The 144179-nt window shown below is 36.9% G+C and overlaps 1 protein-coding gene and 1 pseudogene across 1 annotated transcript; both read right to left on the reverse strand.

The window, feature by feature from the left end:
* Nucleotides 1-580: 580 nt before the first annotated feature.
* Nucleotides 581-5135, reverse strand: LOC136569257 (DNA excision repair protein ERCC-6-like 2; annotated as a pseudogene).
* A 4130-nt stretch (nt 5136-9265) lies between these two features.
* Nucleotides 9266-54762, reverse strand: ERCC6L2 (ERCC excision repair 6 like 2). Its single transcript, XM_066569619.1, has 18 exons — nt 54695-54762; nt 51833-52257; nt 47420-47539; nt 45932-46125; nt 43182-43343; nt 41792-41999; nt 40209-40349; nt 38584-38697; nt 36990-37109; nt 30825-30896; nt 29514-29659; nt 24606-24701; nt 23143-23242; nt 22013-22165; nt 21255-21335; nt 18820-19951; nt 17975-18129; nt 9266-9495 (listed from the first exon to the last, which is right to left on the reverse strand). Exons 1-18 carry the CDS (start codon nt 54714-54716, stop codon nt 9331-9333), a joined length of 3606 nt encoding a protein of 1201 aa, XP_066425716.1. The 5' UTR covers nt 54717-54762; the 3' UTR covers nt 9266-9330.
* Nucleotides 54763-144179: the final 89417 nt, after the last annotated feature.

The following is a 144179-nucleotide window of genomic DNA, read 5'->3' on the forward strand; positions in this document are numbered from 1 at the left end:
CCCTCCTTCTGGCCTAAAACAAGGACAGTTTCATCCATGTAACTTTCAGCAGGAACCTTTCTCTCTTATTTTTGATTATGTCAAATACTGGCATACTACAGGGTTTCTTTATTATCTAACTTCAATTATCTTTGGTGCAATTTAAGCTACTTAACTCCTCTTTTTGTTGTAGACATAAGGAGGTTATTCCCTTCCTCTTTTTTAATGTATTTGATGACCGGAGTTTTTATTCCACCAAACTTTCTCTTTCTTACCCAAGAAGCAGTTTGCTTCCCTAAGCATAAGGACACTAACCTGTAAAGAAAATCAATACTGATGCCATGAACAAAAGGCCTTAATTTATCTCATCTTTATTAACATAATGAGGGTGTAGATATTACCTAGTTTAGGCTGACTTCCTTTAGCTGTATGTAATTCCAATGTACCAATGAGTAAGACCTTACAGCTTCCTCTTTTACTTTCTTAGTTCATACTTCTTCTTGAAAGGCTGTTCCAACTGACCAATGTACCATTTGGTATAGTAAAGTCGTAACAGCATAGACTCAGAGTAAGAAAAAGTTAGGGAACACATTAATCTTACTTATGTTAGCTACCTGTAAAACCCAAAGCTTTTATTACTTAACATTTATGTTAAATACTCAGCTCTCTGTTTCAGGTACTTAAGTCAGATTTCACAGTCAGGATTTCAGATGGTTTCCACTTATAATATGTGCACAATGGCTACCACAGAGACAGAGTATAGTCTACAACAGCTTCCCATGACCTAAAGCAGAAGCTGCACCAGATCAAATTTAAGCTTATTTTCCAGTGGGCAGTCTTCCAGACCACAAAAACTACCACCATTCACAGACTGCTGCTGTGCAGGTTCAATGTCCAGGGTTTTAAAATTTCGTAACATTTACCCTTCACATAAAACAATTTATACAGTATACTGAATGTAAACCTGTATACCAATGCTTACAAAAATCAAAAATCAGGGTTAAGGTTTCCAGAGCAACATGAAGCCATGGTCTCTTCTAGTTGTGTGTTACAAGGTACTCTTCACATGGTCCTGTAGCACTGAAAAGTGTGACAGACTATTTGGCAAATGAGATATGACACTGAGTATCTTACACCTTTCCAATCTGTGAAGTATAGTTTTCATCTGGAAGTTTTATTACATCCAGAATTCAAGATTATAACCTGTAAAGATGCTGAAATTCCTTACCACATATACACTGTACTGTGTATTTCCAATACATACTGTGCTGCATATTCCCTGACAAAGACATGACAGAAGTTTATAAAAAAAGGGAGATGAAAATGTAAATGAGATGAAATTTGACACCTAACATAATTTAATGAGAAAGATCAAATAAAAAAACTTGGTGGTTCTTCACATCAACCAAGCTGAGAAACTCACTATTATAGGATACTGTGAAGATTTCAAGGTCCACAGCTTCAGAGACTGAGCAAAATCATGGAAGATGGGAATCCATCAAACACAAAGACATCATCTTTGTCTCAGGAAGTCCTCCAGTCTCTAGCACCTCAGAAAATATATGAAGTATCATTGTCAAATGCTGTTATCTCTAAATTGTGTTGAGATGACTGCTGGTGTCCAAATTTAAGTAAAGGGAAAAAATTACTTAGTACTTCTGTTGAGCTGAGGAATATAATCAGAACTAAATAAAGTAGAGTGCATTCAGAAAATTCTAAAAAAATTTAATATAAAATCATTATGTATCATAGGTTACAACACACAGTACATAGGCATGACTATGCACATATGTACTATACACTGCACATGTAATTGCATACATATTCACTTGTAAATAATCACTTGTAAAATGTAATTATGTATCACTATAAATATGAATTCATCATTTTACCTTTAAATTCACGGAATTACCATATTTTGTGGCATAATGCTGTCAAAGTTCAAATAAAATAGTTATAGGGCAACTTACATAGAAAATTTTCATTTTACTACACTACAAGATTTAGCAGTGGATGGTTCATCTCAATCATCTGCACTGTATTTTTTCCACAAAAAAGTTTCATTTCTTTTCCAAAGAGAACTTTCACACACTTCTCTCTCTTCTGTCACTGTGGAATGAGGGGCTCTTTCACAAAGTTTCTCTATGACTGCTATATCTGTGAGCTTTCTGAGGCTGTCCTCATTCTGTTCATTCAGCATATCCCAGAAATCTTTTGGTCTCCCCTTTGATTTTTCTGCTTGTCCTGAAGAAAATGTCCTTGGTGATCCTGTAGACCCATTTCCATCATTTCTGAAGATTTCATTGAGAATAGAGGTATCTCCAAGTAAGTTCTCAAAAGAATTTTTCTTGCAAATCTGAGCTTTTCTCTCTCCATTTTCTGACTGAGACATGGATCTTTCCTTTGGCAGCTGTGTTTCTTCTGAGTCTTGCTGTCCTTCACAACTTTTAACAGACAGCACGTCAATTATTTCTGATTTACTGATTCGTGAGCCAGATGCCATAAAATCCTTGAATGCCTGACTGTTTCTTCTTTGGAAATGTTGAGTAGCAATAGTGGGTGATTGTTTATATTTTGCATCAACATGCATATCTTGCAAGTAGGAGTCCTTGTGAAGCTGTTCTGCTTCTCCCTTATGGCCCTCCTGGGTCTGTGTTTCTGTAGTTCCACTCAGAAGTAGTCCTTTAGCTGATGAAGGTCTAGACTTGGATCTTCCAAAATTAACAATGGATTTTCTTTTTCTGAAGTGTGTTGTACCCAGTTCACTTTCCTCACAGTTATGTGAAGCTTCTGCTGGTATTTCAAGTGAGAAGAAAGACTCCATCTCTGGATGCTTGGAAACATAGAATTCCTTCAACATTTTCTGCCTGGTTTCTGATGTAGCTTTTGCAATGTGTTCTGCAAGGTCCTTCACTGATCCCATACTAAAGTGAGATACCATTTCCTCAAATTGTCTCCTGTAATTATCAAGAAGGAAAAATGTGTTACGCTGACACCCTTAACAATGGGGTGGGGGAAATAGGGAGGAAGTAGTTGTTCCAAGTCCTTTTAAAAAAGACTTGCTAAACAAAAATTGGATAAATGCATGCACAGGAGACATTGTCCACATCATCCTACCCAGTGAATTATGGAAAATTTGTTTCTGCTAAAAAACCAACCTCTAATTAAAACAGATCACTCTAGCTGAGTGATCAACAATCCCACGATGGGAAAAGATATGAAACATTGCCTTTCCTGTTATGAGGGCTCGGAAAGGCAGGAAGATTTAACCCTGTTTGCCTCAAATACCACTTGACTGGGTAGCTCCAATCATTTGAGTGTGGTGACTGCAGACACCTCCCCACTCTGCCCTCCAATTACAACAAACTGAGACATGTAATCATCCTCATTCACTCCGTGGCACAGCCACATGTACTACAAAGTCTAGCTGCATGCCAGGTGCTAACAAACAACCTGCTCAATGCTCAAGAGTGAATTGCTTCAGCTCTTTGCTAGATATGGCTTAAGGATCTTGGAATAACAGCCTAAGTCACTTCACCAACTTAGAAAATTTTACCTCAATAGATTTTTCATAACTAATTACAATTTTGAACATTTTTAGAATGAAGGGTTCTCCCTTACCTGCATAATAAATATTTATAATTTTAGTGTATATAATAGTAAAAAAACCTAACAATTATTGGCACTTTGACAATAACAGTAGGGATAACTGAAGCCAGCTAGTGGATATAACAGCTTCTGAATGCTTACAGTCATGACCTAGATACCAACTTTCATATAGTAATTTACTTGTCTCAAGGCAAATTGAAAATATTTACCAAATACCTATTCTGTAGGTTTGATTAGCTAGCTACAGCTTTCCACTTTCTATTTCCACAAACCATCAGGCTATTTTTATTGAATTTCTATCTGCATAACAAGGGAAATCAATATTCCTATTAACAACAGCAATCATTTGGGAAAACAGAAAACAAGGAAACAAAAAATTGTTATCCCTCCAAAAATAACAGGGGGGGAAAAAGGATTAAAAGAGATATTGAAAAATACTGAGACCCATGCTAAAAAAGAAACATGAAGCCCATTTTTTTTAACAGCCATTCAATGCAAGTGATGAGATCTGGGCAAAATCAATAGGCAGTCAGAAGCTAACATTATAAAATGCCTCCTTTCTATACAGTTTAAACGTGCATCATGGTCTACTACTGTTTTGTAGTAGCCCATGATGCACGTAATACAAACACTCATGGTGATGACATCTACAAAGTTATGTAATATATGACCATTGAATCAACACGTTCAAGTAATTTGTGGATTCAATTAATTTTATTAATCAATTACAGTACTCAGAGTAGTGTGAGTCGAAGTTTCCCACTAATTCCACTCTTGCCATAGAAAGTAACAGTATTGCGTCAGCAGGGTTGAAACAAAGACAAATGCAACTACTCAAAAGGAAGTTTGTTTCAACCTTAGAATTTTACTTCCAACTCAGCAAAGCAGTCTCACCTGCGTATTCCTTTGGGTGTCCTTCCAATCAAGAAGGTGGTTGAACCTACTCTGTGTACTCTTTTGCTTCTCTGGGTCACAGGATGTGTAACACACAGATGCTGTTGCTTACTGTTCTTCAACATTTCTTGCCTTTCCTTAACAACTTTCTTCTCTGAAGTATTGTCTTCTGGAACTTCACAATTTTTCTAGTAAAAGGAGACATGGAAGTCATTAGAACAGCTATGCTTCTGATGTAACAATGCACCCAACTGCACCCAATTCTGTCCCTTGTAACTAGCATTACTAGACTGAACACTAGGATTGGGATTTGGAGCAGAAATGCACACTCCCTGCTCAGTTGCAAAATTCCAGGGACATTGAAGGGAAGTCTTGGTTCTCTGACATCTTGCACAAAAATATGATCCTATTTAAACCTGAGTTATTTTTCTTAAACTCTCACAAATTCTCACCAAAATTTCCCCTTTGCCAAAAGATAGCTGCTTAGTAATATCCTGAGTCTCCCTACAAACTCTACTTTAGAGATTAAATCACAAATTGCATTCACACCTTGTCATCTGCTGTTCAAAATCTGGTTTCAAATCTACACTGTTTCTTCCCAATGTTTTTCTACTTGATCCATGTCCATTTCCTTTATTTTCATGGGCTGTTCACAATGTTCTTGAGCCTTAGGATCTCACATGTGTTCTCACTCCATTACTTTGGTAAGTAACCTCAAACTAGCATACAGAGAGAGATGTTAATATTACAGAAACTACAGGCATAAATTTTCACTGTAAGACAAATGTACAGCTCCAAAGACCAAAATTTTACTTCACCATTATGTTACTCTAAACAACACTAAAAGCCCATCCCAATTAAGATAAAAACCCTATTCTCCCAATAATAGTATAATACTAGTAACAAAATTAAGACTGAATTAGTAGATGTTATCTACAGGATAAATATCCTACGGTTCTCTTGCTAGTTATATATATTTGTTAACTTTTTTACTTGGAAAATGTATTTTCAAAGAAGAAAGCAACCATGGTTTTAAAAAATATTTATTTTTATGGATTTTTTTCAGGAAAAACACTTACAGTATTCTGATCTCACTACGACACGACAGACTATTTTTCACTGTGTTAGGAAATTAGGACTGTATAATTTAATTCAAGAAAATATAACTTGATTCAAGAAAGTATAACTTGAATAGAATACAAGACAAACCATGTAAATGTCTGTCTTAAAGTTATGTTAGACCCCCATAAATGTACATCAATCTACCTCTCATTAAACAAGACTGAAGTATATAAGGCAGTAATACTTTGGTTTACACATCTGTTCAAACAAAGAAGATTTTTAATATCTTTGGGAAAAAAGCCAAGTGTTTTAAACACACTGAAAGTTATAAAATTGCTTGTCTTTGCAAAGAACCACATTTAATGTTAGAAGTATTATTAATTGCATATAAATGCACAAAGGCAATACTGAGTTCAGGAAGCATAAAATTTTGGGTGCACAGGTACACTGCACCACCCAAAAGAACAACATCAAAATACCACCAAATATATACAAAGAGCATGTCTTCTTCTACTTAAATAAGTTGTTTAAAGGTGGGTTTTTTTTAACTCATGGCAGAAATAGTTACTGTAAAAAAAATTATTGCAAGAACTGCAGGAGTAAATTCCAGTGAAAGTCTGCAGCCATTGTGAATTACTCCTGAAAAACTTCCCAGCTCCCCAGAGCAAAGGCAATTGGTTACAGGATACTCAGTAAGGCTGAAACACAACAACTGACTGCTGAACAGGCAAACATTTTAGAAAGCCCAATACCCAGCTCCTAAACCCAGGAACTTATTTTTTTAAAAAATAAACTTTTTTTTTTTAATAAACCTAAAACACTTTGTTTTTTTAGATGGCTCCATGTTTGTTAAAGGTCAAATCTGATGTTTATTACTCTGAATGACACAATGTGAGACAAGGTCTATGCATTAGTAAGATTTGAAAAATGAGATTAAAATATTCTAACTTTCTATTAGCATTACTATCAAAAAGTGAAAACTTCAGTCATTATTCCAGTGCTGTCAATATCCTACACCATTTTGCTTTCTTTTGAATTTGCCTTCCTGCATGGCCCTTCTAAATTCATTCATCTCATGGACAGTATATTTTTGATTATCTTTCAATATCTGCCCTCTGAATCACTGATCTCATAATGAAAACTTCTTTTCAACAGCTTTCTGTATTTTTCTGTTCCCCAAGCCCTTTCACTGACAAATTACTGTGTCCACACTCCTCGCTTCTACATGAAATGCCGTGTATAGTGCTGGTCATGCTCACACGAATTATCACACTTATCACACACATAAGACAATTTCATGAAGCAAGACAGAAATCAAGACAACTTGATTCAGCTAGAAGTCTCTGACTCTTGTTCTGCTACAGACACTAGCACATTTAATCTGTACTATTGAATGTCACACTCCGTATGACATTCAATATGTCATACTTGGATATTGTATGATGGAATAATAAAGGAAACAGAACTCCTTCTGTATGCTGTATATTAAAAGAATACTGACAGACAGAAATGACAGCAAACAGGAAAGTCTTTACTAAATATTTAAATGCATTAAACACAATATGCCTTTGCAGTGCATGTTATAAAATTTCTATGGATCAAAGTGGAAAATTTCACTTAAACTGAACCAATCCTTTTTTGTCATCTGACAAATGATGTTTGTCTATATTGAATTATCCATAACACCATTATACATTTCTGTTTTCACAAATGTGAGGGGGAGGGGCACGAGGTGCAGCAAAATAATTACACTGACATCAAAGATAAAAAATTTTGATTGAATTACTGAATGCAGTATTTTTACTACTTTATTGAACTTTGTCCACTTCCATTTTGTCAAGAAAACCTTTACAGCAGCTTCAAAAGAAATGCACACTTTATTTACTTTCAAAGGCATACATATAAGACAAAGACCATGCAAGCAGTTTAGCAGAAGGCAGTGTTTTTTAATTGAAAAAATGAAATGAGAAAAAGTTACACTCCAGAAATATCCAACTAAATGCAAAGAAAAAGTTAATAAAAGTACAATAAAGTGAAATTATGAAGTGCTATGGTGAACTACGGAAAAACCCACAAAACTGTAGTCGGTCCTTCCTGTCTTATCCTTGTTCTCTTCTCCTATTCCCCCTAGATCTACTACACTTAAGACATTTTTTATATATTGCAATGGAAAGAAGACTAAGTAATTGTTCTGAAAATGGTTTCTAAAGTATTCAGAAAACTCAGGGATTATTACTACAATGGAAAAATACTCCAAAGAAAGCATATATTGACCCCTTTTATGTTCCATTTAGTCTATGACGGTTTTGATCCCTTCTTCTTTCGTTATGCAATTCCCTTACTCTTGAAAGAATATATTGAGTTTTGCATACCAATAACAAGTTTTGATTCCTTTGAATTATACATTACATAATGCAGCAATCAAGAGTGTAGCAAAAATGCTAGACTATCTGCACATTAAATGTCACAGAACCCATTTAAGGGTAACACTCTTCAAGAAGAATGGCAGCAGTAATACCTACTTCAAGTTTCCATCTTGAATCTACAACTCTTGGACCTGTTAGCTCTGTATGGCAATCTGTCTCCTGATGCCTAGTTACAGCAGTTATTTAAAAACAGTATCAACCTACCAAATCAAACTTTGGTCTATCTTTGACAGTACAAAACTTCAGTATCTGTCCTTTTAACACACATAAAGAGGCAGCTCTATACTCTGGAACAATGAATGCCAGTCCACATATACGCATCATCTGACATGACTGAGATGATTGGACACCTTAAGCCAGTAAATTCCTTTTCTTTAGTCCCTTCAAGCAAGGCAAAGGACAACAATGTTTCACTTTTTTAAATACAGCAAGAGGAAAAGGCATTGGAGAGTAAGTGGGCAGAAGCTGGGAGTAAGATTAAGTAGAGAAACAGAGATACTTGTTTTTTAAACTGTCTGATGTCTGTGGCAGTTTGTTAAGAAATCAGACTTGGAGGATAATGAACATCCTTCAGAAGCCTGAAGCTGAAAATGTTTGCATAATTATTCTTCAGCCATAGTTGCACCATGTTCAAGCACCTTCCTCTCTTTTAGTACTTCATTACCCAAAGTATCCCTGCAGTAACTATTTTGCCAGATATATATTGTCTTATAACACTGGGGGCAAGGTTTATTGATGACTGGAAGTCATCAATAAACCTTGCCCCCAGTGTTATAAGACTTTTCTCCTTAGGTGTGCATGAAACCACTGCTGTCAGATATCCAAGAAATTTATCATTGCACAGTTTCATTATTTACATTTCTATAATAAACAAGAATAGCCTTCTAAAATGTCTAGCTGCCTTGCAGTCACCCAAAAAACAGAAAAGAAAGAAACAGTAAATTCAGTATGATTAACCTCTTGAAATACATCTTACAATAAATAACAAACCATTCTGCCATATCTTAATTTATACTTTCCCACTTCCCTCAAAACTTGAGAAAACACATGACTTTCCCAATACATTGAGAGTTGAAGTTGGTTTTGGATTATTGCTATTAATTTGATGATTTGATACTGCATTCCAGTCTCTTTATCTATGCAAACTAAATTCTAAATTATTTCAACTAGTCTTTTTCCCCTTTGCAGTTTTTCCTTGTGGTTTTTTGGTCTAGTTTGGAGGTTTTTGTTGGTTTGGGTTTTTTTTTCCCTAGCAATTTTTCCAATTATACATATTAATTATTATGACCCTTCTCTATGCTTTTCTTGAACATACGCTATTGCTACATATTATTTTTATTTTACCAATGTTTCTTTGCTGTCAGGACATACACAAAGTACCAAGAAATGTTTGATACCTGACTGTCCATTCTTGGTCTTGTTTCCTTCTCTCTTCTACACAGACTGATAAAGTAGTTTGAGTTGGAAGGGGACCTTTTAAACCCAATCTAGTACATGTCAGACAAGAATTTCTTCCTAAATTATTCTGTAGGTCAAGGAAGAAAAATTGTAATAGTAAATTGTAATAAATTTCATGCAGTTTCTTTAAAAATGACGTCCACATGGTGAAGACAAAAAATACAATTAGCAAAAAAAAGTAACTACTTTCACATGAATTTTAAATAAACTAGAATTACTTTTCTACTTGCCAAGAACACACTACTGAACAAAATGTACTTCAGAGACATATGGTGAGTTATAAATTCCAGTTTGAAATGAGCCTTACAATATTTCAGAACTATTTTTGATGTGGACATTAGTTTTTCCTTTGAATTTAGCTTTTTTAATGGAAAAGCAGTCTCTGAATGAACACATCTGCTGTTCTAAAAAAATAAGGTTGTAGAATGAGAATTACAAGTAATATATAGTCAACAGTCAATACCTTAATTGTCTTAGAAAATGAAGGTAACCTACCTTAACATTTTAGAATACTTTAGGATAACTATATTTATATCAAGCTTTCTGAGTTAAACAATGTTTGGTATGGTTTCAAGTGTATCTAATATTTGAATGTATCCTAGCAAACTAACAGCAGAAATATTTTTCAAGTTATAAAAACTGTTAAGATTTATCACAGATCTAAATTACTCCTCCAAAATATTTTGCCAGCACCAACACCCCAGGAGAATTAAATTTGATAAAATTACACAAATTTTAGAGTAATACGTAGTCATTTCCCCATGTGTGTCACATGTAGCTTTACTGCATAAACAAACTCAGACAAGGACATTCCATAAGCTCTAATCTTTTGCTTGGTACAGGACAATTGACTACTACATCAGTTGAGAACAGATTGCATCCTCTCTATTTCACATTTACTTGAGTCTGTTTCTTCTATAATCAGGTAACAGAGCAAGAATTTCTCATTAGGATCAATCTTAAGTTTTTCAACCTTCACCTAAAGTAACTGCTATAAGACATACTACCGTCTTTGATCAAAAAGCTGACCATGAATCAATATAGTTATTACTGTTGAGAATGAGAGGAGATACTCAGCCTGTCCCAGAATTCAAAGCTTAAGGTAATTGCTTATTCCAGCAGAAGCTGTGGACTTGCAGCCATCATCCTTCTGTCAAAGAGTAGTAGTAGTAAAACCAAAGGCGATGCACATACATCATAATGAAACCTCCACTACAAGCTTCAAAGAATGCCAGATTTTAACTCACTACATTATAAAAACACTACCAAAAGTGGAATAGTGGAATGGTTAATTCCATTGCAAACTGAACCAGTAAACTCAATAAAGCAGCATTACAGGCCAATCATTTTGGAACAATTACTTTAAAGCTGAGTATTTCCCCATCCTAAAAGAGCAAGGCCAAAGGCATGTTATCTCCCAAAAGCCTACTCTTTGTAAATAACTATCTAAACTTGTTGAATCTGAAAGCTGTGCAAACACACTGCAATCAGAGTTCCTACAACTGATAGAAAGTCTTTGTTTAAATAATCTACAAAATGTCAGTGTAATACAAATAAGATAAAGTAGAGTTCTTAATGACACAACTTTTGTATTTACAGTATTCTCAACAGTACTTAAATCTGCATTGGAGATACAAAGGGCATGTTTTTTCCTAGGCTGACAGCATGCTTAGTTTTCTCATTTACACCACATTGCAATAACATAAAGAAGGGTTTACCATTAATCCAGGTTTTACTACAAAGCATCTCGTTATTTCTCTGTCAAACACTGGCAATAGTGCCAAATGTCTGTCATCCAATTCAGGGGATTAAGTCTTCCTTTATAGTGCAATTCTTGTACAAATTTATAAAAATACAGATAAAGTTTCTTAGAGCTGGTCACAGTCTATATTTTGGCCTGAATTCATGCTGCAGAGGTTGAATATGACAGCTGGCAGGAAGCTGAGGGGAGAATACATCCTCCCCCTTTTCAGTCACATTTCTGTTGCCATAGTGATTAATCCTCAATTGAATGGCTGTCTTTGTACATTTCTTTTCAGTAAAACTTTAAGTAAATTTAAGTTGAAAACATGTAGTTGACAGAAAAAAAGACTTTACATATTCAACAGGTATAGTACAAGCTCTTGTGACTAATACTTTTCCATATATTAATAAGTACAACTCGCTCTAACATGGAACATCATCAGTTTTTCAAATTAGTTAGTAGGTCCTGTTCCCATCTTCTGTCTTTCTTTGTGAAACCTCCAAGCCTTCTCCAAAGACTTCCCCATGCTCACACAGCCGCCCCACCCCCCCCCCCCCCGGACTCCTACTGAAGAAATACTACACATTCAGCTGTATAAGAACTAGAGAAAGCCTATCCCAGACTTCCATACTGTGCAAAACATTTAACGTAAGCTGTTTTTGCCAATTAACAGAGAAATTAATTAGGAAATTCATTAGGAAATGCATTCATTTAATTCAGAATAGACTAGAAACATTAGAAGATATTTAAATCTTGCCTCTGGGAGTTTTCTCTTTCTTATGGTAGCTAAGAAAAAGTTTCACAAGTAGAAGTTTCAGTGAAAGTTACCAAAACCCCAAATACGTAAAAAGCTTCTGCACTGAAATCAGGTTGCTTTGGAACCTGGAGCCCACCAAGAAAATAAAATCTCTAAAAATACTTAGTAGATGACTAAGGCCTTACAGAGTTAGTTAACACTTCCTTTCTTTCCTCGAAATTAATGTCAGAATAATTCTGAGCAAAGTATCACATTAATTACTCAAGACTTTTCTTTCTCTCTGAAAGGCTGAAGTAAATGTAGGTCTGCTCTGAAAATTACAGTCTGCCTTTCCAAGTCCACCATGTACAATCTACAAATTCATTCCACACATTTGCTTTAAGAAGCTTTTGTTTTCCATACGATTCTTTCTATGGTTACACAAGATAGTTTTTTCTGGTTTTCATCTTAACATATGTTCTTAACATATAGTGATGTGACAATAGACAGCAATCTTCAATTTGTTCAATGAAAACACATTGTTTAAAAGTTTATTAGCACAATACTTGAATTTCAACTCAAGTGCAGAACACAGAGTGCTCAATGTCATCAAATCAGGCTAAACCAAACAAAATAATCCCGGAAAAAACCCAAGATATTTATTCCAGTAGATTAATTTGCAATATAATCTTTCTCCTTCACCTTTGTATATAACAGAGTGGAAAACCCTTCCTATGAATAATCTTCAGTGAATCAGCATATAAAGTATGTTTTGTTGTCATATAATGGCTCTCGGTAGTCTTTACTGGAGGGCCATGTGCCAAAATGAATGACATGCATTTTCTACCTCAAGGTGTTTACTATAGCCTCATGTGATTCTCTCTGCATCATGGCATCACAAATAGAAATGAAACTCACACTTTAACCCTCATGACTTCTTAGCAAAGATTATGAGTAGCATGAGATCTCAAACTGCACAGAGACACACCTGTCTACTTTCTGTGACACTTAGGTTCTGGGACATGCAAGTAAAGTTTATAACTATAAAGGAAGATGAGATGTACTATTAACCTATTGTACAGTATAATCCATATCTCCAAAATTTCTTCAAAAACAGCTGTCTACCACACTTTTGCATTGAACAGAAATCCCTGGCTTTGTTTTGATTACTGAGGCTCTAAACACCTCCAAGTATTGACACATCAGTCCCTTCTCCATAAGCAGCACTATCAGAAACATCATCTCTTTGAGGGAAGATTGTCATACTGTTCTGTGCTTCATCAAAAGAAGTGTGGCCACAGGTCAAGGCAGGTGATTCTGTACCTCTGCTCTTAGTGCAGAAAAAAGCCACAAATATGAGTGGAGGGATGGAACACCTGTCCTATCAGGATAGGCTGAGAGACTTCGAGTTATTTAGCCTGGAGAAGAGAAGACTCTGAAGAGAACTTCCTTTGACCCTTCAGTACTTAACAGGGGTCTGTAAGAAAGATGGAAAAAGACTTTCCATCAGGGCCTGGTTTTGATCTAGACAAGACATAAGGAAGAAGGCTTTTTGACAGTGAAGATTGTAAAATACTGCAGCTGGTTGTTCAGAGAGGCGGTGGATGCCCCATCTCTGGAAACATTCAAGGTCAGGTTGGATATGGCTCTAAGGAACCTGATCTAGTTGAAGATGTCCCTGCTGATTGCAGGAGGGAGTTTGAACTAGAATAACTTTAAGGGTCATACCCTATAGATCTTATGTATTTTCTTCTCAAAATCTACAGCAATCTTATACTGACACTGGTGGGCCATGGTCAGAATACAATCTTCAAACAAAGGATAATAACATTCAATACAGGAACTATTAGTATTACAATATTTTTATTATAATTCTAATTCTAAGCATTCTGCATTTAAGACATATCATGCCACGTCTGTCAAAAAACTCCAGTTAATCTTACTCTTTTCACTCATCATACTTGCAAAATAAACTATAGATGAATCTCCACTGCTGTAGATGATTATTTATGAAAATTTATTCTGTAACAACTTGACAATGTCTTTCTTCACTGAGAATGCTGCTTCAACTCACCTAACACCTAGAGCATCTTCTTCTATTTTTATGCAATCCCACTGACTTCTGTGATAAAAGGAACATGCTCCACAATGGATCACATGATAAAAAACCTTTCCACATATGCTAGCTGCTACTATTGTCATACACAGACTTTCTTTTATTCAGGTGCTGGACAGGATGTATTTTGGATAATGATATTAAATCAAATTATGGTTTATTCTCTTGCTTGTACAATTAATGCATAGTTTACACTGTTACATTTATTACTTCTGCATTTTATCTCACCTTTCACAGCTGCTAAGTTGTGAGACAGGTATCATGATGTCTTGTTTATGTTTCTTGATGGCATACTTTATATTCTACTTGCCGCTACCAAACTGTGTCTTTCAGAGTCATACAGCACTTATAGAAATACAGACCAAACAAGCACTCAGTACTATAAATGTGAACATTCTAGTTAAACTAGTCAGTTGGCAAAATTCATTTAAAAACCTTATATAGACAATGTGACTACACTCCCTGTCAGCTCTGGGGAAAGAAGTGTAAAAGGCTCTGCAGTCTTGAATCCAGGACTGTTATGGAACCTGGAGAACAAAGAAGGCAAGAAAAAAAATAGTAGTAAGATCTATTTCTCATAAAAAGAATCAAAGTTTTGTCTCCTTAAGTCTTTAGAGGTACAGGGCAATAGCAGATTAAAATAATATGTTCTACCTGGTCAGAGAAAAGGTAGCTAGGATGTACGAATACTAGGCCAGGTAAAATTAAGGATAGACTGATAATAGACATATCACTGGATAAAAAAATAAGCTCAATTGAAGCCTACAGTTTAAAAGGTTAAGAGAGACTTGACCCAGAACTACACTAGTGCCAACTGTGCAGATTTAATACTGGCCTTCTAAACTCAAGGAAAGAAAATATCACCAAGGTGAAATTTGATGTAAGAAAAGGTGTTCAAGTCTTACACTTTTTTTTAATAACCAATTTAAATACTAGCTTGTTAGTTACTTATGTTCTTAGGTTGTTCTACATACCTTCAGTTATTTTCTGAGGAACAAGACTTGCTGCCTCCCATCCCTTCTAAGTTGGCTCTCAAGGATCTTCTTCCCATGCAACCACTCTCACTTTCAAAGAGACCTCACAGGTTTTGCAATCTGCTCCAGATTTAAGCAGTTACTACAATTTAAGCTACCACAATAGTCTCCATTTCTCAACAATAAATGAAGCACTAATAAACCAAATTGATACTTTTAGGTACTACAGGTAGACAATCAGGAAGAAGACATTGTTTTATAGTGCTTTCTAGTAACTTATTTTCTCTGTTACTCATGTGCACATAATTTCCATAAATTAGCTACTGAAACTAAAGACCTTAACCTCGGTTCTAAAAGTTCGAAAGAAGTGAATCAAAAATGAGATTAGGTGGCTAGTCAATAGCAAGAAGTCAACATGTCAATGTTCTTGCAAGGGGTATTCTTTATTATTTGCTTTAGCTTATTATAATATTGCTTATTATCCCTGTCATTCCAGATTTCTATGTAAGCATGAAACAAAAATGTCACTCTCCTGCCAAGATTTGTAGGATTTTGTATTTCCCAATTTACAACTCATCCAATTCAACAGAATACTTAAAGTTTTTCAAAATTCTTGAACCCCTTTCACAGAGATATAAGTTGTTGCTTGGAAAATGTTTTTACAATGTATTACATCAGAGAAGTATTATTACAGACTGCTCACTGAATGAAATTGGAAAGCAGGAAGACAGAGTTGCCATAGGTAAAATGAACACACAGGGCACAAATGAGCACAAATGACATTATACTTTTTGGTCCTGAGCAGACCTGTCTGTGAAATGAAAATAACCTTTCTTGATTGCTTCTACTTAGAAACAAAACAATTTGATTAGCTGTTCCTAAGAAGGGACATAAATACTATCAGAGTATAAATATTATTCAGATGCCTTCATGATGGTATCACATAAAGCTTCAGCCTAAATACACTGTAAAAAAAGCTTCTAATTAAGGATCTAATATAACTGATACCCAAAGCCAACAGAAAGAGCTACACAACAGTTTCTGAGAAACTATTAGACCAATGACACTTGAAATATACATTAATAAGGAATTTCAAAATTTCTGACAAAACTTTGTTTTTTCTTCAGTAACTGTCAGTTTCCAATTAACATTCCAACATTCAAAACTGTGATTTTATTTACTCAAAACAATTATGGAAATTTAAATGACTCAGCTGTATGTTTAATATTACACATGATGCTACTTTAATCTACTGAAAAACATTTTTATTAAGCAGCATTATTTATGATAAAACAGGTAGATGCTGAGACAGTGAATGTCCTAACTTTCAGCAAAAGCCTGAGGGCCAGAAGCACAACAGTGACCATGTTTTTTCACAAAATGTCTTCTAAGGAAATACGAAGTAATGAAGAAAGAAAAACAGTATCAATAAAATTCTAAGTACAGAACCTTTCAAAATTGTCTAAGAAGCTCTCTTTTAAACAGACCACAAAAAGCTCAAAATGCCACATCTAAGAATAGGCAGTCATCTATCTTTTATTTCTACTTTAGTGCCTTTATGTAAATGAATAACAGGAAGTGAAAAAACAGAGAGGCAGCCTTCTCTGTATGTTTTGATGTTCTTCTTCCTACTTAGATCTCCAAGAGAAATGATACTACTGTTGTTTCTTGAGTGAAAAGTGCATACCTTAAAAAACCTGATGAGTTAATCAAGGTAAGTTAATTTGCAATACTTGCAGCCACATAACTCTACATAATAAACTCTTAAGTTACATGAACATCACAAACTAGTTTTTAACAGAGGTGGATCACAGACATTTACTCAAAATACTCTTCAAAGTTTTCTTTGATTTTTATTTGGTTTTAATAATGTTGTCAGCCATTGCCAATTAATAAGTACCTTCCTACCGTACTCTTGAGTATTTTTGACCAACTTTTCTGCTAATGAGGAACATTCTAATGCAAATGTGTTAAAATTGAAAAGGCCTTACTTTTACTGGTTCGCCTGGTTTGATCTTCCCAGTATAAAAATTTTTGGCAACTCTGCTAATGGCTTAATTAAATACAGTACAACAACAGCACTGGAAGAAACTCTTCTGGCCACTGTGGATGTTCAACACCCCAGAACAACACAGTCGTATGTCTACAATTTCTGTAAGGATAGCTAATGTGTCTGTAAAGACTAAGCTGCACATTCATCAATGACTTATTCTGTGCTTGTGGTTTATCTTAAAAATCAGTCTAGGAAATTGCAAATGTTTATTACAAAGCAAGCAACCAAGTACCCAGATAATCAGAGCATTGTGTAGTAAGAATAAAAAATATGAAAGATGTACCTGAATTTATTCCAGATTTGTGTGTATTCCAAATGCAATTAAACAAGCTACCAACAAGAACCAAGCTACAAGAACCAACAAAAAACATTAAACATATCCATTGCTGCCAATAAGAACTCCCAGTAAACTCTACTTCTATGTTTAAGACATTAAACATAGACAGTTTGACTTAACTATAGCAACTGCATATGCTCACCTCCCCAAGAGAGTCTGCAAAACTGATGTATGTTCAAATTCCTATGCTACAGGGTGTCCAGAACGTACTGTGGCAACTGGATTTTTGTTAAATGGATCCAGGACAAACTGAAGATTTTTCAAGGCTCAAATCAGAAAAACATGGCACAGAATTTGATTTCAAAACTCTGCCTTTAATCTTAACATTTCTCCCACAGAAAAATCCCACAGAGGGTGCTGTGCTGTTTAATTCCCAGCTCTTTCAAAGCTGGCTAATGTAAAAGCCACCCCAAAAAAACAAAGTAATTTATTAGACTTCCAACTGAGCATTCTCTTCCTCCCATCCTCAGTGTCTTTGATCATTCACGGTGGCCAGTAACAGAAAAACAAGTTTTTTAGAGCTTTTTAAGATGAAAAATGAGGATAAAGAAAAGTTAAAATGACATTTCCAAAAATATCTCTTTACCTTGGCACTATAGACAGCTACATTAGCAGGGAGCTGGGAAAACTGCTTCAACTCAAATACGTCGTGCACCGCCCATCGGCTCAAGTGATTTTCAGCCTTGCTGGACCCAACCACATTCTGATTTGAATGAATATATGCCACTTCTTGAACGCCATCTGATACATCATGAGAAAAATACAAGGATGTTAATCCAAAACACTGAAGGTACACATTTGCACTGAAGGATACTGTAATTTAAAAAAAATTACACTGAAGTTGTAAAATTTGTTACGATTTCACTCACCACCAAATTACTCAGTTCTGTGAAATTAACAACAATCATTAGACTTATTTGTATTTATCCAGATAGTTTAATACTACTTCAGTTTTAGTGTGGTTATTTTCAGATTGACAAAGACATTTCAAAGCATCTATGACTTAACGGCTGCAACATCAGTGGTTAAAATTAAGTCTTTAGGAATCAAGTCTTCCACATGGTGTTTAAAACTCCCAAACCACATTTTTTTCTTTACACTTTATTTAATAGCCCTGTCAAGACTTGTAAGATTTTACAAATATTTAGTTTGTGAATTTTTAATAAATCTTCAATCTCAGCATATTTCAAGAGATTGTAAGAGTTTAACCAAGAATTACAAAGCAGCCTATCACCCCGTAAGACAGAAAAGACTAATAAAGAGAAAGACACACAAAGATATTTCTGAGTAACAACTTAGCAGAACATTTACTACAACTTATAACAAAAAAATGTACAGCAACAAGAACTTATAATCTGCTGACAATGGTAAATTAGACATATGGTATTACTTTAGCTGAAATAAAATTAAACAAATTAACTTAATAGTCACCTAAATATTTGTCCATTGATTCCATTCTTTTCTCTTGATGCTCAAATACAGTTTTACTTGCATAAGTGCTATGCATAGCATAATTACTTGACTTCATTTGTGCAACAGATGTGTCTTGAATAGGACACAGCATTTTAGACCCAAACTGAATTCTTCTACTCTGTTTACTCCTATAGATTTTCTTCCTGGCATGAATTTTCTCAACTGGAAAGTTATCTTCAGAGGATGAGAATTCATCTATATTCTGGGAATCACTTTCCTTTCCTTTTCTATAGGGCTTCTTTGCTTGTGGTAGAGATTTCTTCCACTTGGGAAAACTCAGAGTTCCTGGCTTTCTTGATTCAGAATTATGGGGAAGTTCAATATCATCAGACTCATCGCTTACATCGCTCGTTCCTTTCAAATCTATGTCATTCTTGACATCTTCAAAAGACATGGCAAAATTTGACTCAGTCCTGTGGAATCCAAATTGTCTACTGTTTCCCTTAAATACAAACCCAGCTTTTTCTAACTCTTCACAATTTTCAGATGTTGACCTATGTATTTTAACTTCTTTAGTAAGTACTGGTTGCTGGCATACTTGAACTTGGGTAGGAAAGATGACATCATCCTCTGCTTCAGAACTACTTTCAGTTTCCATGACTATGTCACATTGCTTTAAAATGCTTTGATTCTCATTTTTTGTGTCGCCTTCCTCCTCAGAGCCTGATAAACCAAGCCATGCTGTACTATGCATACTTTGTTTATCACTTCCATTTGGAGACAGAACAGCTTTCCTATGCTCCAAAACAGGCACACTAGTTTGACATTTCTGAAAACCATCGTGCTTGCTATTTACATTTTTTCTTATAGTGTGAGAATCAAAACTTGAATGATGAGAGTCATAATTGTGATTCCCTTCTCTGGTAGTCTCAATTTCTCTCTGCAACAACTTAGAGAATCCACACTGCATTAAGGAAAGCTGTCCTTTTGTTACATTTTCATTGCATAGCTTCCTTCTGTCAGATTTTTTCACAGAACTCTCCAGAATATCATCATCACTCAAATCATCCCAAAAATCAGTTTCTTCTCTTTTTAATTGTGCCTGAATGCTTTGGGGATCTCCATCTTCTTGACAGTCTGGTTGTTCATACTAAAAAAAAAACAAAAACAAAAAACCACCTGCAAAGTTACTTAATATTTATAGTATACTCAATATGCCTAATTTAAAAGTGTAAAACAGTGGATTTTCACTGTTACTCAAGCAAAAAATACACAAAATAGTATTATAAAATGCAAAATAATTCATAATGAGAAATTATTGAAGTCTTATTTTTAGCAGAAAAACACTGAAAATAACCAAAAGTACTTGAGACAATATATGCTGTACACTGCTAAAACAACTTATGCCTTCCCAATCCACATCCATATATTTTAAGTTTATACCAATCTCATTGCTACTTTTCATCTTTCAAGGGTGCTTTGGAAGGTGACTTCATGATTCAAGCTTTAATATTGTGTGTAATGACATTCATAATAAAAATAAATCTAAGGTAGTGGTTTACTTCCTTGTATATGAATGCTAACATTCCACTCTAAAATTCATCAAGGCCTACTGTAATCAAACAAAATAATGCCAGGCAATCTTAAAATGTTTTTAAATAAAAGTCCAGAATCCCGCTCCAAAACTGAATACTACTGAGGTAAGAATTATGACAGCCTGTAAATCGAAGTCAGAACCATAAATACCAAAATGCTGTACTCAGAGACATTTTAAAATTAATATATTAATCCTGATATAATTCTGTTCATTAAAAAGCATTAACATAAGCTTAAAAAGCTGCTGTTTGTCAGCAAGCCATATGTGAGATCATGACCATCCAGTTATGTATTATGAATATGAGACTGAGATCAATGTAAGGGCACATTAAATACTGACATATACTCACAGAAATCTCCAACAGGCATAAGAGACAGTGGCTAATTTGTAATATAATTCAGTGCAATCTAATCTAATGATACCTTTACTCAAAGTATCTGAACATGGCACTCAGTGAAAACATTCCTACAAATGCAATGCTCCTATTAATACTGGCCTTTGTTGGAAAAAAAATTAAAAAAAAAATCTTATTCCGGAAGGAAACCATTAGATAATTACATACATTAAAAAAAAAAAAAAAAGACAGTATTGAACAGACCACTGGTTTGGTGGGAACCACTCTGATTGTCTGACTACAATAACTAAATAGCCCAGGTCTTCTAGAGTTCCACAAAACCTGAAGCTTGCAATCATCTAAACCCCTAGTACTCTTTTCCACAATTCCCTAAACAAAATCTTCTTAACAACACGGTAAAAGTATCATCAGCCTAATGATATATTGCCCACATTTACCACTGCAATATTTGGAAATGGAGGCCTGTCATGCTCTGGTCTACAGTCCACAAAGACATCTCACCTTTTCTGAGCTGCACGAACGATTCTCTTCCTTCAGCCATGTAGTTGCTGTCATGACTCCTGCTTCTACCTGTCCTTCCCTCTAAGACAATCAAACAGTTAACATAAACAGATTCAGTTTTTATTACACACAAGGACAAGCACAGGAAAAAGAAATTGCCTTTGTTTTTCAGAAGTGTAAGTACCAGAAGTAAAATCAGCATGGTCCAGACTAAATTCTTAGCAGAGGAAAAATAACAAAATAAAGGGAAGGATGGAAAGAAAAAGAAACATGGAATAAAGCTGCAGTAAATTTGAAGATGTAAGCTAGCTGCAGCAAACTTTTTAACAGTTATTGACATCCCAAAAGTACTCTAAAGAGGTTAATGTGGTCATAAAAAATATTTTTATGATATGAATTCTGGCTTAAAAGGCCAGTATGAGTTTCTGATGAATAAGAGGTATCTGTGCACAAAGCTGCATGAAAGGATCAAAAAATAAGTTATGTAGTTTTTAATGCAAAAAATATATATAGTAGGAAATTTTTGAAAATTATAAAACAAGCTTTTACCATTCTTGGATTTAGAGAAATTTATCTGGTTCATATCAGAACGAGAAATTAGTATGCCTATTTCATTTAAGTCATTGCCCAGATAAGTATTGGTTAAGTATCATCATTCTGTTTTATAGTGTTTCTGTTCAAAACAATGACCAAGAAGTCTCACAAGAAAGTAAAAATGTAAAACAAATATCCAAAAGTAAAAGGGTAGTACTTCATACCTCCAGTATGTCTTTGGTAAGACAGGACCCATGAGTCCTAAGTTTGAAAAGGTTATGAATCCCAAAAAGCTCTCCTTGATGTTCCTTTGATCCTTGCACTGCCTCGAAATACCGCCTGGCATTTTCAGTTCCAATCACTGCACAGTGAAGTTGCTAAAACAGCAACACAAGAGATTTCAGAAGTGTTTGCTACAACAACACGTCAGAATTTCCTGGCACCCACATTATATACACAGCTTTAGCTGGAACAAGCAGAAATTCCTAAGCAAGGATATTTTGTTTTAATTTTCCCCGGTTGGTATAATAGATTGTAGTATAATATGAACCTGCTTAGCTTTATAAAAAAAAAAAAAAAAATAGAACATTTGAAGTCTTTTGCCACATTGTTGCCTATCATCAGACACCTGCTATACATGTTACTGGCACTCCTCTGTATCTTGACAGCTCAGCTTCCACTATACTAAATTATTAGCAATCTTTTCACCTTCCTTTGCACTGTATATTTACTTGCTAAGGGAAAGCAATCCAAATATAGCTGAGAAAAACTCAACACTCAGACTTATAATTACTCTTGTTTATTACTGCGTATCCAACTTGAAAAATACAAGTCAATTTGAATAAAAAAGAAAAAGAAAAATATTTATACATCCTTTCAAGACTTATACATGCTTTTTGGAAATCCAAACAGACAATATCCAGGTCCTCTTTTTCTACGAGATCATCAACTTTTCTTCTATAGCATCAGCAAGATTTCTCCTTTCCTTTCTCCAGACTTTCATGAGAAAAAGCTGTGTGAATCAGATTGCTGCAGATACTATAACTATCACAGTTGTACTTCATACACCTTCAAATAAAACCAGTTTTCTATATAACCTGAATAATGTACATTGCATAATTAAATTGTGAATAGTTAAAGAAAAACACTTGAATAGAAATATTATTCTGTACCATTCTTTAACAGCTACTAAGCTTGGCTTAGTATGTTAAGCTAACATCACATACCATAAACACAAAGTAAACTACAATTTTACTACAGGCTAGATTAGCTTTCAGTCCCTGAAAAAAGATTAGCTTTCAATCCCTGAAACTGCTGGGAAGGACTCCCCATTTAAACAGTTTGTGAGCTTTACCTGCTTATAAACTTGTCGCAAGTACATCATCTCTTCCACAGTTCCCAAGGATATCAATCTAAACACTTTAACAGCTCTGTGTTGGCCAATTCTATAAGCTCTGCAAGGACATGGCAGCACATTAAAAACATTTGAAGGAATGAGAGCTCTTAGGGGTAGCAATAAACAGTAAACAAACTAAATATAAGAGCATTCTAATAAAACAGGACTATTTGAAATCATGCATATGTTGATTGGGCTGTTTTTCTTACTTTTCCAAATTTTCCACAGTAATTGATTTCCTTTTCCTTTACCTTTAATATTTCATATTTCTCCCCAGGCCTATCCAGTTTAAAAAGCCTTCTCCTCAATTTATATCACTAGAACTGTCTCCCACCTCTCCACAAAACACATCCACTCTGTTTATCTCAGGTTTGTTGGGGTTTTTTTTCCCCTTTGTGTCTCCACCTACTTTTGCTCAAAGTATTCTCCTATTTCCATTATACAGAATTAACTCAATTAACTGCTACTTGGAGCAGTCAGTTCTTTCTTAACTTCATAAATTAATTTACAAGATACAACATCATAAAAACAGCTAATGAACTGGCATTGTGTTCTATTCAAATGGTAAATTCTGAGATGTCTAATAGACTATATTCCACAAAATTCACAGGAGGCTAAAACAATTCATAATAATGTGATCTTACAAAGATTCTTTAAAGATAGTCCCCAATACATGTTTGTGATATATTTCTCTAGAAAAGGTGCACATAAACACATCTCAGAAATCAGAAAGACACTTAAAACAGGATTACATAATTGCATGAGATAACAGAAACAAGTGTATTTCTGCTCATGAAAATATATAAATCTACTGAATTTTTAATATTCTTTTATAGGTTTTAAGTATTCTTTACTTCAGTTACTAAAAGGTCTGCCTTGAATTCCTATGGAAATATCAAGAGTCAAAAAGCCTTGAAAGAAAAATCTGCATTACTGTAAATACTCCAACACCATAATATCAGAGATAGATATGAGTTCTAAAAAGACACTAATCTCCACAATTTTGAAGCAGAAGAGAACATAGAGAGCCCCTGTCTTTTATGGTTTGGGAATTCAAAACACCATTTAAACTGGGGTCAACTGCAATGTATTCTTCAAGAAAAATGTCATCTACAGACACATATATATTCTAGGGATCACAAAAAGTTATAGTAACCACAAGGAGTTTTTTGTTGAGTTTTTGTTTGGCCTACTGCTGAAAAAAAAAAGAAGAAATAAAGGAAAATATATTGTAAAATTTAGGTAAAAATAATCACATCAGAGTTAAAAACTAATTTAGTTGGACTTTTCCTATTGTCTTGTAGATTAATCAGACAAAGTAAAAAATTTCTTACTTGAGAAAAAAATTTAGTTGGACAATCAGATTACAGAATCAATGGAAAAGTGCAACATGGATCAAGTTCTGTATTTTGAGAGTGTACCTGTCAATCGCTTGAAGATCATTTGCTGGATTCCATGTAGGATCAAACAGTATAACAACATTGGCACCAACAAAATTAAGACCCAGTCCACCAGCCCTGAAAACATAAAAATGAAAAACCAAAACTCTATGATAGTAAGAAAAAAACCTGCAACTAGATTGTTCTGTATTAGGTCCATACTTGCCTACCCTTCCCCAACCTAAAAAAAAAAAAACAACATGAAAGATACTGAAAAAAGTGCAGTACAGCTTTGTGTTACTGTTGTACTAACAACCACCAAGTACTCAAATAACCACTGCCATTAATTTCCCATTAAGTCCTACACAGGGCAACACCCCCAAATATTATAACAAAATTCATAACCAGCTTTATGCCAGTTAATATTATGGAAGCAGGAAAATTACAGGTGAAATTTTACTTCAGCTAATCCCAGTACATAGTTTTTGACAATAATGCTGCGCAACTTTCACTAAAGTGGTCACAATCTCAGAAAAGCCATATCTGTAAGCATTAACAACTAACACAGGTGTATTTGTACAGTAAGTTATTCAGCTGTTAAAAACACAGTTGGCCACACTGCATGTGAGCAACATTCGTACCAGTCATTAAAGGGAAAAAAGTCACAGTGAGAAATTTATCTGCTCTGTGGGTTAGAAGTCACAGGGGTAACACCTGCATCATCTCAGAACACTCAACAGCTACAGAGTGTTTTCAGGTAAAGCCTGCAAGCCAGAGAAGAAATTGAGCATACATCTAACCTGATGCAGCTAACTCCTGAACCCTGCAAAACTGCTCAGTTACTCGGAGTTTAGCATGTGCTTAGATGAATGATTTGATAGGAGCAAAAGAGAGGAAAATACCACTTCTCATCCAGCTGCAAAGGAAGCAAATACTGAATTTTTTATTTTGACTGGCTCAACCAACTATCATACGAAAGATTTAAGTTCCTACATGAGCACAAGCTAAATACTATCATTAAATAAACTATTAAAACAATTATTCACATTAGCATAGGCATCACTAATTCCAAGTGCACTATTTTTCTGAAACAGATACTGCAAAATTGAAAAAGTAAATCCCATTTAACTTATCAAGCACCTAGTTTAACAGATTACTTTAAATTTTGCTTGTTTGAAGCAGAGAAGAAATACAAGGAAGGTAAAGTTTTCAGGTGTAAGAGTGAGTGGAGACAGAAACCAAAAACTTATGGAGCCCCACCACCTTCTGGTTTTCATGGAATCCATGTCAATGTAAATGCAGCTGTGGCCTTTCCTTTCTAAGTATGGTGTAGCTTTGGGTCAGTTATATCTGGAAAGGGAGGGGATATAGAAACTTGCCAATATTAATGGATGTTGCCAGAGAACTCACATTCTCAAACTGTGAATTACTGAATAACAATATTTGGTTGGGTTTTTCTTTCAGAATATATTGTGGTATTTTTCAAATTTAGCATGCTTCTTTTTAATGAAAAAACTCTTTCTTATTAGGACTTCAGCCTCTCCTGTTTCCAAACCAACCCTGCAATTGGACTGAAACATAAGTAAAGATGCAAAACCAACTGTCCATAAAAATTAACAAAACAGGATATCTAGATTTATACTAATTTTACGTTTCAGTGTTTTTAGGTATGACCCAAAAATTCAGTTAGTCCAAAACAGAGAAGAATGGCTCTTATATCCTTCATAGACAGAACAAATGCAGAAGTTTGTGCATTGTAAGTTACATACTCCATTTTACCTCTCATTTTCACTAGCAGCTAGTCATTACTGCAATTTGGTCCATGCAAATTAGTATGATATGGCTTAAATAAAGAGTTTTATTAAAAAGAACAGTTTTCAGAAGACGATCATACTTAAATCTGCACAACTTAGTACCTCAAAAGGTACAGAACAATACTATAATTAGGAAAGGTTTTATGAAAGCTTTAATTATGTAATTCTGTTTACCAAGCTAGGTTTTCTATAGTTTCTATGCTCTTTGTTTCAGAGAGATTTTTGTGGCTGAAAGTTCTTTGGATGCCATCATACTCAGACTAAAAGTTGTTCAAAACATTGCTGTGAAAAAATTAAAGCTAAATGTAAAGTAAAAAGTAACTAACACCAGTCCAATAATGGACAGTAATAGAGAATGCTGCAGGTAGAAAGGAAGTGGATATGTAACCTTACCTGATAAAAACTACCTACAAATTTCTCTAGACACTTCTTTTTACATAAAAAGAAAGCTTAAAAACAGAAATGGATTTTCATTAACAATTAATTCTGACAGAACCGATCTAGAGAAAGACTAGCACAAAAAATTCAGAAACAGTGATTTAAAGGCAGGCATACTTGCTGCTTTTATTTATTCCAGAAAACTAGGATGGAACAGAACTGTGCTGACTTTGGTACTGTACATATACAGTTTCCCTTCTTTTGGCTAAGCAGCACCACTGGAACTGAAAGCCTTGATATTCTCCTATCAAGTTACAGCAACTCCAGCAATTATTTTAATGTTTCTAAGCATGCCTAAAAATCCTCTTTTTCTAAATAATCACATATTTTCCCGGCAACACCAGTGCAAGACTGAAGTATTCTCATGAAGTATTACTTCATGAGACTTAAAAGTTCCAACAGCTATATACCTGTTTTTCCCTAGTGCTCAATCTGAAATTCATGATCTAATGGTTTGATGAAATGTACAAGCTCTGAAGAAATCAATTACACTTCCTCTCAACACCTATAAAATACATTTATCCATAAAGCTGTATTAGTCACAGCTGTCAATGAAAGCATTAGGGATAGCCATGTGACTGTGCTTGGTACCAATGTTAACTTCAAGATTTGAGGTCAAATCTACAGATGGACAAACGTTTATTTTTTATTCTTTATTATTTTATTTTCTTTTTTAAGGTCCCATTTCTCAAAAAATTTCAGTGATCAATTAAAACCAGGATTTTCAAAGCTCTATGGGCTATATAATGCGTGATTTCAGGCAGAAACAGCATTTTGAAAGAAAAGGAATATAAAATACAAACACCACAAATGTCATAGTGAAATCATCAGTGCTGCACTGTAATTCTCTGGTTGGTGTTTTAAGTTTTGTAAGTTGCATATTAACTGTGCCAGTGAACATAATGGCAGTCTCAACATTACCACGCAGAGAATTCGTCCTTTGCAGAAAGCACTTACACACCCAAAAGACCATGCATTTTCACCATTTTCAGTGAAAATCAACATTTGGTTCTCTGAGCAATGAGACCTTCAGAACACACATAAATTGACTACACAGACCAGTCAGCCAGAAACTTTGCAAGAAAGTACAGACAGAAGAGTATGAACCAATTCTGTCAATGTACTCTGCAATTAAAAATATAGAATTCTATAGAATATACTCTAGATTTACTCTACATTATTACTTTATATGTGCCTGAAATCTGAGTAAGAGGAAAGATCAATCTCTTGTACAGCAGCAATAGGATAAATCACTTTCTAATTTCCAAAGGATTACAAATGTAAAGATGCTTCCATTACTGTGCATCAAGCAAAATATCACTTCCTGCTATCTGTAATAAACTGGGCAAACAAATACACCCTCTGTTTTGCTTACAACATACTAGTTATACTGACTCTAATTATGGTTTGTTCCTTTCAGTTGTCTCATAAGATAAGTAAAACTACAAACAGAATCAAGCCTTTTCTCCAGCACCATCAGCAGGCAGAGAAGACTCACTAGTCTCTACACACAAGCTCTCAAAACAGAGAGAAGAAATTACATCTCTGTTTAGTTAACCTTCATTCTTATTTTGATTTAAATTAATGAAAGAGAACTAACAGCTCCATGATTACAGTACTGACTGAAGCAAAAATTAGTCCTTCATGATGCTACAGCTTCTGAAATTTCCCTCTGTCTTCAGGGACAAGGGCTATGGACTCACAAAGGTCTTAGAGAAGCTGATGGCAGATGTCACAGTTGACGGAGAATACAAGCCAATGGACACGACCAGTATCACAAATCTCTTCACAATGCTATACATAAGCACCAGAGTACTTGAAGATTGCTCTGATCCACTTGCAACAGCCTTTAACATGATGTCTGCTCTAGTTATATAGAGGTAGTTTGGATCCTCCTAACTCCAACATACCCACTTCCACTAAAAACTACAGTGAACAGATACTCATACTTCATTAAGTTTCACTGAGTTTTCCCCTCTGGATAGGAGACAAAAGGAGCAAAGCTTTTCTTTGCTCCTTTTCTGCCCCTCCCCAGTAAAAAATTTCATCCAAGATGAAGCAAGGAAGTAACCTGAATAAAACAAATAAATAGTCATTGTAGTAACAATAACTTTAGTTGAACAAAACAATCTATTTCAAAACAATTTCCTATCCATCATAAACTGATAAGCAAATCTGATAGGTACATTTCAAAAAGACAATAAAAGATCTTGCTGAAATATTTTAAATAGACATGCTAGCTAATTAACATGATTAATAAATTGCAGTAATAGTGAGAGAATTTTTCAGCTCAATATGGCATTTCATGTTCATACTCACTTGTTAGTTCTACTAATGTAAAACAAGAAAATGAGTCTGTCTACAATAAAATTAAAGGCCTTTTGTAGATAATGACATAATTTTTTTGATAATAGTGTTTAAAACTGTTTCTTCAATCCTGCAACAACTTTAAACTAGGATCCAGAAAACCCACTTCTTTCTGATCTTAGAAATCCTCATGAAGCAGGAAGGAGGGAGGGAGGGAAGGAGAAGGTGTCTAAATATTTTAAGAGGCTTCCGACCAAAGCAGCAAGTCTATACTTACTGTCACCTTCTCAAAAAGTAATCCTTCACAAGCTCCGCAAGAAAAATGCAGAGTAACTGATTTACTAACACTAGACAGACATATTGAAACAAACTACAAGTTAAATTTTCTTACATTGTAGATACAAGACATAAGTTAATTTCCTGAAGGCTGTTGAACTCTCTCACAATTCTGATCCTATCTTCTGATTTTGTATTTCCATCAAGTCTTCGGTAATCTAGCCCAGATGCCATGCAGTACTGTTCTAGCACATCAAGCAACTGAGTGGAAAAATGAAGAAAAAAGGAAAATAAAAAGTTACGTACTTAAAAGTATCTTTTAAATTAAACATGATCACAGGGACCATGTTTATAAAATATATTTTTAGTACACCACCCATTGCTAATTACAGTAAATATCTGACACTTTGGTATCAACATTCTGATTCTCTTTAGCTGTGATTCTACAGCACTCAAGGTGATTAATATTGGTGTGCTGTGGTCTGACTTCATCATCCCACCCTGGCTGCCTGTTTCATCCTGTCACTCAATCCAACCCAGTCAGCAGGCAGTCCATTTAAGCAGCTTCCTCCCATCTTAGCAAGCTGCAATTACTTGAAATACAGTAAATGAGCATTACAGAGGCACAGAGTGCACAGTCAGAGTTCAGGGGTATGGAGTGAAAGACACTGCAGTAACCAGCAGTCAGTCTGGTACTGGACACCATAACACATAACCTAAGAGATACATGAGTACTCTACTGCTGCATCTAAACATCAAACTTGCATTCTTTCTTAAAGTCAAAAAAAAAGAAAGAGGTATTTAAGACTCCCGAACTACCATTCAAATTACTATGCTTTAAAATACTTTTTAGTGCTATGATTACAAATATTTAAATAAAAGCCCCAATACAGCAGAGTGAGCTATTTCAGGAAACACATTACTCCCTAATAAGGAAACCAAGGAGCAAGTACCTTAAAAGTAAAATGTACATATAAGTCTTGCTCCAATTAGAGAGTTTTAACTTCAAATCAACTAGTGCAGCAAGAATTTGAGTTTCATTGCTGATGATGAAAAGTCAGCAGAATGAAGAAACTTAACTTTCAGTGCTAACACAAAGGTTTTATGATATGGCAGTCATAGTGAGCTATGACAGTGCTCTAATTCAAGACATACCAGCTGAACTTAGCTATCTGCACCTGAAGTAATACAACTATTTCAAAAAGATCTAGGGACAGCAGAAGAGTGCTACACCTGTTTTGCTATCACCATTTTTATCATGAGGTAACGAGGTTTCAATATGCTTGTGGAGTATGGCACACTGTCCTTGTAATTACTCCTAACAGTAGAAGCAATAAGGAAATGTGGTTGACAAGTTATCAACTTTCAGATTCACACTTCAGAACTTACTGCTGCAGTTAATTGATAAAAATCACATGGAGCTCACCTTTGTGGAAAAGGAGAAAAGAAGAACTTTATCCTTATTTTTTCGGAAGTGATTTAAAAGCTGCTGAAGGACCTGTAAATGAAGCACAGCAGAAAAATGAAGACATTTTTATCTAAAATCTAAATTTTTATCAGGTCATCTTACACACACTTAACTCATGTTTTCAACCTCCAAACAGGCTGCACTGAACTTAATTACTTGCAAAGCCAAGCAGAGACATCACAAAAATCATTACTAACATAATAAATGGGCCAAAGGTAATGGAGATGCTGGAACTTGGCATTTTTCAATGATGTACATGGAAATCCTATTGTGAAAAGGTCATCAGACCACTTAGAGGTAGATTCAGAAGCTACTTGTGTCAGTGCATAGACTGCAACAAAAAGTTACTTATGTCACACACCTAGCTATGATTCAGAGTTTTTTCATTTAAAAAATGCACACATTTATCCTGAAAACTCCAAGGTCTGCTTAAACTTTCTGTCCTACATCTGAGTTCAGAGCTTCTTGGAACTTGTCTTCTTAAAATAATCAGTGAGATGTATGCCCCTCCCCGCTCCCACTCTCATCTGTTGCTCTGTTTACAGTAGGATCCAGCTTCCCAGACTCTGCGCAGACCTTGAAATGCCAATAATCCGCCCACACACAACGTTCTTCTGGTGGGGAAGCAAATAATCCAGAGCCTTGTGTATAATAGTGATACTGTTATTTTCAAAAGAACCATGTCCACATCTGGCAATGGCAGCTCCAGAGCACTGTGGTGAAGCCATACACAATGGGAAAAGAGGAATTTTCTGTACCATGACTGTAGCTTTTTTCCACTGGACAATAAATATTTTTGAAATTGTATTTATTCACTGATAAATAGATAAACTGTTAATCAAGAATTATTTCACTACAAGCCTAGGAAATCTTTGGCAATCAAATAATGATTAATGTTTGTATTAATGTTACAATTTTGGACAATATCTACAATATAAAATAGTAATAATATGTCACTTCTGAGCTCCTTAGTAAATGTTAGCCAGCTTGTTACAAGTGAAAACAGGGTACAAATGACAGATTTTTTGGCCTCATTTCATTGTACATGAACATATAAACTAGGATTTATTTTACTGGGGAAAAAAATACACAACAGGCCATTTAGCAGAGCTGTACTACTCAAATTTGCATTTTATTTGGCCACATTAAGAAAAGAAACAGAAGTGACATTCTTTTAAACTAGAAGGAATTGGCTTCTGTGTTGTTATTATTAAAGTACAGGTCAAACAGTGAATTTCCTATAGGAGAATACAAAAATAAATCCACACAATTCACTTAAATGAAATGGATCAATTTCATCCCACTGGGAATTTAGGTATTCTGGAGTAAGAAACAACTCTAACAGCGAAAAGTAATGAATGTTTTTGCACCAAAGAGAAGTAAATTCTACACTTGCTCACCAGAATATTATCCTGTATGTTTTTAGCCCAAAACAGAAACACTCGATCATACTCAAGCAGAAGTCACATGTTCTTTGTAAGAGTCCCCATAGATTTAAACATACATCTCCCCATTGCTACACATTGTGAATCATCTGTATGTGATGAAATTTTACGTCTTGCTTTTGAGAACTTTTTTCTATGGAGATGTTCAAGCTAACCTACAGTATTTTTTAAGCCTTCAAAGCCAGCCCTGCCTGGATCCGAGTTATGTTTAATGGTAGAGATAACCATTTCTTGCAAAGTACTCCAATAGACTTCCATTTTCCTACTGAATGATAATATCCCAAGCAAAAATAATTAAATCAATACAACAGTTATTCCTAAAATATTTGTATTAAGAACAGTATTCTGAAACCCCACAAATAGGTCTCTGGAAATGTATGCAGTTAAAAAAATAAAACTTAATAAAAAATATTTCAACTGCCCAGACATTTAATAACCCTTTACACCTAGAAAGCTCATAGTGTCTCTCTGACACAATTTTAACAAAACTGTAGAAATAATCAGACAAGGTAGTCTGAATGAGAATTACTGCAGGATTGTAAATCTATCCTCACTCATCTTCTTCCAACCAGTCCCCAATACTTCCGTGTGGACAATCTGAAATCATTGCATTTCAAAAGCAATGAACCAACTGTCCTTAAACTTTGCAGGTCCCCACTATTTTACAACATCATGATAGAAAAAGAGTGGTTTCCAAACAAAGCAGAACACTCCTTTCACTCAGTTCTCATATACTCAACTACTTCTATTTAAAAATCTAAGCATGACATTTACCATGTAATAAAACACGTCAGCAAAGCTTGCAAACTGTACAATCTGCAGTACAAGTGAAAAGGAGGGGATAATTTCACAAAAAAAAGCTGAAGCTTTTAATCACTGCATATTACCCACCTCCCACTGTAACACAGATATATTAGTGTCCTTGTTATACTGGATTAGGTACACCATCAATGATTATACATGTTGTACATTTGGACTGTAGGAATTGTTTTTTTCAGGCTCTTGTTGTAATTCAAAATTCAGAACAGAAAACCTGGGGTGGTATGTTAATGTTACAGTTTGCAAAACACAGAGAGATGACTCACAACAACAGGTAGGACACAAACACTACATACAGGCCACTCTTTACCCATTGCATACAAGCAGATCTAGTTTTACTGGTGGAAGTAATTCATATCCCATAACAGAATGTTTCCCTATGTGTTTTATCTCTGTTTGGCTGGAGAACAAATAGGCTGAGTAATGGAACCTTTTCAACTCTGCAAAACAGTTACAGCTGCTTAGCTATTAAACTTCCTTAAAAAAAAAAAAATTACAGCCTTTCCCCCTTCCCTGAATAAATTTTTTAAAAATGCCACAAACAAATCCTTTGCAACTACGCTTATCTACAAAAGAATAATCACCTGTACCAAAACTTCTGTGTAGTCTGTAGTGAATTTTAAGTTAAAAGATAAAGTAATGCTTATTCAGTCTAAACTACCAGATCAAAGTTACAAAAGAATGTCACTTAGTTTCTAGAATTTATTTATTAAACAAATTATGAATTTATTTATTTAGGAAGTGCAAACTACTACAGTGCAACAAGGTTACTAAAAACATTTTACTATCATTTGTCTCAGTTATTTATTTGTCTCAGTTATTTTTAACGTGTTTATCCAAATAAACACGTTAAAAATTTATAAAGCCATTTCCAAGCTTTAATACTAGTTGACTCCTCTGTGATTATTTTCTTATGTTACAACAACTTTCTAAATTACATACTTCCTGAATGATTTTGCTTTCATAGTATAAAATGCAAAATCATCACAAATAGCTTCCATTCTATAATTTAGGAAAAAAAAAAAAAGTCACCACACCAAAAAGGCATGAATCAGTTTTTGGCACCATGAAGTTAAAATTAATGGACCCAAAAGCCAGCTTATTTTCAATAATAGCTATATAACTCATTATCTTCTTTCCAGGCACTAAGATTATCAAATCATACGACAGTTTGGGTTAAAGATCATTTTGTTTCAAACCATGCCACCATGGGTAGGGATGCCACCTACTAGATTCAAAGTTCCATCCTAACTGGCCTTGAACACTTCCAGGGACAGGGCATACACAGCTTCTACAGGCAACCTGCTCCAGTGCCTCACTACTCTCACAGTGAAGATTTTCATCCTATTATCCAATCTAAACTTACTCTCTTTCATTTTGAAGCCATTATCCCTTTTCCTATCACTGTAAAAAGTCCCGCTCCAGATTTCTTTAGATTTCCTTCATCAGTGAAAGGCAGCAATAAGATTCCTCAAGAGCCTTCTCCAGATTCAGCAACCTCAATTCCCTCAGCCCTTCCTCAGAGAAGAAGTGTTCCACCCATGTAATAATCTTCATGGCCCCTCTGGACTTGTTCCGAAATATATTTTTGTGCTGAGAAAGCTGGATACAGTACACTGCATGAGTGGAGAAGAGGAAAATCACCTCCCTTGCCCGGCTGGCCACACCTCCTTTGATGCATTCCAGGACACCTTTGGCTTTCTGGGCTATACAGAATAATCCCTTGGCCACACCTGCACCACTTCAGGCAGCTACTGGACAAAATTAACTCTGGCCAGAATCAGGACCGCATCTTACCAAAACATCATTTCAGGTAGTTGTACAGGGTAATGAGGAGGCTCAGGGGAGACCCTTCTTGCAGGCTAAAACAAATCCCAGCTCTCTCAGCTGCTTGTCATAAGCCTGACACTCCAAACCCTTCACCAGATCCTTCACCCTTCTCTGAACATGCTCCAGCAGCATTTCAGTGTCCTTCTTGCCAGAGGGGCCCAGAACTGGATACAGCACTCAAGGTGTGGCCTCACTAATGCCAAGCACAGGGGAAGAATCACTTCCCTGATCCTGCTGGACACGAAATTTGATACAAGCCAAGATGCCACTGGTCTTCCTGGCTGTCTGGGCAAACTGCTGTCTCATGTCCAGCCACTGCTGACCAGCACCTCCATGTCCTTTCTAACCTGGCAGATTTCCAGCCACTCTGCCCCAGCCTGTAGTACTGCAGGGTGTTGTGGCCAAATGCAGGACCTGGCACTGGGTCTTGCTGAACCTCATACCATGGTCTCAGCCCACTGATCCCTCTGCAGGGCCTTCTTAACCTCCAGCAGACCAACAATCCCACCCATCTTAAGTTTACAAACCTACTGAGAATGCACTTGATCCCCTCATCCAGATCATCAGTAAAGATGTTGAACAGGACTGGCCTCAAAACTGAACCCTGGGAGACACCACTGATGACTGGATGCCAACTGGATGTGGCACCACCCATCACCACTCTCTTGGTTCACTACCCAGCCAGTTTTTAATCTGGCAAAGGGAAGCCATGGCTGCCAGCTTTTCCAGGAGAATGCAATGGAAAAAAAATTGAATATAATAAAATAATAACAAAAATGTAAAATAGGAATGTGAATAATGTCATGGTAAAATAATCAGTAACAGAACTGCTTCATAAGCAATTCTTCAACTCCTGAAGATGACAGATTTGGTTTTTAAAGCTATGTATTAATTTAACAGCTAAATTCACTTTCTCAAAATAATCAAGTGTATACAACAAAGTTAATATGCAGGCATTTCATACATATGTATTATTAACAATAAAGAAAGATGCTGCTTACACAGTAACAAATCAGTGAAGTGATAACAGCCATTCCTGCTACAGCAACATAATCTTCCCACTGCCACCAGTCCCAAGAAGAAAATGTTAATATCCAGGTTTATAGAGAGCCAAAATTCTGCATAGCTTCTAACCCTCCCAGTCACTCTCAGCTCCAGAGTACTACTAAAACTAGTATAGTTTTATTTTTAATTAGTTATAGTAGACATCTTTTTCATCTACATTAAGCAACATCATAATAATCTACACTATATGTCATCACGTCATCTTTTGCTCCTTTCTGAAACCAGAGAAAGACAGTTTCTGACATGAGGGGTTTCACAGATTCATACTAAACACATTTATTTTGGTCATCTTCAGCACAACTACTAATATTTTAATTTAATGTCCAAAGGGTTCAATAAATCAGTAAGCACTCGGTACATTTTCACCAGTTCCATGCTATTCCATGATTGTGTAGGTCCCACTCACATTTACCCTAAGACATTCTTTATAGTCTGGAGGGTCCCAGCCTACTTGGCTGCTTCTGACACAGTTACTAATCACGCTTGTGGCCCTTCTCTGAACTGTCCTCTGAACCTTTTCAAAGTCTAACATCTGCTTTTTGAGAGGAGAGATTGGAACTTCACACAAAACTCAAGCTGTGCACAAATCATTAAGCCCATAATGATTTTGTTTTGCTTCCTTTTCTTTGCCAAGTATTTCTGACTGTCACCAGAATCCATGGTTTCATGCAACAGTAATTCTGTTGACTACAAGGGTCATTTCCATGCCCACCATCAAACATGTGAAGCTAAAGTTTTAGAAAATTTTAGCATCACAGATTATTCGTATCCAGTCTTTGCCCAGATAAATACTGATCCATGACAGGAGATTCCTGCTGTTGTATGATGAACAATAAACATTAAACCCCCCAATAAACAATAAACCCCCAAAACTATTAGGGGTATATTTTCTTATATCCATATAATACAGGCCAAATCTATTACTATTAATAAAATTTATTTTTCTTCTAAAGAAGGGGGTTACCTTCATTTTTCCACTATATTTTGGATCTGAAATAGTTTCAAAGGCTGCATCTTTGCTTAACTGCACAAAATCTGGAAAACTGGAAAATACCTGGCTGCAAACTCGTTTGATATGCGCTTCCTGGAAGAAAAGCAGAAAGATTGAACAGGTGTTAAAAATCGGAGCTTTGTTAAGCCATGCAAAGAGTTAAACAGGTTGAAACATGATCTGCCAAAGTATCTCAAGTAGAGTGATGTAGTTTTTAATTTAGTTCACTAAAAAACTGCTGGATGAAACATATCCCGTGTGTTTTGCATTGTTTCATTAAAAAAAAAAAAAAAGATTCCTAATCTGAAATTATGGATTGTATTCAGAATGTCTTCTCCTGGCCAGAATTGTCAGTTTCAAAAAATCCTCTTGCCTTGACATTTGCAGTACCTAAGGGTTCTGCACCAACATTTCCCTTGACTCTTTCAGGCAAGCCAGTATGGGAATTACATATTGTTCCACAACAAAAACTGTACAGGAAATGGACTTAAGGTGTTCTAAAGCCACGTAAAGCTCCATTGCTAAATTTAGCACTGAACTTAAGCACAATCTCACACTTTAAAAAAAAAAGTGAACTTTAAGTTCACTTTTACAGAAAGAAAGAAAAGATCACATCTCTCACCTAAGAATAACACACATAAGGGCCTTCAATACTCAAGGTAAGAAAAACTACTAAGTATTAGTTTCTTAGTAGATGTCGGTAAAATTAATAAATATGCATGATGCAGAAGACTGTAAGTCACAAAATACCTGCATTCCATTATTTCAGAGGTTATTTAAATACCAGATGTTATTACAACAAAAACTACATATGCAATACACAAAAAAACCCACTAAAAACATCTGGCTATATGCTGTGTGTAGTGTGCTGGACACTAGAAGTAACATTTATAAAAAAGCAAAACTGCTTTAATGGAAAAAACTCGCAAAATTAACTAGGACATTCCGATATCTCTTCCTTGATAGATTCTAAGAAAAAGTTGTAATGTCCCTAAATCCATCTCCTCACTCCTAGATCTTAAGGCTCACAAACAAGCATTTCTGAAACTGCCATTTGTGGGTCTGGTTGCTTGCCATAGTAACAAGATAAGCTGATACTGATCTTTCATTGAGCAATTTTTTCTAAAACATGTTTCTCATTACTTAAACAAACTCAGCTCTTGACATAAAATGCTAGAGAAGAAACCCATTCTAATTATCTATTATTTGTTTATTTGCACAAAGACATTCCTCTTATAGGTACTCTTCATAAATGTAACAAAAATTTGGTTTTGTTACATTTATGAAGCCCTATTAGAAATCATGAAAAGTTACTCTCTCTCCTAACTTCTTCAATGTTTTATAACCCTTACTTTCAGAGATGAATCAACATGCTGTTGATGAAATGAACATGCTGTTTTGTATAACATCTTTATAAGGTATGCATTCTGTATGACTGAATGGAAAAGGACTCTTACAAAATATCTTAATTGCAGTTAGTTAAGGAGGCCAGCAGCAATTTTCATTCAAGAGTTTTCATCCCATTTATCTTCCAAAAGACCATTTTTTAGATACTTCTGAAACTAACCTGCAGTTTGCTAGTGTTGTCTGTCTGCAGCAGTGCAGCATGATTTGCAACCTTCTGTAGGATCATTAGGTAACTGAAGCGCAATGACTTAATTGTTTCACCATGTGCATTTACCTACAAAAAAAAAAACAGTTTATGCAACCAAATACTACTGAAAATAAGTAATAATCTCAAATAAATGCCATTCTTACCAGGTTTAATGCATTAACAATACTATAACTGATCGCCAAGAGATGAATACTGATGTATTCTGATAAAAATGAACCAAGTTTTCTTTTTCTTCAGCTTTGTCACCCTATTAATAGAAACATCTTCTCAATAAGAAAAAAAACCTACAGCTACGTTCATTGCTTGCCAAGCATTTCAGATATTAACTTCTACAGACATCCCATGGAGATAACCAAGAATTCTTCAGTATACAAGAAGATGGTAACTTCATAACTAATTAAATCAAGCAAGACCAGTTTGAATGACTTCTTACCTTTCAACTGCTAACTTTACTTTTCTCTCCAGCAAAAGCTTTACAAGCATCTCAAATAGCAAAATTCAAGCTTCAGACATTCTACAGTGCAACAGCAACTGTGCAACAGCATCCACTATCTTCCTAGTTATGGCTGGCTGGCTTGATCAATATTTGTTTTCCTTTGCCTTCTCAAGTTACTCAATTTGACTGTTAACTTTGGAATAAAACAGTCCAAAAGAGCACTCAACTATCTGCAGGCCTGCCTACTGCCTTTTTGTGAATCAAGTCCACAAGCATGTCTTTTTTTCTATAAAACATCACTAGAAACAAAAGCCTGCAAAGAGGGCTAGTATCCATGGAATATTAAACAAAACTGATAAGGGGATTGCTTATAAATAAAGATGTAGGAGACTGAAGAAGCTACATCATTTGGAAAAAACTCAAAACACTACACAAGAATCAGAGCAGGCCAGAGAGATAAAAGGGAGAAACAAGCATGTGACATATGCTTCTAAATGTTTAAAAGATGTGCTTAATCTGAGCCTACTGAGTAAGGTAAGCAAAACAAATACAAAGCTAGACTGATCAAGGTTTAAAGAAGTCCAGAGAAGATTAAAGAAATCTGTAAAGCTGTTACTCATGGACGAAGTTTGACTAGTGCTCTGCGGCTGCTGTTACAGTTCTCCCCTCATGAAGCAAGGGAAAGTGAATGTTTAATGGCACAGAAAGGCACGACTGCAGTTAGAACACGAGGAAGTACCCAGGCAGCCTACTGAGTTCAGCATGCCCTCCCATTCGCAGGTCCTGCACAAACTGCCTGAGGCACCTGGAAGCAGCATGCCTGACACATACTGAACATCTCAATGCAGTGCCCTTGCCAGTATCAACTAAATCATAGGTGCATCTATTAATACAAAAGATCCAGAATTTACTGCATAGGGAACAATCACCTGCTCAGGGCGTGCAAAGCAGCTTTGCAGTAACCTCAAAAGTGCTTAACTCTATCATGCTGGTGATGCAGCTCCCCATATTTCCAGCTGGGATGTCCCAAACAGATGAGCTACAACTAGGCAAATATTTCAATCAGCTCTTCATCAGCAGAGAGTCTCTTGCGAAATTCAGAAGACTATGCGCTACAATCCAAACAGTGCCAAGTTCTTACTTTGTAACAACAGTTCTTCCTCTTACGGCCACTGTTGCAGCTACAGGGCTCTCCTGCTCTTAACACCAAGGTTACATCATCTGTCTCTAGCACAGCCTGGTACACAGCCCTCTGGAATTCAGTGAGGGAACAAAACACCATCTGCCAAAGAGAAAACACAAGAAACACTATCATATGCATCATACAATGAAAGGCAAAAAACCACTGCATCAAAAAAACAAATCACAGTAGAAATATAAAGTAGAAAAATAAAGTGAAAATAAAGTAGAAAAAAATTTTACACTTGCTCAAATAGCTACGCAGGAAATTATTCTACCACCAAATTAAAAAAAAAGTGGATCTTGACCCCAAAATAGCATGAAACTGTAGCAAAAATGTATGCATACTTATTTTATTCCACCCCAAAATTCTACAAAGAATATCAATACCATTCTACAAGAACCTGCTGTTATTTTGCTCAAAACCTTAAAACATGGCTTTTGTGAAGGAATAGGATGAGGAAGGAAAAGTGAGAGAAGTAAATGCATAATGTTAATTACAGATTTCTCTCTGGTTTGCAAGGTGTTTAATTTGCCCTCTCTTTCCCCTTTTTAGGCATTAGCTGTTTTAGGGCACTACCTAAAGCCACAAGCGGGACAAACAGAATAAACAATGAGAAGGCAAGGATCTACAAAGTGCTATGGTGAAAACTCTGATCCCTCTTCTGAAAGACCATGGGTGGCATCTCCATGACATCTTTAGTCTTAAGCAGCAGGAGACAGAAATCCCAAGATCATTCCTTAACCTATGCTATCCACATAGCAGCAGCACCATGCTGAGCTACAATAATACAGCAGTAACTTGAACATATACTCACATTAACAAGATAATGAAAAGAATAAAACCTGCTAGATTCAGAAAGGAGACTGACTGATGTTTGTGTTAATCTTTCCTTCAGAAGACTTCCTAGATGACATTATTATAAACTAAGGATGAAGAAAAACCACCAAATTTTGAAAATAAAACCAGATGCAAACTTACATATTTGTCAACTCAGAAAATATTTAGCAGAACTGTTATCTATATCAATAAAGTATTATAATTTCATGTAATATTTACAACTGCATCAGATGAACAGGATTACAGGCCTATCACAGAATCATTTTGTCTGAGATTTTTCTTTTATTTCAGGATCGAAAATGAAGGAGTTAAAAGCCTATGTTCCATACACAAAGTTTCAAGATGCAAATTCAGAAGTTCTGCATAGAATTTCAAGACATACATTTACAAACATCGCTTTGGGCTTGCAGAGATAAGGACAAAAACATACATAAAACAGATGTGTAAATCACTAGTCAGAAGACTGGCTGAGCATTTTCATGCTTGATTAATTCCATTTCAATGTGCAATCATAGTAATTATGTGAACAAAGCACACTACTTCAAGTGCACTTTTTCCAAGGCTATGGATTCCTCTCAAGTTAAAAAGATGAAGAGAGAACCATAAACTACAGACATGAGGCAAGAGAGAAAATACAACAAGAAAACATAAAAAGAAGAGATACATTCGTTAGCATTGTATTTGAAATGTGAAGGCACTCTTACTCTGTCTTCCTTTTTTGGCAACTGATCACTGATAAGCGCTTTGGTACGTCTCAGAAACCAGCCAGACATTATTCTTGCTAGATTCACCATGGCCTTACGACCTGTTGCTAGCTCTCTTTTAGTTGCAGTGTGCCTCTGGCCATGCTCCACTGGATCAGAAAATTTCTTCTTGAAATGCACTCTGCTACCTAAAAGTCCTGGTACAGCCCTATTAAAAAACAAAAGTGGATGGGGGATTGATTCACTGATTTAAAGCATACCATAAACTTTTTTTTTTCCTGACTAACAGCAAGCTATCTTAAAGTAGCAGTCACTAGAGAAACCACTAAAAATTTTAAGTACAAATAGAAACATATACTATTTTAAGACATACCATTTTTCCTTTGTTTTCTGTGACTCTCAAATGCTAAGACATACCCCTCAGGAAGAGGGTTCCAATCTCAAGAAAAGAAAAAGTTTAACAGAACAACAGAAATCACAATTATATAGAAGCTCTAAACTACAAGGCTGCTAGTGTTGAGGAGCCTAAACTGGAAGCTAAACAGTCATGTTTTCAATTTTTGCTGGTTTTATGAAATCAGAATATGCAGATATTATAATTAACTAAATAAAATCTTGAGAAACCCAATGGTAGAAAGAATTCAGTAACTGTTGGCAGCATTACACATTGGAACAATTTACTAACAATATCAGCATAATTTTAATGAACCAGATGCAAGACTAAGTTTAGAATATTCTTCCTGCTATTTCTGTTCTGTATATCCTTATATTTAAAGTATATTTGCTTTGTTTTTCCTCTGCAAAGCATTCCCAGAAGATTTAAATTTTCATCTATCATGAGTTGCACCTCTCCTTGACCATTAGACGTTTTTCTGGACAAGACTGTTACTTTTCAAATATGTGTACTTGTGCATTTTGGGAAAAAAAAAAGCAAAATATTATTATTTTCATCCTCCAAGTAGGTCAGAATGACCTGCACATACTGGACAGAGCAAAGGTACTATGTTGGTCAAGGTTGTGCAATGATTTCCTATCTACTGGGTGAAGGACAGAAGAAAAAAAGAGTGTCCCTAGGGGAAAAAAAAAAAAAAAAAAGGAAGAAATAAAAAAGGGTAATATGGGAGGTGGAGGAAGAATAATTCTAACTACTTCCCAAATTCTCCAAAGAAGCCAGCTGGGATGAACTCCAAATGTATTAAGCAACTGTAAAATACCGGGAGCTTACCTCCCCAGTAAGTTATATTCTCAAAAAAAAGCAGGTGTTTTGAAGTTGAGGGTTGTGTTTTGTTGTTCTTTTATAACACAGATGGGTCCATACCATCCAGTCCTGCCCCAACCCCTCTGCACAGCCAACACACAGAGATGTTTAAACGTAAAAGAAAATATTTACCAGTCCATAACACACCAAAGTTCCTTCATATTGTTTTGAAGAATGGTTCCAGTAAGACCTATGCGAACACGGCATTTTAATGACTTCATGGTTTGAGTTATTTGAGCCTTTGGATTCTTGATTCTATGTGCTTCGTCCACTATCACAGCAGACCAGTCTATACTGCAGATCAAAAAAAGATTTCATTAATTGACACTACTTGTCCCATCATCCCACATACATACAAAAAGTGAAGCCAGCCACACAAACAGCTATGATTATAACACATGATTACTTTTTGATTTCCCTGTTTTGCTATATTATATCACTCCATTTCCTTATATTGTTTGTTTAGTAAATGCAATTAACATAGTTGAACATAATGGCTAAACTACATCATCAAATAAATAACCTCCTGTTTCCTGTATCAAATGCTTTCTGTGAACAAAGAAGCTTTCGATCTGTGGACCAATGAATCCAGCATATCTCACTAAAATTAACTCCACTCATAATTAAGATTTACAAAAAATAAATAAGTCTGTGGAGGTAAACTACTGAAATATACTTAACACAGGTATACTTCATTTTACCAACAAAAATTATCCAAGGCAAATACCAGTGAACTGAAAACATTTCAATCTGCATGGTTTCCTACAGTAAAGTATCACTCAAGAAAAAATATACAATACCAGTATAGCAGAGGAATTTTAATATTTTGGGATTGTGATGACAATGAACATAGCTATAAAAAGACCAAAAGATATTTTGCAGCCAATTCAAGAATAAAACTTAGGGGTAGAATGACCTGTATACTGAGATAATAATAAAGAAAGACTTCAAGTCCCTAGGAAGAGATTTACTAACTTTATGAATTAAATTTATATATATAAATATTTCAGAACACAACCATATCCAGATTGATATGCTGCAAAAAGTTGAAACAGACATGTTTAGAGATGTTTAGTAGAAAACATCTCCTGAGCAAGCTGCATTTAGTTCACCAATGAAGGCTGATCTTGTGACATTTTTCCTAATCACTAAATACATTCATTCATGTTTAAGCTCCTACATTCCCAAAATATGCTAAAAATTGGAGTTTCTGAAAAGTCTAACGGATGTTCATATCCTAGCTCCTTACACTTAAATCTCTCATACTGATTTACATGCATAACTGAACATATATATACTTATTCCTGACAGCTAATTACTTAAGAGCAGCTTTTGAGGCCAATCCATCACTGTATTGAAGCAAGACACAAAGCTTCTCCTGGTGTCGAGATCACAGGCCCATCCAGTCACATCCTGTGCAGAAACAGTTTGATAATCTGCGTGTTGAAGAAATGTATTTGCAGGCAGTCACACATTAGATCTCCTCCACACATGCACCTATTTCCTGACCACAGTCTATTCCATGATCAAGCATGAAGAGTTTCATGCTTCAGAAAGAACACAAATAGTTGATAACAAAACTACTTTATTCTTCTATATGTACTTCTCTATTCTCTGTACTTCAGACCTGAGGACAGAAATGAAGATCTGATTGTTTTGACGATGGATCTCCAGACAACTAAGGTACTCTCTGGGGCCTGGACCTTTCCCAACACCTGAAATGCCAAGACCTGCAGATCCACTTATATCAGCTGCTGAGGGCAAGCTGCTACCACCAGCCACTTGTACCCTACTTTCAAGATGACATAGGGGAAAAGGACCTTTAGGATTGCATAAGAAATGTGTGGGTTTAAATCTCAAAGCTTTTAGGGTTCAATAATCTCATCAAGCTGGTGAAAAGAGCAAATAACAAGGAAAATACCTTTTTGAGCATTTGCTAAAAATTCCAGGTGATTGCTCTCCTTATACTGACAGACAGAAATACTTTCCAAGTATCTTTCAGCAGTCATCAGGTTCCAGGCAGGCAATTCCTGCATCTTTCAGAGAACATTCTGTAACTGTGTTACCAGCAAAAACTGGGTTCATTCAAACACTTACTGCTACCAAGTGTCCTATTACAAAGACAGTTGTATTGAGTCTGTCTGAGATGTAGTTAATTTTCCCACAGCAGCTCTCACTGGTCTGTGGGTAGCTGGAAAGGTGTTGTTAACACACCAGTGCTTTGGCTACTGCTGAGCAGCGCTGGCAGAGCATCAGCACTGTCTCTCAACATTCCCCCCACATCAGCAGACTGGGAATGGGTAAGATCCTGGGAGGGGACAAAACTTGGCCAGCTGACCCAAACTGACCAAAGGGATAACTCATCCCATATGGTATCAGCTCAGATACAAAAGCTAAGGAAAGGAGGAGGAATGGGGCATTTGTTATTTATGATGTTTGCTTTTTAGAGCAACTGCTACGTGTGCAGAAGCACCATTTCCCAGGAAGTGGCTCAACACTGCTAGCTTATGGGAAACAGAAACAAACCTTTTCTTCCCCCTCTTTCTTTGTGCATGCCTAAACTTTGGCTTCAGTAAACTGCCTTATCTCAACTGAAGAGCTGGTTTTTATCTTAATTTCTCTTCCCTGTCCAGCTGGGAAGAGACTGATAGAGTGGCTTGGTGAACACCTGGTGTCCAGTCAAGGTCAACCCACCAGAACTCTACAGGTTAAATTCAGAAGTACAGGATAAAAATTCAGTAGTACAGGGATTCTTCTCTACCGCACAGTGAGTCAATGGATTTAACAGCAAATATATTGTACGGAAAAAAGTCCTTGAAAAGAACAATGCACAATTAGACGGTTAAAATTCAGTGTGTACAAAAACATATTAAAACTATTACCTGTTAAATTCATCCAAATATAGGCGAAGTATCTCATATGTTGTAAGAGCAACTTCAAATTTCCCTTGCTTGATGCGACTCAGGTCATCATCTTTCTTACTGCCATGTAAGACAGAGACTTTAAAGTATCCCCATGTGTCTAACTCATCCTTCCAGTTGTACAGCACTGAAAGAGGGGCCACTATGAGGAAAGTCTGAAAACAAATATATATTACAGTATGTCACTAGAAAAACTACAACATAGCAATTTCTCAACAATGGAAGTCAAGATCTTGACTATTTTACTGCTCTGAGCAGTCTGACTGTTTAATTCTGCCATTTCAAAGGATGTATGGTAAATATCTAAAGTTAATATAAATTCAAAAGTAATCCATTTACACTGAGTAAGTACACAATACATCATAAAAATACCATCATACTAAAATTAAATTAATTAACAGATAGTCCTGAAAAGAGTTAAAAAAATTAGGACAGCTCATACAATTCATTTAGTATCACAGGATAATAAAATCAAAGAGGTAGGAAGTGACCTTGGGCAACTTCCACTGTGGAAGTTGGCAACACTGACTTCAAACCCAGGCTTAGCCAACTGAGGTCTTCAAAACCCCATAAGGATGGATGGGGTCTACAACCTCTCTGTGACCTCTTTCAACATTAAATGTCCTCAAAGTGACATTCTTTCCTCACATACAGTCAAGAGTCAGAATCATTCCTATTTCTTTGCACATGAAGTGCTATCCTTTTACCCCTTCCTCTCAGCCTGTATTTCCTGAGGAGCACGTATCATTATTCACAGAGCTACATTCATATGACCCATTATGCCAATCAAATTCTCTAACTATTGCAGCAAAATAAAAATAACAATGGAAAATAGAAATCACATGGTTTCAGTAATGGGTAAAATTAAAATGATCTTCAGACGTATCTTATTCACATAGAACTTTTACATGTATCTTTTATTTGCTGTCACTCTATTTCACTACCTAGATTATCGGCCAGACTTACTTCCAACATTATGACAGCCAATCAAGAAAACACAGGACATCACAATGCTATTAGCAATACACTTTCCAAAAATATGGATTTGTCTTAATTAAATACCTCGTTATTTAGACACACATGCTTTTTTTACTTTAAAAATATCATCACAAAACACTAATTTTCTACTCACTGGGTTTTTCAATGTACTCTAGCCACAAATCTAACGCAGACACCTCCAAATGTTTTCCATTCGTGCAGGTGAACAGTAGTAATAGATTAGATAATAACAACTAGAGAGAGAAGGCACTATGGCAGTCTGGAAAACTGAAGGCTTCTCAAACACTACTAGGGCAGGCATGAAATCCTACTTCAGCAGCTGAATTTTAAAAATTAATGTACATAAACTCCTAGAACAAACAAACAACCAAACAAACAAACAAACAACCAAACAAATCCAAGTATTGCCTTTTATCAAAATCCTTAAGCTAGTATCTCTAAAAGTTGTACCTTCTTGGGGTTACAATCTGAGCCCTTTTTCATTGTCCGCAGTAAAAACTCCGGCATATTATTTTCAATATCCTCACGTGTTCCCTTTTTGTGCAATACTGCAGCCAAAAATGAAATGACCTTGAGAAAGAAAACAACTCTCAGTAACTATTTATAATAAGAAATTGAATTAATTCCACAAAAAATAAACATTTAGGACAAAATCCTGGACAGGACTCTGGAAGGTGGTTTGGTTTAGTGGGGATGAAGATTTTTTTCTGGGGGATGCAGCAGGGGGTGTTTGCTTGCTCTAAATAAATCTGGTTTTAAAATGGGACCCCTCCCTCCTCTGGATTCCCAAGAACTCCTTGAACTAATGGTAAGAGCAATTAATTGCTCTATCTCACTCTTTTATTCTTTAAGTAGAAATGTCACAAAAATACACAAGAGACAGAGTATGAATGAGCCAGGAAAAAATAGAGATGAGGTTTGTCTTGCAACTCTCCTCCTTTTCAGGGTACTTGAATTTCAGATGAGAAAACAGAAGGAACAGATATCCTCTAACTATCCTCTCAACTTTATTTCTGTAAAAGGAACAAGAGGCTTATCCTACTGGTTTGTTTTTTACTAATACACCTTTTTCTGTATGTTCCATTCTTTCGAATTCCTGTTGTTGACATCAAAACCATTTTCCTCCTTTTGTGTTGTATTCTCCCATCTGCTTCAAACCAGTTAAGGTGATTATGAGAACACATTTATTACAATACACCACAGCAAGGACAAACATCCCAGCACAGGCTATTCCAAACTACTCCTATCATGTTCCAAAACAGGAAGAAGGCAGAGGAAGATCTGGCCAGAACATACAAATTAAAAATTCACTTGGGATAAACGGTATCCATGGACTAAGTAGTAGCAAGGACCAGGTGCATCATCAGAGAGGTGCCCTTCTTTTGAAATGTCAACAGGCCCCTTTTATTCAGAGCAGCCAGCTCCAGCCACTTCCTTTTTGCAGCTGCTACACAGCTGCTCATAGCAGGCTAGAGGTAAAGCTACCAACTGTTGATGTCCAAAAAAAAGAACTTTGTCCCTCTAATGATGGGGAGAAAGAGCTAGTCAGGAGAGCAGAGTGCAGAAAAAACACCACCCTGAAAAGAGTAGTTGGATGGACAGAAGAGAGAAAAAAATCCATCCTAGGTATGGCCACAGAGTAAAAGAAAGCTATGTAGAATAAAAGTAACCCAAATATTTTTATACATAATATCTCACAAACTGAGGTTGAAATGAACAGCCAGTTTGCAGATGTTGTTTAACTGATGAGTTTTACTTTTAAATCCTTTGAGAATTAGAATCAAATTCAGCTGAACAATAAATCTCCATCTCTTTTCTATAGTCTCCATTCTCGGTCGAATTTACCCCACATATTTCTAAGAGTAGCAAAGGCAGTGAAACAGCAACTCATTATAAAAAATCTTTGGCTCTTCTAGAAAAAGCAACCTAAATGCCTAGTTTACTGTAATCACTAAGAAACAACATTATTCTATTTGCCTTCACCTAAACTTCAGCTTGATATGAATGAACCATATAGCCAGGACATTTAAAGCAAAAATCAGTTCAGAAATAGAAAGAACATAAAAATTCAAAGGATCTCCAGAAAAGTTTATCTCATGAACCATCCTATAACTCAGAAACAGTAAGCTTCAGCCAACTGACAATCATAAGACAACATTTTTCTAAGACTGTATCAGTTATTCAATGAAGTTTAAATTTATTTTTTCATATGTACTAACCTTTTCTAAACAAGCGAATTCTACCATTTTACTTCATATCCACTGAACTGACTTTCCCATGCTGAACTTTGAACACATTGAACACAAACACTGTGTTTAATAAAAAATACACAAGATCACAGAATCATAAAATGGTAAGGGGTGACAGGAACTTTAAAGATCACTTAGTTCCAATCCCTGCCATGGGTAAGGATGCCATTCACTAGACCAGATTGCTCAGGCCCCCATCCAACCTGAACACAAAGGTTACTGGAAGGCCGCAATGAGGTCCTCCAAGAGCCTTCTCTTCTCCAGGCAGAACTGCCCCAAATCTCTCCACCTCTCTTCATAGGAGAGGTGCTCGATCCCTTGGGACACCTCGTGGCTTCCTCTGGACCTACTCTAACAGGTCCATATCCCTCCTGCGCTGGGGACCCCAGAGTTGGATGCAGTGTTCCAGGTGGGGTCTCAGAAGAGTGGAGCAGAGGGGAAGAATCACCTTCCTTGACCTTGTGGACATGCTGCTTCAGATGCATCCCTAGGCTGCAAGCACACATGACTGGCTCATATCCAGCTCTTCACCCACAAAAATCCCCCAGTCTCCCTTCTCAGGACTGCTCTCTACAACTTCTCCCAGTTTGTGTTCATGTCTGGGGGTGTCCTAGCCCAGGTGAAGCACCTTGCAGTTGGACTTACTGAACTTCATAAGGTTCTCATGGGCCCAACTCTCAAGCTTGTCCAGGTCCCTTTGGACGCACCCTTGTGTTGCGTCAACTGCACTGCTCAGATTCGTGTCATTTGCAAACTTGCTGAGATTGCACTTGATCCCACTGTCTGTGTCATTGAGGAAAACACTGCAGAGCAGTGTTCTCAAAAGAGAGCCTGAGGACATCACTCATCACCAGCCTCCACCTCAACACAGAGGCACTGACCACAACTCCCTGGCTACAGCCAGCCAGCCAGCCAACTCTTTATCCATTGAACTGTCCATCCATCAAATCCAGGCATCTCCAATTTGGAGTTAAGGATGCCATGTGCAACTGTATCAAAGGCCCTACAAAAAGCAGAGACATCTGTCCATCTTCCCACATTGACCATTATCATAATTTCATCATGTAAGGTCACCAGACTGGTCAGGCATGAGTTTGCCACTGCCTCAGATCAGTCTCCTCAACCTTTCTTTTCTGACCTCTGTACCTACAGAATCCTTTCTTGTTATTCTTCACATATGATACACTTCACATAAGATATTCTTTGAAATCTCTACCTTTCTTCTGAAAACTTGACACAAATTAAAAGAAATAGCCATCGGATGTGAATTCCACATAGGAACACACTGTCACTGTGTTCCTATGTGGAATTGTGATAAATGTACCTAGAGAATCAGCTCTGAGATTCAAAAATGCAAGATGCAATCACAACAACTAAATTTAGGTTTTGCACCCCAAGTTTACTATTATCTTTAACATATATATATAGACAGACAGACAGATAAATATATAGATATGTCTTACTATATGAAATCAGATTATTTGCAGCTCTGAGAAGAAACAGTCTTCCATAACTACCGAGCTCTTCAACTACCATGGACTAGAAACATGGCCCTTCTTAAAATGAAGCATCTGCTAACAGAGCGTCATCAGCTATTTATACAAATCCATGATACACCTCTAAATGCTCTATGCAGAGTTTTGGCAGTTTAGTTTACCCACTCCTCTTGTTAAGTTTGCTACAGGACAACACTTTTGTTGTGCTGAAAGGCATCTATCAACATTCTCCTAAATAGAAACACAATAGATACCACAGTCAATACCTGTCAGTGAAGAAATGAGCTCACATTGGACACATGGAGCAGGACAAAAGAGAGTGGGACAAAGACTATCTCCCACAGAACTCAAACCATTCACTTTAAATCAGACAGACTGTAGAGAATTTCTACACATAAAATCACCCTAATTATAGCAAAGCAAGTAAAGAGCAAGTAAAGAGCAAGTAAAGAGCACGTAAAGAGCACGTAAAGAGCACGTAAAGAGCACGTAAAGAGCACGTAAAGAGCACGTAAAGAGCACGTAAGTAAAAAAAAAGTAATTTAGGTTCGATGCAAATTCCAGATTCAAAGTATAATGAAAAAAATCCAGCTACACTTTATCCTCTCATCAATCAAGCTGCATTATCAAAAGAGTGATGGAAGTAGCATGGAATACCAAAGCACTATTTCCAGAGATGGGAGTGAAAGTGTCAGTTCTTTTGCATTCCCAGAATAGTGATACTATTTGTTTTCAGGAAAAAAGGAAAAAGGTATTTTAAAAGCAAGAGTCACATAAGGGTCTCAAGTTCTTTTAGTGTACTCCAGTGCAAATTGCTTTCATGTTAGGCCGGTAGCAATCCTCAAAGTAAATTCAACACACTAACATTGTAACTACCATAATTACTCATGCTTATACTAAAAGGAGTCACATCCCAGTTTTACGGCCTGTAAGGAGTGAGTCTTAAATCAGCAATGCACTCCTGGCTCTGAGCACTGTCCTGGGCATCATGTCCTGCCTCATCCATCTCTGCAACAGCAGAGGGAGGGTTGAATTTCATAAATACAATGCTTTTTAAAAAATATTTACAGATCCCAGAAAATACTACATTCTCCCTCTGTAACAAACAAAAAGAATACCTGTATTGTCTTTCCAAGGCCCATATCATCTCCAAGAATACACCCTCTTTTATTAGCATAGTGTCTATAGAGAAACTGGGCTCCTTCCCTTTGATAATCACGCAGGTATCTGTTAATTGTATACGGGATAAAATCGCCATTGTCAGATAATTTAAAAGCAACTCCAGGAGATGGAAGATTTTGGTCAGGAAAATATGGCTTTTCCAGATCACTTTCATCAAATATTAAGCTTTTCCAGGGTCCTCTACTGTCTTTGACTTTACAAAGTTTTGTTATTAGTATTTTTCTTTCTTCAGACTCAAAGAATGATACAACAGCAAATGATTTTCCATTCTTGTCCTTTTCAAGAGAAGTTATTGTTCCTTCATGAAGTTTTCCATTTTCAAAACAAGGGGCAAGGCATTTCTCCCCAATACGCCAATGATCTATAAAAAAAACCAAACACACATAGTGATAAACTGGCCTGATGTACAAAGTATTTAATTTCTTCACTATCAAAACAATGGATATAAATTTAGTTTACAAAATTCATACAACTTCATACAAACACTTTATTGAAGGTAGCACTACAATCAAAATCGCAATTACTGTTTACAGCTAGACATAAAATTACAGTTTGCTCTAACACCACTATTTTAGAAATAACAGAAGGTGTATAGGAAAAAAAGCAAAATCCAGATTCCAATGCATTAAGTGGCTTCACACAGGCAAACACACAAAATGGAAAGACCTCACATTGCATTGGCAATGAAAAATAATACAAGATACCTCTACTAAAAAAACCCAAGATCTTCACTCTTCACAGTAAAAAGGCCTCACAAATAATGGCTCCACACAAAGTTTTCCAAATCTCAACTGAGAGAGAAAGAGGTGTTCTTCTGAGTTTGCAGAAACAATTTCTAATCTTCCCCTGCTCAGTCATACTAAAACAAAGGGATGATTTGATTAATTTCAGAACCTTTATTGTTTCTTATCTATTTGCTGGAGTAAGTTTTGATAATTACAAGAAAGTAATTATCAATTACCATGAGATGCACCTTATTTATAGGAAGGAGTGAGCCAGAGAGAATCTTCCACCAGAGCAAGTATTCATCATTCTGTGACCACTGGTGGTGTATATTCCTGGACACATCAACCCAGACACTTTTCACAGGTAAGGAAAAAAGTTCTGAAGGCAAGAAACTCCACCTTAGCCTATTTTAATGTTTCTGTGTAAAAACTGTAAGAAGACTCACCAAATTCTGAGCACCTAGAAGCATACACTTACAGGATAACGTCCACAATGTATTAGTCAAATCAATGATAACCATCAGTCATTTACTAAATTTATTTAATTATATAGAGAAAACAAAAGCATCCATGTAGCCAAGCCCACTATTCTGCAGCCAGCATTGGCCCTAAGCTGACGTGCAGGTAACAATAGAAACAGTACAAGCCTACAGAACACCCTTATTCAAAAATTCTTTGGCCTCTAAAATATTATTTAAGTTACCGAGATTTCATGGGCCACAGGTAGTTTGTCTGGTTAGTAAATACCAGCAGACTCTCTCTTTCAAGCAGCTCCACTCCCCTTTCAACACATGCAGATTCCTAGAATTTGGTGACTTCTGATTAAAAATATTGTGGGTCTGCTCTGGATACATGTCACACTTTTGCCTGATATGAGCTTCAATCCAAAGACCTAAACTGATGGCCCACCAGTTCTTACACTAACAAGATCATAAACCAAAGCCTCTCCATTCAATTCACTATTTTGCAGATCTCTTTAATAATGGCCCCATCATCCTTATTTGGAGTTCAGCCCCACACCTTGTGACCTGCTACATAAGCTGCCCTAAGACCCTAAGCCATTCCCTCAGATCTTCTCAAAGACTTGAAGCTCAAACGAGGCAACTTTCTGAGGCAAAGGGTGAAGTACAGGCTGCATATTCAACAAACCATAATTAATCCTTAAAGTTCATGGTATTTGTACACATCTCTCATCTCAATGCAAAAATATGAGTACATTAACGTCTTCCAGTAGCATCTAATTCTTTCTGCAATTTCATGAGAACAGGAACCAAAACTGAAAAACTGAAACCAGCTATGTTCAGCACACTGTTATATATGCAAATCAAAGTGCTACAGAGCACTTCTGTAGTTCCTTTTTTTTTTACAGCAGTGAAGGGACATGCAACACGTCAAAGCTTTTACTTGAGGCTAAGGAGTTGCATATGGGTCCTCACAACTACAGTTCAGGTGCAAAGTGGAATAAATTACACTGGGCAATACTACTAGTGTTACTAAACTCCAAACTTAGTGAGAAGCAGGAAACAGAATGAGAAAAAGGCTGAGACATGAAATGGTATTAAGAACACCATTGCTGTAAAAGGCCAGAAAATAATGCTGTTAAAGCCAAAGCATGAACTCCTTAGTTAAACTAGCCTGATTCACCAGGTTCTTGGCTTTTGAATTAGAACCATAATTTATGTGGATTTCAGTTTTTAAAAATAAAGACAATTATCTCACATGGCTTCCTAGCATGGGTACAATACACTTGCCACCAATGATGAAAGCTGGTATTTAAGATACTTATGTACTTACGCCTTTTACTACAGGTGGAAAAAATGTGCCACTGTCAACTTCAAATGTACTAAATCATGGTGGTAAAGGCCTCCTGTCACATACTAGTTCCTTTCAACCACTACTCTTCCATGAAATTATGTCGAATACTTTCTAACTAGTGAGGGTTGACCATTTAATTTGAAATGCAAGGTTTCGTTTTCCTTTCGTTTAATTTTTTTTTCTTTTTACACTCTAATAAATGACTGTAAAAACAGAATTCGAGGATATTGTAGAGCAAGACACATGGAAGACGCTTACCTGGGACACCATCACCACACATTTTAACTTTTGGCGGTGCAAAGCCCGACGGGGGCCGCGGGCGGAGGCACCGGGGGCGGAGGGGCAACGGCGCGCTCGGGACCCACCTCCGCCCCTCCGCCGAGCGGGTCACGGCGGTGCGGGCGCCGAGGGAGGGCCCGGGGCGCCTCAGGCGCCGTGGCTGTCCCCGCTGCCCGCACCGCGGCCAGCCCCGGAGCGCCGCAGCCGCGGAGAGCCGAGCCCGCGGCCGGGGCCGCACGTCGGCCGCGCCCCGCCCCGCCCCGCTTGGTGCCGGTAGTGCCGCGCGGGTATCGCGAGATGTGCGTTACCATGGTGCTCCGTGCTCAGGGGCGCCCGCGGGAAATATCGCGAGATGTTCCGGCGGAGCGGCGGTTGTCGTCGCGGTGCTCGGTAAAGCTGTGTTGAGCTCTCTCCTCCTCAGGAGAGGAGAGGTTTGGAGCGCTTGGAGTGGGTCTAGCACAGGGCTAGGTAGCTGATTAGGGGCCTTGGGAGCATTTCTTTTGTGAGTACAGGCTGAGGGAGCTGGGCCTGTTCAATGTCGAGAAGAGATGACTGAGCGGACCATATCAATGTGTATAAATACCTGAAGGGAAGGTGTCAGAGGGTGGAACCGGGCTCTTCTCAGTGGTACCGAGCAATAGGACAAGAGGCAATGGGCACAAACTGATGCACAGAAGTTCCACCTTAACATGAGGAAGAACTTCTTTACTGTGGACAGGTGACCATGCACTGGAACAGGTTGTCCTGAGAAGTTGTGGGGTCTCCTTCACTGGAGATATTCAAGAACTGACTGGATACAATCCTGTGGAATATGCTCAAGGATAACCCTGCTTGAACAGGGAAGTTATACTAGATGATCCCCTGTGGTCCCATCTAAGTTTAACTGTTCTGTGATTCTGGGCAGCAGGGGTAAAGAGATCTAAAGTTATTCTCTGTGAAAAAAAATTGGAGAGGTGAGGAAGCAGGATGAAGAGTTGATGTTATGGAAGGCAGAGCTGGCACAGTACAGAGCAGCTAGCTGAGTGGAGATGATGGGTGCTGAGAGCCAAGGATCTGATATTTGGGAAGAATCAAAATCAAGAAAGACCCGCTTGTTTACAGCCATTCCACCTCCATCCATGAAAACCGCTCTGCTTTCAGGGGAGCTGAACTGGACACAGTTAGGTTTTGCAGATTGTGAAGGCAGTCAGTAGCAATTACCCTGTTCTTTCTAGAAAAAAAATGGGTCCCACCAAGAAATCTATTTAGATTGACTCATATCTCAGTAGCAATGCAATTACATGAACAGTATGGCTTCCCAGATCCTTGCTATTATTTTGACAAAATGCCTTCACATGCATTTAATTGCGCTATACTAATTTCACTTCTGAAAGTTAAACGCTTGTGTGTAAGGAGCATGTAAGATCTGTTTTTAAATCAGCTTTGATTTTTGATGCAGAAGACAACATATTTTGGATGATTTCTCCATTTTAATTATCTTTCAGTTTATATAATTTTTAGAAGGGATTGAACATCAGCAGTAAAACACCTATATTCTTTTGCTATATGCCACAAAATTCTGTACAGTGAAGATGGATAATTAGACTACCTAATCAAAATTCTGCATCTTACAGTATTTTCAGAAGCAAGACAAGGCAGGAGATAACAGGTCTCCATGCTGTTTCTGCTTGCAGCAAACATGCAAAAGGCTGCCTTGCCTTGTTTGCTCTAGGAGTAATATAGACTTGTGCAGCCTAGGGCAGCATTAATTTGCTTCTTTGTCTGCTATTAGCCAGAATTTTGTTCCAAAAGAGGTTAATGGAAGATAGGTGATGGTTGCTCAGCCACTTAAACTAGACTAATAGGAAAAGAGCAAGCATGAAAGAACAATGTTAGTGCTATGTTAGAAAGTTCCGCTATGAACTACGTGAGCATTGAGCACCCCATACATTACAGGAGGCTGCTCAGCAATAGAGAATAATATAGTACCAATGTTACATTATTTTTAAAAAGTGTGTAGTCATGCATTCATTCCAAAGGAAGATGAAGGGAACTATGCCAACCACAAAAATATCCCAAAACTGAAAGGAGTGGCATGCCACATTTTAAAATTCTCACTGAAGAAACCTGTGTAAACTGTACAAGACTTCAGTTACATAACAGACCTTGATCCTGAGAGCATCTTTGAAAAAGGAGCAAGAATATAAGTTCTGATTATAAGGAAGCTTTAAAAATGTATTGTGTTTGAAGATAAATGTGTGTTTATTCTACAAGGTTGCATTTGATTCTTATAAAGCTGTTCATGCCTAATAAGGACTCTGGTGCAGGCTTGAGCTGCTGTTTTACAGTGACAAATTTGATATTCTGCCTTCACAATATAAAAAATAAGAAAAGTTAAATTCTTTCTTAAGCACTGCAATTTCTCTGATAAAAAAGGCAGAAAAATTCTGCATACAGTTCAAAGATCCATTGTGCTTTATGTCAGTGATAAGACCTTGGTGGCTTAGCTGGAAACAGAATTTCACCTGAAAATCCTGATGAAGTCATGAGGATGAGTCTTCCTTACATTTAGAGACACACTTGAAGCTTTTCCATTCAGGAGAGAGGACAAAGGGAGGAAAGCACCCTTAACAGGAAAAGCTGGGTGGCTGTGTGTCAATAGGTAGTTTTCTTTTTACCTTTAATGTTTCTCTTGCCAGCTACAAGCAGTTTCTGTATTTTTACTTCACTTTGAAGAAGAAGCTAGAAATCAAGTGGACTCACTGAGATTAGGACTTCTTTCATGCAATACCATGTTTGGACTGGGCCCATAATGAAAATGTATCCCAAGGCCAGAGAATATTTAGCTCTGTCACATATCTTTAAAAGTTTTTGGAAAATGTAAGTCCTTTCAGGAATCTTTCTAGCACAAGTTAGATGTTATTTTCTGGGATGTCAAAAATAACTCACATCGTGTTTCTTCAGGAAAAGATTTGTAAAAGATTTCATTTTGAAAAGCTGTTACCATTACTGAAAAATTGAAAATATCCAAACTCTATATTAAAATTTGAACTCTCTTCATATCTGACTTAGTTTAGATTTCATAAGAGAAGTGTTAGGCTCAGATAACAACCAAAGCGAATACCATAATGGGGATAAGCACTTTTTAAATATGTGCTATATCCCTGAAAGCATTTCACATGTAACATTGTGGCCTTCCTGTTCACTCTTCTTTGACAGAGAGAGGAGACAAATTAACTGGTGTGCATCTAAAAAGGGCAGCTTGGTTACAGCATCCTCCACATCAGTATGTCTGAAAACACAGCAAGACTGATTCTCAGATACACTCAGCATTTGAAAGCCTAACCAAAACCCACAGAAAGTACAGGCACCTAGAATTCTTTTAAATGTTGGTTGGTCAATCCTATATTAGAAAATAGAATATAGGAGAAAGAAGAAGTGGTTCAATTAATTGGCATTAACTAAGCATGATAGTGTTAAAAGTGCCACAAAGAGGAACTTCACAATGTGATATTCACCAAATTAACATATTGGAAAGCCTTTTGTATCTTCAACAGTTTGTTTGCCACAGTGTTTTAAACATTACCCCTCAACAGTATTCAAGAAGCTCTCAGAGTCCTTCATGAAAATGAGCATGACTGGGTGTTCTGAATCATATCCATACCAATCAAAGAGAAGGCATTAGAGCCCTGGTGTGCAGCTGCAGTGCCACAGTTCCTCCTTGGGATCACAGAGATGTGGAGGCATAGCTCACGCAGCTGAATGCCACAGTGGGCAGATGTGGGCAGGATTTAGAAAGGACAGGTCAGGACAGTAGGAGCAGATTTGGCATTTTATCTCAGACAGCAGCAGGGATATGTGGAGCTCTACCTGGTCCAACATCACGAGATGTTGGAGTCCAGGGTCTTGAGAGAAGGGAACAAGGCAAATCTAGTAGTAGGATCATGACCCTGAACTTCAGGAGTTTGATGGCTTAGGCATTAGGGGAAAGCAGTATATGTTGTTCATCTTGATTTCAGCAATGCGTTCATTCTTTTCTCCTGTAGCATCCTCAATATACAGGCTGATGAAAAATGGACTATGTAAATGAGCAGTGAAATGATTGAAAGCAGGCTGGTCTTGTGGACTTAAACGAGTGTCATCAGCAGCACAAAGTCCAGCTGCACTCCCATTACTAGTGTATTATTGTGGAGTATGATACTGAGGCTGGTACTGGCCATTAATGACTTGGATGGTGGGACAGAGTGCATCCTCAGCAAGCTAACAGATGACATTCAGTCGGGAAGAGTGGTTAACAAACCAAATACTCGTGGTCCCATGCAAGGGGGGGAGTGACATGCTGGAAAATGGTAGGTAGTAATCTCACGAAGTTCAACAAAGTCGCACACCAGCAGTCAAATAACCCTGCACTATAGACTGGAGGTTAACTAGTTGGAAACCAGCTTTGCAGAAAAGGGCTTAAGGGTCCTGGTGGACATCAAATTGTCCATGAACCAGTGGTGCATCGAACAGCATGGACAGCCAACAGTTTCTTGGGCTTTGTCAGGAAGAGCACTGCTCAGCAGCCCAAGGGGAGTGAGCCTCCTGCTCTGTTCAGCCCAGGTTAGACCACATCTGAAGTGCTGTGTACAGTTCATATCTCCCCACAACAAGAAAAACATGAAGACAGTGGAGAAAATCCAAGGCCATGAAGTTTAAGAGATTGTAGTTGGAATTGTGTAGCCTTGAGAAAAGTCTTGGGAGATCTTGTCTGTGCACAAACATTTGATGAGAGGGTAGTAAAAGGATACTTTGCTCAATGGTCCCCACAGCAAGAGGCAACAGGTGCAAACTGAAACAGGAAATTCCATTTAGAGATAAGGAAAAGCTTTTCAGCTGTGGGAGTAGCCAAACACTGCCACAGTTTGCTGAGAGGGGTAGAATCCGCATCCTTGAAGAGAGTCAAAACTCATCGGGACACAAGCCTGAGCAACCTGCTTGAGGCGACCCTACTTGGAGTAGGCATAGTTGGGCTAGATGTACTCTAGGGCCTTCCACCCTTGGTCATTCTGTGAGTGAGGAATTGTGTGGGTTAAACTGAGTTCTGGTTAACTGCTTGTGCTATTATTTAAAAATTAAGAACTGTAGATAGCAGGCAGGTTGCTTAGATAGAATCCAGCTTGTCCTGTTGCACAGTGCTGTTAAGATATGGCACCATTTCTAATCTACTTCTATGTATATTTCTCATCTTATCTTCTGGTTATTCTTAATAACTTCAAGATATTCAAGTCATTCCTCTCTTTTGTACCCTCAATTGTAAAATAAAAGCCTGAAAATGCTAACTAAGGATGTTTGGAAATGCTGCACACTTAAACATGGGCACAACCCATAAAATAGATAACACCTTGGGAGTTTAACTTAGTGAGTCAGATATTCCTTGTATTGTTAACTCATTTTCCCTCAAATTATACTCTGGCTAGTCCTAAATCTTAGTAACTCTTACAAGGCAGGGTAGTATAATTCTTATAACTGCTGCAAAGTTGTCCTTTAAAGTTTGTCTGCCAGATGATGTGTTACTCAGCTTGAATAAACCTGAGAGACTGCTTCCACAAGTGTTATGAAGTATTGATTCATTTCCTTTGAGTGTCTGGCTAAAAGGTGACTTGAGGAAAATGTCAAGTTTTGTTCTTAAATAAATATTGTATATAAATGGATCATGTCAGCAACACTCCAATTTCATGATTGCCTGGAGTGGGAACTGTGTAATGAGCCTTGTCAGCTCCACTGGATTTTTAGCAGGTATTTGTATAGAGCAGTTTTGAATGTTTCAGAAAAGTCTGTGAACATTTGAGAGGTTTGTGGACCAGTCTCAGTTACACTCTGGGTATGGTTAAATGAAATCAGAATAATTGTTCTTCAGAGAATCTTTTATTACGTGTTACAGATTTCACTTCACAAATAGAAATTATTTTAGAAAGGGAACAGATCTTTCCATTAGGACTAGTAGTTATAGAAATACTTTATGCTTAATTACAATTGAGTTTCGTTCCTGTAATCTCTTTTTTCCTTGAGGAAAAAATAAAAAGTACTTGCTTCCTCAGGTTTAATTTCACTATTTTTTGAGGTCTGATTGACAGCAAAGCATGAAGGGAATGATTTAAAAGCAGTGCACACAGAAAGAAAGCAAAAAAGACTAAATGGTAGGGGTCAGCTACAGTGACATGGCAAATTATTCTCAAGAGATAAGAAAATCTTCTTTTAAACCTCCTAAGAAGATGAGATGAAAATGTGGTCTGGTGTGGGAGATTTGAACATCTTTCATAACTAAAATCATAAAACCTGTAATACGCAGCCCTTGAAAGCAGCTATCTGACTCAATCATAAAGTCAAGCCTAGCCAAAATATCTCTAACCAAATGAAAGTGTAGGAAATATGAATGCCCGCTGTAAATTGCTAGACTGCTGTGAGGATCCAGAAATAAAGAAAAACTGGGTAGTGATTATCTTAAAGATAAATCTTGGTTTTCTTTCTTACCTGTTTTAAGCAGTTTGCATCATTAATTTCGTGAACACCTGATAACCTGATGGGTTATACTTTTGAGGAAACGGGCAGAGACATACATACAGTACACACAAAAAAGCATATTAGGAAGAAACTCTGGAGCTCCATTAAGTATAGGACTCCCGTTTAAACACAAAAAATTATATTCCAATACTGTGAGTAGAATCCAATGCTTTTTACAAGTTATTTCCTGTGTTTCTTCTTTGTGCTGTCTATATGTCTAACAAAGTAGGGTCGCTTGATGAAGTGGCAGCTTTTAGAGGAATATTATAGCTGTGTACAAATATGCTAGAGATGTAAACTAGAGACAGGCTAAACTGGGGTCTTGTCAAACAATTCACCAGTCAGCTCCCCTAAAGCATGTAAGAGTGCTGGGGTTTTGTGTGGAAGGCAGGGATATTTTTGCTATATCCCTGAGGGTATTTTTCTCTTACTCTGAAGTCATTTAACCTCTTTTAGTAGGGGAATCAGACTGCTGGTGGTGCCAGAAACCACAAACGTCTGGGACCAGTATGTCAGAGATTATTTCTGCTGAATCAGCTCTCAATATAACAAACGTATTGTCAGTAACCTAAGCACATTTTGTAATACAATGGTAACTGCACTGTAAAGTATATCTTTGATTTAGACAAATTTTCAGCCTTTGTTCAATGATTTACAAAAGTAATGTGTTACGAAAGTATGAAACCTTTTGTGACACTGGTAATAGATTATAATATGAGTAAAACTGTGGTAGGTTTTTTTCAAGTTTTTGCTTATAAATAAAATGGAAGATGAAATAGGAGAAATACCATTATATGATTTCTAAAACATCAAAGGACTTACCAAGCCAGCTACCATAAAAGTTACTTTAATTGAAATGAATCAAGAGAAATACATTCTATATTAAAAATTAAGTTGCCATGCATATCTTTTAATGTATAGATGTAACTTTAAATTGTTGCTAGGTATCTGATCATTTTAATAGATAATATCTCTGTTGGGACTATTCAAAGCAATCTCTTGGCCTGTACATATACGTGCATATGTAGATTGTGTGTTCCTGGCCCAAAACCAGACTGAAACCCTTTCCTAGTTTGAAATTAAGGCTGTTCAAATGCCTTCATTGTATCAGTAATTAAAACATATCAGTATCAGTAATTAAAACCTAATAAAACCACAAAATAGCAAACCATATGCCATAATAGCCCCTATGCCATAATAGCTAAGTCATAATGTCCAAACCAAAGAAATGTAGCCAGAAAAAAAAGACTAAAATATACAGCATTCTATTGCTTCTGCCTTCTGCACAGGCCCACCAGGGACTTCCCACAACATTCAAGATTATTGCCAATCCAGACCATACCAGCCTTTTTTCAAATCCAGCTGTCTGTTGTGGTTGAACCTGGAGGCTGATTCTCTCCATGTGGGTCTTTGGGTAGAATGAACTAGTAACTGACTACCTAGGCTAAATGTAAAAGGAGGTCCATTGACTTTGACCAAAAAAGGATGTGGTAAAACTCCAGATCTGCGGTCACAGGTTTAATGAACTGGAAAAAAATAGCAGAACAAAATGTTCCCAAGAACCAGTCACCCATTGCATGTCTTTTTTCTTCTTTTTCTTAAAGATATTAACCTAGCTTTGTATGTGTAGGTGTGAGGAAATAATTCTGGTTTAAGACAAATTTGTTGTTATTATGACTTCATTGATATTTATCATCTAACTACTACAACTATGGAGGCATAAAAATAAATGGAGTAGAAGTTGTTACCATAGATACTGTGGCAAAGAAGTCACCTTCTCAGCCAGATAGTTCAGGTTACATTTCATCTACATGATATAAAAAAAAATTAGTTACATTCATGTAAATATTTTCTTAAAATACTTTAGGTAAACTGTAGGAAGATTAGAATATCTCAATTAGTATGTGGCTATGTTCATTACACTTGTGTGCATATAAGGTTTATGTAACTAGTACAAACTATCACAATCAAGTAAGTTTTCTACAGGGTCTGGGGTGTTCATTTACAGCACCAAATTTGTATAAATATACCGAAGGAAAAAAGTGTTCAAACTTTTGCTTGATGCAAATTTTTGGATCGCTACCATCCTTTCACAACAAAGACGGAACATCAGATTCTTTTAGCTGAGTGATGCTCCAATTATTTTCTAAACAGAATGAGATTAGTCAGTACTTAGTTGTAGAACAAATGAGACCCTCAGTTATTATGCCATCTTGGAAAGAAAACAGAATCCAGAAAGAATTTCACCTTGTTTCTAAGAAGCCATGTAATCTTGATTGCTTAAAAAAAAAGAAGCCAAGCTACTATTAACTCTTGTAGGGTAATAGGTTGTTTTGACAATGATGTCATTATGCAGATTTATGGACGTATCTTTCAGCTTCACTCAAGATCTAATTTGCCTCAATAACTCCCAAGGCTTGAGAATTCAAAGGCTGCTGGAACACTTCATGAATTGCCTCTTATCCTCAAGGACATTACAGCAATTACAAAGTAACTTCCAAACACATTTATTTAAACTGCATATCCCACCTTGGAAAGAATAATCTACAACATTTACACATTTACATATACACAGAACCTTTAAATATGCAACAGATGTTTCATTTTTTAAAGAGCTCTTGAATTCATTGACAGGCCTTTGGCTAAACTGATGAATTAATTTGTTCAGGGCGGATTTCATAAGTCCTCTAATAATTCATACCCTTACACATCTTGACTTGATTTCTGAGGTCTACAGCATGTGTTTTAAATGTTTTAACCTTTACTACTTTAATCAGGTAACATTTATTTCAGGGCTGGATGATGATCAGTCATTGAAAGATACAGTTGACTAGGAAATAAAATTCAATTTGTCAGTTAAACAAACCTCCACATCTGAAATAAGAAATAATCAGTCTGTATTACTGGATCTCTGAAATGCTTAGTGGTTTTCATGTCACTCTCCCTTTCAAGTATATATAGCGGTGGATTGCTAAGTATAGCTGGATGCAATGCTCATATGCAGAAACCACAGTTGCCATGGTTATTTATAACCAGTTTCTGAGGGTGATTTTAATGTAAGCCTTTAGCTCTAAAATGAGAATTTATTTCTATAAATTTAAGCTATTTTTCTTAAATACTTAGAGGCTAGATACCAATTTAAACAACAACAAAATCAGTCTGAAAAACAAATTTTGCCTAAGCTGTTTGCTTTGCAGACATTTTCAGTTTTGTTGCTCTGTTGTCTCTGATGTAATGTATAAAATTATGTAAAATTGGGAGGGTTTTTATTGGTATGTCTGATCAAGTGCAATAAAATGTTCAAGTAAAACTGTATAAAAAAGGCTTTTGTCTTCCATTGCTAGACAACTAACATAACAGCCACCCACACACTAAAATACATATTTTCTTACTACACTGGGTCATTGAAAGGTCCAGAAGTCTAAAATCACTCAGTTATTATAAGAATATATTATATTTAGAATGTTTTTATTTTAGATGAAAATCACAAACAGTACAAATGGCCATTTTTTGCCATTCATCTTCCATGATATTGACTCATAAATTGTGGTTTTGAATATTGAAGTCTGAGTACATCTGTGTTGACTGTATATTTCTAGTCCCCATCTGTAGGAATGTGCAGAATTATGAGTACTAGAACCTTATTGGAGACACTGATATTCATTCGGTAATGTTTGATACTTTTTTACTCTTACAGATTTTGAAAAAGCCTATGCTACATCAAGTACATTATTGGACTTGTGAAAAAATTTCAGGATTAGAGAGTACATAACAGACCTGCCAATCTTTCAGCCAATTCTTTCAATTCTTTCAGCCTTCTAAAACAAACCGAATACTGCTTAAAATGCATCTAAGTGGTTTACATTTATTTCAAACAGGTTTGCAAATAAGATTTCTTAATCTGGGCTAGTTACGTATATTTGCTTTTTACAGCTCTATTGTACAATGCTGTTCAGGAAGTGGAACTACATTACATAGGTGACAAAAATAGTGGAAAAATGAAAATTCTGCTTACCATCATGTGTTTGTTAATTTTCCAATATATTCCGAAAACAGGGGAGTTAACAAAATTTATTTTTTACCCTTGATGTGTTCACTAATTTCCTTCTTGATAGTTTCTCTGTGTGCCATAAAAACCTCAGCCATGAGCTCAGAAGTTAACTAGAGAAAGTGAAGCAAAATGTGTATTGTCTTCTATGTGCCTTTTCTTTGACAATGACACTTTTACTGACCTCTCTATCCAGAAGACAGGTTTTATTAAATTTTAGAAATGTAATATAACGAGAGATTTTTTGAGGAAATGGATAATAACTTTTTTAGATATTTTAAAAACTTGACCGGACAAAACGCCAAGCTTCTAACCTGAAATTAGGCTTCTACCTTGAAACTGGGTTTCAAGCTTGAAATAAGATTTTGAGCTTGAAGTTCTTCAAGCTTCTCTGTTGAAATTCTAATGTGAAATTAGTCCTGTTTTTAGCAAGAGGGTGAATGTATAATCACCGAAAAGTTCTCACAAGACTTGTCAAAGATTCTCCTCCTTTTCATTGAAATTGGCTCAAAAATTTAAGAATTACAAGAGGAGACTAGTAGATAATATAATCACATCTAGTTTGCTGAATTACTTGGAAAATTGCAATATATATGATCCAATATCCAATGAAAGATTCAAAGTACAGAGTGCACATAGCTGAATAAAAATTCATCCTGTGAACCACCATGCAGCTCTCATTGGATATTTCAGAATTCATTGTTATCAGAATTCTTTAAATTATACATTCTGTAGAAGACTGGCAAAATCTCCTGGTTTACAATTTGTTAAATACGTCACATTTGACAATCTGATCACACTTCAGAGATTGTGAAAAATCGTTATATCTGAGAAATTAGTTGCTTTCATCTTGTTCACTAGATGGAGTTTTCTGCAGGATAAATGTAGATTACCGTATTCTCAGGGATCAGGATTGATATTAATCAGGATTGATATTCAGATTGCAGTCAGAAAGCAAACATCTTTTGCCTTTGAGTTGCTCACTATAAACAAACCAAGCCACTGGGGAAAAGGCTAGAAGAATTTTCAGATTGTTGTCAGACACTGTAGCTTGCAAGTGCAAAACAAACTACAATGTGTTATAGAAACAACTGTGATAACATACTAGTGGAAAACAGGTGACAGGATAAACCTGCATCTGAAGAACAAATATACCATAAACTGTGTGAAGTTGTTGCTAAGTAATTTTCTTCAAATATTTTACTTAACAGTAACAATACCTTCTGTCACAGCATCTCTGCTACCTAATCAGTAACATATTGCAGCCTATACAGAGGACAGCAAAGTATTTCACAGCTAAGCAATCAAATATGAGGAGGTTGAGTGAAAGACTTGCCACAAAGCAAAAAAGAATTCTTACAGTATTCAGGGAAAAACCTGCCCTTTGATTTTTAGTTTCTCATTTCTACACTATACATCTGCACTGCTAAACTAAAATTCTGAGGTCAACTTTTACTGGTATTATGTTGTTTTCTACTTTGAAAAAAAGTAGAAAAGTCACCTCCAGATTTAGCTGCAAAAATACAAAATATACAAATCTGCAAAAATACAAAAATACAAATCATTTCTCAGAAACAGCATTGTTCATGCCAAGAAAACAATCTTATATAAACACATCAACTAAAGTGGGTGAGGCCATTTTCTCAGAGTAGCAAGAAAATACTGCCTGGCTCCATACTTGACTTCACACTCTTTACTGAAGTCCAAGCAGACAGGGCCCAAAGTCCTTCTCATCCACCAAGTGGGCTACCTTATCTTTAAAAGGAGATCACGTTCGTCAAGCAGGACCTGCCTCTCATAAACCCTTGCTGGGCTAGCCTGGTACCTTTGCTGTCCTACATGTGCCATGTGATGGTACTCCAGAAAATCTGCTCCATGACCTTCCCCAGCAGCAAGATCAAGCTGACAGGCATGCAGTGCCCTGTGTGCTTCTCCCAGTGCTTCTTGTAGTTGGGCTACTTTCAAATAAAATTCAAATGCTTAAGGTACAGGAACTAAACTTTGAAAAGTGTTTTCCAATCACATAGCAAACCAGTATCTTACAAAAAGTTTTTTCTAACCTTTGAGTAATATAAACCACTTCAGTGAATTTGGATGAAGACAGAGGTTATGATCTTACTTTGGGGTTCGTTTGTTTTTTTTTTACCTAACCTTCCCTTTCACTTGTTTTCCTTCAGAAACAAGAAACACAAGAAATTGCTTTCTGGTACTGGAAACCACAAGGCTGATAGATATATACCTATGTATATTTAATGACTTATGAAATTATTTATGTCCAAACATCCTACAGATGGAGCTATAATGCAGTTTGTAAGGGCCTGATTACTTTTACAGAAAGGAAAGGGATGGCATCTTAACAAATGGGCTTCTTGTGTAGACATCTTATATTGTGTTTCAAATGTACTTGTCTTTTCTAGAGTATTTTTCAGAAAAGGTTCATTTAAAAGGTACTGATCTGCTAGGTTGAGTTTTACATAAAAAACCCCCAAACTTCTGAGATTAAAGAGCTTTATTTTCTAACTATTTAATGCTAACAGATTTAGCTTATTCCTTCTTTAAATCCTTTCTTCAACATGATGGTTAATACAGAAGAGAAAAATCATGAAAAGGATATTTGAAGAAAACAACGTTTTCTTGTTGTATCATTCTACTCTCATTGCATGCTTTTTGCCACTTTGCCTTTGCTGTTATCTACTGCAATGTAGACTTTTGGAACCAAAGCTACTTCCTCCATCTGTGGGGCTACATGAAGGAAGGTTACAAGGTTCTTCAGCCTTTGTTTTAGAAAAAAGATGAATTGCTGCAATTTGATTTTTCATGGGTTCATCCAGGGAGTTAGAGAGACATTTTAAACTGTGTCTTTCAGACTCTTCAGACACTTTCTCTCAAAGTATTCTTGTTTTCGGATCTTCCATTGTGCCACTTAAGTAGCAGATAGAGAGTAAGAAAGAGCCTTGTCTGGCACCATGGACAGAGGCCCCCTACAAAATGGCTGGAGTAGTGGACAGTATATTCCTGACAAATCTTTATCATGTGTGTAACTAAAATACTTAAAATATTTCATTAGGTTAACAGAATTAACTGCATTAGCAGATTTTGAGTGTGGATAATTCTTCACTCAATACTGGACAGAGCCAACAATACCTTTTCTCTGAAATATCTGCAGTTTGAGGGAGTTTGGAACGAAGGGAGGCTGAAAGATTTGACAGCTGTATTCCATTCCGTATAGTCTGAGAGTAGTATCAATGGTCTAATCTTATAGCATACACTGACAGTCTGCTCTTTAGTAGTGGTCTTTTGCCCTCCAAAATACGTTTTTGCTCCCTGCAGTGTTTTCTTTTGCTTGTATCTAAGAAATACATTAAGCTCTAGCCCTACAAGAGCACAATCCATCCACAAGAACTGTGGCATGTGGGAGCTTCTGTTTCTATTTTCATAATGAGAAATAGATTGAAGATGGAAGACATTTTCTGTCTGCAAAGGGTATTGTACTTCAAACATAACTTTTGGAATTTCAGCACTGCATTGTGATTAGCTATTCTGACTAATCAGAAAAACAAGAATGAGGGGGCTGTGTGGCGTGTGTGTCCTAAAATTATTCTTGTCATTTATTTAATGTTCAAGAGGTTGCCACACGTTTATAGCTCCAGGCTCCTTGCAGATATACTGGGACTTCTTGGTCTTGTACGGTCCTATGTCTGCCACACCTGAAGACTTAGCAAGTGGATTCTCAAGAATAGGTTGAGATGAGGTGTTCCTCAGGCCTCAAACAAAGCACTGCATCCTGACACAGTGCCAAACCTTTTTGCCTAAGAAACTAGTCTCCTTTTGCTTAGTGTTAACTTTTATTAGCATGTAGCCTTTTTTTGTTTATTCGTCATATGCAAAGCACAAGCATATGAGGCCCTGATAGTTCATTTTGGGAGACTGATAATTTTGCCTAAAACATAAGGGCTGAGGACAGATATAGGATTGGAGAGGAGATTCTTACTGGTCAAGAATGTAAGCAAAGGGCCTCCAGAATACCAGGGAGAATAATTTATGCTGGAGTTTATGGTCCATAGTCATGGTAATGTTAGGCTGCAGTCCCTATATTTTGTTTTATGGCTAATGCTTGTCTTGCTGCAGAAAATGATCTATTTGTCACCCCTATCTATTCATCTGGCACCCTTCAAAGAGTGGAAATGGTCCTTGTCTGGTGAGGTAGGCCTCCAAAGTGTCCAGTGTGACTAAAAGTAACAAAAGTGATTCTCAGTGGGTCATATATGAACCAGTTACATGTATTGGCCTATTAGTTTTCTGCTCATGGAGCTAAACTCAGAAATATTATGGAATGTGGAAATTATTTTCTTTGCAAAATAAGCTCTTCAAGAAGTGAATCTTAAAGATCTGAATCCCAAGTGGTCATTTATTCAACTCATAGTTATTACTTTGTATAATGATTACTTTGGAAAACCTCTAGTACTAAGAAGAAAAACCTTGTTTTGTACATTCCATTCTATTCATCATGAGTTAAGCCAGTTTTTCTTTTGAGAATACACTTGTGGCCAGCACCAGTGAGATTTCTCTGACAGATATTATCAGAAGTATGAATCAAAGACAATTTTATGATAAGAAGAAAATGGAATTTTGCTTCTTGAAAGGCAAATTGTGTCAAAAATGCAGCCTTTTCTATTTAAATGATGCTAATATTTTATCCTCCAGTGACATCCTCCTAATGTAAAACTGAGGACACTTTGAAAAATTGATCTCCCAGCTAAACTGAAAGCTACCCTGAAAAGGTTTGTGATGCAACTGAGATGCTGTCTTTAGAGTTTCATGTATTTAAGGAATTAAGGAATACTCTTTCTTTTTTTTTTTTCTGTTACAGAAATTATTGAATGTGATGAAGGAAACACACTGGCAGCCTTTCGTTCCCCTGACTGCCTGAGGCATTGTCATTTATCATTTCAGAGTTGTACCCTTCAAGCTCACAGGAAGGCCCCACAGTTCATATCTGAATACCTGCAGGAAATGCATTAGTGACTGTAAGCAGTCATTAGCCACCGATTGCATGTGGCTTCTGTGTATTTTGTGCCCTTCCTCCTGCTTTGCTTGGGGACAAGGACTACAGCCTTAATCAGGATCCAGACAGTCCTATGTGAGTAGTCTCTTTTGGGGACTCCTTGAAAGTCTATACTCCTTGAAAGTATGAACTAAATGGAAAGGTGAGTGCTCTGTAAAAGCACACTGCCACAAAAGCAAAGTCAGAATACAGAGCAGGATGTGCTATGCCATATTCAGCTCCAAAGATTAATTAGTTCCCTGCTTGCTGACCCCTCTAAAACCTAGCACATCCTTTGTCCCAGCAATCTACTGAAGAATTTGTTCACTCTTTAGCTAGACAGATCTAAAATTACTTCTATAGTAATTTACCTATTTTACCACAGTCTATTACTTTAGTAAATTCTAACCAGTGTAGTTTTTGTGTCTCTGTTTGAGTCTTGTTCCCTAAAGTATTATGGTCTAACAACTTCATCTCTATCCATATGTGTCCTGGACTAGAAGGCTTGAAGTTGGTCTGTGGTATTAAAATACAAAATTAAAAGCAGCCTGAGAAGGTCTGGTAATTGATAACATTTGTTATCAGCATTGTTCCTCTTCCTTACAGTTTCCTTAGTAACTGAGAAGGATTTTTATCTGAAGTTTATTGGAAGGCCTAAGGCTGTGTTCTACTGGTCTCAGTTAGGCATGTTTCCTTGTCAGGCCATAGACGTGAAATTTATACACAGTACTGCCTTGGCTATAGAAGTTTATAAAGGTATGCATTCAAGAATTACAAATCAAGATTTGTTTTCAGATTCAAAGTTCAGTCATACAGTTTATTTCTGAATCAGATAACCCATCTTTCATATTGAGGCCCACATAGCCTCCAGAAGAATCCAACTCAGCAGCCAAAAGAAATCACTCTACACTTGCTTGATATTCAACACCAACATCTGGGAGGGCAGCCTAGGTGTCGAGTGAGAGGAAATGGCAACACCCCATTTAGCCAGATTTCACCATCTGATCTTATGTCTCTTTTCTGCTACTTGTCAAGCAAGTTCCTCATTTTGGTTTGAAATATGTGCTCCTTTTCGTTAATAAACAACTCTCACTTGTAAGGTGGAATGCTGAAGCACAAGCCTAGGTTCAAGAAGAAAGCCTTCCTATTCTCAGTGTGTTAACATGGAGAGCATCCAAGTACAGGAAGATAAGGAGAAAAGGCTTGAAAGCAGTGTCTCAATGGATCCATAACACATTAGTCTTGTAAAAGATACTAGATGATAAATAAAACATGAAAATGGGCAGAAAGGAAAAGTGGGAGGTAAAAAACTTTATCTGGAACAGAAGGTACATGCAGTGAAAGATGCTCAGACATGAATGTTCCCTCTATGTTATTCTGCTTTTAAGTCTGATAAAGAAATAAAAGAAAGATATTTTTGTATTAACCATATTTTAAACCAGCAACCTGCAAAGGCAGGGGGAAAAAAAGTTGGTATCCTTTTTAAATTTTTTTAGGTAAAACTCCTGCTCTTGGCAGGGCTATAATTTTCATTTCATCATGTTCTTCTGATATTTTCTTCAGGAGAATCTTGCACATTTAAAATATTTACTGTTTTCAAACTGTCATCAAAAACTGGCGATTTTTATAATAGTAATTGAACATGCTGAAATATAGTCTCCTTGAAAAGATGTGGGGTTTTTTACTCTGAAAAATGACACAGAACTTTAATAATGATGGAATAAAATCACTGGATTATTTTTACGCAAACATTTTGTGAACACATTTATTATCTATGGAAATCTATTATCTATCTATTATCTATGGAAAAAAATTTACATTGGTTTTATATAACCTATGTTAAACATACATACAAACTTGCCTACACCTTAATATGTATTTATGAATGATGCTCTTAAATTATGATAACATTGTCAAAAGCACTGCTGTGGACTCCAAAGACTATGTCTAAATTGCCATTTGTATTTAACTCCAGTTCCAATAGTTTTAAAATGTCATTTTTGATCGATATTTACCCATTAATTCTGGAGAAGAGCAGAATTTGATTCAGTTACATTATACTCATTTGTGGTATAATCCTATTACATATATGCTGCAAAGATGGTACTGTTAGCCACAGAAAGCTTAGGAGGCTGAAGACAAGGTCTGCTTCCAGGAAGGATTCACAAGTGAAAGAAAGAAAGCATAAACTTGGGTTATTTTGACATACCAGTTTTCAGGATCTCTCCTTGAAACAGAGAAGACAGAAAGTTCTTCTGAGAATTCCCTTCCATACAATGTATGAACATCAGATCACAGAAAGCAGATTTCATATGTCTGTCTTTCCTTGGTTGTGCTTAGAACTTTGCTTCCAAAACTCTATTGATCAAGAAGTCCGTATTGCATCCAGCTGATTAAATTGAGTAAAATATTCAGAAATTATGAGATAATGATCCTCTTGACTGGATTTTGGTCAGAAAACCATAGTAGCCATGACAGCTCTTGCAAAAATAAATATAAAATATGATAGGTCCTTTCCTTTACTGTAGCTGGTCTTAATGTCCTGTGTCAGTCTCGTTTGAAAAGTGGTGTCTGCAATGGCACAATACTAGCAGTATAGACACAGGATGTTGTCAATATTAATTGTAATAGGGAATGATTCAAGTACTGGTGAGGAGCTGCTTTAATCTGTGCAAAACCATTATTTGGCTAAGAATACCCCAAACATATAATTAATTTTAAAACTCTGTTTGGATTTTTAAATTATTATTATTTTTAATATGGATTCACAGAATACTTAAAAAAAAAACTACTCTGTAATCAAGACTTATTTGTGATACACTGTGATTCACAATTACATTACATATAAGAAGCAACCAACCAGAACTAGATGGTCATTATTTAAACCTCTGTCCATGTTCTGTATTATTTGAAAAATGTGTGTGTTTTGTGGAAATAGGGTAACTGGCAAAAATGTTGAATAGTAATGTTTTTGAATTCTCAGATCTTGCTCTGACAATTTCAGTACTTCTTCGTACTGTACCTGTCATCACTGAGTTGTCCACCAATCAGAACAAGCATGTGAGGCATTCAGCTGCATTTAAGAATCAACATAATCATAATCATATTCATAATCATAATTATGTCATAACCAGTGACATAATCATATGATCTGCAATGGAGCCAGCAATCCAATATATAGTAAGTCTTTCATCAAGCAGCAAAATAAACAAACAAAAGATCTATACAATGGAATGAGTTTGGTTTTTCGTTTTTTTTTTCCCGACATACATATTAAATTGGATATGTAGTACTGACAACCTAAAGCACTGCTTTACACAATAAATATTGATAGTAAAACTTGAGCTTTTAGGGCAAATCAGCACAGTGGTGTCAACAAATGCCAACAAATGGACCTTACTGTACAATAGAACTGATGTATGAAATTTTATTCTGCTAGAGTCTGGCATATAGATACAGTTTCCTTCACCACTTTTTTGTGTTAGTTCTAATTTATGGTAAGATTGGAACAACAATCATAGTATCAGGAAAATCTTACTAGACTGTTGCCTTGGAACTCATCCTCTTACCTGTTAGAGCATTCCTGTCTGTATCTCAGTTAACATCAGGATGACAGCTGTTTGGTCTAATTATTGCCACAGATTCATCTTTTTCCTTTCCTTGATAAATGAAATATTTGGAATGCCTATACCTCTAGCCTTTCTTGCACATTCCTCCAATATATTCATATATATGATAGATATAGACAATCATTTGCTTCAAAATGTGTGGAGACATACGATTACAGTCTTCATTTTAATCCCTGGTAGAAACATCTTGGTCTTGTAGAAAAAACGGTATCTGATCTTTATTTTTCTTGAGTTGGGCATTAGAAATTTCAGACAACTCTAGCAGGATTTGTCAGAATTACATGAGGCATATGGCCATAATTGACATTGGACCAGCTTAAGCCAATAGTGAGCTTCTTCAGAAATTCAAAGGGAGAAGCCTAGCCCTGGGGTTTGATTTTGCTTGGTTTCAGGTTTTTTTGCTTTGAGAATGAGAGGGAAAAAGTGGGGTTTTTAATCTGTTACTGTGGTTGTAAAAGCATTGGCTGAGTGCCAGGAACTGAGCAAGGTTGCTTCCAGTGGAAAGGTTGATAGGAGATGATTACTTGTTTTGCTGCCAAAACCAACTTAGGTTTGCCTACACCTGGGCAGTATAGAGGCATTTGTAGAGTCTATCTGCAATGAAGAGTCTAATGCAAGTCTGAGTCTAAAAGTGGTGGAAGAATGTGGGAGTTTAGGCCTATTTTGGACCCAGAGTATCCAAGAAGGGAGAGGCCTTTTTGGTCCTGTAAGGGATACAGAGGTCTGATGTTATAAGTCAACAGATCAATAAGAAAAAGGCTTTCACAGTGACCTGCCAAGATTTGAGAGAACAGAAAAAACATTTGCAATCTTCATAGACATTTTAGAGTGCTGTGCATACCTATCCCAGCTGTGGGTGGGTGACATTTAATGAGAAGAATCATCAAGACAATGATTTCATTTTTCTTTTCACTATATAGTTGTAATAAACACAAAAGACATCTAAACTTGGGTAAAGAAATGTGCCATGTCTGTCCTGTATATGCTACATATGCATCCATATGCTCAAATACACATTCCCAAAATCATTATTCTTTAAAAATGATAGATTTTTAACTTACTTGATTATCCAACAAGAAGGGAAAAATACACTTCTGTGACTGTTAGCACTAAAATCTTTCCTATCTATCAAAAACAATAGTAAATACAAAGATAGTTTTTCAAAACTTCACAGTAGTAAAATTCTGTTAACTGAATATACAGTGGAAATATTTACCCTTTATATTGATCAAGAATGATAGTCCTGAGCTTTCAGTTTAATATTTAAGTGTTCATTAAGCATTTCAGTAATATTCCTAGTGGATAATGCTATAATAGATTGCCAACACAGTCCTTATCCTCGTGGCAGATCTCCTGCCACTATGTGAATTCTATATTTCACCTGCGTTGGTGAGTAAGGTTACTGGATTGAATTTGCTACCATTATGCTTCTTCTGCCTTTCTCCAAGGCAGTGGTGCCTGTTCCCTGCTGTGGGGAAGTGGACAACTGTCTCTAAGTGCTCAACACTTCAAGAAGGTTATATTGCCTAATAACCCCTTATGTCTCCACAGCAGGAGAACTAAGGCTTTGAGAGTAAAGGACATTTAAAACTAAGTTTCAATTTCAAAAATGTTAAGGTGAGGCACTGGAAAATCTTGTGGGTGCCCCATATTTGGAAGTGTTTAAGGCCAGGTTGAATGAAGCTCTGAGCAACCTAGTCTAGTGGAAGGTAACAGGGGGAGTGGGGACTGTATAATCTTATCTTTAAGGTTCCTTCTAACTCAAACCATTGTATGATTCTATGCTCTGACACAGGCAAGGATTGCAATTTGATTCACTTTGCATACAAAAGTGGCAGAGAAGTCAATCTTAGTCATGTAGTTAACATTTGAAGTAAAGCCAAAAGCATATCTATAAATGTAAATGCACGAGTAATGACATCTAAAAATAAGATACATGTTGGGTGGTAATTTAGACTCTCAGCATGATGTCTTATGATTATTTTTAGTACTTATACAAAAATCAGTTGGCCATCTTGAACAAGTTTTAATAATGTCAGGAACATAAACCATGCCTAATGAAAAATGAAGAAGATATGTGTTATAAAAATATTAAGATCTGGTAAGACGCAAAGCATATTATGTACTGTATATAAAATTTAGTGTGTGTTTTAAGCAGCAAAGAAAATACAAGTCATATTTTTAAAATAAATTTACTTGTCCTTTTTCTGTGACTATTATTTATTTTGTTTACAGAGTGGATATGAAAGACAGAAGAAAGGAATATTATAATGACCATGCATACATGAAGTATGTGCATCTTAAAAGCTGAATCTTTAATTATAAGAAGTATGATCTAGATTTTTAAGAAGGAGAGGATAAAATGTTTTATATTTTGACTTTGCTGCTAAGTAGTGATAAGACTATAGTAAAATGAATGTTTATGTTAGTCCATTGGAGAGAACATGAACTATTTAGTACTGCCAGGAATTTTGTAAGTAATTCTCAATCCTGGCTATAAATTCCTGAGAAGGTAATGGGAATAATGTGAATGTAGACTAAATTATTGTCTGAGATTCATGTCTTTCTATTAGATACTGATCTAAAAATCTGTTAACACTAAATGAGGCAGTCAAGCCTTCCTTTTCATATCAACAAAGGGTTCTTAGTTCCAAATTATATGCCTAAACTGAAATTATCTGGGAATGTCTCTAAGAAAAGGTCATCTTTATTTCATTCAGTTTATCTGCCTCCAAAGGGAAGCAATTATACTGATCTGCATTATCACTGCAAAACTAAAATATTACAAGTAGATTTTTTGTACTTCTAAAGTGGGCTGAAATCTTTTAACATAAGATATTATTATTATTCTATTAAAATAATACTTACTCATCTTCAGTTTATACAAACAAAATTCTTAACCTGGAAATCAGTTCTCCACTTGCTTTCATTAACATGGAGGGTTTTTACACAGTTCCAAACTACTGGACATGTGTTCTTCTATTGCTGATGAGAGAGAGCTTATAACTGATGACAGTAGAAATTGCAAGGATTTAAAATAAATCTGACATTTGTTTCTGCTATGGTGAGAGGTTTTTTCTGTCACAGACAATGTAAAGGTCACATTAGGCTTTCTTTATTAGCAAAATAGCTCCTTTTGTGTTAAACATTGTTCAAAAAAACAAAAGTCAAGGTTAACTGTAATTTCATACAAAAGAAATTTAGCCATGTTTGAAAATCTCTAACAATGAACATCCAATTCTATTTTGAAGAGATTTTGCACATTACAAGTGAAATGGGGCTAGACCTATTCTATCAAATATTCAACACATCATTAAAATATTGAAATGCTACTTGAGAAATACAAAAATTTTGGTTAGTTGAGACATGAATAGATATTACAGGATCTGGTTATGTCTACAGTAGATAGATTTTTTTTTTAATCACTTCATTTTTGCATGATAAAACATGAAAGGAGAAAGAAAGAATCTGTGATAAACAACATGAAAACATAAAAGAAGGTGATACAAGGAATACACTGAGATTATTTCAATTCCAGGTTTAATTTCAGTCTTGAAAGATCTCTTCTTTCTTGTTGTGTTCTATGCAGACGTGTATGATTGAAAGGATTAATGAACGTGATTTTATATTTGTGACATGGGGTCATGTTTCTAATGCTGAGGAATTTTATCCTCCCCCCTTTTTGGTGTGTGGAAAAGCTGCAAACTGCTGGTTCAATACAAATAACATCAGTATGGAGCCTATACCCCAGGCTGCTGAAGGAGCACCCTAAGGACTGGGTAGGGCTGTCAAGAAAAGGCGTGTGACTAGGATGTCTAACAGTGGAGTTGACTTCGAGTCTACTGCCAGCAGAGCTCTCACAAAACAGTCACAACCCCTCCCCAGTGATGAATTACCCCCTCTGGCACAGGAGGAGTGGCTAATATCTGGAAGTGCAAATCACATCTCCTTGTGGTAGCTTGTCTAGATCTGAACCTTTAATTGTAATTAAATGATGAATACATTCCCTTCATTTTTGTTTTGTTTTGCTGAATTCAGCTCGGATAAAAGTAGCAGGTTAATTGCACTGTGGAATTAGGTAATTGATGATCATAGAATCATAGGATGATTTGTGTTGGAAGGGACCCTAATGATCATCTGGTTCCAATCCTCCCTGCCGTGGGACTCCTTTCACTGAACCAAGTTGCTCAGAGCACCATTCAACCTGGACTTGAGCACTTCCAGAGATCCAAAAGGCATTTATTTAACCTTTTTTACCCATGTTTTATCAAAAAAATGTTTCAGCTAGCTCTAAAGGGCACAGTTTAGTAACAGCAGAAGAGTCTTTCCCTTCTACCTGCATTCATCTATCTGTACCACACCTTGAAGGGCTGGTTGCTTGTGTAATACAGCTGGATGGAAGCCACTTGGTTGTGTCTGTTCTCCCTAGGACAAGCATTTCAGAACAGTCAGTCAGACATTCACATTAATATCCCTCTCGAAAATTCAGAGGATTTTTCTGTTCTTAAAAAGAGAGACAAAAATCTCAGATTGTTTACAAAAATGAATTGAAATTACTAGTAAGTATTGTTGAAGGCACAGGTAGCTGGGCTTGCAAGCCACAGAAGGTGCAGATGTAAATGCAGATTGATCTCTCAGTAGTAGCCCAAACAAGAGGCTGAGGTGCACTGCCAACATTTGGGACAACAAAGAGCACGAAGATGAGTGACACCAGCCAGGTGAATGGACACTGAAGACACAGCAGGAGCCTAGCATTGCTGACCTTTAGCATAACAAAGGAGATGAAGCCCAGTGACACCAGCCAGTGAGGTGGATAGAGGGGAGGACAGGAGCCCATGCAGCAGAAGAGTGAGACTTGAGCTTGGTGGGACTGAGAATACAAAGGCCCAGGGTTCCTTTCCTGTGGGTTGTCCTCGAAGGCACCAGCTTGGACTGTCTCTGAATTACTGCACTGTGAATAAATGGCTTTGTGGAATGAGACATCTGAGACTGTGCCAAGGGAAACCTAGTCTGATTTTGTGAGAGTAGGGTGTGCAGGGAGTCATGTGGGGCTCCTGTGGGTTCACTGGAGCTGCCGGCTCTGAAGGGGCTGCAATCTCAGCAGTGACAGTCTGTGGTGGTGGCACTGCAACTGCCAGAGCGGCTCCTAGATGGTCAGGAAATTTCTTTAATACATACCCATGTTGGTAGGGCTTTACTTGTACCAATAGTTGTAAATAATATGGCAGAAAAATAATTTCTACAGCCTCTGGTAGTTTAAGTTGCATTCCTGCAAAAGCTTGAGAAAGGTCTGGCAAAAACCTGGCAGCTTCCTCCAGGGCCCATCATAAATCATTCAGGCCCCCAACATTGGGAGGAATGATGCATCTGACTCCATGATATCAGAAGGTTAATTAATTACTTTATTATACTGTATTATTCTATACTATATTACATTTTATTACACTACATCTAAATTGAAACTGCACAAGCACTCAACTCAACAAAATCTTCTGACTGTCTCCTGACCAACAATCTGGAGACACGCTTGACCCTGATAGTCCAAGGAAACAAAACAATATCACTTTGAGTAAACAATCTCTGTATTGCATTCTACTTTGGCACACCACAGGAGTAGCAAATGAAATAAGAATTGTTTTGATCATTCTTTTCTCTGCTTCTCTCACTGCTTCCCTCAGGTTCAGAGAATGTGAATCACACAAGGGCCCTCTCTGGAACAAGAATCCTGCATGCAGGCTGGATGCTGCTTCCATTTGCTCATTGAAGATCATGAAAGGAAACTGCCATAGTTTAATTGCTAGACTTTAACTTCTTATTGCACCTTTTGAGGGTTTCTCTGCTGCATAAACTAAGTAGAGCAGGAGACTAAGGACATGCAAGTGGATAAATCATTATCCAGAAATTGTTGCAGAGCCTCATCTGGTCTACTAGCATTACTCGGCAGAGGTTGTCTTTAACAAGGAGAGCACTTTTACATGCTAGGATAAACAAGAGAACATCTAGCAAATTGTACCAGGGCTGACAAATAAAGTGATAGTTGTTTATATGTGTCCATTTTATTCCATGTGTGTAATGTGAAGAGGCAACTTTCTGCAACGAGGTGGGGATCTTGGTCACAGAAATGTAATGTTGCTACCAAGCTAATGCTTTGTATAATACAGAGTTCTAGCTCACCACCCAAAGTTTAGAGAAGCGATAAAGGATCAAATCTTTTACAACCAGACATTTCTGCTGATGTGCATTTTCCATCTTATCTACTCAATTTTTTTAAGCAGGTTGTTTTTATTGGACTAGGAGTAGCAAATTCCTACAATTTTATAGCCATGTGACATTGTTGTCATTGCTTTTAGCACAGGAAATAGTACATCTGTTAGTATAGAGACCAAAAGTACTCTCCCATGAGTCACTAAAAATCATCTGCCAAAACTAATTAAACTGATGCCAAGTACGACAAATCAGTTTAAGACCGGTAACAATTTATAGTACACTGACTTTGCAGGAAAAGGTAGAATGTGGGGATGAATTTAATGGGAGCTGAGGGTAAAGATCTGAAGAGGTAAAGGTCTCTTATCTGATTTTTTTTTCAAATAATTCACCTATCTATGTTGAACTAGTTCAAAACCATTTTTCAGATCCTTTGTTTTACAGTTTCATTCATTTACCATTAAATTACAGTTAACAAGAGAACTGCTCAGACTATTTGAACTCCCATTTTAAATTTCTCAATGTAATTTTAAGTAGTGTTCTAAGATGAGAACAGATTTAAAAGAAAATTTAATATATCCTTGTATGGAAAGTTTGCTAGAATTTCATGTAACTATCATGAGAATCTCCTAGAGAGATGTTTTGATCTTGATTTTCTAAAGGAAATTCAGAATGAAATGCATGACCTTTCAAGTGTTAACCTAAATAATAAATTAAGAAGAGCAATGTAAGTTTTGATTATAAAGACTGTAGAAATGGTCTTTAAGCATTAGGCATTTTTACCCACAGCATTACATATCTAGCTAAGGCCTGTGGTCTAATTTTAAATTTAGAAGTGCAGATATACAATGTATCAAAAAAGCTGAAATATCAATTATGATCAACTTGATTTCCACAAGGAGCCCTATATAATACTTAGAAGAATTAGTTCTTTTGAACTAGTTAAATAGTTTGTTTATTGTATACATAGAGTTTCTGGGTTTTTTTTTTCATTTCTGTGGGAAATAAAATTATTAAAGTGCAGCTGTAAGAAAACAGTAAAATTATTTCATCTAGGTGAGCCATTGAATTTGTTTTTATTTTAAAATGAATTATTGTATGGTTGCAGAGTTTGGATATAATGCAGACAACAAGGGACACAAGGAGTAGCGATGGCTTATCTAGAGAAAAGACCAAGGCCCTATCACCCCTGACGTTTTTTGTTGACAAAGACCCTTCAATGAAACTAGATTGCTTCATCTGCTACCCTGTCTTGTATAAATAGAGTGTGGAGAATTGAGCCCCTGCTTTTGTCTTATAATGCATTTGTCTCCAATGTTTTTCTTAACTGCCAAAATTTCTGTTGACAGTGCTATGAACATGCTATGACATGCTTTTCTTTCTTGCTCTCCTGTGACAAACATATTAATTTTAGAAATATTTTTATCTCAATTCAGCCCAGTGGTCTACTACAAACAATCGGAAATCTCTTTACTACTAAGTATGTTGCTTCATTCTTTTGATATTTCAGTGATTCCCGATCTGTATTCCAGAATAACTGTGTGTCCTCAGCCTTCCTGTTCACACTGATTTGCCAGCCAAGTTCACTTGAGTGGGTCCAAACATCTCCTATGAAGCAGTTTCTTCCATCCTTCCCGATTAAAACTAGTGTAGTATGTCTTCCTGGTTTCATATTTGTGAGCTTGTACTTTTCAGTCAGATGAGGATTTTGTGATATCCAAAAAAAGCTATTTTCAGAAAAAAATATTCCCTCTCATCACCACTGCTGTGAGTTTTTGAACCATCTTCAACATTAATCATGATAAATTTTTGGCAGAAGTAGTTGTCATTTGCATGTGTGTCTCTAGCAACTTGTTTAATACTGAGTTTTCTGTAACTTTTCACACTGTTGCAGAACTGTCCTCCACACAGATTTCCTGTTTATAAAGTGAACATCTTCTGATAATTTAGCATATTTAGTGTTCCTAAATTAATATCTAATCCCATTATGTGGGAGGAAGTATGTCATACTACTTCCATTAACTAAATTGAAACATCTGTGGCCCAAAGTTCCCTGGCATGGACTTAATGATCAAAATCTCCATAATCCTTTTGGTGGTTCCTGATTTTTCTCTGATAGAAGCCCCTAACATCTCCTGTATGTATTACTACAGTTGTTTTAACCAGGAATAAATTATGACATTCATTTAAGAGATACAGTGAGCTCAAAATAAATAAATTTTTCCATGACATCAAGTTACTCAGAAGTCCACAGGAATAATGCTGTAGACATAAGTGTTCACATTCACATTAAGTTTACCATATGAAGATTAGAAATTCTGGTTTCTAGCATTAGTTTCTGAAGTTATTCTTGTTCCTTTTTCTAATGTTGTAACTTGAAAATGCATTATACCTTGTTCCTAAAGGTATTCTAAGCACACTGATTTTTAGAACTGTGGTATACAGATCATTCACTCCCTGAATTTCTCCTGAAAAGTGTGATAAATAAGTTTGGCTTTTATAGCAATGGCAGTCTCTCTCACAGGGAAAGTATAATCTTGCCTACTGCATTTTACCTTTAAACAAAATAACCTACAGGGAAAGAGGATAGGGAAGATAACTACAGATGCCGAAGATCCGATACCCACTGTTGCAAAAATATTTTTTGTTCAAGGATAAAAGTCTACTGTAGTAACAGAAAAAGTTATTTAAATAAGGAAATGCAATATTTTTAGCATAAATAAAAACATTTGTACTCTAAGAGGAAATGGAGAATAAGTATTATTCTAGTCTGACATTGACAGCTCTTGATTTATGTTTTTCATATATATAGAAGAGAACCACAAGATTTCCTTAGAATTCTATGTAAAATGTTGATAGCAGATTGACTGCAGAAGACTGTCATATCAGCCACACTGTATTTATAGCCTGTACAAAGTCAAAAGTCATGGCAGTCAGGCAAATTCCCAATGACCGGAATTTGGTTTTTTAAACATTGGAAACATCTTATTTATTTTTAAAAAGGGAAGAAAGGAGGACCCTGGGAGTTATTGGCCAGTCATCCTTGCCTCGGTGCCCAGTGGTACATAAAATGAAGCAGATCCTCCTGGAAGTTTTGTCAAGGCATATGGATGAAAGGGGAAGGGGTGGAAGAGACAAGCAACATGGGTTCATAGAGGGAAAATCATGCCTGACTGATTCTATGCCCTTTTAGGATGGAATAACTACATTGGTGGATAAGGGAAAAGCCATGGATTTTATTTTGACTTCTCTGTAAAAACTACACAACACTGTCACTAAGTTGGAGAGGTCTGAGTTTGATGAAGGGACTATTAAATGGCTAAGGAACTGGCTGGCCATATCTGAAGAGTTGCGATCAATGGCTCAATGCCCAAATAGAGATCAGCAACAAGTGGTATCCCTCAGAGGTGATTATTTGGCTCCTCAATATCTTTATTTATGACATAGGCAGTGGAATTAAGAGCGCTCTCAGCAAGTTTACAAATGACAGCAAGTTGCATGGTGCAGTTCTGCACATGAGTGAAGGGTTGCTGTCCAGAGGGACCTCGACAGGCTTGAAGGTTGCGCCAAAGTGAACCTTATGAAGTTCAAGAAGGCAAAGTGCAAGGTCCTGCACCTGGGCCAAGGCAACCCCTGCTATTGATAAAGACTGAGAGCAGACCTGTGGAGAAGAATTTAGGGTATTGGTAGATGAAAAATTGCATATGACCCAGCAATGTGTGCTTGTAGCCCAGAAAGCCAAATGTGTCCTGAGCTGAATCCAAAGCAGCGTGGGCAGCACGGCCAGGGAGGGGATTCTGCCCCTGTGCTCTGCTCTGGTGTGGTGAGACCCCACCTGCAGCACTGCAGTCAGTAATCAGGTCTCCAACCGTGGAGTCTCCAGGTGCAGGAAGACACGGACAGGTTGGAGTGCATCCAGAGGAAGATTGTGAGAGGAGTGGAGCATGTCTGCTATTCAGACAGGCTGAGACAGTTGGAGGTTGTTCAGCCTAGAGAGTTGGAGGTTGTTCAGCCTAGAGAAAAGAAGGCTCCAGGGAGACCTTACTGTGGCTTCTCAATACATAAAGGGGGTTTATAGGAAAGATGAGGGACTTGTAGTGATAGAACAAGGGGCAATGGGTGCACACTGAAAGAGGATAAATTTAGATTGGACATAAAAAAGAAATTCTTTACTGTAAAGGTGGGGAGACAGATTGCTCAGAGAACCAGTGGTTGCTCCACCCCTGGCAATATCAGTTCAACATCAGTTTGGATCGGACTCTGAGCAGCCTGGCCTGGTGGAAGGTGTCCCTGCCCATGTAGGGGTGTTGGAACTACATGAGCTTTGAAGGTCCCTTCCAACTCAAACCATTCTGTGACTCTATGTTTCTAAATAGAAGTATAGCATAATACAGCTGGCAATTTTATGTGTTAAAGACTCAGTTAAGAAATTAATGCTTTGCTAGTGATTTTGCACAGTATTAGGCAGAAATCAATTAGTAATCAAAAAACTGGTGTAATATTAGATACATGATGGTTTTTAGAAGTGAGATTTTTATTAAGGAGGAAAACAGTACCTTATGGAATGATGGACAGCCTAGATGGTTTTCTAAATATATGAAAGGCCTTTTAAATAGTTTTGTCAAAATCATAACCCTTTCAACACAAGAATTATAAACTAAAGACTCCAATATAAATCAGGACTAGAGTAAGAGGAAAAATGAACAGTTTCTTTGAAGGGCAAGACACTTCTATTTGTAATCCTTCACTAGGCATAAATCAAGATTTACTCATTACACCTAGATAAAGCTTTATGGGGCTTATATACATTAATACTTCAAATATATACCCCATGTTATGAAACATAAACCCACATGGATATATCTTAGCCTGTTATACCTGCAAAACCAGAGAAATTTCACTGACTTCACTGAAGTTTTTTGGTACTATATCTCACATATGTAAATATAGGCTTTGGCTAATTTGAATGTATTTTTCAAATTAAAAACGAATTCTGTCTGTGTTAGAAGCCATGGAGGCTTGTGTACAAAAATCCTTTTCTCTTTCTTTCAAAACCTACTAAATAAAATACTATAAAAATACTTAGAATTAAAAAAATAAAATTCTTTTTAAAAGCAGAAGCTCTTTTCTCACTATCTGCTTTCCAAAAAACTCCCCAAAGAATATGCTGAAGTGAATTAAATCTCCAGTGAATGTTCTGCTTTGTTATAAGAAGAAAACAAAAAATTACAAAACACTTACCCACTTTTAAAATAAGGTTATAATTTAGCAGAACAAAACCAAATCTTTTGGTATTGTATTTCTCTATTTGCTTTGGCATAATTTTTCAGTTGTGTGTCAAATACTCTGTTTTGCCCAATCTATATTTCTTACTTGTTCAGCTGTGTTTGTAAAACAAGAAATATCTTGAAAACAGGCTTTGGATGAAGTTTACTAATAAATACAGCTGTCTGTGAAAACCAGCTATCAGACAGACATTAATCTGATCTGTTTGCAGTTCCATGTCATGCTTGAAATAAACCCAAAAACGGAAGTTCAGGGCTTTTTTGCTCCATTCCAGCAAAAGTTTCCTCTATTCCAGCAGAGTTTAAAGATTCTGAAGTCCTTTATTATGAAAAAAAACAGCACTCAAAAGAAATAGGAAAAGTGTAGGGGCTTCTACAACTGTGGTGTTACTGTGTCCTGAAGAGAGAGGTCTAATTCTACATCTTGTTCCATAAAGATATATTTAATTCACCAAATGAAAAGACTGAAGTTCCTGAGACCCTTGTAAATAGACCTTCTGAGTGACATTTTCCTTGAACTTTTTTTTCAGTTATGCTTAAATGTTAAACCTCTTGTGCTTTCCTTGGCAGGGATCATGAAGGGGTGTAGATTCATAAATGGAAAATACAGGCTTACTGGAGTTTTCTTTGCAGTTTTCTTTGTGGGATCAGAGAAATCAGCCATACATCTAACATGCTTGTTAAAATCTGCAGTGCATCATGCTTACAAATCTCTGAAATCCTTAAATGTTACCTTGTCTTTGTTGCTGTGATTATGGGGAGAGAATCTTTTATACTGTGGGAGACATTCTCGGGGAGGAAAAGCATTTACAAGGTACAATCATGTAGGCTGTGTCACCAGCTAGAGAGGAGCAAAAGCCACACACGCATTCTTTTAAAAGCTGTTTTTTCCTCACAGAATCTTTTTGTTTTTAACAATAAAACAAAGAAAATAAAATCTCAATTGAAAACAGAAGTCAGAAACCTCCCTGCTCTGACCAGCCAGAGGAGGGAAGGGAGAAAAATACATCCATTCTCCAAAGCTCCTTACCTCCATTTTCTAATAAAAGCTCAGCTACAGAAGAGCCAGATTGCAGCCTTTCCCATGCCATGTTTTGTTCTCTGATGTGATGCCAATTGATAAGCCATTACATAATTAAGAAAGCTCTGGTGAGTTAGAAAACACAAGAAAAAGAGATGAGGAACACCTAGATCTGATTGTTTTTTGAGGAGTGAGCATGGCTCAAGATTGGCCAGTTGATTACTCAAGGAATATTTCACATTCTGCCTCGTTTGGTGACACATTTCTGAGGTAGTCTCTTGTGGGAGGCTTGAAACCCTACTATTGTGCCTGGGTCTAAGCTGCAGTACAAATGCAGGTCTGTGAGAGGAAAAATCTAATTCTAAAGAGACTGCAGTCAGGCAGCAGGAACTTCCCACAAGACACAGAAAGAGGTTTGGATAATCAAAGCCATGAGAAGATGAAGACATGTTCTGGAAGTCAAGGAAGAGAATAAATTAAAGTACGCAAAACACTAAGAACTGAGGGAGCTTGAGGGTCACATTGAAAGTTACTGGTGTTTGGTGCTTCTATAATGAAATATTTTGCACAGTAACCTGGCTGTCCATATATTGCTATAAAGTACCTTGTTAATGTGCTGGTATGTTAGTGTTAGAATTTGCCAAGAAAATCTGTCTCTATGTTTCATTACTTAGGAACCCAATAGGGTATATTTTCCAAGTCCATTATTTCAGCAATATAGTTGCAAAGATCTATCTGATACTAGGGTTATGACACCCAAAAATATGTCTTGCTTCCACTGCAAGCTTAGAACAACATCATATAAAACATTCAGTAAGTACTTCCAGGAGGAAAAAACTCTGATACTACTAGAGAATACTTAGTAGATACTACTGGTAATACTACTAGTGATACTACTAGTAGAATACTTACTGCAGTATTTTTTCACTTGTTGCTGTGCTTCTACCTGTAAACTTGCTGAGCACGGTAAATGCAGAGTCAAGAACACAAAAGAGCAAAAGCAGAACTGATATGTACCAGGGAGCTGGGATTATTCAAGGAAGAGAGATTTGCCAAAGATTTTGAATTGAGATTTTCTAATGCAACAGATTTCTTTAAGCCCCATTGTGATGAAGAATTATTGAAATAAAGATGAATACTTTTTAAATTGCCCTCCATGTTGCTCTGCCTGTAAAATGCAGTGAAATAGATGTAAACATATCCAGCTAAACAAACAAAACTGGTTTTATCTAGTTCACAGCATTATTTATATGAGTCATAGGAAGTCTTCTATAATCCTCAGTTCAGAAAAAAAAATAATTTTCTCATTCTGTGGTGTTTATGAAAGCAAATCTAATTTTGGAATCCTAATGTTTAATTGTACTGTCTGAAAATAATACATTAGCCCACCTAAAATGTAGCATGCAACAGTTTAAATCCTAAATTCCAACCCAGAAACTAGAAGAAATCCAGTGTTTTGAGAAAGTTTTGAAATTAAGATATAAACTATAATTAAGACATAAACTATGTAGAGACTATAAGTGACAACACACTACATTGTTGTAGACCTGCAGACCTGAAAGCTGAGCCGGCATTCTAGAAAAGGGCTCTAATGATGTAGAATTGAAAAATTGCCTTCTTGTATAAGCACAAACCAACCAGCGTGTTTTTGTTGGGTTTGTGTTTAGCACCCTGGATTTTACATACTTGAAAGCAAAGTAAGAAGATATTTGATAACCAAAACAATTTTGAAGGACAATCAAAACAGGATTCATTCATATAATACTGAGTGTGTAGAAATGTGACAAAGCTCAAAAAGGAGATTAACAATTAAGATTAACGAGGCCAGTGACTGACATTTGACATCAGAGCCAGTATCAAATGTAGTATCAAAGCCTGCTTCCCATGAAACAGTGATGCTGAGACAACTGATGACAAAAATAATTTTTTTCCTCAAATGATGATGTTGGAAAGTGTTGGCCTGATTGGGGCACTCCTCTTTGTTCTGTAGTGGGATGGAAGCATTGAAGATGCCTTTAACTGAACTATGACTCATTATATAGTGACCTCATACAGAGACCTTTTGTTTGGCTTCAGAGACAAAGTGAGCATGCCAGCCAGGGAGTGTAACTGCCTGCGTCTGTCTGTGTATGAAAGACTATTGAGTCTCCTCTGGCTACAGCTGAGATACAGCCACATGTGAAATCGTGTGGAATACCACCAATACAAGTCAATATGCCACACTAGATTCTGCTAAGCTCAGGTATGCTATGGTCAGTTTATTCTTAAGTCACACTGATATAAAAATGCTCATGAAACATTTATTTCAAAACACTCCTTCCACCTCATTCTCTCCCCTGCTTTCCCTTCTCTTTTCCCAGTTTTTTGATTCATGGGAAGCACAGGAGAGAGGAACTGTAATGATTATGGTACCTGGGTTGTATTAATAAACACAGGAGCATCGCATTGAAAAATCAGTATTTTTTAAATCTTACTGCAGAACAGATACTAGACCTTCTGTTCTTCCAAAAAGTGAACTCTTGGGAGAGAGAAAATTCTTATTAACAGATGTTAAATGCATGACTTTACATTTTTCACTGTTGAGTTCATGCCATGGCTCCCATCCTCAAACTTTCCTAATTCCTTTGTCATGTTTGGGTTGTCCTCTGGATGAGTGTCATCTTCCTCCACTCTCTAGGTCAACAGCAAATGCTTTTACCTGTAGCATATTAATGATCTTTTAATCAGCTAAAACAAATAATGAATTTTATCCTCAGAATGGATTTCTTGAAATAATTACTTTCCATTGAAAGGCTTTATTTTAGTCAAGAATTTTCCCTTTAAGCCTAACTCACTGTGTTTTCCTATTTAGTTAATGTTTTCCACATCTTCCAGTTCTGCTAATCATATATAACTCAATTTCTGATACACCAGCATAAAAAATGTCTTCTTCCATGAGTCCATGAATCTGGATTAATTAAATCTACCAGCTTTTGTACATTGGATATAATGTTTTTCTCATTAAGAAATAAATACTGAGTTAATGTGGCATGGACTAAGTATAAGCTAATGCTAGTTAAGCTGGATATTTCTAAATGCAAACAACTGGGTCTGCTTGCTAGCTTGTAAAGCACCTCTCTTCTGCAGTGCTTACATGTAGATTGAACAGCAGAAGTTGCTTCACAGATGACAGGTTGGTAAATACTTGTGGTGAAAATAAAGTAGGTATTCAGGTTCTCGCCAGTATCACAACCCAAAATCATGTGGATTGAACTTCAATATGTGGACATTAGCCCTGACCAAAAAAAAAAAAAAAAGACACAACAAACCTGATAAATGAGCAGAGACGAATCTGTTTAAATGGCAAGCGAGAACATGAGAGGCCTATAGAACAATTTTAAGTGTTAAAAATGAAATATATCTAAGTTTGGCTTAGGCCAAAAATATTTATTTTTTAAAATACTTATTTTTGCTGCGTAGTATGGTGAACAGAATGCTCAGTATGGCTCCTCTCCCACTGGCTCCCCTAAAAGCTGAACCAGAATGCTCACTTCAATTAAATTTTTGATTTAATGAATTTGGCTCACCTGTGCAAATTTTTATGTCCATTCTAGGTTCTGCTTTGTTAGTTTTCTTAACCAAATTTATAGTCTCTGAAATTGCAAGCTCTAAAAAAAAATTTCAGTGCCTTCCTACTGAAAATCAGGCATATCTGGCATAGATCTATTACCAGCTTTTTCCCAAGAAACATGTTCTGTTTTAGTAATTATTAATTTCAAGAATTAATCAAGTTTTAGAACATTTTAATAGATTTCTTTGCAACAGAAGTATAACATGTATATAGACCTGCTGCTAAATGTTAATTTTTCTCTCAGGGATACTATTGTCCTTACTGCTAAGAGATATTAGTCCAGTCATTAGAACCTTGGCATTTACCTCTACTGTGCAGAAATGACACAAATCACCTAAAGGTGTAAGATGTCCTGCAGAAAGGGTCTTCAGAAAAGCTGGAAGGTAAAGTGTTTTTCAGTTCACTGGCTTCTCTACCTATGATTAGCCAGCAGTTACAACTACGTTTCCAAGTACCCTGCTGTATTAGGAAACTGCTTCCCATGGCTGAGTTTTCTTGTCTTTTAGCAACATCTGACATCCATTTAAGTAAAACAAGCCAATTTCCTATGTCACTTAAGTAGAAATTGCAGCAAGAAATACAACCTCTTGCTGAATTTCCTCCTGATTTCTTTGAAATTAACTGCTGTACAAGTTGAATCTTAATAAATGAGACAATTATTTTACCTTTGATGCTGAGGCTGTTCCAAGCATACTCCAAGAGAACTCCTCTTAGGCTCTAACAAACATGTTATATGGGCATAAGATTTATGAAGAAAGGAGAACATATTCCTGTGCCATGAGTGTCTGTCTATTCTTAGAGAAAGCAAAGAAGGGTACAAAGAAACACAAGATTTTCTTTCTGAAGATATTTCTCTTGGTAATGGCAGTGACTTTTTACTCTGGGAAATCAAAATATTAATATTTTGATAAGCAAACAGAGGAATTAAGTTCTCTTTTCAGATCTGTCTCTTTCTGCATATGTTTCTCGGTACACTCTCAGCAAGAGGACCAGAGACAACAGAATTCTAAGCTTGTTTTTTTTACCAGGTTTTGAAACTTTCATTAATAATTCAGCTACAAGTATTAGTTGGCTTCGTCTAAATTACAACAATACCAAATAAGTACTTGTCTTAGACTTTCTGCTACAAAAGGCTTGATATTTTTAAAGTTACGGTATATCTTCAAGATGTTTTGCTAAATGCTAGTTTTGTAGTATTAAAGTCTGTCACCATTTTTGTTTTCAAATAATGTGTAATATTGGTTAATCCAGGCAAAAATTTATAAAATATTCACAGTATGGAAGAAAATTCAAAATACTTATTAAGAATTATTTAAAAGTTTTGGTGAGTACTTTAATTATCTAGAAAAACAACAGATCTTCTGTCATTTTCTGATATCTAATGTGGCTGCTTTGAAGAACACACATCAGATGAGCTGTGTTTGTAGTCATGCCTGTGGGAAAGTGCATGTGGGGAAGAAAAAAGCACTTCTGAAAATGTTTCTGAGCTCTTCAGTTGAAAATAGAGAAGAAACTGGAGAAGTCTGGAGTATTAGTAGTAATAGCAATTTGGTGAACAGTCGGAGTCCAAGCATGATGTTTCTTTCCTTAACAAATCAGATCTGCAGTAATACTTGGAGTAAAGATCCCTTGGAATAGTAATCATTCTCTGAAAATTTAGAGAAGAACACAAGATCCATAAAATATATAATATAATGTGCTGATTCAAGACAAATTAGCATGACATGAGCTCTGGTAATTCAGAGCTCTCTAAAGTATGTTGCTGCTATCTGATAGATTAAATAATACTTATATTTTTTCTATTAAGTGCAGTGTTTTTATCAATGACCAATTCTAGATTCACCAAAACCAGGACATCCTATTACATGTCTCTTCTAGCTGGAACAGTTATTTTTTTAATTTAAATAAATGCATTCTGGGGCCATTTGAACCCAGTCAGCAACTAAGGTAAACTGAACTAAGATAAAGCTAAGCTAAGCTAAGCTAAACTAAATTAGGCTAAACTAAGTGAATCTAAGATTTGGTTAGTTTTGGTGAGCTCTCCAGATTCCACCCCATTCCCACTTCTTGACCACCCTTGGCCTACTGCTGGGAGGAAGGACAGAGAGGGACTTCCATTTCAGTTTGTCTGGTGATAATACAAATAGAGAGTGTGCTGTAGGGAGAAATCTGCTGCCCACGCAATGCTGTCAATTGCCTCATATTGCTTGGCTTGAATAGCAAAGATAAGCCTTTATTATGATTATAAACCTGTAGTAAAAATACAGGTGACTTTTATCTGTTCAATACCACTTTTACACATTATAAAAACTATAGGTTAATCTGAGAGATTATTCTATACTTTCCTTTGCACAAGATTACATTTTTCTACTCAAATACACAAATGGGGTTCTGAGAGATGTATTTACCTTGTCTTTTAAAAATGCTGAGTTAGTTTTTTGTGTACTTTCAGATATAAAAAGATGTAGAACTGGAACTAAGTGCAATAAAATTTCAGATGGCAGCACCACTATGTCAGCTTGATTTTCATTATTACATTGTTTACATCAGTGACTGGGAAGTAATTACCTGGATGCATTTCTATCACAATTTCCCAAGCAATTTTTGACTTGCCAAAGACAAGTCAAAATATTTGCCAAAGACAAGCAATATTTGACTTGCCAAAGACAAGCTTAAAATACCAGTTAGTCCCAGCCTGCTTCTTCATATGCCTGTGAGAAACATTCCTCTCACAGGCATGTTTCACTGATTCTCTGTGGTAAAATTTTCTTGAACTTTTTAAGTGGAAAACAATTGTCATGCTAAGTGTTACGAGTCTGAAGGTACACAGGCACAGACCAATATAAATGTAGAAGATTAAGTTAAAAATAAAGAGAAAAGGGGAAGCTTGGGATCCATTGAGGCCTACAGTGAAAGGACCCAGGCTTCCACCGAAAGCGCTGATGAGATTTCATCATCAGTTATTGTGGTCTCCTATATATCTGTATTGTATCTGCAGGTGAAATACTGGTAACAGTTTCCTGGACAGTTGTGCATTGTCACTCTTTCAAACCCTTTTTTCCTCACTCACAAAAATTAAGTGCTGTGTGCAGAGCTTGACATAGTCATAAAATATGACAAGCACCCAGCTGTGGAACGGGGAAGAACTTGTGGTTCCTGGCCATGTGCTTAATCATCTCAAAGCAGCTTTGAGGTGGGGAACATAAATACATTAAAAGAATCTGAGCAATCTGCCTTCCTAAAATGGAAGCAATATAGGCTAGTGGAAAGCCATTAGACCAGCAAGATTCTCAAATCCTTGTGAAAGTCATTTATCTTCCCTCTACCATAGTTTCTCTAACAGAAAAATGGGGATAAAACACTCCTGTTTTTTTTAAATAATGAAATTAAAAGAAAGACAGTGTTTGAATATTAAGTATTGTGCTCTGCAACAAACAGGACTTAGTTTTTTGGACTACTCACAATAAAGTGAATAGCAATTATCTTAGATTTCAAGACAGAAAAATCTAATTTTCAGTATGTTAGCAGTGAAGTGGAATCATTACTTTGCCAATGAACTTTATATGCAAGCAACATTTTTATTAAATTTTTAAAAATTAGAGTATTTGCCCAAGGCTTTACAATGAGGTACAAAACTGCTTGCGCTGATAGTTAAATGAACTCAGTAGATTCCTAGCAGCAAGCATGCATGAGAAAGAAAATAACTAAACAAATCACTTCCAAAGTTCTATAGCAATCATGTCATGAGGGTGGCTATTCGTTTGTTATGGTTTTATTCCATGTCTTTCTTAGTTGTTTAGAAGAAATAGTTTAATAGGATAGAAAAGTACAGTGTTTTCATGGCCCTTGAAGCAGAGCTCCTATGTCACTCTCCAAGAAGTTCAAGCATGAAGCCTCTGAGGAGTGAGAGGCTTAAATCAATTGCAGTGCTGGAAAAGCATAGCACAAGACAGGGAGATGAATAGATGGAGTAGCAACAAGAATGCAAAGAGGAGGAACATGCCTGGAAAAGCAGCTTTCTGTGAGCCTTGGTGCAGCAGGGAGGGAGTTTGAAGCAGTTGCTCTACAAGACAAAGAAGAGTAGTGAATGTGCTTCCAGTGTCTTGTTCCTCCCTTCTCAGCTCTGCCTTATCTGCATGATAACATGAGGGGATGTCCAGCTGCTGCTCAGACTGCATGTACATAAAAGAAAAGATGGGCAAATAACTATTTTAATTCGGCTTCATTGCAGCAGGGAGATGTTTTCTGCACAGGCAGAGGGTGGCTTAGAGAGTCTTAAGGGTAAATGGCACTTGGTATTCACACAGGCCACACACATGGATCATGCACGCATATGCACACAAACACTTGCAAAAACAAATCCTTTGCACAGGCTGTCTTGGCAAACATCCTAAAAATCTGCACTTCACCCACAGAGCCAGAAAAAGCTTTAGGATTAGGGCCTTTATGATTGTTGTTCAGGCAGCTCCGCAGACATCAAAAAGCTTGTCATGGAAAACTGAGAAAGAGATGGAACAAAATGGAGAGCACAAGCTTTACATTAGAAATAAACATACAATATGCTTGCTGAATATGCAAAATGTTCCTAGGACATGTGGATTTCCAGGCTCAAGACAAAGGGGATATATCTCTGCCTATTTCAGTTTTTCCATGCAGATGTAATAATGATGTGTGTCATTATTAACTCTGTCTTGCAGGCCTTAGGCTCAGCATGCCTTTGTCTGTGCATGTGTGTGTGTGTGCGTGTGCTGTAACTAGATAAATGAAGTAAAGAGAACAGCCTACAGTTATGTCAGTAGTGTATGAGGCAAGTAAAATCAATGGGAAAGGCACTCAGTATTTCAAGGGCTTGTGTGAGAGCCCAGTCCTTTTTATCCATAAAATTATATTTTGCTTTTGGCTCTTGTGATCAAATGCTTTACCAGAGTTTCCTGAAATAAAAGCCACAAGAAAGCAGTAGCCACACTCTTCTTCTCATTCAATCTTGAAGTCAGTACCAGTGGATAGACTGGGGAACAGGTTCTGTTTATCTTCTGCATGTACCTCTATGTCTACCATGTCTTTGCTCTCTTGTAGTTTTGAGCCTTTTGCATCCTCCCAAGTCATCTAAAAGTAAAACAGTAAGGAATTTGTCAAAAAAATAGATCTTTTTATTTTTCAGGGTGTTCTTCTGGAGAGACCACATGCAACTCCAGCATGTGAAGAATTCCATGCCTGAAGCAGAGAGCCCTTTCTGAACTCAGCTGCCCACAGCATCACTGGAGACCACGTGTCAGAACACTTGGCACGGTGACATCAGCCTGGGTTTCCCACCTTCCAAAGGTGGAAAAGCACTATTGGTTATTCAAGATGGGTTTGTTGCAATCAATAAGCAGAGGATATTAGTAACAACAGGATTTTAATCTTGCTTCCATATCTCAGTTCAATGCCACGACTTTTTGAGGATGAAGTCACTATTTTACCCCCAAATGTTATTTAATTTAGAACAAATCCATATCACACTTTAAACAAAAATTTTACTTGAGAAATTTTTCCAAGGCAAGAAGTTTCAGGATGCTACTATCTTATTTCAGTGATTTTTTGCTGATGATGCTACAGAATTAATTGAAAACCATATTGCAAGGTGGCCTTCAAGTTAGGGTTCCCAGCCCAACTCTCATGCTCTTGATCAGCTGAGGATTAATGATGTTTCCTGCCTCCAGAGGTTGGGGAGCCTTCTGATGATGGGAAAGAGATCAGAAGTTTAAAACAGAGCTTAGGAGAGCAAAGAGTAAGTAATGCTGGACCTACCTGGGGAAATGGTTGAATTCAGAGTAAATTTCCAGGTCTGAATGTCTCCTGATGAAAGAAAAAAACACCACAAACAGTGGGGGAGACTATAGTTTAGATGGATAGTTGCACTAAGTGGATAGGATAGTAATTCTGTTCAAGATGAAGAAACTATAAAAATGAACAATGAACAATGTGGAACTCAAAAACTATTCACAATCAGTTCACAGCTATATTCTGGCTATCAAAAGCAAAATATATTTTCTCTATTTCTGCCCTCTGCTGCAGGTAAAGGAAGAATCAGTCTTACAAAAAAGCATTAATCATATATTTTATGTGTAAATAGATGTGCCATTGCTCAAATAATACACATCTAGAAAAGTAAAAGAAAAATCAATCAAATTAAACTTCCTGAAAGTAGTCATAGAAAGGTATGTGCTCAGTGCACATATGATATAGGTAGATAACATTTTTTGCCTCATGATAGAGAGAGACAAGCCTTTTAAAATTATTATCAACACAGAATTAGCATTAGAGACAAGACAAGAGAACATTAGAGACTACACTGTGTAACAAATGTCATTATTCCTCATCCAGAGCCAGTCACGTGCTTTTAGAGCAGCAATTTGTAATGCCCATTCTGAAAGGCCATAGAGAGCTGTCTGCTCAGCCATGCTGAGTGATGTATTAGCAGTCATAACCAGGGTTCTACCTGATTAGATGACCAGAGAATTCTGATCTTGAAATTATGTACTGTATGTTGCTCCCAACCACCTAAAGAAAATCAGGAAAACATATAAATAGTTCATTTTCTTTAAAGCTCATGATGTCTGTGCTCTTTCCAAACAAAATTAATACCCTGAGGATACATAAGGCACTGCTCCATTATTTGGTATCCCTTCTGACTGAATCCAGTGGAGTCACCTCTTGAACGGAACTCACATGAGAGTTAAGTAGTGGGATATGAGTAGAGATTGGATAGATGCCAATAGTTTTCAAATTATATCTTTCTTTAAATTAGTAGGTCTTGATGTTTCCTTTGTTTTATAAGTGATAAATTGCAGGTAATGGCAGTGCAAGTCTTTCTGCCTAGCTTTCACTTTGCTGAGATGCATCCTAGGAAGGACTGAGAGAAGAAATGTGTCATAGTATTCATGCTCCACAATAAAATCCACATAGTTTTGAATAATGGAAAGCTTCCTGTACTCATTAACCCCTCTTTAACCAAATACACAATTGTTCCCATGACATAATGATCTTCAATGATAGCTATCCTCGCCTGAATTTGAGCTGATGTTATGCATCTGTCTATTTCCAGTAGAGATAGAGGTCCAGTTCCAACACTGGACCTCTATCTCTACTGGAAATAGACAGATGCATAACATCAGCTCAAATTGTTGGAACCCAGGGTACAGGGAATGTTTCTCTGCCTGTCCTGAGAAGTCCTGATCCCCAAAGTATTTCTTTGCCTTATACCTTTTGTTATTGTTACTTACATTGTTGCTGTTACTGTTGCTGTTCCTTATCTCATTGCTTCTGCCAGTAAATTGTTCTTATCTCAACCTGTAATTTTCACCTTTGTGCCTCCAAAAGAAGAGGGGCAGGAAGAGATGGGGATTGAGCAAGGGTGTCTGGTTAGGTAGAAGGAGACTATGGACACTGTATAGGGAAGTACTATCCCTAAACCATGACAGTAAGGGTCATGGGTCAAGAGATTGAGGTCATGGGAACAAGTGGAAAGAGGGGAGAGACAGTTGATAGAAGAAGACAGAATAACACTCCAAGTTCAGGTAGAACCTGAACTTGAGTAAAAATAAAAACTTGAAAATAAAAAACGTTGTTTTTAAAGTTCTCCCTTTGAGGTTCCAATATTTTCAGGTTTCCTCAAATTGCATTGTCTGGTGCAAATAAATCTGTTCTGTTAGAAACATAGGAAATATATGCAATAAAAGTAACAGTTTTCAGCAATTTTCACACTTCATTTCAAACTTGTAAATGAGCCTATCTTGCCAAAAACATTGTTTTATTTTGTCTGTGTTTTAACAAGAGGTTTTGCTAATGGAAAAATGCATGCTTTCCAGGAAAACTATAGTTCATCTGAACACAAAGTACTGCTGAAATTAAAAAGGTTAGCAAAGCACAAGAGGGTTAGCTGGGAGAATTAGAGCCTCTTGTAATCTCTGCAGGCACAAAGTCTCAAACTTTCCTTCTTCAGCTAATTAGCACAAAAAAGAAGCTTTCCATACTGAAAAGCAGTATTACCACCCTTGCAAAACAATCTAACTTACAGAATTGCTACAATGGATTTGATCCAAGTCTACCTAGCCCTACAGACAGTCTAGAAAAGCATCTGGTATATTTATGGTGAGAATAGCATGACTTCCTATCATGCATTACCCAGCCTCCAGTACCCAGTGTTTGAGATATTTATATCTCAAGTGTCTAACTTCCAGAACTTGATATGTGGAGAAAGTCAGTACTTCTTACTAGGTCTGTGTATGATAGTTTTGTGCATGTCACCATTACTCATGTCATTAAATCCTTCTTCACATCTCTTCACTATGGTAATAATGTCATTAACATCTGTGATTCTTTTCCCCTATCTTAATCCTACCCCATTCCTCATGTTGCAAACAGAAGAATCATTTTTACTCATCTTTTCCAGTATGAGCCTAATTTCCTGATTATTTTATATGTTCTTCCTTTGTCACCATTCTCTGCTTTTCTTTTTCCTTTTTCTGCAATAGTTTTTTTAAGAGAGTAGTACCAAAACTGCCCAAAATTGTCAAATCTGGATATAAAATATTCCACAGCACAACACTTCTTATATCATGTGGATAATGATCTGAGAGCAAAACTTGAGAATTTAATTTTTAATTAAATTTCCAAACAATCATCCCAAATAAGTGCATTGCTCATAGACTGCAGTGCTCTACCAGTGAGTGACTCATTGGTAAAAATGAAAACCAATACTCATGCTCTGCCTAGTGAATGAAAAATAAGTTATCATAAGTGATAACCCAGAACAGTAAGAATACTTTTAGTGCTAACTTAAGCTTAGTCTGGATGTCCACAGAGCTGTACAGCTACAAATTAATGATTTTACAAGATTTCAATGTAAGAATAGTTTTATCACACGTAGGGATATTTCAAAAACAATGCAGCAAGTAATTTATGAAAAAATTTTCAACAGTCTTTTTACCAGTTGTAATTGTAAGGCTTTATATATATAACATATTAGACTTTCTTTATTTTTTAAAATATACACTTAATAATAGTAATGAAAGTCCATTACAGGCCAGGATTCACAACCCTGGTAATTTACACCCAAATCAATAAATAGCCAACACATATGAATCCAATTTCAATAATAAGGCACCTGAGACCGAACTAAAATTCTGTCAGATTTTTCTTGAATGAGACATGCAAAACTAACTGGGTCAACTTAAAACTGGGTATGAAAATATTTCATTTCTCCTCTGTCTTGGAAATCAGTCAGTTCTGACCTTTGGGCTTAAGTAACAAATAGGAATGGATTTAAGTCAGGGGAAATAAGGCTGAAATTCACAATATATTCAACATATATGAATGCTTCATTTACATCATATATCATACCAAATATCTAGTTATAGAAGACAATTTTTGTACAAGTCAGCAGTGACAGAGGACCTACTATTAAAATAATTTCCAAAGCAAGCGCCCTGGAAGAACCATGTAAGAAATGTATAGCTGTAATTAGATCTGGATATAGTTTCCTCTTCATAATCACCTGGGTCATATGTAGAATATATTTTCCACTCAGATTTAGTCTATTTAAACTATGAGTGAGGCAAAGGTTATCTTTTTTAAAATATTAACTTTATTGACTCCTATAGGGATAGAGATACCAGCATTTCCATAATAATTCAACACCTCTGAAGGCTATGAAATGACTGAACATGGTAGGCATTCTTCTTTTTTTTTCTAAATGAAACCAAGCTTTCACACTTAAGCAGCAGACAGGGGTAAAGATGAAGCAGAAAGGCGAGGGAAAGATAACCTTATCTTTGACAGGACCAGTTAAACAAGAAATATCACCTCTTTGATCCTCGTAACACACATATCTCCCAGCCCAAAACAGCAACTGTGACATCCTGTAACTTCAAACCAATACTTTAAAGAAGTTTAGTGCCATTTAAATTATAGTCTGCTACACAAATAACTTGCAGTGAAATGTTTATCAGCTCTCTGACGTAGCTGCTTCCATTTATGGCTTATAAACTGTTTTTTACTGGTTCCTTCACATCTGATAACGTGGCTTGAGAACAGGTGGTGAAAATGTTAGGCAATTATGAGAGCCTCTGTTTGTGTGTGTGTGGTCTCTTGCAAAGCCACTGACCACATACGAAGGCATTGTAAAAGTCCCAAAGTTACATTATCAGCCTTTGTAGCTGAGTGCTGCCCTAGATGGACTCTCTTAGCAGGTGGGGTCTTTGTGGACTGTAAATAGTTTTGCTGAAGGGTTAAAAGTTCAGAGTTATCAAAATCTACATTTAAGAACAAATATCATTCAATGCAGCTCACAAAATAGTTTTAAATCTCACATGTGGAACCAATGTGACTGAGTAACTGTCCAGTGATACAGTGTAAAACTGTTTTCTTATCAAGGCAGGAATTACATGTTACCTTTGTACCTTTAGAGGTTTTGCAGCAAATCCTGCTGGAATAAGTTGGCTTTTCAGAGATATATCAGCATGAGTTGTTTAATTTTCTTTGTAAGGAGTGATAAAACCCTTCTGTAGTTTCATCGTAGAAATATTCTAGAGAATACCTATTACTAGAATTCTAGTAATAGGTATTCTCTAGAATAGAGAATTCTAGGTATTATAGAATTACCTATTATTCAGTTGAAAATATCTGCCTTTAGAGACATAGTACTGTCTGACTCTGGATTCAGATTTTTATTTTAGCAAGACAAGAATAAAGCGTTGTGATTAGGAATCCAATCAAGAAAGAATTAAACTAATGGTAAAACCTTGCAAATTATTTCTGACATGTATAAAGCTTTTTAGTCTAAGTAAAGGGGTTTCCTAATTTGAAATAATTTCAAAGTTCAATACTGTTGTTGATAAGGACTTGTTTGCCTTGGACAGTGTAATGGCTGTCAGGCTGTTTCTCTCTAGTGGGGTTAATCTAGCTCAGAGTGTTTTCCACTTTTTCACTTTTTTTTTTTTTTTTTTTTTTTTGCATTTGGATGTGACGGGTGTCATCCGCTGTTATACAGAAACAAAAATGACTTCAAATATTTGCCGTAGAGCTACAACAGGAATGCACATAATGCACATCTTGGATTTCATCAGCCATTAAAATAACCCTTGCAGAATTGAAAGGAGCAAAGTAATACAGAGGATATTCTACAGATGGTGTCATCTTGTATTACCCCTTCCATCACTATACTCCCTCTCAACACAGCTGTATTTATCCAGGTCCCCTTCCCAATTACTGTTAAAGAAAAAGAACATGCACTGTAGTAAAAGATTTTAAGTACCATGTGCTGTCACCCATCTACAATGCATATACTTCCAAGAGTTCAACAACAGATATATGCATTCTATTTTATCAAAATATTTTCAGTATTACTGACTGAGATGGGCAAAGAAGAGTAAATCTGTACAGAAAAAGTGAATGAACCATAATAATTTTGAAAGAGGCATGTATCAGAAAGGTTGGCTATACAGCCTTTGTAGAATTCCTTTGTGCTTTAGTAAAATACAGTATACCTTAAAGTCATTGTACACAAATTCCTAAAGACCAGTTTTCCTTTTGGCATTTTTCTTTCTTGCAATTTTTGTTTCAAATAGTTCTGAAAGTTAGTCAGTGTAGGGCAATAAATGTGGCTTTGTGTTCCTGTTGATAATTTCTAAAACTCCAGGCAAGAAATGATGCCTGCTGCTCACACTTAAATATTATAGAATTATTGCCAATATCAGTTTCTTGCTGTTTGGCCATGAAATCATTTTTGACAAGTGAACTTTTTCTGCAAAATCAGTTTTTCTACATCTGTATGTCAGTATTAACTTACCACGTTCTTCTATTTGTCTGAGTTTACAAAAACATCGGTCCAAATAAAGAGAGAGCTTTTAAATGGGCTATGGTTGTGTAGTGCACAAAAAATTTTACAATTTATACTGTTATGATGCTTCTAGTATGAGCTTATATTAGAATTCTAGCTTACCCTTTCATAAGCATTTTTTCTTTTTCGTATTGTTACTGACATAAATATGTTATTCTTTTTTCATGGCCATGTCAGAAGAACATAACAAAAATACTTTGAAATTGTAAAATCACGTGTCCAGAAATTAGTTACCAGCAGAATTAAAGTGGTCTGACAAGTATTCACTTTGGGACTCTTTTGAAAAGTTTTTTATGGAAACATTCATTTATTTTTCCACTAGATCATCAACTTTGGCAGTGTGCACAACAGCTATTATTCAGGGAATGCAACACCTAGTGATTTCAGATGTGTACTTTTCATTTCTATTTTCCTTTATTTGCATGCTGGAAAAGTTTTATGTTTTTTAATTAAAGCTTTTGTTAAGAAATTGCAGTCTGCCTTGAATACCAGAATGGGGAAATTCAGTTCACGTGATTAGTTTATCAATGTCAGGAGATGACCGAATATAGAGAATTATGTCAGAAGTGTTAGGCTGCTTCCACTGACTGTGCTGTTATTACAGCAGGAATAGTGTGTTCTTAAAGGATCAAATTAATTAATACAATACACGATAACTGACACAATGGACTATGGTGACTTTGCAGTGCAGGTTGCACTTGTGGAGTATCCCCATAACAACTGTCACTGAGAACTTGTACTTGTTTGGGAAAATAGGGGGAAAAAGTAGAGACAAATGTGGTCTGACTCGAGTGTCCTTTCTTCCCTGCTGCTGGGGATTATGTGTGCCATAGGCTCCAGATACTTGCAGAAAACAAGGAAGGGAAAACAGATTTTCAAAGGCTTGAGTGTTAGATAAGTGTGCCTACCTAAGGGTTACTGGCAGTAGGACTGAAGGTGATACATGGAAACACTACCGCTGGTCCTCCCAGTAACTTTCCTCATAGCTTTCTTGTTCACTTTGATACCCAGCTCAGGAGAAGTTGAAATATATACCAGCAGTGTTTATATTGACATGGACTCTTATCTAGTCTGATTTCATTTTTGAAATTTTCACTACTGTTCTCCAGAACTTGTGAAGTCAATGGTATAAAGTAATTATTAACCTCTTATTAAACATAAATTTTCTGCAGACATCTTAGCTAATACTGAAGCCTAGCCAAGTAGGATGGTCTCTAAAGACAAATTAAAACAGATAAGAGATAGTACTTCCAGCAAAGTTACAGCATTAATATAGGAAGAAACTTTTTATTGAGATCTTTTGCTTGCTTTTTGCCTTTCATTCATTTTACCTTATATTTCAGCTAAGTTTTCAAGTGTTCTTTAAAATTATGGGCAGTATAATTTATAAATGAAGCAGAGGATCATCACATATTTGTAAGGGATTTGTGACAAAAAAAGCACCATCCTTTACAGTGAATCTTGCAGTGCAGTGCTAATGCTCTTCAAGCTCAGCTGTTACTCTTCACATTGTAGTCGTATGGTTGTAAAATTGCTTCCAAATCTCCATGACTGTGCATGTGTTTAAGAACTAAGAACTGCTGAAGTACATATGGAAAACAAACAAATTGAGATGTGTTTGATATAGAACAGGTTTTAGGGTACCAGTGAGGGCATTATGGTTTTAACTTTCCTAAAAAAGAGGCTTCTTTGGTGAGAGAAACAGGAGTAAACCAAAGAACTGAAAAACCACAACCCTTTCCTGCAGTAAAGAAACTGAACTCTTTCCTTTTCCATCTAAAGGGCCTCAGTCATGGGATGAGCAGTAGGGTGTTTGATGCATCGTACTGCATAATTAGTCAGGTTTGTCCAAAAATCTGTATTGGTATTAGTTGCCCTTTGTAGAAAATGGTGGTGTGGAACTGGTTCCTGTGGAGATTCCCACTTGCATCAGAAGATTAGTATAAAAATTATGTGTGGAGTTCAGAAAATGACAGTGATCTGTAAGAGGAAGAAGGAAATTGTTGGGTATTTAAGAGGGTTTTTCCCCCCTTTTTTTCTTTTTGAGCTAATTCTAATGTCTGCTTCAGAACTTGCTTGGGAAACAAAGTCTAGCCATAGTTTACATAGCTCTATAAATAATGCCAGCTGTAGAACCATTCACACAACATTGACAGCAATGGATAAAAATACATAAAAACTCAATTTCTCAAACATTGCCTTTTAAGTACAGTAAATCAATGAGCATAAGTCCTCTGAAATATCAACTGAGTTGAAATATAAATGTTTATAAAATATGAGGCTCCCAAGCAGATGGGATAAGGGCTGCTTGGTAGTTTGCATGTAAAAACAAAAATTTCTCAAGAGACCACTGTTTGAAATCCTTTTATATTTAACTTGTAAACTGACAATAGAGCAACCAGGGTTTGTAGAACTAATAACCTATCACTACTTTACATTAGCTTAGTGTGAATTGCAGGGCTTATGAAGTTATGAAAACCAGTAATGAAAACCAAAATCAAATGCCATGCAATAAATTGCCCAGAAATATTTAGGAATTTAATTTCTTTTGCCTTAGCATAGTTGAGTTATCACTGATAATCAATTTTGTTAAACTTCATTTTCTATTCCATTAACATCAAGGGAAAAAAGACAGCAGTCCTTCTGAAATTTGAACTGCTCATACACAGCAAGCAATGACTGGAGAACATTTGCATTCTTGATTATTCATGTGTAGTTTAAAGTCATATGCTATTACGAAAAATTACACATGTAAAGTGTTTTTTCATTGTTTGGTGGCTTTTCCCCCCAGCACAGTCCACTGTTTTCTAAGGACTGTAAGGTGGAATGCACGCTACTTTAGAGGAAAATCCATGTGTCTGGCTAGTTGGCAGTCTTGTCTGCTCTGCTACTTCTTTACAGTGGAACAGAGTTTGCCAGTATGGCAGTGGTGATCCTATTGGTCTCCACTAAAATGCTTCGGAGTCAATCAGCAATGTAAAAATAAAAATTAGCCAACAAGATGCATTTAGAGATTTTACACAACATCAGGCTCAAAAAACCAGAATTTGCTTTCGCATAGCAGCTTGGGATTCTGTCAGACTTACTAGAGGACAGGCATATGCTAAAGGATCAAGCATTTGATCTTTGTCCCTCATGTCATTAAAGACAAAAAAATCAGCAACAGAATTCAGTTTGAGAGTCTATTTACATCAAAATAAATATTTTATGCCCAGTTTTGCAACACATTCCTTCAGCCTTACTAGGGTCTTCTATTCATAACATACTCTTCTAACAGATGGATAAAATTAAACTTAAATCTTATAGATTTTTAAACCTTTATTTAGGTTTTTTTTCAAGAAGCAGAGAAAATGGTAAGTAATTGGTGAAACACATAGTTCTACTCTTCAACAAAGTATCTCTCATTGCACAGGTTGTGATACAACAAAACAGTTTAACATTTTGCCTTCTAATTTGGCATCTTATTTACATAAGGCTGCTTTTCTCAAATATTTATCCTTTGCTGATATAATTGATTATTACAAAAGGGATGCCACCATGGAAGGTGTGTATCACAGTGCAAGGACTGTTTAACATATAGTTTCTGCAGTTTTGGGAAATAAAACCTTCATGGTCATCCCCATTCTCTGCATTATTTCAGTCCTACCTTCCTGGCCACCTAAACACTCATCAGAAATGCAAGTGAAGCAGTTTTTTTTTCAATGAATGACAATTTCATTTGCATGAATTTGCAGAAGTTTTATGTTTAGTCTGCTACTGGATAGGATTGTGGAGTTTTTTTTAATTCTTGGTCATGCCAAAAGATTACATATGTGGACAGTTTTTTCTAGTTTTTTTACCAATCAAGTATGGTTCAAAAAAAAAATGTACCTCACATATTTTTTAATGTAGAGATAGTTACAAAACAAACAGCAACTAAAATCTTGCTTAAATTAAAGATATGTTTCCGTTTTTATGGTTTGGGACTCCAGAGTTCATAGAAAACTGAATGCTAAGTCATTCCTGCACACTAAGCAAGTCTTATAACCAATAGCTCAGCAAGGGATAATATCAGAGTTGGATGACAAGCTGTGTTCTCCTGTTTTCAAAATTTAAAAAAGGAAAAATTCTCACATCACAATTGGACAAAAATATTATGTAGATTTTCACAGGAATTTTAGGTGTTTTCCACAAAAATTAAGTGACTCAAAGCAGATATTTTTACACAACATTTGCTTAGCCCAGAAGGCTTAGACAGATCCAAGGTTTAAGCCCTCCATCTGAATCAGGCAGGTTTTCTGCACTGTAGATGGATATCCTGAATATTTTTCTCCAGTAATATAATGTATTACTCCGTGTGACTTGAAATACTTTTTTTCCCACACACACATTTGAAAGTTTCATGTTCTGTAGTTTTTTTAAGTCTAAACAGACCACCTGAAAACATCTGACTGGTTCTAATGAATGCATTTTTTTCTCTGAAGTTTCCAATCTGTTGATTCATGTCCAGTAATCTCAATATTGTTACTGTTCTTTCACTAGGTATCCTCTTCATGTTAAAGGATCCTGTGGATAAGTTACAAAACTTTACCCCTGTGCTCCAATCATTTCAACTGGCTTTTAGTCAAATTGAAAACATAGTTTTTGTCAGCATTAAAATTACTGTGTCTAATTTGGCTTAAGGCTGTATATGAACACGTCCTCTCATAGCATGCACAAAGGTACTGTTTCACCAATCTTCTGTTTTATCCTAAAATTGGTTTTAACACACTTTTCAGAACTGTGGAAGTAATAAAGGGTTATTAAGCATTTGAATTAAGGGGTCTTATCATTCAATTCATTAGCTTCTAGAGAGGGAGGCTGTATCTTCTGTTTATATTCAAGGAAATGAATGTCAAAGATTGCCATGTGTGTGGTGTAAATAAGAAAGGCCACCAGTGTAGAGCTTCCATTTTTGTGATGAGAACATAAAAGTCTGTTGCTTCTGTTCCAGAGGTGATATTTTACTTAGACATCTGCTCTGTTTGCAGAAAGAAGGCAAAACATCTTTTGTTACTGATTTGCAGACAGAGAGGGTTTGGACATCAATTAAATGTAAACCTTTTGAAAGTCCTTCTATAAACCTTCATGTTTTACTGATAGACTGAGCAGTTCTTTGTTAAAAATAAAATTTACATGAGAGACAGAGGAAGTAAAGCAAATAGAGGGTGAGAGTTATCATGAAAATAATTGCATTACATCCCTGGAGCACTTTGCTGCTCATCATTAATTTTCTTAGACTGTAATTTTACTATGAAAACTTTACCATGGGGAATTATAACATGCTCTCTAAAGTATTAACCATAGAAGAAAGCAATTTTTGTATATGTTCACTGAGGGAAAAAAATATTATGAGTCTGGCTGTTCACAGTAGCCAAGGGTGACAGAATTTTATAGGAAATAATTTAAGGGATTTTGCACTATCCATTCTTCTTGATGTCTTCAAAACAAGGTCCTTATTCTTTGCAACCACTTTTGAATTAATAAAAGTAAGGCAAGCGTTGAATATTGGGATTTTTATTACAAATATGTGGCTCAAATAACTGGCAATAAAGACAAAAACATTATACGTAGTTATTATATATTTATTCTACACCATCATCATGCAAATAACCTATAGAGTAGAGATTCTTTATGTAAAATTTACTTTAATCTCTGGACTTACATTTAGGGGCCAAATTGTCATGATTTACAAGGAAGTGGTGGATGCTTGTGTTCATTTGAACACAGACTTTGTAAAAGTCCAAAAATGATCAGTCATTCAATACATGCAAGAAACAGTTGGTAAGAATACTTGAATTTCAGCTCTTTGCTGCACCAGTCATCATGAGAATAAAAGCAACAGTTCTCATTTTTTTTTCTATGCTACAAGAATACTCTCTGCAGCTGTACTTAACTCCATTGTCAGTATCAGGACCACAAGTAACTTTATTAACAATTGTTTAAACAGTATGTTCTCCATGTCCCTGTTACTAAGTCTGTTTGTAAAACTGAGATCAGCCTGGCTCTTTCATTCCTTGAATCTTTGAACAATGACTCTAAGGTACTATGAAAATACAATTCTTATTCTAGTATCACCATTAAAATTGAAAGGATGCAACATAATCCAGACTCAAGCTCTTTAAAATTTCCCTCTTTGCATTTGATGCAATTCTTTATGTTGTTATGATACACAAAAAATCTATTACACTACAGAAAATAAAGGTATATGAAACTATTTGTAAAAGATTTTTTAAGTCCTGGATATTTTATTCTACTCATATCTCCTAATTTAAACCATTCAGTTGAGGAAGGAAATACTAAATACAGAGAGAAGGCCTCAAAAACAAAAAAAAAAGACACATTTGACTTTGCAAAAGGAGAATGTGCTAGAATAAAAAAAGTAAATTGAAGGCCCTGGGACAATGACTTCGATGCCTTAATGTGTGCCCCACTTGGTATTTTTAATGCAGCTCAATAAAAAATTGAAACATGTATAGTTTTATGCTGTGATGAACCTATAGCAATACAATCATAAGAGGTAATTAGTAGTACTTACTGGTTAGCAATCTGACCTAAACAAAGACAGCTATAAATGGCCTGCTGCAGTAAACTCACAACTATATGTTTAAAATAGATGATGTGTTTGTCATCTTTAAAAGTGATGAATATTACTCAATAAAAACAAAAAATCTCAGCATGTCATGCTCAACAAGCATATAGAAAACACTTGCATTGTCCTTTTGAGGCATTTTGTAAACGTTCTTCAAAAAGGAGAGCAGCAGAAAAATATTTTTGTTTTCTTTAAAGAGTAAAATTAATTTTGTTTTTTATTGGGACTAGATAGAAATAATAAGTAATTATTACATGGATAAAATTAATATTCTTCTGTTAATAAAGCCATCATACACACTTCCCCTTGAGGAAGTCTCATATATGGGAAAACAAAGTTACCTGAATTTCTTCTGCAAAACAGCAAGCAAACTGAAGTGTTTTCATTGCCCATAAAATAGGTGGTAAACTTAAGTGGATTTCCAGAAATTCTCAAGAATTTTACCAGTCTGTTCTACAATCCTATACTATATATGTAAGTGCATAAATAGCCCTTTTTTCCCTATGCAACAATGACATATTAATTAAGGTCTAAGTACATATAGAGAGCATTAATATTAATGACAGTGCAAGTGCCAGAATATTCCATTGTGAAGTTGTTTTTCAATGTTGCAATTAGGAATAAATAATTTAATTTGTGATCTAAGTTTAATATGGAAATAACTGAGAAATAATTGGCAGATAATGCTTTAAGACATTTTGCATATTTTCCTATTTTCTCCTTTTCCACTTGAAAGTGCTCAACTGAGTCTGAATTTGAGCTTTAAATGTCAAAGTGGTTTCATAGTAGATGGTGCAATGAATGGACAGTTCATGAGCTAGTTTTGTAAAGCTTTAACACTGGATCTTAATTTCTTGAACCAAACCAAAAAAGATTAAATGTTGTGTTTCTATTTCCAGCTTTTTAAAGTGGGTTAGGGGCCTTCTCCTTTGGAGCCGTTTCTAGTTACTCTCTGTTATTACTGCAACACGTATACTGCTGAGGATTGGGTTCAACTGGCATTCAAGTTCACAGTCCACATTGTGGTTGCTTGAAACTCTTTCTTTCCTTCAAAGATTATTTTTATTTAATTGCTAAAAGCCCACAAACTAACCATTTCAAAGGGGAGATCTTTCTAATATAGAACAGTAAATTCCCCCATAAAAATGGAGTAAAAACAGCCTTATGTGTCCATAAGAACCTGAGAACAGTTTAGGACCAAAGTAACTCACAGGCTTCACACTGCACTGTTTTGCTTTCTTCATGCAGAGGAAAGGAAAAAAGGTGCCATGGAAAAGAATTACAGAGTTACTGTGTCTCTGTACGCTTACAAAGTGGAGGGAAAGGCAACTTACCTAGAAAGACCCAGAAATGTCTAGAATTAAAGCACAACAGATCCTGGACACACCTAATACAGTATGACTTTATTTTATGTTTTACTCAAGAGTGAACTGTGTCTTACTCAGTCAGCTAGAGAAAATTAAATTAGTTAGTACCTGATGGAAAAAAAGCATTAGAGACTGTCTTTCAGGCTCAGCAGTGTCTACAGAGAGGGCAAAGTTCCCCCGTCTGAATTATTTTGAATCCAGACAGTGAAGTGTTGTTTTACCAGCAAGGCTGGTTTGCTGTGAACACAAGGACCGACATGCTACCGGCAGCAAAATCACCAGCTGTTTGTTTCTGTGTTTAAAAGGTTGGGGAAGCTTTCAAAAAATTATGAGTGCTGCCTTTCTACTCTGGCCTCAGGGAGTCTAGTGGCAAATCTGCCTACTTTACAGAATGTCGCCCATGGGATAAGATGACTGAGTCCTATGTTGTCATACATGGGCTAAAATAAAAATAACTTTGGCAATTAATATTTTCAATTAAATTTAAGTGCATGTTTTTGTTATGATGCTAATTTCCAAAACAATAAACCAGAAATTGTTGGAATATATGGAGCGTTGATTCTGACATTAGTGTTCACACAGGTAAAAAATTTGTATGTGCATTCTGTAAAAAAAGTTGTTATAGCTCATCATTACCTTTCAATGGACAGCATGTCTCACTCTTTTGAAACTTTTGAGTGAGACCAGCATTTTTATAGGTCTCACTATGACTAACTTGTGCTTAGCCAGGCAGAGTATTTTAAAAACTCCAGTTTCCAAACCACCTGAGAAATATCACAAAGAAGAGGAGAAAATTAAAAGCATGAGCTGTAAGGTAGGAGTTTCCATATATTCTCTTTGTGAATGTACATCGATCTCAAATATTGATGTCTGAGATGTTCCTTTCATCTCTAATGCAGAAACTAAGTGTCCTGTGAACTGAAAAATGAGGGTTCAGAGGAAAAAAGTTAAACAGCTCTCAATGGACATGGATGGCTGCTTTTAATTCCATGGGGGCAGGAGAGAATATTAATGTTGCCTATATTGAAATTATTAAAAGATGTTATTATAGTTGGTCTTAAATGCAGAATTCTAGCTCGAGTCTGCATTATTTCTGCAAGGCACTGTAGTTGGAGTCCTGCCACTGGGAAATCTCCCAGCAGTTCGTATGGCTACTGTTTTACTTTGCTTGGCTCAAAAGAAAGGAAAAAAAGCTGTGTGGAAAAATCATGGATCATAGGAGGAATTGCAGTGCCTCTGCAAACTCATGAAGTGCAGGGCCAGGTAATTATCTAGAAAGGCTGAGAAACATCAGCCAGTAAAGCAGAGCAGCTGCTGACATGCCCATGCAGGAGCTGTGCTGTACACACCGCCAAAATACGTAGTGGGTGACTGTCACCTGGGGGAATAGGACACTGAGTTTCATGTCTACAGAGTGGTACAAGACCCTCTGATCGCTGGTGGTTACCACCTGCAATGTCACAAAGAAGTCACTTGCTATGTGCAAGGTTTTCCAGACACTCCAGATCTATAGGGTAACACACATCTGAGTATGTGAGTGACTTTGTATGGGCTTGTAAGTGTTTGGTTTAGCAGCTCCCTGATCAGAAGACCTGTGGTAGTTAAATGCCACAAAGTGGATGGATTCTTATAATGAAACTGAAAGAGGGGGAGGTAGACATTTGAAACCAAAGATAGTCACATTTTTCTCAGACTTTAAGACCATTTTAGTTACAAGTCCTATTCAGATAAACATCCTTACCTCATAGTCAGGATTAATTGCTTTCATACTTACTGTTCTTTTCATAGTAAAACTATTAAAATTACCTAATAGTCAGCTAAATTTCAATAATTTCAGTTTGAATTGGTTATCAAAGACCACAGCTAGATTTATGTCTGTGTGGTGTCTAAGGTTTTAGAACCTTTCTTTATTGTAATCTGTAGCTACTACTATGTATTTCAGGTTTCTTGAAGGGTAATTTCAGTGTGCATTTTTAAGGTGTATGGCCAGATGTTACAGACATAGTCATGAACCTCATATACAAACACAAGGAGCCTGCAATTCCAGTGTACATGATTTAGTTTTTGAAACAAGATAAAGCTTTTATATAAATACAGGAGTAGATGGAGGAATATAAATGAGACTTTTCCCATATCCCTTTTAGTAAACATCTATAGAGAACACCACATGTTCATATTATAGTGCAAGTGTTTGGTATCTGCTTTTAGCAGAACATGTTGAGAATGTGTCTCATCCTTATTAGAAAAATTAGTTTATTTCAGGAAAAGTGCCCTTATAAACTGTCACTCTCTAGCAGAGATGTCAGTGATGTCAGACATCACCCACAAGCTCAAATCAACCTACTTCCCAAAAACATATCAGCAGAAGATGGGAGATTTTGTTTTCCACATTAGCACCATATAACACCTGCTGACCTGATCAGCTTTCCAAAATGGGAAATGCTTATTGGCCAGCAGTAGGCAAAAGGAATTAAGAGCTCATGAACATGGGTTTACCATACATAGGAAGTAGTGTCAGCAAAAGCCTACACTACTGGTGTAATGCTCCTTCAATTTGAAGAAGACTGCCACAGAAGGATTATGTGTTTGCAAGAAACATACTGTCCTGTATGAGAAGACAAGGAAGGGAATTTCTCACCACTCTTTTCTTTTTCTTCGCCCAAATAGACTTTGTTTCTACAGAGATGAGATTAAGTAGTATATTTTCTTCTGTTTTTATTTTTGATTGCTTTTACTATATTTTCAAAGACTATGAAACATACTACTTGTACATATTCAAATCCTAAAAAAAAAAAAAGAATTCTCATAGCAAAAAATTTCTAAGACACCAACCTTTTTCCCCCCCTTTCAAAATGTTTGCATGAAAAAAACAAAGCAAAAGCAACCCTCAAATCGCTCATCACTCTTACAAATCTTCTTAGTACAGCAAATCTCCCACCAGATTCAGTGGGATGTCATTTTGCAGTTTGCTTTGGATTAATTTAAAAGGGATAGTGCTGGCAAATCATAACCAAAGTAGATTTCCAAAGAACATCTTGCTTCATGTAGTCAAAATTCATCATAGTTGTGTGTGCAACAGAATGCACAACAGTTTCGCCAGCCTGTGGGAAGAGTAAACACCTTCTCACACTGAGGTTTGTAGCAGTGTCAGATACTTAATATGTCAGCACATTAACCACTGCAGTGCCCAATTTTTAAGTACCTTAAATACCTGCTCTGGAGCACACTGTCCTAGCTTTGGGTGTCTGGGTTTCCTAAAGCCATGCCTAAAATAAGAGAGAAGGATGTCTAATCATTGAACCAGCAATAGCCACCATGCTGTACAGAGAAAGCAACCTTACATGGTATTCTGCTAAAGATGCTCCAGTGTCAGGTAGGACAATTTAACAAGACTTGAAGCCAAGGATGGACCAAACAGAATTTCTCTGTCTTCTTGTAGCATTGGAGATGTATTGTTATGCCATTCCAAACTGCAAAGTTTCTCTAACCCAGGGACCGAGGGTGATGGAAATAAATGCAGGAAACCATCAAGAAGTATAACAACAGCACACCTGTCCTCTGTAAAAGAGGGTGTGTCATACAAACTGTTCACTTCAGCTTAGTCTTGACAGAAATGAAACTGTCACATACACTGAAGAAAAAGTTATAAAGGAATAATCTCTGCAAAGTAATAAAAGATATCTGTGACTTCATAAAATATAAAATCTTGTTTTCCCTCTAAATTTTTAGAATCTTAAGTGAAGGAAGAGGTACTGACATTGATATAGATGCTGATGGAGACCTGAAGGTACTAGGATGCCCTTTTTCTGAAAAGTCCATGAGAAATTTATTGGAAAATAACGTGTTGACTTGTACAAAGCCAGCTCAAAAAATATTAAATTCTTGACTCACTAATGCTGATTCCTGCAATGATATCTAATGTTATATGAAGAGCAAGAATTTGACACATTATCTTTTGATTTGAGAGGGAAGAGAGGTCTCTTTAGGACTCAATAATACCATAAGTATCGTCTCACATGTACCCAGAATCCACAACAGAACTTTGCTCATGTTAATGGCCAAAACTCTGAGCATCTCAGTTGGTTTTTAGTGTAAGGGATCTAATTTCTCAGAAAGCTTAAGCATTACCATGAGAAGTTAAAAATCCCATGCAATAGGAGAGAATTTGTAGGGATGAAAGTAATGGGTAAGATCTGTGTACAGGTACTAAAGAGAAATTAGTTTGTGCTTGACAGCAGCTGCTGGATTCTGCTTTCAGTGACCAATGCTTTCAACTCTAGATATGATGTGTTGTAATAACTCATTTGACTCTCCTACTAGTAGGCATTTATGACCCTCAGTCATCACAGCTTTGAAAACAGAAGTTTTTTCCCCTCTTTGGGTTTTCTTCCTTCCAGTCAGCTGAAAAAGTCGACCCATTTGCTGGTTCCTTTCTTCAGTGTTGGCTAGTTTGCTTCTGTGTTTTCCATGCCCACAGGGAACAGCTGCTGTGGTCTGCACTGTGAGATATTGTGAAAACTTACAATATCCTTTCAAAGAGAAAAATTTGCATGAATTTTTTTGTAAAATTTGGTGATTTTGTAACTGTGAATTTGTTTTCTTAGGATTATCAAAATAAGATTTTTTTTGTCTCAGATCCTTAGAAGAGGATCTTTCATTTGAAGACTTCACTTTATTAGTCTCAGCCATGTTGTAGAACAAATTTTGCTAGATAGTCAAGGCATGCAGTTGATTCATGTCAATTAAGACCAAGAGACCTGAAAAAACCTTGAATTAAGAGGACTGTTTCACTTGAAAGATTATCAAAGTTGAGTAGATTTGAATAAAATCTTGGTTTCAGTGGTGATACTTAGAATATTGTTAATGAGATTATGCAAAAGCTTATTAATAAAAGGATAATGTTTGTCATATATATTTAGATCATACTGTCATACCTTTGAACACATGCAGGTCACACATATTCAGATGAAAAATTCGGAGGAAATTGTTAGGTTTTGCTTGTATATAACTCACTGTGCAATTCGCAGCTATTTGTGCATTCTTGAAAATTTCCATACTTTTTGAATAATTTTTGCTTCATTGCATAAAACTGTTTGTTTACACAATATAAACTACATTTCTAAGCTGTTTCTTTCTAAGCTGATGCTTCCTAAGTAGCCAGAGCCTTGGAAAAATGTAAAGAGCAGATCTGGAAGTGGTGGCCTAAAGTCTGGCAATCAACTAATAAAAAGCATAATTCTTACTGGCAGCAATCTTTACTGTCTCGTGACTGGTGGTAGCTACCTCGATGGGCATTTAGTCAGCCTGTAAAGGCATATGTTTCTTTTTCCTACAATATTGCTTGCTACCCAGCACCTCCTATGCCTCCTCCTGATGAAGTTGCTTGAATATGTTTTCTGAATATAATTTCTCTACTGAAAACATCGCATTTTGGTATCGCCTATGCATAGCTCCCAAAGACTACAACAAGTTTGTTCACACTGGTGTATTTCCATGGAGGTTGAACATTTGTTAATTTACTATGCTTATGCAGACTTAATTGTTGTCAGATGTTTTTCCTGTACTAACAATACAGCAACAAAAAGCTGTTGCTCTGTTCACAAATTTAAAGAGGGAGACAAAAGTGGTTTAACATTGCCTAATTATTTTACCCTTCATTTCTTAGTCTGTATTGTCCAGTCCACTACCAATCACTTCTGTCCAAATTTTGCCCAAAATTTTCAACTGATTTTTAAGAAGGCCGTGGCAAGATGTCCATGTATTACCACATGATAGAAATCCCTCCTTCCTTCCTTCCTTCCTTCCTTCCTTCCTTCCTTCCTTCCTTCCTTCCTTCCTTCCTTCCTTCCTTCCTTCCTTCCTCTCCCTTTTTGTCCAGTTCCTTTGGTCTCTCATTAAGTACATTATATTAGAAAATCTCTCCATAAAAGTAATATACCAACATCCTCAGTCAGCTCTTGAAGTGTCAACTTTCATGATGATAAGAACCAGGACAGCCGGAGAAGCCCTGATCTTTTATAGTCGGCTGTTTGAAGTACAGAATGTCTTCATGTCTCTATTGTGTGACAAACATAAAACAGTAATAGGCCTCACTTCTGAAAGCAATGTTAATTAAAAAAATATTTGTAGCATTATTTTGTTTGCTAATAAAAAGCAATATGGAAAAGTTGAGCCATTTGAAACACTTCTGTATAAAAATAAACCTTGAGAGTAGATCTAAACCTTCTCACTAATATAAGTATTTAATTGATTGACTTCAAACATTTTTGATAAGGATCTTCATGATAATATGAAAAAACAAACAAACCTATGACACCAGGATTTCTCTGAAATAACTAAGTGGTCAAAAAGTAATCTTTAACTAAAAATGTTCTTCTAAGGTGTGGGTATTTTTCTCATAAATATTATAAATCTCATTCTTTGAAAACAAATACTCACATACCACAAGTAAAACATAGTCAGAGATGGGTTTGAATAGGAAACAGTGAAGTTCTAAATCTGAAGGAAGGTTAAAAAAAAGCCAAAAACCAGACAGAATGTATCTACTGAAAATTATAGTCAAGAAATTCCATTTTTCAGAAAAGCTGTGTTTTCATGAGGGCTAAAAAAGATGTGTATGCAAGTAGTATTCTAATACCACTGCTCATTATAGCAGTAAGAGGCAACTTTACAATACAGGTGAAGTTTCTCTGACTTTATGGCTTAAACTTTCTTTCAAGTTTAGCATCTTCATTACTTGTAATAACATAAGCCAAATTTAAACAAAAAAAATTAGAATCTTTGAACATATGTTTTTTTTAAGAAAGGACCTTTAAGATGATCTAGCTCCAACACCTCTGAAATGGGCAGGGACACCTTATACCAGATTATTCAGAGCCACATCCAGCCTAGTCTTGAACATCTCCAGGAATGGAGACTCCACAACTTCTCTCGACGACCTGTTCCTTTGACTTACCACACTCACAGTAAAGAATTTCTTCCTAATAGCCAATCTAAACTGGCCATCTTTCAGTTTGAAGCCATTACCCCTTGCTCTATCACTACATGCCTTTGTGAAAAGTCCCTCCCCAGTCTTCTTGCAGACCACTTTTTGGTACTGAAAGGCCTAAATAAGGTTATTCTCTGAGTTGAATAACCCAGTCTTTTGACTTCATAAGTCCTCTGATCACCCTTGTGTCCTCCCTATGGAATTGGTCTCACAGGTCAAAAGCTTTCCTGTTCTGGGGACCCTGGAGCTGGATACAGTACTCCAAATAGAATAGAGAACATGGGGGGAGAATGGACGGGGGAGAATCACTTCCCTTGACCTGCTGGCCACCCTTTTGATGCAGCTCAGGATGCAGATGTCCTTCTGGGCTGCAAGTGTATATTGCCGGGTCATGCCAACTTTCTTGTAAACCAACACCTCTGAGTCTTTCTCTGCATAGCTGCTGTCAATTCATTTGCTGTTCAGCCTGTATTTGTGCTTGGGATTGCCCTGATACAAAACCTGCACTTGGCTTTGTTGAACTTCATGAGATTTACACAGGCCTGCCTCTCAAGCCTACCAAGGTCCCTCTGGATGACATCGCTTCCCTGCAGTGTGACGGTATCACACAGCTTGATGTTGTCAGTGACCTTGCCAAGGGGGCACCCAATCCCATCACCTGCGTCACTGACAAACACTAAACAGTGACAGTACTGACCCTTGAGGAGACCACTCATCGCTGCTCTCCACTCTCTAGTTTTGGAGTGAAACCATCCAAGTCCTTATCCATCAAGTGGCACATCCATCAATTCCATGTCTTTCCCTTTTAGAGATGAGGATGTCATGTGGGACAATGCCCAGTGCTTTGCTCAAGGCCAGACAAATTATATTTGTTTCTCTTCCCTACTCACTTAATGTGTAACAGCATCATAGGCAGCCACCAAATTTGTCAGGCATGATTTGCCCTTAGTGCAGCCATGTTGGTTGTCATGACTCACCTCTTTATTTCACATGTGTCTTCACATGGTTTCCAGAGGGATCTGCTCCATAATCTTGCTGGACCATGAGGTGAAACTGCCCAGCCTGTAGCTCCACATGGATTCAACACTTCCCTTTTAAAAATGGGTCTCAGATTTCCTCTTTTTCAGTCAGTGAGAACTTCACTACAGTGTCACAACTTCTTAAACATGATGGATAGTGGCGTAGCCACTTATTTGTCCAGCTCCTTCAGGACCCTCAGAAATATCTCATCAGGTTCTCAACCTGTGAAGCTTCAGGTTCCTTAGATGTTTTTGAACCTGATCTTCTCCTAGAGCAGGCTTCATTGTCCTAGTTCCTGGCTTTTCTTTCTGTAACTTGAACAATGTGACTGGTTTACTTGCCTGTGAATCCTGAGGCAAAACAGTCATTGAGTACATCAGCCTTCTTAATATCACGAGTTACCAGGTTTCCTATTTCCTTCTGGAGAGGACACACATTTTCCCCTGTCTACATTTTATCACCAGCATGCCTATAAAATCTTGTTCCTCTTGACATCCCTGGCCACATTTACTTCTATCAGGGTTTAAGTTTTCCTAACCTGATTCTTGTCTGGAATTGTTCTGGACAGTTTCTATGCATTCTTTCCACTGTCTGTAGGCTTCCCTTTTGCATTTGATTTTGTCCAGGAGCTCTTTATTCATCCACACAGGCGTTCTAGTATTTTTACCTGACTTCCTCTTTGGAAGTTGCATGTTGGAGTGCATTGCTCTTGAGCTTGGAGGAAATGATCATTAAATATCATCCAGCTCTCTTGGGCTCCTCTTCCCTCCAAGTCTCAATCCCAATGGCACTCTATAAAGGAAGTCCTTCAGGAGGTCAAAGCCTCTGTTGAGGCCATCTCTATTGAAATCCAGCACAGTGAACTCCCTGTCTGCTCTCCTCTTTTCCCTAAGGATCTTGAACTCCACTGCTTCACAGTCACTGCAGCCCAGCCTGCCCTTCAGATTCACATTCCCCACCAGGCCCTCCTTGTTGGTGAGAATGAGGTCCAGCTTAGTGTCTCTCCTCGTTGGCTCCTCTATCACTTGGAGAAGGAAATTGCCATCAGTGCATTCCAAGAACCTCCTGGATTGCTTATGCTCTGCTGTGTTTCCCTCCAACAGGGGTTTGAAGGCTCCTGAAGTCCCCCATGAGGATCAGGGCTTGTGAGCATGAGGCCGTTCATACACCTCTGTAGCGGGCCTCATCAGCTCTGTCTCCCTGGTCAGGCAGCCTGTAGTACAGCCCCACAATAAAATCACCTGTCCCTGTCCCCCTTGAATACTAATCCAGAAGCTCTCAGTTGCCTCATCATCCATTCCCAAGACGGAGCTGCAAGCACATCCACATCCATCCAGTGAATGAGACTTCCTCCTAATCTTCCTGGACAAGCCTACCAGGAGCAGACAGTCTGTCAGAGACCAACAGGACTGCACCAATCCATATGGGAATGTAAACCCCGAACTCAGAGCTACAGCAAGGCGGGTGCGGTGGCAGCTTTTTAGGTAAGGGGCCAGAACAAGGAGAGTAGAGCAAGTCTGATTCTGGAAACCACATCAGCAATGTGATCCCTGAGCAAGTTCACAGTGACAAAGTAGAAGTCAAACCCTGAAACAGCAAAGTACATGGTTGAGCACTGGCACAGCTGCCATGGAGTCCAAGTATCAACTGCCTGAACTTTTCTGCAGCTCCCCAGCAAAGCAAGGAGCCCCTGTGCTGCTTTTCACCACTCATTCACACAACTTTTTACATCAGCCTCATCCCAGGCTACACAGAAAGGATGTCAGAATGAGCCTTGTACAGAGGTAGCCAAATATGTAACAGGAATTAAAAAATCAGGATACCAGGCCTCAGTAAAGCTTTTGAAGGTTCACTGGACTCCCATAGGGAAAGTCTCTCCTTTTCACTTCACAAACTTTGTAACTTGTTCAGAAGAGCCTATTCATCTGTATCTCCCACTTTGTCACTTTACAACAATGTAGTATAAACATACCTAAGGGCAAGCAACTACATACAAGAGTGATTTGAGGTTCAGAACTGGAAAAGAGCAGAACTGACTACAGAGCAGTTCTGGTTCAGTAAGTTTTCAGTGGCTAACTTGTTGTTTGAAGTGCAGTATGTTCAGATTTTATGTATCAGAACCAAGAAAAACGAACACAATATCACTGGTTAGAAGGGATCAGTTACTGCAGTGGGAAGAGAATTTATTTCTGGAATCATCACAGGGACACGAGAAAGGAAAGGCTTCCTTTCTTCAATTTACGATGTCTACTTATTCCTGCTTTTTGGCAAAACCCCGTTAGGTAGGAAGAAGGAAAATAGTCACAGAAAAAAGCCTGTCGCAGGTTGTCCTGAGGTAGGACAGCAATCCCCATGTCTGAAGAAAAAGAATGTATTCCATATTTTCATTAGAGAGCAATCCTCAGGCTTCTCTCTTCTCTCAGCAGGCCCAACTTAGGGCAAAAATGCCTTAAAAATGCCCAAAATGCCATAAAAAATGCCATAAAAAATGCCCAAAAATCCCCTGCCAAATGGCAGGCCCTCCTGCCATTTTCTGAAGCTGCAGCATAGGTATATAAAGGTGGGATAAGCCACCCATGGTTGTGTCTCCCACAGCAGTGTTTAAGATATCTAATTTTCAACCTCACAACTAAGCCAATAGAAAATATGTGAGCTGGACATCCTTTTCAAAGTGATGAAGAGCAAGTTCTGAGAATGTGTAACATTTCTCAGGATTGTTGTTTTGAAGCATGTAGAGAAATTCAGCGTTGAAGAGGTCAGAAGTCTGTCAAAATTCAAGCTCAATTATTTTAATTTTTTTTCTTGAATAATAGCATTATTGAATTGCTGAAATTGTTAAAAACTTGCTCAGTATATTTTTTGTCATCAGAGACAAAGAAAACAAGATAGATACATGTCTTGGGGTAATGGTGCTTCAGTAGTTCTACTGCCTTGATGTGGGCTACCTTATGCAAATATAAACTAGTCTAGAGTACGTAATTCTCTCCTTTGAAATGCCATTTAAGTCTTTATTTCTCTATGGTGTATGAACATATAGTTTCATTCAGACAATATGAGGCAGCCAGATGATCTGCAATTGATAGAAGCACAAATTAGAAGTTTTACTCAGCTATAATGTAAAAGTGGAGTTCTTCTGTCCAAAAAATCCTGAATATCTTATAATCATGGATAAGTAGCCAGCAATGTCCTCCTGTCCCTCTCGATTTCTGTAATATAATGACCCTACACTAACACTTTGCTGAGAAAAAATTTAAATAGCCAGTTCAGCAAACCAGGTGCAGTCATGGGATGTGACTATTCTTTGTTAGACACATTTCAAGAATAGTTTTTAAACCAGCCAATGAGACTGGAAACAGACCTGGATGCATAAAATGAAAAATTCAAAGCTGAGCCTATAAACAGCTCTGTGTTTTTTATTTAGCTAATTTAATTACATGAACTTAAAACAGACTAAACAGCAACATTCTTCTATAACTTGATGTATTTTAGATGCTGTGAGTGTTTTCTTGTGGGAGAGAGAAGAGAAGCACACAGAGCTCTCTCTGAAAGCAATTAAATACTAATAACAGAGAGTGACATCATGCTGCATGACTTCTTCAATTAGAACACCAAGCCATTTCTGACTTAATCATTCCCACTTGTTAATTTGTTCTCTAGAAGTCTTAGCAGACCTGCTTCTTGTCCCAGTTTATAACAGGATTTCTGATTCTGGCACCTTTAAAACAGAATTTCAGTTGGATGCAGCCTTCCATTAAAACAGAATCTTGTATTTTTTCCTACAGCAGAACAGGACATTGAAAACTCACATGAAAAAATTAATAAAAAGTAAATAAATTTCCAGGCATGCTTTCATTTGCTGTTTAGCAAGAGTGGGGACTGAATCTTCCTTCTGCTGAGACTAATAACAAGTTTTGCCATTGACTGCAGCAGAGAGCAAATTTAGCCCAGTTTATGTAAATTGTTGTACACCTTCCCAAGAGCTCACCATACAGTTAATAAGAAAATTGTGATTTTACGTCTAATCATATAAATTAAGTACTTGGGGGAAAAAAGAAGAATTGGTAACACTAAATATTAAAAGGGTACTACAAGAGTAGGAATAACTAGGGATATTCCTATTAATTATAAGAGAGTAAGTATGTGATTTGGGTCTTGCTATGCATAATTATTTTTGGTTCTTTAACCTAAAGATATTTCCCATTTTGTGTTCATATTTATGAATATCAACATGTTGTTGAAGGCTTCTATTTTTCAATCTTTTGTGCTCTAAATCTGAATGACTGACATTTCAATTACCTGCTTCAAAGTAGTACAGCAACAAGTTACTACCTGTTTCCTTAAAACTCATTAATAACTTTAGAAAGATAACTGGAGAGCAAACTCTTGCTTTCCATCCTCAGAGCAGGTTTGACTCATAGGAGGTAATTTTCCATTGACATCATTGTATAATATTGATTCCAAAATCCTTTCTAGTAATCAACCAGCCTCTCTAATTGTTATTACAGCTCTTAATCTTGCATATGATTTTGACTGAATTGACAGTGTTTGTCAGGATAATTGTTTACAAGGCTGTCAGAGCTGTAACTGGGCCTGTGAGGTGTACCGAGGCTTGTCTGAGCTGAATATGTCCTGGACAGTGTAACTGAAGACAAAAATTATAAATATTATTACTTTTTTGTAAAAAATGTTCAAAGAGAGGAAATAAAAAAGAAAGGAGGAAAAATATAGGTGGTGAATAAACAACAAACATCAACAAGAGAAAAAAAAACCCAAGATCTGCAACAGTTTTGGAGGGAATAAAATATATCATTGCATTGGAAAGGGATAATATGATTTTTAAATATCTTTTTTCATCAAATTTTATGAGCTCAATATCTTTGAAATGAAATTCAGATAAATGCAAGTAAAATACCGGAATTTCAAGACCTCACATGAGCTGAAGCTTCTATCTAGTTTTTAAGGACATATTAATTTATTTTCTCTGTGGAATACTTTAGAAACTTAAGCCAATAAGTCCTCCATATGGCCCTGGAAAATATATAGTATCCCTGTTTTACACCTGAAGAAAGACTAAGTAACTTGGATTAGGCCACAAGAAAATGATGCTTCAGAGCCAAATTAGAGATTCATAGTTCCTAGTTCTGTGCTCCGGCCAGTAAATCACATCTCTCCTTCCACACACGACTACTAACAAACTGACTTACAAATTAACAATGAAACACAATCTTGCAGTCCTCCTGCAGTATCCCTCTTCCCACTTCTTCCTTTTCAGCAGAGCACTCACAGACTTTATTTCCTAGTAAGAGCTGAAACACTGGGACCTACTCGGGGCATGATATTAATGTGGAAAAGTCCCTGTGTGACAAAAGTGATCCAGAGCTTTCTGCAGTGCAGAAGGTCGTGCATCTGGCATCTGCACCTGGTGAAAAGCTATTCAAAAGAAAACAGTGGAGCCATTTTCCAACATGTGTGCCTCCCACAGAGAGCTGCAGCTTCTGGCTCAGGATATGGACAGGAACTCAGTTACCACTCTGTACTTTTTCAACAAGAGAAACTTATAAATGTATAACAATTTAGGTGCCTCTTTGTTACTAAGTATATTGGTCTGTTAGCCTGGTGTACGTCACCTTTTTCCCAGTAAAAAATCTCTAGTAATCATCTTCATTTATTATCTTTCATTTCACAACAGAATGTACTCATAGAAATGAAAATGTTCCAGTTAGATCAACTAATGCTGAATTTTTCAGATTCCTAAAACCTAATAATTTAATGAGCAGCTTCTAAAAATTTCCCTAGATATTTGTTTCTTTCTTATATTTTTCTCTGCCTTATCACTTATTTTTGTGTAGCCATTTTATTTCCATTTGACCAGTGTGGGAGAAATTCTCATCCTTTTGCGGTCAAAGGCAACAGTGAATATCTCCCTTTGCATCAAGGTTTTACCACATATATGTGATACATGTGCAATGCTCAGTTTTAAAGCTTCTTGCTATTTAAGAATATTCCAAATACACTGTCTTTCTGTCTGAGAGACCCATATCTGCTATATGCTTCACAGCAATAAATTTTCTAGGACAGATGGAGAAATCGATGTTTGAATAATTCCAGTGGAGTAATTAGGGTGACAACAGGACACAGCATTTTTTCAGGATCCGAGAACCGCGTTGCCAGAATGTGAAGATATAAAGATTTTACCATAGGAAGAAAACTAACATATTTGACTCCTTTCCTAGGCTTGCCATATCCTACAAGGAGTATCATTGGTGGATTATAACTGAATATTATAATTTGGAAAAAAATTACAGTCTCACTGAGCAGAGATATACAAGGTTCTGTAATGTGAAGAAATACAAATACAAATACAAATAATAAAAATCCTGACTTAGAAAAGCTCAGAATATAGGGGAGAAGAGAAGGAGGGAGGTGTATAGACATAATGGTAGGCAGATAGATTGGTTATAATAACAAATTACATCAGGGCCATAGTTTTGAAAGACTTTCTGTGAAACAAAAGTTGTTCTGACAAGTAGATGTCCTTGCAGAACATGGAGAAATTTTTTCTGAACAAATATCACAGTCTGTTGGGCAGACTGAGGTGACGCCTACCTTCAAGCCTTGGGGTCTGGATTTTCTCCCACTCACCACAGCTGCTGCTGGACTGAAGAGAAAGACAGGCCCAGATATTTAATTCCTGTTAATATAGCACATTAGAAAAATTGCATCCAGCTTTGCTGCCAAGGCAGAACCACAAGAAGTTTGCCATTTGTGCCAGCAGGTTTAAGTCCCATCCTTCTCCTCCTTCATTAAGTTACAAGACAGTTAGTAAGATCAGAGGACTGGATTTGAAAAAGATATTGGAAAAGCCTGAGTCACTCAGCTTTGCCTGAGTTGAAGTGCAGGTGCTGCAGTCATGTCGAGTGCTGCTGGGTGACACAGTTCAGCTGACTTACCAGATGATGCTATAGCACTGTTTCTCAGCCTGGCAGTGCACAGTGATGGAGTGTGTATGCATATTTTCCTTGAGATTACCCTTCTCTTACCTTTGACATGACAAAATTTGAGAATCTAGAGTAGAGAGGGGGAGCTGCCTTCAGAATCACCCAGGTGCTGGTGTCATCAGAAGACTTTCTGCCAAGTGGTGCAGGCTGTATGCTTATGTAATTTAAAAGAAGATTATGATCTCTGAATTTCATCATATGCTTATGTGTGTTCTGTCTTCTGCTTTTGCACCTCAGATGCTGCACCAAAGTAGAGGCTGCAAAACATGACATCTCTGAGAGCTTTGTGAGTTCTTCTGAACCCACTAACTTAGGGAAATTTTGTGGACAAACCTTTCAAGCTGGAAGGCATAAATACATCAGCCTAGGCAAAAAGATTTTCAAATGCACCCAACAGCAGCCAGACTACTGAGGCTTTTGTGGTTCCCTGAGTGACACAGGGAATGAGCAAACCATGATAAGGGAGGAAGGATAAGCTCTGCTGCCCTTACTTGACTAGATAACTATTTTATTCACAGGCATGTAAATTGCCAGTTGCAAGTTAAGAATTAGAGAACTTATGAGTTGCAAACATCATTAATGAAGCAATGAATGAGTGAATTAATATATTAGACTAGTCTACAAAGGGGATAGAGCCCTTATTTAACATATTTGTATGTTTCTTTCCTAGAAACAATTTCTAATTTATGGAATACCTTGTCCTCTAAATTTGAGATACAAATGGACTGTGACAGTTGTTACGATTTCCTGGAACTGTTTCTATAACTGTTCTATATGTCTATGAAAATATTACCTGAAGTATTTAGAATCATACAATCATACCACATCTCAAATTGTAAGGAATCCATAAGTACCATCAAGTCCAACACCCTGCTCCTCACACCACTACCTAACAGTAAATTGTATTACCAAGAGTGTTGTCTAGACTCTCCTTGAACTGTGACAGGCTTGGTGCCATGACCTCTTCCCTGGGGAGCCTGTTCCTGCCTCTTCTTCAGGCAAAGAATCTCTCCCTAATGTCCAGTCTAAACTTCCCCTGGGTCATCTTTGTTCCATTTTCTCTTAACTTATTGCTGGTGGCTACAGAGAGGAAATCACAACCTCTCACTCCACTGCTCCTCTGAGGAAGCTGTAGACTGCATTGGGATCACTCCTCAGCCGTCTCTTCAAGCTGAACAATGCAGGTGACCTCAGCTGCTCCTCGTAAGTCTTGCCTCTAGACCTTTGCAGTGCCTCAGTCACCCTCCTCTGGACATAGTTTTATTTCCTTATGTTGTGACACTCACAATTGCCCCCAACACTCCAGGTTAGGCCACCCCAATGCAGAGAAGAGCAGGACAATCCTCTCCCTTGCCCAGCTGGAGATGCTGTGCCTGATGCACCCAGGACAAGGTTGGCCCTCCTGGCTGCCAGGGCACTGCTGGCTCATGTTCAGCTTGTCATCAACCCAGGACCCAGGATCTCCTTCCCTGGGGCTGCCCTCTAGTATCTCATCCCTCAGTTTGTAAATATAATGAGGATTCCCCCACCCCAGGTGGAGGATCCAACACTTGTTAAATTGTATTCAGTTAATGATTACACAGATCTTTTTTCTATCCAATTCTCTCCACCCTCAATGGAGTCTATAAATCCTCCTAATTTAGTATCACTGGCAACCTTACTTAATGTACATTCAACTCCTCTGATCATTTATAAAAACCCTGGGGAGCACTGCCCCTAAACTTGAGCTCTAGGGAGCTCCACTGGTGAGTTCACCACAAGCCCATTGAAACTTCCTTCACTAAAACATTTTGGACCAGACCTGTTCACCAATTTTTCAACCATTCTGTTATAGATTTGTCTAGTTTATGTGCTTTGTGAGACAGTATCAAAAGCTTTGCTAAAATCCCAAACTACCAATCTACTGGCTTCCCTTGGCCAGCTAGATGGGTGGCCTAGTCACAAGGAAATTATGTTGATTAAGTAAGACTTTCCCTTTGTGCCCTGTGCTGTCTATGACCACTGAAGACTGCATTGTCTCTCAAATGTGTATCTATACATCCCAGGAAAACCTTCTCCCTAATTTTGCCATGCAATAAAGTGAAACTGGGAGGATTGTATTTACCAGGATCTTCCTTCTTACACTTATACTTCTTTCTTGAAAATTGGGGCACTTCATAGAATCATAGAGTTATAGAATGATCCTGATTGAAAGGATCCTAAAATCATCTAGTCCAAAATCCTTGCCATGGACAGGGACATCTTCCACTCAAGCAGGCTGCTCAAAGCCCCATCCAGCCTGACCTTAAACACTTCCAGGGATGGGGCATCCACCACTTCTCTGGGCAACATGTTCCAGTGCCTCACCACCCCCACAGCTACCTCACGTTTGCTAGCTGAGCCTTCAGACTGTTGAAAAGCAGTGGAGAGAGGTCTTGTGATGACATCAGCCAGGTCTTTCAGTACCCTGGGATGAGTTCCATCAGGCTCCATAGACTTATGTGCATCCAGCTGGATCAGCAAGTCCCAAACAAGTTCAGAATTAACTGGGAGTTTATATTTCCTCCAGTTATTTATCTTCCGGCTCTCCTGGCTCTGGGGCCCAGGGATGTTAATGCTATTGAAGACAGGGGCAAAGAAGGTGTTAAACCTCTTTGCTTTGTCCACATCCCAATTTGTGAGGTGACCAGCCTCATCAAGTAATGGGTCAGTGTTATCCTTGCTTCTGTCACTGTTAACATGCATTAAAAAGCTAATTTTTTTTTGTCCTTCACAGTGTCAGCCAGCTGTAACCATAATTGAACTTTGGCCACATGTATTTTCTCCCTACAGTGGCAAACAACATCTCAGTAGTCCTCCCATATTGTGTGTCCTGGTGGTCCAGTGTCCATACACTTTCATCCTCCTCCTAAGTTCTAGAAGATTCCTCCTGGCCCAAGCCAGCCTCATGGCCCTCTTGCTTGATTTCCGATATTTTAGAATTACCTGTTTCTGCACTCTTAATACAGGGCTCTTTAAAAGTTGCCAGCATGCATGGACTCCAGCACTTTCGATCTTTAGTTGTTATGCCATGCCTTTTGTGTATCCTTTGGCAGGGCAGGAAGAGCATTTTGAACAAATGCAGGTCTTTATACTCAGTACCTATACACTAGTGGGATCTGTAGGATGGAGGTGGAGTTTCCATGACCATGGCCTGCAATCTGTGTGGACCCCTCATACCATGCTCTGACATTAGAGTGGTGTTCATGTTAACAGTAAAGTTCCTATTGATGTCATTTGTGTCCAAGCATGTCCAGTAAAACCTACCTGGCTGCTGGATGGCATTTCACACAGGCTATTGCCAGGAGCAGCCCAGCAGTGGTAGCCAGGACAAGACCCAGCAGCAGACCTCCCTGCTGAATTTTCTGAGCTTGAACTTGGTCCTGTCATGAACAAGATGAAATCAGCTGCAACAGGTCTGACTTCTCAGAGAATACTGTGAGATGTTTGTCCTTCACCAAGGCCTTGTCTTCTCCAGACCTGGTTAATCTAATTCCTCCTGTGGAGTCACCTGTCACAGACCTCAGGTAGAGCTCCTGAAGTTGGGCATTTTTTCTCTTCTCACACAAAATTCTCCTGAGTACAAAAAAATAAGGTTTTGCCACACTTCCAAACATACAATTACCTAGGAATTAATGAAAGACTGGTTTTCTCATGTTGGCCTTCAAACTGAGTGAGTAATTAACTCTCCTTCTTTTGCTAAAAGGAGTATTTTCTCAACTTCAAGTCAGACTCCAGACTGTGATTCATTTAGGGTTTTCACAAGAAGCCAGTGAGAAAAGAAGGATCCTAGAGTCACAGTAAATACATTTCCCAGATGTCTTACACTTCAGTTGGGATTTTTACAAATGGCCTTTGAGACTAAACGAACCCCACTTATCTGCAGTGCAAAGCTGCCTCTATTGCATTTTCTGTTTGTTACCACAAGCAGTAGGATGACAGTTTGATTACATTTATGATGTTTAAGGAGCCAGGACTTCCCTTCTGTTACCAGAAGAAGAGAAATCACTTGCTTGGGAACAAAAGAGCCTGTAAGTTCATTTTTTGAGCCTTAATCAATAGCTCTTCATGAATGTTTTATTTTAGAGATTAAAGGAAATTATCTCAGGCTAAAGGTATGTGGTTATGCATTACCATGAAAAAAAAAAGTGGTATTCCACACTAGCACACCATTCAAGGACTGCAGTTAAAACCAAAAAGAGTAAATGTCACCAAGCCATAATTTCTGTCCACAACTGCCAACTGATTGAAATGCATGACCTTCTTGTACTACAAGTAAGTCAGCCTTTCTCTAGAGGACAGAGCAAATCCAAGCAGTGAGACTCATATAGCATGTAATTTGAGAAAGAAGTAATGAACTTAAAAGGAAATGTAATTCAAATAATGGCTGGAGAGTATTTTAAAATTAGAGTCTGCCTTCACTGCAGTTTCAGAGCTCCCACTGAAGCCTCTAAAGTGGGCAGTAAATAACAGAAATATGGGGCTTGATCTTCAAGTGACTGCTACAGAAGGGACAAAACCTCTAACTAAATTCACAATGAAATGGGTTTGTTCAGCAGGACCTTTTCTGGAGAATGAATAAAGCATGTCATTTTGTACTGATTTTAAGTACATTTTCATCATATCAATCATTCTTTTAAATAGTCCTTCTGCTTATCAATCAGATTAATAATTTTTGGTAAAAAGAATAAGTTCTGCTGGAATCAAAATAAAAATTCTCATCAGGAGAGGTAAGGCTGTGTCCTTTAATAGCTTAATCCAGACAACCCTATCCATTTTATTTAGTATTTGTTGCCTCATGTCAAAATTTCTTCATGTGAGAAGAGAGGCAATAGTTGGAGAGGACTATGGAGGTGACAATCTTTATGAAAGATTCTTGAATCTTTTCCTCACTTAATAAATCCAGCAGTGTCATCTCGTAATGTCCTTTACTTTAACACGTCTTTCAGGGTTTATCAATCTGTTCATGATGGATGCACTCTTTCTGAGCATACTAAAACTATATACATATATTAAAATGCAGTTTAGTTATGATGTAATTCCCAGAGCAGGTAAGAATTTATTTGGTAATATCAGTGACATCTGTCTACTGATTTCCTCTTTTAATTTAACTCACAAAGTACTCCTTCCTTTAGAACTCATGAATGAGTGTTCAGAAGTCTAGTACTTATTTTATTAAGAAAAATAGTTCCTTTATAAAGAAGAAAAGTTAGTACTTCTAATTAGTTCAATTAGCTTCTAATTGGAATTAGTTTCAATTGTGATAAAACTTCAGATCTCAGAAAAAAGGCTCCCTTTCAATAAAGTCCATTAAAAACCATAATTTTTTAAAAGACAATGGCAATTAACCCTGTTTTGCATTGGCAAGAGTAGAGAGGAGAAGAGAACATGCAAAGGTACATCAGTTATGCGTTAACCTAATTTTGGTTTCTGCAGTCCCTGCGTCTTACTTAAGTCAGTTGTCTACTGGCATAAGTAGGGATAGGTATCAGTCATTCATGGGTATCTTAGCAAATATAGACTGAAATATAATAATATAATAATTATATATCTAAATATATTACGTATATAATTATATATGTAAATATTGTTTCTGTAATGAAAAAATATATAAAACATTGTAAGAGAAAAAACACTGAGGTTTTCCTGGAAATTGTGAGGCAATGCTGCTGCTTCTTCAGACAAAAGCAAAGAAGGCAATATACAATAATTCTTCATTGTATATTTTTTGCATATATTTTCATTTGAATCTCAAGTAACTAACTATTGCAAATCTATCTATTTCTAATGCTAGATTTTAATTTTCAGAGGTACTAATTTTTTTGTTTCTTTGACTTATTTCCAAGCAAAAAGAAGCAGGATTAAAATCATCATTACTTCCATGTGCAAATAATTGCTTCTGTTTCATATTTCAACTCCCTTTGAAGGTTAATTTATTATTTCCAAGATTGTCTATTTTAAAGATAATGAAGTATATGATAAGAAGTTACTTTGGATTTAACAACAGATAGTCTCTACCAGATCTAATTGTGCAAGTTAAAGATGACTTCTCTTTTTTTCCCTTCTGTTTTATTCTAACATGTTTTGCCAGAATTTACCAAATGTGGCAAATGTCAGCAGCCAAGCTATCAGCACCACCCACTCATTTCCCCACCAACAGGGTCAGGGGGAGAATTAGAAGGGTAAAAGCCTTCATGGGCTGAGATAAATACAGTTTAACAGAGAAAGCAAAAGCCATGCAAACAGGCAAAGCAAATTAATTCCTTAATTCACTGCTTCCCATGGGCAGGCAGGTATTCAGCCATCTTCAGGACAGCACTGCTCCATCACACATAACAGTGCCTTGGGAAAACAAATGCCATCACTCCAAATGTTCCCCATTTCTTCTTCATTCCCTCAGCTTTATAAGCTGAGCATGATGTCATACAGTCTGGAATATCCCTCTGGTCAGTTCAGGTCACCTGTCCTGGCCGTGTCTCCTCCCAGCTTCCTGTGCCCCCCCTCGGCTTCCTCACCATTGTGGTAATACAAAAAGAAGAAAAGGCCTTGGCTCTGTGTGAGCCCTGCTGTGCTCAGCAACAACAAAAACATCTCTCCATTATCAACCCTCTGTCCAGCACAAATCCAAAACTCAGCCCCATACCATCCACTGAGAAGGTTAACGCTACCCCAGCCAAAAACAATACATGTCCATAGTCTATTCTGGGCAAAACCAGGCAGATAAAACACCACCATTTTATGAAAACCTGGCAAATAGGTGGTAGTGAAGAATTTGAGATTATTATCATCACTTGGAACTGTTGTTTATGAAATGAGTATTCAACCAGGAAATGGCAAAAAGAGAAGGTTTCATATGTTTAAAGAAAAATATAGTGAACACGAAATCCCGCAATGATGCATTTTCTGTCCTGCAAAATACATTAATGGCTTAGTGAAATTAAGTAGCTCTTCTGTTTTGCTGTGCCATGTGAAAAAGCAGGCACTGCAGTATCTCAGCAAATACAGAGCATCATAAATTGTGTGTATAACTTGAGTTATCATAATAAATTTTTGACATTATATCAACATAAATAATATCCAATAAAACAATCTTCCTGAGATGTGCTAAACTGTTGTTCTTACTGCACAGTGTATGAATAGTTGCATTTTTTTACTCAGAGTTCAAGTGTCTTTTTTCTTAATAGCCATGCCAAAAACCAATGATCATTGCTTTCTATTTTCTAATGTTTTTAAATTTTATTTCAAGGTATTAAAATATTTTACAAAATAGGTACTAACTGTGATCAGTTGAGTTTTTTATTTATTCAGTAATTATTCACACATTTAGGGCTGTGGGGTCTTTTGTTATTCTAGTTAGTTTCAGCTAGTTCATATCACATTGTTACAGGTCCCAGATTATTTGAGCCTGCAGCAATATTACTGACAAGCATACTTAAAATTCCAAATGTAAATGTTCATCTCCATAAGTAGTTATGAATGGGACTTAAAAAGTTATTCTTTTGGACTAATGTAAGTTAGTTATGTGATAATAGTAGGTAATAGAGATGAAGGGGAGATAATATAGACCTAAAGTAGGAGTTGTATGGTTTTATATTCAACCATTTATTTCAGTACAGTAGAACTATATGGCTATTTTAGAAACATTTGCTCCTTATTCTTAGGATTGACAACTCTATATAAGGACATCTGCAAAAAGGAAAAGTCAGTCTGCAGTTAAGGAACATTGCCTGGAGCATGCAGGGTTGGTGCTATTCCTGATTATGAGCCACAGCTCAGAGCTGGCTTGTAGGGTGGCTGCTGGCAAGAGGTGACGAGGAGAGATGCTATAGCAACTTTGTCAGTGCAAAAGTAAAGGAGAAAAAATCTGGGTAAAGTCCTGTGAAACTTGCTTTGGGCAGGTTAGACTGAATGATCTCCAAAGTCCCCTTATAACCTGAATGATTCTGTGCTGCTGTGAATGTGCAAACCAAGCAGCAGTAGCCCTCATCAAAACTATTCTAGACAATTTTACAGCAGAGCATTCTTCATTCCAACTGTTTTTGTCAGCAGGGTGGTTTTGTTCTTTGAAAACTTTTTGTGTTTGAAGTTGCCTTTTTAGCCAAATTCAACTTTCTGTTTTGCAAGCTCCATTCCTTGAGGATATCACAGTAAACCTTCTGAAGGGTAAAACATTCTTAAAAGCATCCCCAAAAGTGTTTCTAATTAGAGCATGCAGCAAGTAACTTGAACATGTGTATTACAATCTCACTGAACTTTAAACATGTGAATAATCAACAGAACAGTTCAGAAGGTGAAAGTTAAAACCATATTTAGGTGTTAGGTTTAGATTACAGTTCAGGAAGGCAAAGGAAAACAGTATCATTGGTCCTCTTTTGAGTCTGAGGAATTGCAGTCTTTATTGTAAGGTAAACAGTTTGGCAGAATTAATACCTGGCAGTTTGGTAGTCACAGACTAGAAGTCCAGAAAGAGTCAGGAGGAACTTCTGAAAGGTTCTCTGAATAAGATACAGCTCCTTGCCCTCAAAAATTATGAGCTTTCCAAGCCACATGGAAAATTAGGCACGAAAGTGTATTAGAAACCTTGTTAGATATACTAAGTGAAAGAAAAAATCAGACGTAAAATTTACACTGCTAATACAATGATGTAAAATAAAAGTTTACAGTATCCTAAGACAAGAATGGAACTTGTACCCAGGAAACTAAATGAAAAAGACTGGCTGAAAGATGACATAAGTCCTCAGAGAATCCTTAAAATTTGAACAAATAAGATTAGGCCTGTGAACAGCCTTATCTAGAATCATACAGCTCACATGCCTACAGTGGTACAGAAACTAATTCAGAGAGCTGAAGTAGGATATAATGTTTTGGGAAATGTGGCACATCAAAAGCCCCAACTCATACTTCCTCAAGAGGAAAGGTAGGACAGACTGCTATTCTCACAAAGTATTATTGTTTATTAGACTATCAAATTGTCTAAAAGGAACATGGCTCTAGAGAAATTAACAGTGTTGTAAGCAGTTAATCCCAGGAGGTCCCAAGCTGCTGTTATGTCAGAAAGAGTAGAACTATGATAGAGGTTTAGCAGTCTTCTGAATAATCTCCTCAACATTTATGAGTGAGCAGTTGTTTTCTTTCCATCTGATGAGGGCAGAAAGCCGTTGGTTTTCACACTCTAAATTGGTTTTCAATAAGACAGAAGATTTCCTGGGAAGGCTGAGGAGCAAGATTGGGAGTCCAGTTTTGGTGTCATGGGATGCAAGATCGAAGAAGAACTTTGGGGTTTCTGGAAGGCCTGTGACCACTCAAAGGTTCAATAGGCATGGATTTGGTCACTTAGGATCTTATAACAAAATGTCTGCCTGTCCATCTTCAGTCTTGGACCACGGTGAAAGTTAGACACCATGCTGTAGGAGGAAATCTAGGATAGACTCCTGAATTTTTACAAACATAGTTTTCACTTATAGACATATCAAAACTTGTTTTTCTTGAATTTAATCTCCCACTTTTACATGAATAAAGGAAAACAGAAAGGAAAAGAAAAAGAAAAATTTCAGCTCACATAATATCCACATGGCAAAAACCCATCTGGCATTTATCTTTGTTATTAATTGACTTCACAGCTAAAGACTTCAAAGAGGAGCTGTGTGGGAACTAGTAATAATGTTATTTCAAAATTTGTTTTCATTTAAACTCAAATCAATGTGCTATATTTAGGAATTTTGTATAAAAATGGATTTAAATAAATAATTTCAGTCTTGTAGTATTACTTTAAAAGGCTATCAAAACAGTCCTTCTTAATTTTGATAGGTTTCTTCTGTTTTCTTGTTTAGTTGCTGAAGTCTGTTTCAAATGGACTCTCAAGTTTCTATTAAAAGAAAAAAATCAGACTATTCTCTTCAGACTTTTGAAATATTTCATACCAGTTTATTTTGTTCTTCCTCCCCAGTCATTACATTCCCATGTTTCAGTGCAGACTTTTCTCTTTCAGTGAAAAATTTTGTGAAATCTATCTACAAGGAATCAGCTTTCTAGAGGGTGCTGTCAAACAACCTCTAAAAAAATAAAGAGAAATTCTGGAGATATTAGTCTGGACAATTATCTCTAGATATTTGTGCTGATTTGTGCCTCATCTTTATTGGTTGATATCACCACAATTTCTTGTCCATATCCTGTGGATGTTCCATCTGATCTGCGTTCCTGCCTGCTCAGTTATATCTTCCTTAGGCACAAGTGATTCTATCGTGCCAGTTTCTTTCAATCTGGTTGTACATTATCTACAAAATATACCTTCTTTTGTAATGTGCTCAAAGGTGATGGTATACATATAGCTTGCCTTTGTAAGCTTGCCTTTACTAAAGTAGGCTAGTACTGCTTGTTTTCAACTGCTTTGGTCTCATTTTGTTTCAGAAAGTCAAAACATGCCACTTTAATAGTAACAACCTTCATTTCCGAACCTTAATTTTTTTAAAATATGTATATTTCCTAGGGAATTTTTGTTTTTACAAGGAAAGAAAAAATTCATCTTCAGGAAAAACATAAAAATTTCCAAGTCATAACTTTATTGGAAGTTAGAACATGCAAAATTGCATTAGAAGTTAGTGTGCATTTTCAACCTTAGTGGAAGCATTGCATTGCAACTGCAAAATTCAAACATTTTATACAGTATTATTATATAGTAAATTTTGTGCTTTCCACTTTACAGATTTGAAATTAAAAAAATAGATTCCATTTTGTTCCTGTGACAAGAATTACTTACAGAGCTTCTAGAAGTGTATTCCACATGTGTCTGTGATGCATGCCAGAAACAGTAAATGAATGTCATTTATGGTGGCTGTGTTGTTATCTACAGTTACAGAGACCAGAGGATGAAGCTATGCTTTTGAAAGTTTGTGAAAGGCATAATTATTGTTAAAGTTCTGGTTTAGCTAGAAGGGGAAGGATAAGAAACAGGTAACCCATGAGAGATTTTAAAGGAGTGACTGGGATGTAAACGTAAGCTAGAATTCAGAAAGAAAAAGCTTCAAAGGATTGCAGCATGTACAATAGCTGCTGCCAATACTGTGGTGGGTGTATACAAACCCACACTGATACACAAACCTAGATTTTCAAGAGACTACCCAAGTTTGGGACTACATTTTTTACATCATCTGACCCCAACTGTCGGCATCACACAGGCAAAAATCTGGTCCCATGGCAAGCAGACAGCACACACACCACTCTGTTTATATTTAATTGCAGCTCCCAGATTAATTGATAGTAGGGCGTTCGGTTGTGATTATGCAGATCACACTCATTTTTAGCAAAGGTTAAGAAAAAGATGCTAGGAAAATCCAGCTGAGTCCCAGTGAATGTCTGAGACCAGTGGTCACAGCAAATGTGGGTGGGCAATCGCAAGATGTTTATGTATGCTGGCCAAGAGACACCACCAGGAGGGCCAGCTGCTGGAAACCAGATGAGAAGGCACAGCCAGCTCAGTGGCACAGGGAGTGTTTTCTCTGAAGAAAGCATTACAAGAAAAAGATACAGGTCAAAGTCCTTTCATGTGTAACATTTTGAGACCTTTCCTGTACTTTTGACAGACTGCTTTCAAAAAATATGATTTGTTCCAAATTGTAGCAATTAACAAAATAGCTACAGTGCAGCTCAGTACAAAAGTAGAATAAATGGGGATTGGGGGGAAGTCTCCCATTATTTTAAAATGTGCTCATAAAATCTTAGGGAAGAAGGGCTAAAGGAGCTGTTTCTGAGGCTAACACATTTCACAATGTTTTTGAGTTTCTAACTTTTTCTCATACACTCCTTCAAAGAAAAAGGGGAGGGGCAGAAAATCTCATTGAAACTGTGTATTTCTTCATGAAAAAAGCAAATAACAAAACTTTTCTCAGAATTCACATGAAACCAGCTCCAATTGGGTATCTTTGAAAATTTCTTCTCTGGCTAATTAGGCATGAAGAAAGGAAGTGAGCCAGCATTCTTTTGTTGATAGCATACCCATGCGGATGAGACTTAGCCACAGCCCCCAGTCAAAGGCAGCTCTCTGGAAAAAGGACTCACAGGAGGGGACAAAGAACAAGGGATGGGTAGGAATTTACTCTGTCACAGTACTCACACACTGGTATTTTGGTTCTGACATTAACAAAAAGCTAAACTTTCTAGAGAACTGGAGAGACAAAAGAAAATCCATCTCCAGGATGTTAAGACTGCAGTCATAATTGAATTTATTATTTGACAGGGGAGTGATGTTTGTGTCTTTTTTCTTTTCTATTTTCTTTTCTGTGGGATGATGTTGAATGGTTAAGGATTGAGAATCAGAAAGGGAGAGATACTGGTGGAGTCAAACTCTGGCCTCCCTGAGACAGGAGCAGCCACCAGAAACAGAGTGACTTGCTCAGATGACAAGGAAAGGATTACAGATATCATTTATCTGCACTTCTGTAAAATCTTTGACATGGTTGCCCACAACAACCCTCTTTGTAAATCAAAGAGAGATGGATTTGGTGGGTAGACTCTTAGATGCATAAGGAATTGGGTGGATGGTCACATGCAGAGGGTAGTGGTCAACAGCTCTGACTCCTCATGGACACCAGTGACAAGTGGTGTCCCCCACAGGTCTGTAGTGGGACCAGTGGCATTTAGTGTCTTCATTGATGACAGACAAAGGGATCAAGTGCACCCTCAGCAAATCTGCAGGTGACACCAATCCGAGTGGTGCTATTGACACACCTGAAGGACAGGATGTCATCCAGAGGGACATATGAAAAAGCTTGGCAAGAGATCCCATGGGAATCTCCTGAGGTTTAACAAGACCAAGTACAAGGTGCTGCACATGGGTTGGGGAAATCCCCAGTACCAGCACAGGCTGGGGATGAACAGCTCAGAGCAGCCCTGGGGAGAAGGATTTGGGTGTGCTGGTGGGTGAGAGGCTGGACATGACCCAGCCATGGGCACTCCCAGACCAGAGAGCCAAACGTGTCCTGGGCTGCATCCAGAGCAGCGTGGGCAGCAGGGGAGGGAGGGGATTCTGCCCCTCTGCTCTGCTCTGGTGAGAGCCCACCTGGAACCCTGCATCCAGCTCTGGGGTCCCAGCACAGGGAGGACGTGGACCTGTGGGAGTGGTTATCCAGAGGAAGATCCAAGATGATTAGAGGCATCTAGCACCTCTTTTGTGAGGAAAGGCTGAGGGAATTGGGATTGTTCAGCCTGGAAAAGAGAAGGCTTTGGGGTGAACTAATTGTAGCCTTATAGTTCCTAAAGGGAGGCTTCAAGAAAGCCTACAAGGGCATCCAGTGACAGGACAAGGAGCAATGGCTTCAAACTGAGAGTAGATTTAGATTAGATATTAGGGAGAAATTCTCTTCTGTGGGAATAATCAGGCATTGGAATAGGTTGCCTAGAGAAGTTGTGTCCCATCTCTGGGAGCTGAGCCCCATCCCTAGGAGTGTTTAAAGCCAGGTTGTATGGAGGTCTGAGGAACCTGGTCTAGTGGGAGGTGTCTCTGTCTACATCAGTGAGGTTGGAACTAAATTATCTTTAAGGTCCTTCCATCCCAAGCCATTCTATGATCCTAAGTTCAGCAAACTTTTAGAATGGCTGCAAATCATCCAGTTTGATGTCTGATAATTTTACCTCATGACTGAAAAAGAAAAAAAGCAACAAAGTAAACTTTTACAGCTGTCCTCAGAAGAACAAAAAACCAGGAAGTTACAAAGGAGGTCTGACACTTAAACTGAGAAAGGTGTCTGTGGGTATTGGAAAATGGGATTTAGCCAAAGCCCTAGAGGGAGAACTGCCCCTGCAGTTCATCTTCTCTGGCATATTGACCTATAAATATCTGATTTATGATAGAGTAAACCCTCCCTTGGGTCAGTCTCTTTCTGAGGCATGGTAAGCACAAAAGAATAAAGGGAAGGGAAGGGAAAGGAAGGGAAGGGAAGGGAAGGGAAGGGAAGGGAAGGGAAGGGAAGGGAAGGGAAGGGAAGGGAAGGGAAGTAATCATTGATAACAAAAAGTTCTACTTGCAGAAACTGCGCTCCTGTGCTGGCTGAAATTCAGTGCAAGATAGCTGGTTTGGCTAATACATGACCAAAAAAAATATTTAGCTCTGTTGATGCTGCAGTGGTAATTGCAGTAAAAACAAAGAGGGAAAGTTTTCCTCAAAGAAGAAAATACATGGGGAAACAGAACTCTGCAATTCTGAACACAAAAAAGCTGAAGTGGACTTCTACACCCAGGCAAGAGTAGAATCATCCTGTATCATCAAAATGTGTATCAATGGCTACATTTTGGAGAACTACTTTCTCAAAGTAGACCTGCCTTATAAGTACTTTGGTCAGTCCTCACAGACTAATGAGCTGCTTTGCAATGAAATAGGTACTTTCAAATTATGAGGCATACCAGGATTGTGTGTGGTGCAAAATGGTGTTGAAAGAGTAAAGATGCTGTGAAAATGACCATAGCAGGATGTTAATCACCTATCATTATAGCAGTTGCACTCTCAGTGAAAGGCTGATGGAGACCACCAAGGGGAGACAAAAAAAAAAAATTGTTCTTGATGAAAACTTAATGGAAATAGTAGAGAATATATTTAATTTATAGTGATTGGAGATAGGATGAATTGAAATACTAATATTTACTACATTAACTTTTGTAAACAACAATAAAACATCACAACAGGGGTTTGACAAAGCCTGCATATTTTATTTTGCCTTTAAAACGTGTAGAGTAATTTTAATATTTGTTTGTATTTTCATTTGTAGAAAAAGGCTTTAACAAGAGACAGACTTTAATCTTCCATAATTCTGGAAGCAAGACATTCTTTGATAAGCAGCAGGTTTTCCCCCTTAATATTCTTATTCTTTAAAAATGTAGCAAAAAAATTAATTTTGGGAGTATCTGCAATGACCCTGATAAACATAAGAGGTCTACAGGGAAAAAAATTTGCTCAATAATTCTTTTTCTTCAATCTTAAAAACAAATGCTCGGCTTGTGAACACCAGGTAGGAAGACTAGCCTAGATCCAGCACATAGAAGTCACCTTTCTAGAAACTTCAAGGAACACTGAATTCTGAAGAAATGTCACAAGCCTCCAGCAAAAGTCTGGACCTTGTTTCATCACAAAAACCCAACAAGAGTAGTCTAATTAGTGGCAAATAGCAAGCCCCCTCATAGTCTCTTACCCATAGGAATAATTCATGCTCTGGAATGTGGAATCACTCCACAGCCACTAACTCTGTATCTAACCAAAGGTGCTGCAAGTGCAATTTGGCAAGAGATGCAGTTCTGCAGGCAGAATGTGCTGTTGAAACCAGGAGTGAAACATAAGATGAATGTCCTTATGCCAAAGGCTGACAAGGGAATAAGCCAAGCTGAGGGAAGACCATGGAGAGCTGAGTGGTGGCTGTTAGGATGAGAAAGGTGGGAAGGGTGAAATTCATTGTGTGGTCTTTAAGAAGGAGTTGCCTCTGTCCTGTGGAGGGTTATCCCCTGACTCAGACCTCTCTTGCAGCCACAGAAGTTCTTAATTACCTTTTAAAGACTCAGAATTAATCTAAATTGCTCTTTCACCATTCTTTGCAATCTGCTATAGTGGACTGTTGCCTGGTTTTCTTAAAATCAGGTGTTATTTTCTTAAAACCGGGCATTTTTGTAAATTCACAACACTCTGGTTCATTACAAGATGACACTGCAGAATGATGTCCATCTGTTCCTTTATTTTTGAAATAAAGGTTTAAAGAAGCATAATCTGTCTTCTAAAGTCTTCTCATGGAGACCCAGGGGCTTGCCCTCATGGAATGGTTGCCTACCTGCATCACACAACAGAATCTACTGCTATTGGATCCGATAAATGTACCTGGTGTTTGCATCAGTCTTTCTGTTCCAGAAAAATAATGAAATCTAGCCATGCTCCTGTCATAGTGCCAGGGCTTTGCTTATTTTCAATAGTAATGTCCAGGACAAAGTAGATTTTTAATTGTATTAGACTTCCATGCTGGGTAAAAGATAGTGAGGTATTTAATATGAGGTTTACATGAGACTAGAGTATTACCAGCATTTTGGTAATAGTTCTAAGCAACATATTTTTCTAATGTCCTTGATATTAACAATCAGGCACATTTATGTATGATTCTATGTTGATTAAAAGCAACACTACACATATCAGGGTGTCATTTTCTTTCCCTTCCTCTTTAGATGCTCTTCATAGAGACTTCCATGAATTAAAAGTTCAAAGTATTGTCAAATCACTTAAAATGCACAGCCATATAGGTAATTTCCTCTCTTTTGAGTAATTGTCAATAGCAGCACCTCTTTCATAATTTTATGTGAGATAGATAGTATATTGTAATTATTTAGCCAGAAGTTAAAATTGTTGCCAAGATGGTGTTACTGTCATACATCACTTCCACATCTCCCTGCTGGCAATGCTCCCACAAGGACAGCGCTTGGACCAAACCTGTCCAGCCCAAAAGATTCAGATGTTTAACAATGTGAGCAGGAGTCAGACTTCTACCATTTACCAAGCAATTAGATGAATCTCTATTACACACAGTGACACAAAGGTAGTGTAGATTTATCCGTAGTAATTCAGTAGAATTCAAACCTCAAAATACTAAGGTGGTCTACAATCAAAGTACTGATTCAGTTCTGAAACAGTAGTATTAAAGAGAAAATATTACAGTCTCGCAATAAGCTGAAGGTGATCCCAAGAAAGAAGTTTCTTTAAAAATAGATGTATCATAAAAAATCATAGGCAGATAATTATTGCAAAAGACCCCAAAACCTGAGTTTCAGATTAAGCACAAGCTTAAACTTTTATCTAACAGTTACCTCACACAAAGCTGATTTAATAATTTGAAATATATTGTGTACACATCTCATACAAAGGGATACCATATCTCATATATAGCAACAGCACATATATTCAAGCATGTATGAATCATTTTAAACCACACACCAATATTGCAAAACTCTATTCTATCATACTTTTCTTTAAGTTTGCTTATATGTTAGAATAATAAGATCCCAGAGTCTCAGTTTTAAATTACACTGCAAGTAAAATGTGGGTTTAAAAGATGTTATAATGAAATGAGATGTAAATCTACAGTTACAAAAATCTAAACATTAATTCAGTGAAGAAAAATCACAGCATTATCTGGGATCAGAGAGGTCTTTGAATGTACAGTAGTTCATTTGTTAATGAATGCAGAATAGCCAGGAAATAAGAGACCTGTTTCATTATGGCTGCCCCACAGTTACTCAAACCCTTATATTGCAAGAGCATGAAGAGAATAAAAACTTCTTAAGCTGGTTGTCCTTTACTCTGAGACAGGATAATCTTTGAGAAACATTTTACGGTGCATCTTTTGAAGAAAAGTGCGTTAGTCTTTACTGAAAAAACATTTGGTTGACCTCAAAAATAAAGCATTCATGAGAAGTATGAGCAGAAGTTTTCATTATTCCTTAAGCCCTCCCTTCAGAGAGACAAAAAATTCCTCCCTCCATTGCAGCTCCACAATACCCAGTTGCCAAGCAACTGATCTTTTATGGTGGGTCTCCATGGCAACTGATGTAAACAAAATCATAAATCCCATTACCTAACTAATGCTAAGGCTGTGCTATAAAAGGAGAAAGAATCATGCTGAAGTTTAAAGACATAATATGTAAGAGTGACAATGAGATTGAAAAAAAGCTGTTGCTGAAATTACAGTTAATATGGTTCTTCTTACCAAACTTTCTCATTTTGCAATTTTCTGAAAGCCATCCCAAATAAATTTAGTCCAAACTTAGTAAATGCATTTTCAGCATAATTGTGCTGCATGAGGAAACCACTACACTTGACAGGTAAACCTGCAGCTGCCATTAAGACCAACCTGTGCATGGAAGAATTGTGCTAACATTGTTATAGTGAGTTGAAGAGCCTTTAGGTAGATAAAACAAAGCTGATGTTGATTGGTAAGCCAGAGTGGCTAAGCAGGTTCCACCATTCTTGCCTGTGAGAAAGTCAAAATAGAAGTTACAACGCAAAGTTTGTCTTCGCTGGTCAGAACCAGGTCAGACCTGAACACAGGCTCCTGGACTCTTCAAAAGAATCTTGCAGCTACGCCAAAAAGACCAGGACAAGACAAAGGCCTGAACTATTGATGCAGCATTTTCTTTGTCTCAGTGGTTGTAGGACCCACTTGGACACCCTCATCAACAAGTCATTTTAACAGACTCCTTTAAAGATAGAAACAATGAAATTTTGTGTCTTTAAGTGGAAATAAGCTTCATTTGCATTTCTTTGTTCTATATAGTCTCTATTTATATGCTTCCCCGTATATCACAGACAGCAAATGTCTGGGGCTTTTCTCTTCTTAAAGACCTCCTTCTGGATAGACTCTGTCTTTTAAATATCAGTTGGGCATGTGCACTCACAATCTCCCCTAAGACAGAATCTAGCTAGATCACTAACTTTGGTTACAAGTCCTGCATCTAAAAAGTGATCCATAGCTGGGACTTTTGTGACTGATTCTACTTTTAAATATGATCAGCTTGCAGTACATACATTCAGATCTGTGTATTCTCCTTTAAATCTGATCATAACACTTCCTTCTTGAGCAGTGCGTGTTCAAGTTATGCTTCCAAGAAGGAAAGAAATTTTTGTACCCAAAATATGCATCACACTTTTCTTATCTGAATTTATAGATGAAGATGCAGATGAACTGTTCAATTTTAGAAACAAGTATATTATTTCTGTTACATATTTAACAATTTTTATTAAGTATGCAAAAGTTACAACTCACAACTGCAAACTAATAATAGTGGCAAGGTTGTTACAGTTTTGAGTATATACAAATTATTCTAAAGTACTGTGTGAACACCTGTAGTCTTTTTAAAACTATATACATTAAAGGATTTTACATGGAGCAAGCAATAAAAAAAAGGAAAATTGTAATTTATAGACACCTTCCCTGGAAGAGCTTGTGAATTTCTTCTGGCCCTTATCAGCTCAAAGCAGTATCCTTTAAAATGGATTACTGAATACTGAAGCAAGGACTGAAGAACCCATATGTTCAACCTTAGGTATGTACAGGTCAAACAATATACTTTTCAGATACACGTTACTGTATTATGGCATTCCACAGTTCAAATTGGACTAACCAGTACATTTCTTTCTGTCATTGAATGTTTCTTTTAGAGACAAAAGCCCTTTCAGAAATGTTAAGTGAAATTCACAATAGTC

Source organism: Molothrus aeneus, chromosome Z (assembly GCF_037042795.1).
Source record: "Molothrus aeneus isolate 106 chromosome Z, BPBGC_Maene_1.0, whole genome shotgun sequence".
NCBI classification, from domain to species: Eukaryota; Metazoa; Chordata; class Aves; order Passeriformes; family Icteridae; genus Molothrus; species Molothrus aeneus.

What these genes read in the sequence shown, in the direction of transcription:
- ERCC6L2 (XM_066569619.1), bottom strand. Translation starts at nt 54,716, where the DNA reads ATGTGTGGTGATGGTGTCCCAG. An exon ending in TGCGACAAGTTTATAAGCAG is followed by an intron (nt 22,166 to 23,142) that starts GTAAAGCTCACA and finishes TTGCTGTTTTAG; the next exon opens with CAACTTCACTGTGCAGTGAT. An exon ending in TTACCAAAGACATACTGGAG is followed by an intron (nt 21,336 to 22,012) that starts GTATGAAGTACT and finishes TGATTGTCTTAG; the next exon opens with AGGGAAGGACAGGTAGAAGC.